The sequence below is a fragment of the Xyrauchen texanus genome, chromosome 1 (genome assembly GCF_025860055.1).
Source record: "Xyrauchen texanus isolate HMW12.3.18 chromosome 1, RBS_HiC_50CHRs, whole genome shotgun sequence".
Taxonomy (NCBI): Eukaryota; Metazoa; Chordata; class Actinopteri; order Cypriniformes; family Catostomidae; genus Xyrauchen; species Xyrauchen texanus.
In genome coordinates this window covers 31,643,247-31,744,298 of record NC_068276.1, presented here as the reverse complement: position 1 = coordinate 31,744,298, position 101,052 = coordinate 31,643,247, and the positions used below count along the sequence as shown (strand labels likewise).

General features: G+C 39.3%; 1 protein-coding gene across 3 annotated transcripts; it reads right to left on the bottom strand.

Moving 5' to 3' along the window:
* Positions 1–613: 613 nt before the first annotated feature.
* LOC127632025 (pleckstrin homology domain-containing family G member 4B-like) lies at positions 614–100,504 on the bottom strand. 3 transcript variants are annotated; one of them, XM_052110696.1, is made up of 24 exons: positions 100,326–100,504; positions 70,092–70,289; positions 62,694–63,636; positions 56,231–56,422; positions 56,007–56,130; positions 55,741–55,834; positions 46,165–46,251; positions 45,350–45,466; positions 44,676–44,774; positions 40,215–40,363; positions 32,739–32,877; positions 32,043–32,165; positions 31,568–31,759; positions 11,353–12,266; positions 8,179–8,428; positions 7,348–7,437; positions 6,863–7,087; positions 5,326–5,496; positions 4,004–4,184; positions 3,501–3,617; positions 3,083–3,331; positions 2,663–2,859; positions 1,856–1,914; positions 614–1,697 (listed from the first exon to the last, which is right to left on the bottom strand). In XM_052110696.1, the coding sequence occupies exons 1-23, from the start codon at positions 100,326–100,328 to the stop codon at positions 1,876–1,878; spliced, it is 4,893 nt and encodes a 1,630-aa protein (XP_051966656.1). In that variant the 5' UTR covers positions 100,329–100,504; the 3' UTR covers positions 614–1,697; positions 1,856–1,875. The 3 variants fall into 3 exon arrangements, with proteins under 3 accessions (XP_051966656.1, XP_051966483.1, XP_051966564.1); XM_052110523.1 differs by lacking the exons at positions 62,694–63,636; positions 70,092–70,289; positions 100,326–100,504 and adding an exon at positions 60,021–62,655; XM_052110604.1 differs by lacking the exons at positions 1,856–1,914; positions 62,694–63,636; positions 70,092–70,289; positions 100,326–100,504 and adding an exon at positions 60,021–62,655.
* Between the last annotated feature and the right edge of the window lie 548 nt (positions 100,505–101,052).

Here is a 101,052-nt window from a genome sequence, read left to right as displayed (position 1 = left end):
TTTAGTTTGTGTGTAAAGAACATGTGATCAGTTGGAAGAAGTGGGAGATAATTTATATCACAAACAGGGAAGTCTGTTTCTTAGTGCTCTCAATGATCTTTATTTCCCCTCTGTTGACACTACTGTGGTTCAATTTGTGCAGAGTTGTCTTAGAGAAATGTGTTTGAAGACACAAAAGACACCTCAGACACCTTCAGACATTGCATGCATGCATGTCTGTTGCTTATCTTATCTATTTAAATATTAAACCGTGTGACCAACAAGTTGCTTTCTCAAAGCTAAAGAGATTGGTTGAGTAACATTTCAACCAAACCTAGGTATTCAGAGTGTGTGAAATAAACATACCTGCAGACATACACACACTGTTTCCCCAGGAACAGCCAGAGCTCCTCAGGCAACAAGGGTACAGTACACTTCACTAAGCATAATTTCTCACCATGCAAGTGTTTAAAAGTATTTGGGAGAGCTTTTAAACCTCATAATGTTTGAGGCCCTAAGGCTGAGTAACATTATTAACAACAATTAATCTGTTTATTGGCTCAGCACAGAAACTGAATAGCAGCCTCAAGGGTATGCGAGATATTTGTAAAAAGAAATAATGAAATCAGCTCACTTCTGTTATCAGTACAAAGCAATCAATCTTTATTACTTCTGTATGAACTTGTTAAGTTTGGAAACTGGAACATGTGCACACACATTTATGCTCCAGCTATGAGTGGAACTTGTAATGCATTTTTTATTGTTTATTCAGATGTGTGTTAGACAAAGATCGGCACTTTAGTGATTCCCATATTAACTAGTTTGAACATGTATAAACCTAGCGCACTTCCTAAATGCTATGTCCTCAAAGCACCATCGGTGCAACTATTTACAAACAATGTACATTTATTTTTTGTTAAACTTATTAATGTAAATAAGAGAAATGAAATGAAAAGCCCCTCTCCCATCTCCAAACAGTCAGCAGCAATCCCCAGCACCTAGGAGCAGCAGTGCAGGGCAGAGCTGACCTGAGGTCAGTCTTAACATCTTAATGTTCTGAAGACTCCTGAGTCTGCTCTACATAAATCTGATTCTGGATCAATCCAGCTATCATAACCTGGAGAGGCACATGACTCTGCATAATAATGTCCAAACTGAACCGACTGACCACAGGTCAGATTTGAAAAGAAAGAACAATCATTAAGCAAACACTGTAATGAACACAGAAAAAAATGATAAAAATGCTTTGAACATTGCTCAATAACTTCAGTATACTTGGATACTAATTTCTACATGCCTTATAACATTAAGGCATTTTTTTTCTAAATCAAATCCATTGCAGTCTGCAGCAAATTGGGCAACAACAAAAATGTGGGAACTGAATAACTGAAACTGAAAGTTCAGACCTGTTTTGTACACTACTATAGGAATTATTTACAGTTAATAATGCAGCAAAGAACACCACTGTATCTAAACATTTGAAAAGATAAATACAAGAATATTTATTCCATTTTATAGACCATTTAAAAATTTATATAAAAGCTATTGAAGCTAAAAAAAAAACAAAGAAAGAGGAAACAGTGCTATTTCAAGCGGTTTTTAAACTCTGTGTACGACGAGATTTGCTGGTACTCATCAGGAACAATAAATACTAACTCTGTACTCCTCATCTGAGTGGCAACGCTGTCTTCTCATTCTCAAGCAGCCAGATATTAAACCTATGGGACACAGCGATAGCATACATGTTACATAACATATGTGTGTAAATGCTCCTTGTTTAAACAAGCATGGATAATGTATTCCATTTGCAGAGATGCATTTATTAATGCACATGCACATAGCTCTGAAGATGTGATGGAGCGAAAGCCAGACTTACAGCAGCAGTGGTTACTGAGTTCACACTATAGTAGAGGGACCTAGAACTTGAGCTTCTCCCTGTGGTGAGAATGAGATGGCAACAGAGGGTTAATCACAGGTTAAAGGGGAGGCTTGCACACCTGCTTGCTTTGGGTTGATCATCAGGTGATCAGGGTCTTCTGGAGTATATGGATTAGTGCTGCATAAGCATGGTGTTATAAAATGTTTCTGCACCAGTGAGACACTCTGATCTGTTATCTGGTTTGGGAAGTGCGTGAATGTAGTGGTAGCAGCTCTGTGGTTCATTCAGTTTCAGAAGCTGAAACAGCTCATGTCTGCAATGATCCACACTCAACTAGGGTTAAAAGGTGCACTCAGTGATTGAACACAAAGAGATGTATAGTACATTTGAAATAAATTTAAAAATCATGTACAAAGAATGCAGGTCTTCTAATGGGGCGGACATATTAAGATCATATGACCAGCCGAATACTACACTTTTATCCTGGTAACCCATTATTGGACACACAGAATAAATAAATTTAAATAAATGATGACTGTGAAAAGCACATATCAACAAAAACATCTCTAACTGAAAACGTTAGCGATGCTGCCAAGTGACAGTTTACAGTAATTGAGTGCAACGTTAATACTGTGTAAAAAAAAATAAAACGCATGCAATTGCAGACACCCTTACAAACTCGAACAATTTGTTTCTTATATGCATACTTGTTAGTTTTGTATGTTCATGTTGGTAGGGGTTCAGAGGCCAGGAGATGTGCTATGCTTTGAACAAAACAGTCCCAATGACACAGGTAATACTAACCGCTGAGATGTACTGGCTGTTAAAACAGGGTTTGTGCTGGGTTGGAGAGGTGATTGAGGAGTAACAGGAGTCGCCACTTGGTGAGCTAGGTTCCTCAGACAGAGCCTCAGGCAGGTGACTGGACACACATCCGCTGTCTGAGCCACTCGAGCCGCTACCAGTCAGACAGTGAGACGACGAACCTGAACTCTCTGTAGCTGCAAACAAAGACAGACAATTCAAAACCTCAGCATTATGTGGTTTCTGAGATCTGCAAACAGGCATTGTAAAAAATATGAACTCCATAAAGCACAAGAAACCACAAAGACACATCTGATCAATAAAAGGCTTTTAGCACTAAGCTACATTGTACAAAAACATCCTTGCATGTCGGTCCAACATGTTCAGTGGGGTTTTTGATAATTGTTTTATATAACATACTCATTGATGGCTGACTGCTGGTCTCATGTTCCAGTTCGTCTTCCTCGATGCAGGGACTGATAAGAGGTCTCTCCCCTGCTAACAGACTTTGGCTGCTATACATGTGGAGATTCAAAGGCCCCAGGAGTGTGGAAGAGGAGGGGCCACTGGCCACTGGGGACCCGCTAACAGGAGTGTTGACTGCAGCTCGTTTGAATGGGTTTGAATGGTCAAATAAAGACACAGCAATGGAGGCTCGTGTTCTGGCCCCTTTAACAGAACAAAGACAATATGATGCTAGTAAAATCAAATACAGAAAATAATTTGCTTTTCATTTTGAATATAAATATTTATCTGGACAGAATTACACATTTTTCATTTTGTGCACAACTTCAAACAAATTATATTGGTATAAATGATATTCATGCTAAAAGGTCACCTCTGCCTTTCATTATGTAGTCAATGGCCCTGTTGTTGATAGCAGCATCACTGGGTTTAATGTCCAGGAAGGGTTTATTCCCCACCCCCATAGAGACCATCTCCTGCATCCGAATTTCTACATACAAATGCAACGTATAAGATACACAAATATATTGAAAGACATTTAAAAATAAAAGGGTCAAATGTGCAAACAAATGAACCTAAGAAAGTTAAAGAGTGCTTCTAATTTGCATCAATCTCTCATGCTTTAACATGTCTTGCTAAACTTGAGTAACCTAATATTGGTGTGACTCAAATGATGAGTCATATAAGCAGCTTCCTATCTGCCTGGGGCCCTCAAATATAAACAGCTGAAAAAAATCGTGAAAAAATAAATATGCTAAAGGTTGTACGCAACACATGATATTATTTGCCATCTTCTTTTTTCACCACATCTCCTACAATACTTCCATTTGCTTTCCAACCCCCCCCAACCTCAAGCTAAACCACAAGTTCTATAACCTTTATTTCGCGTAGCCTGTTGCCATAGTATCCGTGCAATGTCAGAGGTCCAGGCATGTTTGATGTCGGCACTGCTGGCCTGGAGAATATAGGCCTGGTTCTTTGAAGTCCTCCTCCGGAACCAGATCTCAAACCTCAAACCACTCTCACCCGATGTCTCCGTCATACCCACATCGGCCGTCTGCAGAGAGAATCGCATTGAGTCAAGAGAATACTTGGATAATAGCAATATACTGTTGGATAACGAGGGGGAAGGCCTCTTGTTGCTCACATGAGTCAAAACTGATGCTCAGATCCTAAAGCCTAATCTAAAACCCCATGTGACATTAACATGGGTCAGAGAAGGTTTAAATAAAAGAAAGTGAATGCATGAGTTCACTTCCACTATGAAACAATGAATAATTAGTCCCACCAGGATTTCTCTGCACTTTTTCCTGATTTTTGCAGCCCAAAATGACTGAATTTGTTGTAGCTTTTTAAAGTTTTTAAAAAAATTTTTTTTTTGCAGTGAATACTCAAAAATCATCATTGTTTACCTGTGTAATTTGTGTCAATGAAGGTGCAAATGGAATTACATGTAATTATTTTAAAATAAAACTCAATAACTGAATATGAAAAATGAATAGCAAAAATACACAATAAATACACACCAAAATACCACATATTTACTGTAGTTAAAACCTGTGATATGGCTACTGAAACACTTTAATTCTTTTTGATTAACATTTTCTGTAGACAATGCAAGAAAAAACTAAATGAGGATTCAATAATTAGGCCTGTTGCGATTGTCTGATAAAGAAATCTTTTAAACATAAAATAGTAGTTCACATTTGAGCATTTATGCATATTAAAATACCACACGTATTAGGAAAAATATATGTTGCACATATGAAAATGTCATTTTTGGGGTTAATTTAAAAAAAATTATGTTTATCATATGTTGCAATTTATCAGATTCTAACTGTATTAAGCACTTCAAATTGTAATCACGATTTACTACTCAACTAAGCAAAATTTTTATTGACAATTGAAATCACATTAACGCCAGGTATTTGTGTCTCATTCACCACAGTCTGTCAAACATGGAGGAGAGCTTTGCGAATACCTCAGATTCAGCAATTTTATTATATAAAATTGCAAGCCACCGTAAATAATGCAGAGATTGGTTGAAGTTGCACGAAATCCTGGAGGGACTGAATACTGTCGTTTGGGTCAATATTAAAGCAGCAGATTTAGGAGAAAAAAGTAGTTTTCCATTCCGCAAATGTGTGTAAAAAATACAGTAATGTGTGTTTCAGCTGCATGTTTTTTTACGGGCTTACCTTAAAAGAATGCTTGTATATGTAAACATCTAGGCCGCCCTCTATGCGTTTAGGTTTGCTGAACAATACCAGATCCTCAAACAGGAACACGTGTCTTTGGCACTTCTTCCTGCCATAGCATATCGTGAACTCATCTTGACGAACCAACTGCCCCTGTTCCTTTAGATTCACCTGAGAAAGAGAATGTTACATCTGTATCGGAACATGAAATGGATGTGCAAACGGTCAGATGTATACTTGTGTGACTTTAATATTTTTCTTGACAGCAACTTTGTGATGGCTTGTACACTCACCTAAAGGATTATTAGGAACACCTGTTCAAGTTCTCATTAATGCAATTATCTAATCAACCAATTACATGGCAGTTGCTTCAATGCATTTAGGAGTGTAGTCCTGGTCAAGACAATCTCCTGAACTCCAAACTGAATGTCAGAATGGGAAAGAAAGGTGATTTAAGCAATTTTGAGCGTGGCATGGTTGTTGGTGCCAGACGGGCCGGTCTGAGTATTTCACAATCTGCTCAGTTACTGGGATTTTCACGCACAACCATTTCTAGGGTTTACAAAGAATGGTGTGAAAAGGGAAAAACATCCAGTATGCGGCAGTCCTGTGGGCTGAAAATGCCTTGTTGATGCTAGAGGTCAGAGGAGAATGGGCCGACTGATTCAAGCTGATAGAAGAGCAACTTTGCCTGAAATAACCACTCGTTACAACCGAGGTATGCAGCAAAGCATTTGTGAAGCCACAACACGCACAACCTTGAGGCGGATGGGCTACAACAGCAGAAGACCCCACCGGGTACCACTCATCTCCACTACAAATAGGAAAAAGAGGCTACAATTTGCAAGAGCTCACCAAAATTGGACAGTTGAAGACTGGAAAAATGTTGCCTGGTCTGATGAGTCTCGATTTCTGTTGAAACATTCAGATGGTAGAGTCAGAATTTGGCGTAAACAGAATGAGAACATGGATCCATCATGCCTTGTTACCACTGTGCAGGCTGGTGGTGGTGGTGGTGTAATGGTGTGGGGGATGTTTTCTTGGCACACTTTGGCCCCTTAGTGCCAATTGGGCATCGTTTATATGCCACGGCCTACCTGAGCATTGTTTCTGACCATGTCCATCCCTTTATGACCACCATGTACCCATCCTCTGATGGCTACTTCCAGCAGGATAATGCACCATGTCACAAAGCTCGAATCATTTCAAATTGGTTTCTTGAACATGACAATGAGTTCACTGTACTAAAATGGCCCCCGCAGTCACCAGATCTCAACCCAATAGAGCATCTTTGGGATGTGGTGGAACGGGAGCTTTGTGCCCTGGATGTGCATCCCACAAATCTCCATCAACTGCAAGATGCTATCCTATCGATATGGGCCAACATTTCTAAAGAATGCTTTCAGCACCTTGTTGAATCAATGCCATGTAGAATTAAGGCAGTTCTGAAGGCGAAAGGGGGTCAAACACAGTATTAGTCTGGTGTTCCTAATAATCCTTTAGGTGAGTGTATATCTGCTGTATCAGACACACTTACATCACAGTCTCTGATGGCGTCCATGGCGAGCAAATCGTTGCCATGGCGAAGCTGAAATTTGACCATTTCTGTGGCGGCACGTAGATATGCTAGCTCCTGCTCCTGGACCTCACTCACTTCTTTGATCAGGTCTTTCAGCAGCAGGGCGTACTTACTCATGCGCTGGATGGGCTTCAGAAGGTACGACGCCAGGTCCATCTTATCCCCCAACTCCAACTGCTTATGCTAGAAAGAGAGAGACTTCATTTTAAATTCACAGTTTTAACCCATGAAGAGAATTCTATGTGATAAATGTCTTTTGAAACGCAGTACATTACAGCAGGTACAAACTCCACATCAGCATAAAAAGATCCTGCAACATTGCTTGTAAACAGATACAGCCAAAGCAGAGAAAATGCTGTCTGAAGACTGTACATAAAAGCTTATCAGAGGTATAAAGTCCTCTCTGCTCTGTTGTGGTCTATAGTGTGGGTCCAGTTGCTCACCCTGAAGAAGCTGTTTCCATGGCTGGCCAGGAGTGTATCTGACTTCGGCTTGTTCTTGCTGTACAAGGCGTACAAGCTAAACTGGTCCTGCTAAAAATGTGTATGGAAAAAAGGACAAAAAAGCAATATACTGAATGTAATTGTTAGCATTTTTGTATCCCTATCCTGAAGAATAGCTTCTTTTGTTGTTCCGGAAAAGGAGGGAGGAAACATTTTCCCAAATTATTTCCAGGTTCAGTTTTGTTTGGAGAGGGTTTTGTGATCCGATCAATTGTTTAGTAATGTGTTTTAGGTTCATATTGAGTGTGCCATTATTTCAGTGCAGGTTTTGCTGTGCCAGGAATATGTCAAAAGTGATTTCAGCCTAGTGCATGCTCTGCTGTAGGCCAAAAAGCCACCCTCTGTGTCTCTATCTCTCTTATCCTATCCCTCTCTTTCCTGTGGATTGTTGCCTGTGAAAGCATCGCAAAGTAGAGATCTAACAGCGAGACACAGTTGACCACAAATATGGGGTGAAAAAGGAGATGTAGGCTGGTGGTCTTATGCTCATTTAAAGACAACATAACTTCTAGTGGCTCGGTTTAATTACCAACAATGGTGAAACACAGAGAGAGATACAGAGAGAGAATATTAGAGATTAAGACTATTGTGCTTTGTCAAAAATGTGTCTGTCATAGACTGGAGACAGACAAACACTGACTATTTTTGGTTTCTAACACACAAATGACTTAATCTGACTGTCGCTATTGGAATTAAAAAAGTTATGCTTACAACAGAGCATCAGAATCAGAAGTTATAGTTTACAAAATGTGAATGAAGGGACTCTCGTACATGTCGTAGGAAGCAGTGGCTGACACGCAGTGGGTGGTTACAGCAGCTCTCCAGCTCTTTAAGGAAATACTGGCAATGGAAATCCACTAGTTTCTCCAGGTTCCCGAATATGACGCTGCGCTTTCCCCGCAGGTCCTGTGGCAGGTCGGCACGCTCCATCTCTGGGAAGTAGTTGTCAATGATGTACCGCAGAGAACGCACATACTCCCGCTCCGTTGTGACCATCTCATCCACAATGTGACGGAATTTGCTGAGTGACAGAGAGAGAGAGAGAGAGAGAGAGAGGCTTGTTAATATGATTTGAGTACTTCAATTTTATAAGATGAGCTTTTAAGCTACTGGGGATTCAGACTTCCCCCGACAAAAAACAACAGCTTGAATTTCCATATTGTTCCATGCTGGCTTCAGCTAGATTGCTGGTCTAGCTGGTGGACCAGGACAGCTGGTGATATTATGGCACTTTTCCACTGCACGTTACGTTTTGACTCAACTCTGCTCAATTTACTTTTCTTCAACATAGTTGCGCCACCTCTACTGCCGTGACATCATCTTAAATGTGACAAACATTACTGACCATAAACAATAACACGCCCGCTAGCTGTTAACTACAAGCTCATTGTGCTGTATAAAGTTGTTGCATGGTTATTTTACACAAGTGTAACAGTTAAATTGGCTACTGAAAAACTTCCAGTAGCTTGTCAACTAAATAAAGAGAAGCTTTCAAACAGAGTATAGAGTTAACGTGGAGTGGTGGTGGCGTAGTGGCTAAAGCACAGGGCTGTTAATCAGATGGTCGCTGGTTCTAACCCCACGGCCACCACCATTGTGCCCTTGAGCAAGGCACTTAACTCCAGGTTGCTCTGGGGGGATTGTCCCTGTAATAATTGCACTGTAAGTTGCTTTGGATAAAAGCGTCTGCCAAATGGATAAATGTAAATGTACCATCCTCCATCATGGACTCCAACAACACTTCCACTTTCTTATGTTTGAACCACTCTGGCTGTTGTAGTCCTTGATGGTTCTGTAGTCACTTTTAAGTTTTTTAAAGTTTTCCCTACACTGTTGGCCGTGTGCGGACAGCCATTTCTTTTTACAATTCGAAAGTCACGTGACCGAATGATACTGCTATCGCTGTTACTAACTTTAAAACTAGCAGGCTGATGTTCTCTGTCGCAAATCCCGTGGTGCTGGTAGTGATGATTCTCTCTGACCAGTCAGTGATCTGCAGGGTTTTGACGTCACATTTAGTATTGGCTCGGCTCATTTGGAACCTTGGCCGAGGTGGTACTAAAAAAGTACCAGGTACCAGGTACTATCCACAGTGGAAAATCCCCAAAAAGCGAGCAGAGTCGAGCTGTACTGTGCAGTGGAAAAGCCCCATTAGTTGACAAATGCACTCTCTTTCGGTGTGTGTGTTTTTGTGTGTATGCCAATTTGAGAACAGCCTGTTTCCCCTGATAGCTTTACCAGGTTCTTAAGGACCGATAACAACAAAGTATGTATGTTTTTACACATTGGCACCTTGACACTCCAGGATGCCATTACACAGATGCTGTCTCCCTGAAATACTCTAACCAATCAATAGTAACTGTGAGAAACCAGTCCATAATCTATAACTCCATGAAGTTCTATGGAGAACTAATGGTTTGAAAACTCTTGTGAAGGGACATTGGTGCAAAAGCTATGGAATGAGTCTGAAAACAGATCTTAAATATTAAAATTTATGTGTTGAATATCCTACCTTTCCAGCCTGAAATATGTTTTCTGCCTCCGGACTACCAATACTAATATTACAGACATAGAACAGCAACCATTTTATATGTTTGTTGGAGTAAAAATGAGTTCAGACTCAACTAGTGCAGTTGATGGCTGTCATTACAACTTGAAATAGTTAATGATATCAATGTAACTAACCTCGGTTCATAGCTGCATGTCATCCAACCACTCCTTAAACTTTTGAATTACTGTCATCGCCACTCTCGAATGTATGAGAATGATGGAGCCAAATAATTTTTTTAACATTTGTACACATTTAATATACTAAACATCACATTATCCGCTAAGAATAGGTGTTTCACTTGCATCGGCATATAGAGACCAGCAATGGAAAACAAGTGTCCTTTATGAATCTTGGAACACTTACGCATTAAGGAAAAAGGTGTGTTTTTTTTTCTTCATGGCTACTTCTCACTACACATGTTGTGAACATGGTGTGTCCAGTACTGAGAAAATTGAGGTGAAGTTTAATTTGATCCATGAATCTCAAACACAACGTCTTCACCTCCCTTAACTATTTGCAATAACTTGAACACACATGGCCAAATGACTTGTTTGGAGTTATTTCTGTCTGAAATATTTTTTGTCAACATCACCTCTGTACTGCAGTCTCAGAGAAAGAGAGCCAGAGGAATGTGTTTTGAAAGACACACAGATGTAATGACTTCCTTTAAGATGTCCATATAGCCACCTAACTCCATCCATCTCTTCTCTATAGACGAGCAAAACACAAACACATCCCCACCACTTCAAAGCCCAGTGGAGCGGCGCCCACCTGGGATAGTAATCTACATCTCAGGCTCTTTCCCAGGGGGTTAAGAGGTGACCAGAGGATCTCACAGCTGGAAAAGACATCCACGGAGATTCAGAGGATTACGAGGCCATATTTGTGACCGTATAATACGAGACATATTCAACACACCCCTCACAGTTCCTTCACACACAATTGAGGCACTTTGACACATGACAGGATGTTATCAAGAGAAATGAGATCTAGTCTTTGTGTTTCTAGCTGAAAAGGATTCTTAAAAACCTTGGCTTACTGTGTGGCTTCCTTGTGTTTGTCCAATTTTAAGAAGTCAGCTGGCAAACCTACACAACATACATACAGTATATACTGTATATTCCTGTCTCACAATATCACTGTGAGAGAGGCTAGATATTTTTGCCTGTGTGTCTTGTCAGCACTGTCCCCCAAGTTGTGTTACAAAAGCAGACTTGAAATGCTTTACTGCCAGTGTGTGTGCTATGTTACAAACCCTGCATACAGCAGTGGTTAAATCTGGTTTTATGCTAAAGCATGCTCAGTATGCTGATGGTCTGTTAACAGCAGACCTCCCTGGTTGAATGCTTTTATGTTTGAGCAAATGAGTGTATGTGTTCGATGTGTTTACCCACCTGCCCTTGCCACGTGCTTCCTGAGCAGGACTCCCGCTGTGGTCAGGAGAGGACCATCCATGAATGGGTGGCAATCGTGGACTGTATGGCCGATCAATCACCTCTGTGCTGCTCACCTCTAGACCCTTAATAAATACCCCAGTGTTACCTCTCTGCGCTGGTTCACTCAGAGTTCGCTGGCAGGTCCCGTACCGTGACACACACTCGCTACTGGTCGTATCAAAGCTCTGGGTCTTCCGCATAACTCTGCGGTTTGGTGCGATAGAGGAGAGGCTTGGGCTGATGGAGCATGAGGAGACACTTGCTTGCCCCACAAGATGTAGTGGTTGATTAGATTCATCTGTAGAGATACTACGCGTTAGCCTATGGGATCTTACCGGGGTACTGTGGGGAATTCTATGCTCAATACTATAGGGACGTCCTGATGGGGTTCGGACAGAGTCACAGGCATCAAGGTGAATGCCTGAAGGGCTTCCCGGTGTTGAAGACATGCTAGACTGAGAGGATAGTCTATCACGGCCCCAGCCTCCACTAAAGGCTTTGCGGCAGGAGAAAGAGAGGCTACTGCTACGCTCCTGAGGTATGGCGTTACCATCTGAATTCTGACGGGAACAGTCTGATTTGGAGTCACTCTCGCGGCGGGTTCGCAGGGCTGTCTCCAGCTTTTTCTCAAACATCTGCTTGGTTTCCTGACACTTGGACCAGGCAAACTTCCACTGCTTGAGACCCTGGTCACTTTTCAGCTCCACAGCAAGGTCCTTCATCTCTTGGAAGCGGGCGTCTGCGATTGGTGGATGCTGACTACGATAGGTCTCCAAACAAGTGATCACGCTCTGGCACTTCTCAGTGATGCCGCACTCCTCCATACTAAAACACGCCAAATGACGCATGCCCTCTAGTGCCCATTCATATGCCTGGCAGAGAGAGAAATATAAAGAACTGAGTCAGTCGATGAGATGAAAAGGGAGAGGAGTATGAGAAAGACATCAAAACCACACTTTGTTAGTGGTACAACTGCAGCTATTAGCAATAAGAAAGAGGGGACTTTAGAGAATGAAGGCAATATATCACAATACTTTTTTTACACCTTTTAAAAAAGACAAGAACACAAGAGACTTTTTATGGAAAACAACTATGAGTGCATTGTGAATGAAAGAGAAAAGAGCAGAGAGATGGAATGAAGAAAGGATAGAATATGTGAGAAACCACCCAGCATCTTTTTCAAGGGAAATAAAGAGGTTTTCAGGCAGAAGCTGGGAGGTCTGGGTAAGAAGGCTTTAACATGCAGCTCAGCAGCAGGACCTACAGTTTCAGTTATGTGTGACTGTGACAGCACCCTGCCAAAAAGACACAGGGCAACAGCCATACTAACCATCTCGTCCGGTTTCTCACACTCCAAGATGCTGTCGTATCAACTGACCTGTCTGTTTTTATACCTTTTTTCCCCACTAACACCCCAACGTGAAGGCTTCCATAAGGAATTCCATGAGGATGTGAGTGTTCAACGTGCTGGTAAATGAGTGATTATATTTTAGAGGGCATCGAGACAAATCGAACACAATCCCCTTCCATCCATATACGCACACACACACTTTATTGCTAGATGCAAACACAGTCTTGTGTTTAGACATTCCTGGGAAAGGAGCAAGACTCCTCCCCTTCTCTCCCTTTCTGTGAACACAAAAACATTTTTGCTGCTGTGACATGGTGGCATCACTTGCCTATCCAAGCCTCTCTCTCATACACACTCACTCGCTCTCTTTCCCTCTGTTTCTCTTTTTATCTCTATCTTTCATGTTAGGGTGACACAAAGGCCACATGCCTGCATAGGAGCCTTCAGCACCCAGATACTAAATTCTATCCCAGGAGAAGAAGTCAGAGGTCATCTGCCTACACTGACCAAATGGCAACAACGAATTTTAAGGCTTGATAAAAAAAACCATTCATTGAATTGACTTTGTTTAATAGACAAGCAACCAGGGACTAAAAGCTAAATGTTTTTCATTTTGGTTCATTCGAAGCAAAAACTATATTTTTTCATTCTGGTTCAAAAGTTCTGCAGCCTCCTTTCCAAATGATTACATGTTAGAACAAAATAAAAGAATGGTTAATAACATTATTTTTAAAATGACAGTTCTCTGCTCTAAGGGGTGGGTGAAATACTAATTGCAGCATTGACAGATCTCACAAGAGAAGCAAGCAATCTATTCTGGAAAAACTTATCTAAAAATAAGCCACTTGCCTAAAAATACACAAAATTAGCGATGAATCACAATAGAAATCATAACAAGTATACAGTTAAATAACAGTTAAGTACAATTTTAATTAAAAGATCTGCTTCCAAGTCAAAACCGGCAGCATCAAATCTGTATTATTGCATCATATCTAACAATCTTCAGTGAAGACTTGGAAATAACTAAGAAAAGTACTTTTTACATATAATAATGTTTTCCTTGTATCTGAATTAGCCATGCATGTATATGTAGTAATTATACATAGTAAAAAGGTCTTTGTTCACAGAATACGACATCCACAATGGACAATTAGGCAAATAAATGTGTGAAGCAGCAGTTTACTTCTAGATCAAAGCACATTTCATTTTTTCAGGCAACATGAAGTGGTGTAGCTCCAAATATATACTGTGATAAACACTTTGCCCTTTAGTTTAAAAACAATTATCGGCACAAAATGAACCGGTTATAACCAGTTTCCAGCATTTAAAAATAATGTTTTCACTCTGGAACAATTGAAAATCACTTTGTTCCAGTTTTCGTTATGTTCTGCAACAAATTGAATTCATTTTCGGTTTTCGTTTTGTTCCTTGAACCGTTTTTAGTCCTTGCAAGCAACAATGTTTAGACATTCATTCAGCAACGGATAAGTAGTTTGGTTTCTTTAAAGGATTATTTGGGGCTAAATACAACTTATTCTCATTTCACCTCAGAAAATAGTACCACTTCAAAAGGAAGATAAAAAGAAACCGTGATTAATAAATGAAAAACATGCTATTAGCCAATTACACAAGCGTGTTGTTGCATTGTGTTTGTTTATACAAACCAGGGGATTCGATATTATATTCTGTGGTAATTGTGGTAATATTCCACATTTGAATTAACCTGTAATGTATAAAGGTTATATTACATTTATATGAAAGTTTTTTTTATTTATTATTGAATCAAATTCCTCAAGTGATTCCATAAAATTCATATGATTCTTATCTGAAATGCGCTTCTGAATGGCACTGTTGAAGCCTGGTTTCCTGTGAGTGCCGCACGAGCCATCGCAGAATCACTCTGCTATCTCTGGAACATGCAAAAATAACTCACATGAATCAGACTTCATGACCCATTTTAATTCTACTGATGTTTTATTTATTTTTTTCTATTGGAGGTCATTCTAAGTCCCCATTACCTCCCTGTTCTGCTAAACTCCTAATGTGTGAAACAGACATGTGAAACACAAATAGATGTAAAGAGATCGGTTCCTGCAGTAAAACACCACCAACTGTTTATGGTGATAAAATCACCCACAGGTTTTGCAGAAGACCTGGGGTCACAGTCTGAGGACAAACTAACTCTCAAAACTACCGCCCTCTGGGCTGAAAGAAAAATAACCTGCCGTGTTTTTCTCTTAGTGAAATCAAGCAGACGCTTTGATCTATAGCCCAATATAGTCCCCCACTCTATCTGATGATGTCCATAATACTGTGGGCAAAGGATGACATCATAGTTTGGTTGGTAAGCTTGCAAGACTCTTTGAAGTGTGAATGTTGTGTGTGGCGGGGCTCTGATTGGTGAGAGCAAAATTAGTTTGCCTGAGGGAGGCACCTTTAAAGGCCCCATTATTCAACACTGCACACAAAGAACGAGAGAAACAGAGAGAAATTGAGAGGGAGAGAGAGTTTGATGTGCTAAAAACAGAATGGTGGGAGGGAGACAGATCTAGCCCTGGACTGAGCTTTTGTACACTTCAATAAATGAATCTCTTAGCGGTTTAAGTGGGTCAAGAAGAGCGTTTTAAACTTGAAAGAAACAATCTTTTATTATTTCCTCTAAAAGAAAACCACAAAACAGTGGAAAGGTTTTCATGACATCAGCCTGTCTCTGATCTCATATCTGAGCCATGCCAAGAATGTGTTATTTTTTTTATTTATTTTTTTTGTCAAAGTGAGAAGCTGGGTTTTAGGAGGCACAGGCATAGGATTCCTCTGACAGTTATTGCTCTGTAACTCAACAGGGCTGGACCACAACACAAGACCCAGCATACTTCAATGTCACTACATTAGAACTGAAATAATTCAAACACAGTACCGTGGCCACAATTAATTTCACAATCTGTTCAGTTTAACCTTGCTGTGACAGATTGTGAGCACTGCAGAGTTTAGCTGATTCACCTCTCCTTCTGAAAAGAGAGAATGGGGACAGAAAGGGGCTGAAAATAAAGAAGGTAAAATGAGGATAAAATAGAGAGCTGTGCTTCCTGAGCCAGAGAGCAAGATTTGGATGAGTAGATCTAGTGGAAGAGAGGAAAAAAATAAAGAGGAAAAAGGAGCTAAATAGAGGGGGAAGTCTGATTTGCTATAGACAGCAGGAAATGAGAAGGAGAGAGAGCGAAAATACCCTTTTTAATGAAGACACCCTGCAGAGTGTAGCTAGACCAACCACAGACAGGTATCATAGGACAAAAGCAAGCTTTCTTGAATCATGCACGATAGTTGCAAAAATGTTTACTGCATCCTCTGGTGTAAATATAATATAAAAAATGTTTATGATGCATTACAAAATGTATAACTTGACAAATTTCCAATTAATATCATTAATTTTCTTCTCAAAGACAGCACCTCAGACACCATCTGCTATCTGACAGTTCAGTCTAAAGGAATGCAAATAAAATTAAATGAATAGTAAAGCATAATAAAAAGGGGGAGAAAGAGAGAGACGGCACCTGTATGATAACTAGCCCCTTGTGATTTTGACTAATTCAATCGAATCGTAGTTTTCAATGGAAAATAATAGTACATCAAATCCACCTCCTACATCCCAGTAAAAGTCATTAATCTTCAACTGATCAATTAATGCTGTTGCATGATTGATGAGGAAAGCTGCAGGAGTGTGTGATTCAGCTTAGTTTTGTTCTTTTGTTGTGGTGACGTATGCAAGTATGCGCGTGTCTACTGCGGGGGGAACTTGTCTGTGTTTCCTACAAAGATTCATGAATGTCAAAGCCAATAGAATTAGGCTCAAGAAAGACTTTGACATATCACGCACACACACACACACACACACAGAGAGAGAGAGAGAGAGAGAGAGAGAGAGAGAGAGAGAGAGAGAGAGAGAGAGAGAGAGAGGGAGGCACAGCCTGTGACAGATGTGTTTACGGTCTCCTCTCTCTGGTTTATTATTAAGAGTGTGCTGAGAGATAAACGTGTAGCATATGTAGAGTAGGGGAAAGCAGACATATGACAGCTGCTCCACAGGGAACAGAGACCATGAACTCTTGATAGTAACTGCCCTGCTGGAGAAAATAATCTTAAATCAGCATGAAATTCCTTGGTGGTCCAAGCTGGTTTATGCTGGTCTAGCTGATCGACCAGATAGCCATGATGTTAAGTCTTAAAACTTCACATTTGCAATAAAGCTGGTGACCGCTATGAAACAATCTCATCCCACTAAAAGCCTGTCTGAAGGCATTGGGCCTTTGCACGTTTTCCATTTCCTTTCTGATTTAACTCCAAATTCATATGCAGGAAAAAGACCCACTATGATACCGACACTCTTCCACTGGTGCATAAGCTTTGATACTTCAAAAGGCACAAGATGTGCGTCTATACAGAACAGATATCAAACAAATTGTTGTGCTGCTGAGAACAGGACTTTTTCTGATAAAGTAAGGGGGTGGCTGGCTTTAATGGGGGTAATGGCTGTTTGGAAAGAGGAACTAACAGAACTGTGCAACTGCTACATCTTTTTTTCCTCTGACCGGGTTGGCAGCATGCTCACATGAGGGCTGTAAAGTTGCTACTGTCTGCCCATTAGTCCAATTATATTAGTCCAACAGGAAATCATTCTGCTTTGAAAGAGATTGTGTCTATAGTCTGTGCTTGCATATGTACTTTTCTGAGTTTTACATGCAAATGGAAAAATGTCAGAATTTGGAACTAACAGACTAGTTTCTAAATGTTACTCACGTGCAGTGATTAAAATTGTCCACTAGCATTTAAAAGTTAATTTGATAAAATTTTAGGCTACCAGCTTGTTCAGAGACATGAATAACATTGTTTAGTAAGAGTGAAATCCTTCAAAAGTTCTTTTGAATTTTGAAGTGAATTAAAGACAAGCTAGCAGCAGTCTAGCACTTTATTGTAGTGTATGGGCACAAAAGATATTATGTAAGTTAAGTCACACCCTTTCGTCATACCATTGTGCCAACATCGCACGGAAGTTCAGGTATCAGCGGCGTTATGTCCTCATGATAGGGAAGCTGAATATTGGATATAGCTTTACATAGACCAGCAAAATCTGTGAGCTGCACGAAGTGTGAGCGTCTGACTCAGAAGTTTATACAGCTTGAAATGAAGATCGAAACACTTGTTCAAATATGCGAGAGTGATCAATTTATTGACTCTGTAGCAGCTACTATACAAGGTGCTGCGCCATCAAATGCTAAAATGCAGATGCAGATTTTTATACACGGGATTACATTAAATATAGAGCATCCAGTCACGGACTTGGCTGATACGCTCCCCTGGATATCTCCTAATTACACTGGATTAGCTACAGAGGTTCTCAAACCAGCCTTCCCTAATGACGCTTCTTAATGGCACAGCATCGGCACTAGACCAAAAGTATCAAATCCAGCCAGGTCTGACATCGTCCGCCGCAGAGGCAAAACCAATTGCTAGGCCAAGGGCCAGAAGAAACATAGCTAATTCCACATCTAATAAGACAGACACTATTGGGGACTTTATAAAAAAGCATGTAAGAATGGCAAAGACTGAAATTTTGACTATGGTTGATACATCTGTCAGAGAGGTAACAGAGCTGTTGTCAATTATCCTCTCTACATTTCCAACGAGGATCATTATCCATACTGGGTCCTTTAACATTCTACAAAGGACAACTGGATCTGAGATCCTGAAAAAAGACTTAACCCTGCAACTGGAGAATCTGAGTGACTGTCAATCACAACATGTATTCATCTCAGGCCCCATTCCAAATTTGGGAAAAGGAATCGAATCATTTAGCAGACTTCTTATCCTGAATACATGGCTGACATCCACATGCCTCAACCATGGGATTTTTATTGACAACTTCAATAACTTTTGGAACTGAATGGGGTTCATCCAAACATCAATGGATCCAGACTACTCTGTGCCAACCTGCATCATTCCCTTGGGATGTCATACCAACATGCAGCACATGCAGGTAGACACCCTGCATCTCTCCCTCCTCGCTTGACCCCCTGCTTCACATCAGGATGGAGGATGTCCCTGTCCCAATCATCGACCCATCTATCTACCTCTCCATCACAGAGTCAAATTGATGAACTATTAAATAGCGATCACCATAGACACACTCACTCAGGTGTGTATCAGAGATGAGACAAACCCCATGCCATCTCTGTAAACATATTGGTGACTTAAATAGCCAGTGGCATGGTCAAACACATCGTAGCAATCATAGTCCATCAAGTACCCGTCTCAGTAAGCTTACAACTGTCAATGTTCTGCCACAACCAGACTCCCCTCCTGATACAGAATCCTTACAGCTGAAATTAGCCCTTCTTAATCTCAGATCATTGGCTAACATATATTTTTTTATTAATGATCTGATAATTTAAACAACACTACAGGTGTAGCAACAAAGATCGAGGCTTGTCCTCCAAACTATAATTTTTTATCAGTCAGTCAGACAAAACAGGAAGGGAAGAGGGATTGCAGCCATTTTCTCTACACAGTTTCTGTAATGACATTGACCTGGGTGAATTTATACAATTTAAATATCTTGCTCTTTAGCTCAAAGCAGAATTGCAGTGCTAATTACATTATATCGGCCACCAAGATATTCATCAATATTTCTTCAGGAATTCTCAGAGCCAATCTCACTTGGTATTACTAGATATGACAAAGTAATCCTGAATGGAAACCTGATTATTCCTATTAATATAAAGAGTGACTCCAAAATTCATGGATCTCATGAATTTATTGGACAGCTTTGAACTCAACCAACATGTAAATGAACCCACTCATCAGTATGGTAACACTTTAGACTTAATAACAACAGGGTAATATTGATAATGTTTCAGTAATTCAAGTGCCTATTTCTGATAATTATTGTGTGTTCTTTGATGCCAACCTAATCTTAACAAAGGCTAGAAGGGAAGTTTTGGTTCAAAGGTGATTTCTAGATGGCAAGGTAGAATCAAAGTTCTCTAATGTTATCAGATTATTTGAATCATACAGATGTGACTGCTCTTTAAATGACATGGTGGAAAATTTCAACAATACATTGTCATCTGTTTTAAATACAGCTCCGCTTAAGGTTAAAAAGAGGTTGATAGAATCTCCCCATGGTTAAACAATAACAGTGTTAAAGAGTTTAAGAGAATCTGTCAGGCAGTTGAAAGAAAATGGAGGAAAACTAGGCTGACAGTTAATTGTGATATATACAAAGAAGCCATGACTGCCTATAACAAAACAATACGTCTGGCAAGAAACAATTACATTTCCAAGATTATTACAGAGAATTCTGGAAACATATTTTTATGTGAAGCACTTGGTGCCTATAATGTAAAGCACTTTGAGCTGCATTTCTTGTATGAAAGGTGCTAAAGTATATAAATAAAAGTTGATTAATGTTATGTGAGTGCTCTGTTTGAGCGAGTATAATTTGGTTGAACTGCACCTAGGAGGGGGCTGGGAAAATGGGGTCTGCAGAGCAAGCCAATCAGGCTGGATTAGAACTATCAGAGTAGCATTAATCAGAGCCAGTCACAATACTGATCAGAGTGAGTGGCTACTTAACCATCACTCACACAAGCACACTGCTCTGGAAAAGCTTATTAGGTCACTCAAACTCTCACATGCCTGAAGGGAATACACATTATCCAACAAAGAACGAAAAATGAGAATCCTAATTTCAGCCCAGGGCTTTTTGCTGACTCAATTTATACTTTTACTGAAGTGATAAAGGGGGTCTAGGGTAGGGTAAGGCAATACCACTTACTTTCTTTTTGATCCGATACCAATCATTTCAAGTTCAATATCGTCAATACCGATACCAATACCAATACTTCTATAAAAAAATAAAATAAAATCGATTTCTTGGGATAAAATGGGAAATTTAAAATATAATTTTAGTCATAATTCCTCATTATTATTTTTTTTTTCATTTGTGAACCTAAACAGAAAATTATTAGACTTCTGTTTTGTTTATTCGTACAAAAATTTACTATGAATTCACTACAGTAACTATAGTTTAACCATGGTATTTAGTTAAAACATAGTTACCACACAATTAACCATGGATACTACTACTATATTACTGTAGTAAAACCATGGTTTCATGGTTTCTCCAGGGAATTAGATGCTGGAAATTTCAAAAACAAAAAAACATTTAGAGTCGATATTTTTGTGTGAGGATTGATATTTTAGATACAACATCAGTATCGGAAATAGCAATACTTTAGGATTGATCCGCCAATCCCTAGTCTAGTGTCTAAAGTTATTGTGAAATTTTAATTCCCCAGAATTTAAGTGTTTTGTATTGATGCACTCAACATTAAAATAAATAAAAATATATGGGAAAGTTAATAAACAATATTTTTATTACAAGTTATCTAAGCCCAAACTTTCATTATTATAGTTTCATTACATTTTAATTATTATATGACCAAGCAGTAAAAATACCAGTCTTCGACTCTTATGATGCATTAGAGCACATTTTGTTACAACTAGCACATGCTATGCAGGTGGCTAATGAGCACAAGGTGCAAACTCACCTGTTATTAGTCAACATGTCATTAACAAGCAGTGAAAAGCCATTTTACTTTGCCTTTTCAATCTGTCAGTCTTCCTCCCATTCTTAACAGAACTCCATAAGAACAACATGGGAGGTCAACCATCACACACATTTGTCTATCATCTTTCATTTCTCGTCAATGAACGGGTTTGGAGGTCAGTGTTTTGTATCCACATGTGCTAACCCCAGGTTCTGCCACAACAGAGTAGGATGCAAGGACCCCAGAGATAGGAGGCCATAGTAAAAGTGCCACAAAAGACAGACCCACCTAATTAACAGAGCATGGGGCCTGGTTTGTCCCCTCGCATGGTGTCTCCTGTTATCTGTTGGGGGTTTGGGGGGAAATGAGGTGTAGAGAGGGGAGATGGGATCTAGTGTTTTTGGGGGAACTGTCAAAAGATGGTGGTCTGTTGTGGAGGGCACATGCCTCCGGCCCAGTCAAGCATCATGATGAGAGAGCAGATCCACTAGTCTGTACATGTTAGTAGAGACCAGAGCTGATTTCAGGGTTTTAGTCTTAAGTCCAAAGTATTCTTCAGTTTTTTGTGTACACTAGCATGGACGCACAGGCAAATGCTTTAGCCATTCAAAGTTCACTCCTTAACTGGACCGTGTGGTATACACTGGCAGTTGATGCATGTATGCTATGACTGCTAAACAATATATATCTCTTCTGGAGTTTTGACCAATAAAGATGTCTTTATAGTCTTTCAGACTATAGTTATGCAAATGCAGGTACTGCATCTCTTGACATCCTCACACACATGCTGTTGACATACACATCTCCTGCTGTTCACCAGCGTTTACATCACCTTCTTTGACTTCTTCGTGACAGCAATGGCCCAAATGTGAGTGATACCACCTTGTGGACCCACTAATATATCCAGGCGCATGTAGCAGACTATGTGTACAGAGAAAGTGCAATTACAAAAATCAGGCCACTGGCGTACAGTGCTTGAGCTAATGATGAAATTTACGTCACTTGCCCTGAATGCATAAGCCCTATGCATAAAAACTAAAGTATACTTTAGGCTTTAGGGGAGCTGACATCATGAGAAATTAAGAAATATTTGTCTGGGAGGTATGCTTTTGTTTGCTTTTATAGTGAGAATCTGGGGCTTCAGCTAACTTGCTAAAATAAGTTTGTTTTAATTTTTTTATCCAATAAACCAATAAAAATGTTATCTTTTTGTCAGTGGACTAGTATCATGTAATGGGGCACATTTGGTTGCATTTTATTCTGTGATTTCAATAGAACTGTGTGTGAAGGCATGACGAAGAAGCAAAGTGCGCATCTGCTGAGACGTCAAAGGGTACACATATTCAAGTATTATTTATGTCATGATAAGGCAAAATGTCGCCAAGTAGTACAGAATGTGCGGTCCAGTCAGAGGTTGCACTGCAAATACACATTATACGGCACGGATGGGTATGTATGCAAAAATTTCCATTATGGATATTTTTAACCATAATTAGTTTAATTTGCATTATTTCTTCATTTAAATGTAATGGTTCTTACAGTCACGGAGCTCTCTCTCTCTCCATCTTGCGCCCATAGGCGGAAATCGCAGGGGGTCAGGACCCCCCCACCCCCTATCTGAGGGTTGTCCCCCCCTAAAATATCATTAAAATATGTGTATTGTAAATAATATAATGATATATTCTTAAAATAATTGTTTAAGAAATAAAATAATACAAATGCAAACAGGGCAACAACAAAAAAAAAACCTTGGTGTCCCCTTCAAAAATTGCTCTTGAGAATTGTTGATTATTGTCCCCCCCAACATTTTGATGAAATTTTCGCCCCTGCTTGCGCCTGCACACAAACACACACAGATAAAAAGTGAAGCCATATTTATTTGTCAAAAAGTTGCTGACGCCGTCATAGCATTGGCTGTACTGCCACTATCCATAAGTAAGAAGCAATTGAGCTAAGATTACCAAAGGAATTATTAATGAACTCACATTTGAAAAGTGCAACTAGATCTAATATATTCGCCAAAACGCAATATCTGCGTTTTGATGAATTACAGTGATAAGCTGACCTACAGATTTCTTCTCAGCAGATCCATCAGGTATGTTCATGTTTTTTTTTAGGGATATTTATGAGGGATATTGTTTAGTTCATTGGTCCGATTGCATTCTGTTAGTGTGAATCAGAATGTGATTGTGGTGTTCATCTATGCCTATATGACTGAACCAAGGGAGAAGACTCACCAGATTCCGAAACAAATGCTGTAAACGAGCCAGGTGTGAAAACGCCCTTAGGAAGCTATTCATGAAGTAACTTTAACTTGTGAAAGTGTGTGATTGTGTATTTATCCCCTCAAGGCTTGTCGTTAAACACATATGTCCATATGCAGCTTCCAGTGAGTAAAGGAATTGTGCTCAATAAAAACAGACTGATGTGGATCCGCTTTCTGATATAATTTTAGGTTAAAAAAAAGGCAGGAAAAATGCTTGGTGACAGAATCACTATGGATTACAATCAGTGTTTGTTATGATATGCAGCTGAGTGCAATGAAAACATTCAGATCAGCTTGAAGTCTTGACAGTTCTTCAGTAAAAGCAGCTGCTCATTGGTCACTTGAAGAGAACATAAGACCCCTCATCGGCAACAGTAAGCTGGCTGTGTTTTTTCAGTTTTTGAAGCCATTAACTTAGCAGAGAGACCCGATAGTCAAATGATTAATGACCTCCCAATGGCATACGCTAATGGGTGCTTCATCTCCCCCTGCCTGGCCGGTGATAATTCTAATTGCAAACAAAATCACTGTGGGAAAGAAAAAAAAAAGAAAATTAAATCGGCAAATGTGGCCCTGGCTTTACTGACCATAAGCCCCCAAAAATATATGACTTACTCTCTCATTTGGACTTTCTTTGACAATCTCTCTTTAGTTTTAAACAAAGGTCATTTGTTTGACTGTGGACCTGTGGGACTGCTACGTTTATCCGCATTGCACATCACATGTTCAATGGGGAAGCTTTGATACAACTGCAAAAGTTGTGCTAAGATTTATTTTATTTTGATGTCTGCAATGTTACTCACAAAATTAGATAAGCTGCTAGCTATTAAACTGCTAATGAATAGTCAACATACTTTTTGAAAGTTCAGAACTGCATAAATTAACAATATATACCAAAATACAAAAGATTGTAAAAGCCTAAACTAAATACGTTACAACTAACTGCATCTCACTGACAATTAATGTTTCGATGTCAAACACTGTTAGTCATGTGCATGCCCAATTATTGGCTGTTTTTTTGCCAAAAGCATTCTCCAAAAAAACATGCAGAGAGACTCAAATAAACAATAACCTTTGCCCTTTTAATTATAAATAAGGTATAGCCATGTGCCATAGACTCACACTGATACACAGCATCTATGGCACTCTGACTGGCATGAATCTATCGACTCCAACAAACATTCAAACTGATAAAAAAAGGATCATTTTAACAGAATGAACTAGATTAATTAAAATGAAAATGTGATGGTTAAAATAGATGATTTCTATCCATCAATTTTCTATAGCCGCTTATCCAACTGTATGTAGGGTAACAGGGTGCTTGAACCTATCCCAGTTTAAAGATTATTTGTACATAGATAAACATGTCACTAACACCTTTCCAATTAAGTTTTAGGGGAAGACGTGTTTCCAAAGCAGTCTTAAAGCAACCACCACTGACCTCTTACACTCATAGTATCACTGCACTACAGGATGCAAAATAAAGCCAAAACACTAAACGTGCAACAGTAGAAAAGTCCTTTGGGCTGGAAAGTGAGTAAAGAAACCATGATATCACAATCAGTGATGTCACCTATAGACCGGCATTAGAGCAAATGAATGACAGATAATAGTTTGCATGCAGATCATCAGTCTTAAGAACATGCTCCTAGGGCAAAACCGTTGTAAAGTAATCCATTTCCATAACGATCTGACAAACAAGGTGTGGAGTTACTCTGAGATAATGGATGGCATAAACCCCCTGATGAGGCCATTTGCCCAGGGCAACAAACTCTAATATAAGCTGTGTGAGAAATATTGGTCAATACCACATGCAGGGAGGAAACTCCTTTAAACACATCCACAACAACACACTTTACCAGTTCTGGCCTCAATAACAGGGGATTGAAGAGAGGGAGTACAGAAAGAGAGAGAAAGGAGTGGAGGGTGAGTGAAAAGTTATAAACACTCCATAGACGCCCTGAGAGCTTCATTCGAACATGCTTTCACCAATGTTTCAGTTGGCCTCTCAGTGAAGTGCAAACACAAATGTACACACACACACACACACACACACACACACACACGTGCAGAAAAATAGCACAGAAGAAGAACTGTTATAAGTAAGGAAACTTAAGTTAAATAGATCTCTGAAAACAAAAGCCTGTGTTAAATTATTATAAAGGTCCAAATGTGAAACTGCAAACTACCAGTGCATGCAAAACAAAGAGCAGCACTACTAAAGGTACCATGTGTTAGACAAACACTCCTGTTGTATCACCACTATGTTCTGTATTGTGCCTCTTAACTCCTACCTCTCGGTGGCTATATCCGTTTTCCTGCTCAGCTAAGACGCTAGTGGTCCTATGATCGGTGCATGGACCGGCGGCCGTCATCCTTTTCTTTCTCTCTCTCTCTCTCTCTCACACTGACAAAATGACAGAGAAGAGAGCGCAACTAGCGCCCACTCCCCTCCTCTCCCCACCTCCTTGCTATTCACAGGCAAATGCAAGTCTAAATACTAGATGGGTCTGCCCCAGCAACTTCACTGGAGGGGGTGGAGGGGGTAGAGGGCAGAGAGGGATAGGGGGGGATGGGACAGGAGGGTGTCTGTCAACAAAACTAGAAAGCCCCTCACTAGATAGGCCAAAGGAAAGAAGGGAGCAGGGAGGCTAAAACTTGGCACAGTGGTGCCAACTGGACCTTGTGAACCCATATGCAGATGGACTGAAAAATCTGGTGCAGTGATGGACTGTGGAAAACGGAGGACAACAGACCAGACCTGCTGATGATTCCTATTCACCCACATACGTACACTTATGACCTGACTGCAGAAAATCATCTGAGGGCCGGTGAATACTTCCACAAGTGAATTCAATGGAACACATTTACAATGAAGGGTTAATTCATGTGTTAACTAAGTTTGAATAGGGTCTGTATTGTTGCTTTAATTTCAGCTGTGACATATTGCTGCCATTCAGCTAAAGTGAGATGAGCGGAATGAGAACAGCAGAAGGCATGTGGGTAAAGAGTTAATTCCTTGGAGAAACGGGGATATCAATAACCTGATCAATACTTAACCGCTTACAATATGTTGCACACGCACGCACACACACATAATACATCACAACTGCTGGGTATGTCACTGCTCATTTGATCAATTATTTTCTCTTTGAGAATAAAATTGAGATCCTTGAAGTTGAGACAGAGGCACAATTTTCTAAACTGTGTGAAAAAGATCCGATGGTGTTTGTGGGGAGGACAGTCACATCACTTACAGCCAAATTCCTAGTTGAGCTACACACCTTCAAAAACCAATCACTGCTCTGATCCTAATATTCAGCATTAAGCATTCAGTAATCCTAATTTCTAATAAATATCTTGTTAAATGTTAACATTTTATTTTTATTGTATAATAATATGTTATACCATTACTGGTACCATATGTTTATTTTTCTCTCTCACTTTGATACTTTGAAATGGAAAAAAACTTGAAATTGAATAAAACTTAAGCAGGTCTCTTGCCTGCTGTAAATTCTAATACTTAAACATCGTTTAGCAAATATTAACAGTATTTACATTCGCTGTGGGAGAGGCAGAATTGCACTCATCATTTTATTTTTTAGCTACTGAGCAGAAGCCTGTAGAAGAGTGTTAATTCAATTCTTCAGTGGAAGGCTGGGCTTAGTCTTATCATTATAATGATGATATTATCATTATAATGATGATATTATCATGGGCAACACAGAGGTGCCATTCCTTTTGAATATCAATGCTGACTGTATGTGTTTTGGACTGAAACCATGTATCAGGAATGGAGGAACATTTACTCGTAAACGTATAGGGATGAGTGACATCTTAAGTCTCCATTTTCAAACACTCATGAGAATCTGAATGATTTCAAAACACAATTCAAGAGTTCACTAAATAAAAATGCTAGTGATATATTTTTTTACAAATTCAAATCAACAAGCCACACATCTGGTGTTAGCTACAAAGAAGAGCTTTATTCTTAAAGGGATAATTTACCCAAAAATGATTGATTCGGTCATGATATTCTTTCTTCCGTGAAACACAAAAGGCAGATCGTTAGGGAATGACAGCTTCAGTCACCATTCGCTTTCATTGCATCCAATGTAAGTGAATGGTGAACGAGGCTGTAAGTCCATAACATTTTGCCAAACAGGTTCTTTTGTGTCTCCATTGTATTGAAAAGACAGGTTGTGATATTCATTAAACCTCCTAGTTTCTGCATAAGAAAGAAAACAATTTTTTTGGGTGAACTATCCCTTTAACTGTTCTTTCTCTCCCAGTCTCTCTTTCGTTCAGCTGGCATTTAGTCAGTCTGTCAATTTCCCCTCATCTATCCATCAAATAGGAGAAATAATTTCAGTGATTCCTCACTCCCTACGCTTATACACACTTTGCCATCTGGAGCAGAAATAAGCCACAGAGAGAGACAGAGAGAGACAGAGAGAGAGAGAGAGAGAGAGAGAGAGAGAGAGAGAGAGAGAGAGAGACGTGCTGTCTGCTGTGCCCCAGGGCACATGCTCATCGTTCTGCTGTCACTTTCTGCACCGCTGGCTGCTGTGATTGCCTGCAGGGCTCTCATCCAGACAATACATTGTCAATATTATGTTTGTCACCCAATGTGTGTCAGTGAGCTCATACAGGACTCAGTAAGGTCAGAGAAAATTCATTCATTCATCACACACACAGAGTCACTTTAGGTGTTTATCTGATGTCGAACCTTATAGGTCACAAATAAGTGAAATCTCTTTTAATTCAGCTTTTTGGGGGGCTTTTGCCAATTAAGATATTTGAAATGATTGCATAGAGAAGGGACAGTAAATCATGGGGGAAGAGAAAGGGGATGAGACCAGGACACCCAACCCATGTCTCCCACAAGAGTACCACAGCTTGACATGTCTGGATCATGCACTAACCAATAGACCACGTATACAACTACAAGAGACTTCTGAGATTTTATGATTTAGAGCCAGTCAAATGTATTTGAATAAACCAATAGTAATTAATCACACGTTTTGTTCCAGCTCATTCATTTATTTTTTAAACATTTGTCATAGCTGTCCCAACTGTAGTGAACTTTGGATGTCTAGCATAGCTTCAGCATGAAGTGTTTAATCTCTTGTGGGGCGATTTCAGCTTCAGCTGTCATATCACACATTCTTTATGGTGACTACAATCCACACTGAACAGCTCATCATCCATGCCTATACCAGCTCCTAGGCAACACACTCAAACAGACACTGTCTAAATCTGGGATGAGCCGGTCTGTCAAAGACAAATCAAGAAATAGACCTCTAGATCTGGTGACACACATGTTTGTTTCTATAGCATGGTGATGACTTGACTTCTATTGTTTCTGAATACTGCACTCATGATATTTTCTATCCCCTAACCTCGCCCCTCTACCTAACCCTGATTTTAAATTTTCATTGAGATATTAATTCATTTTTGTTTATCAAGTTGTTTTCCTGAAAGAGGCTCTCAACTTTCAATGATCTTTCATGTGTAACACACACGCACGCACAAACAATGACCACAAAAGGCAAATAAACACCCTGTATATATTGTTATGCTGAATACACAACCACCAGTGTAGTTTAATCCACAAGTCCTGTCAAATTCATGAAAATACATTCACAAGAATGTGTGTAAAGCAACAGTGTTTCTACTTGATTTTCTTCATCAACAAGTTAATATAAATGAGTAAAAAAAAAAAAAAAAAGTATTAACTTACCACTACAGGTTATAGCTTTGGCACCTCTTTGATTTAATTCAAAGCTGAAGTGTGTCATTTTGGTGCTGCTAGCATCTCCAAACAGAATTGGTGTCGGGCTGGACAGAATATTTAATTTTTCAGTTTCAAACAAATAGAGGAATGTTTGATAGCTCCATAACTATAGATGAAATCGTCCCTGACTCTAGATATTAAGATGGGATGCAAAAACTATTTTAACATAAGAAAATTACACCTATAAGCTTTACATATTTAAGGCAGCAAGTAAGTGTAATTTCTCAATTTTAATGGGAGTGAGATTAATTAGCACCAATAAGTTCCACAAGTGTCATCCCGCTTCTTTAAACCATAACACAAGTGCTGTATGCCTCTGATCCCAGACCTCTGGAGATGGCCTCAGAAATATAGAGGTTAAATATGTGATCAGTATGAGACTGTAAATTAAGCCAGACTTTCTTTAAGCCCAGCCCTGTTATAACTTTTCACAAAATCTGCCTTTGATTAATATACAAACACACACACTCTCACAATGTTTGTAAATATGCCAACAGATGGCAGGAGAGGGCTGCATGAGGTCCCCATGCCAACAGGGCATTGGGATTGTGTATAGTAGATATGAGTCAGGGAAGAGCACGATGATTATGCTAATGATAAAATCTAATAGTGATCAGCCAACAAGACAATCTATTGTCCCTGCAGGGGCTCAGGGGGAGACACTAAAGACAGAGTCAAGCATGCAACATGGACCCAATGCCACTACAGAGGAAAAACACAAGCAACTGTTCAGAATATTCTGATCACAAAAACAATTGTGCGTGTGTGTGCGCGTGCATTTGTGTTTGCTTGACATCACTCCCAGTTAGGGATTTCCGTAATAGCTGCAACTTTAGAAACACTGCATTCTTTTCAGAGGAAATCAAGTCTGACTGAAAATCTACATTAATAACTTAAAAGCGAGTAAACCGTTGATTTTAACACCAAAATGTCTAGTAGTCCTTTAGACTTTATAATTTTCTAAGAAACCTGTAAAGAATAAGCAAACTAGGACAAGACTTTCTTTCACTGCAGTTTTGTGTCTTCTGACTATAAAAACAAACTGTCATGAGGTTATGTAAGAAAACTAAAAAAATATAAGAAACATTCAAATAGGGATTATTAGCGGTTACAACATAAAGCTGAGGTACATCAGCAAGGATGCAAAATCATGAGTTGAAAATAATAGCAAAAGTATATTATCAGTTCATTTGTTTGTTCTATTTAAAGCTTTTTGTTGTATTTAAAGGGTTTAAGCTTATAGTTACCCATTTAAGTAATTTTAATAAGGAAAATGTAGAACATTTTACCAAACAATTTGGGCAAATTAGCTTAAAAAAGGTGACTTTATCAGAAAGGAGAGTAGTTTGCGTCTCTGTTTTCTGCTGATTACAGAGCCTAGGGCTGTCACAGACACAGGTGTGATGTTTTAGCACACTGATTTTTAGAACACCTAGTAGGGGTTTAAAGCATTTTAATGAAGTCCCACACATGATATTCTACATCTTGTCAGCGAATTAAAATACGGCCAAAAGTCTGTCTAAAATATCATCATGACCACTCACTACTAACCATACAGCATTTACACTTTTAAAAACAGAAAGAGGTTAATGCCAGTTGAACTGGATTTCACATAGTTGAGACAGTGACATAATGATAATAATGGATTTATATATCATGGTTAATATAATGGAGCCTTCTGCTAAATAGCACATAATATTGAGCAATTTAAACAACTTTTAATTTAAAAGCAGCATTGATGCTCTGGATAATATCCCAAAATCAGTGACACTCTGTGCTATTTTAGCACCCGATTCACTAAAGGAATCAGGTAATGGCGCATGCCTAAACTAGATTATAGATGTTTAGTGAAGAAGACACAGCTTTTTGAGCTGAAATACCAATGCGCAAATTGCCTAAACCTGTTTGTGAATTCGCCCCTGAAGTATTTTTACCATAAAAAAGTGCTACAACAAAAGTTGTTGTGAGTGCCACTACACAGTTGCAATTATAGGGTGCTCAATGTTAACACCCAGAGAACAACAAAGAAATGCACTGTCTTCATAGATGTCAAAAAGAGGTGTAAAAAGAGCAGAAGAAAGAATGAATGAACAAGTCAGGTCTTGAAGAGAGCAACCAGCAGTTTAAACTATGAGCTACTGGTGGCCACTCACCTTGTCAAAGAACTCATAGAGTCGGATAGTCCTGTCAATCTTGTCCTTCGTGTCTTCAACTCGTTGGGAGAAATCATGCAGATGGACCCAGAATGATCGCACCTTTACCTCGTATACCTGAAGTTCTGCGGAGGAGACATCCTCCCACCTCTCTAAACGCTTCAGCAAAGCTTCACCACTCTTACAGTGCTCCTGAACACACACACACACACACACACACACACACACACACACAGTTAAAGAGTGAAATGGTATGAAAGCAGAGGGGCAAATAAGGTGACCACTTAAACAGTGACAAAAAGTATGTTTGACTCCTGCAGTAAAATATTACTTAAAGATCACACAATGCTGCAGTCCAAATAAAACACTGAAGGATTTGTTAAGAAAATACCAGGACTAAGCATAATTCCAAGACATAAAGTAGATGCTGGGCGAGAGGTGGGATGTGATGTATGTTTAATAAGAGTTGACGTACATATGCAGCAGAGTAAAATTCTCTGAAGACATTCTGTTTATGATGTAACTGCTCCAATGAATCTTCCAGCTCACTCAGTGTCTGCAGACGAGACTCTCCTACCTCCTCTATCCACTGACTCACCTAAGAGACACCACACACACAAACAAACACATTACATCAGTTCGTCCTGCTGCGGTCCAGCTTTACTCTGTTAATTTTCATCCAAAATGACTCAGACTAAATACATTCATAATTTCACAGTGCATTTATTACTGATTCCTGCTGTGTTTCCTTTTAGTCTCTATAGAAGAAGACTTCAAAAACTAATATCAACCAAAACATGAGCACACAAACACATCAATCATGTGTGCCATATGATACATATGTTGTGGCACTAGTTTAAACTTTCTCATGATGTGCATGAGTGTGTATTTTGTGTGTGTGCTTTTGGGGAATCTGTTTCGCAACTTCCACTATATTCATGCCAACAGGACTTTTTTTCCAATTTCTGCCTTTATGAGATGAATAAATCACCAGCACCGTGAGAGTGTATGTAAGCACATTCATTAAGCACTTAAAACATAGCAAGTACTTATCAATAAAGTATAAATATCCTGGTATAAAAACATTGGTTCATACTTCTCTGAGGCAGCTGTTATTGATATCTATCATGAAGAGAGTTTTAAACAGCAAACACAAAAGTTGAGTCCTCACCTCTCTGAAGCCCTCCTCCAGAGTCTTAAACTCCATGATGAATTCCAGTTCCTGTGTGCATTTGTTGGACAACATCACCAGCCTGTGAACCAGCTCGTCCACCTGGTTATACAGATGGCCTGCACTCTCGACAGCATCTCTATAACATACACACACACATACAGCATTTCTTCAGAATATTGAAAATAGAAATGATCCAGAGTTCAATATTATCCATGAGAGGAACTCCAAGCATCTGAGATGTAAAATCACAGACAGCAGGGCTTCTAGCCTCACACCGCTCAATCTTATTTGCTAAAACAAGTTTTACAGAACATATTGATTGGATGAGGCTTTGAGACGTTAAATGTGATTGGCTGAGCGTGTTTGTTTGACAGAGTTGTGTGGCAATGGGAGTCAGCCTGGAGGAGTGCTGTAGACTGTGTGTGCATGTATGTTGTTAGACAATACAAAGAATAAGAGTGAGAGAAAGATTGCAAATAATAGAAACATGTAAGATGTCATAGTGTGACACTAATCTACACTGTAAATGCATATGTTTAGTATAACAAGAAAATCACATGCTTATTTGTGAAGAATTTGTAGAGTACAGATTTGTATATGTGTTTTTGTGAATTTGTAGTGCAGAGCTACACAGTGACAGAGCACATTGTACAGAGAAGCAGAGGTTGATGTCTACTGGATGACTTCATCAGTGCTGTAGTTGACTTACACAATACTGTATTGTGCTCTAGTCAAACATTCATACACCATTCATACACCATTTCCCCTCTATATTTAAACTGACTCGGTCAAAGAGTATTCCAGTCTCTGATCCAACACACACACAAAAATGTCAACCACATCACGATTGTCTATATTAGAATGCATAACACTCATCTCTTATATCTGATAAACAAAACATTCACAAAGTGGCATATGCATCAGAACACAGCCTTTCTGACTTGTGCCCCCTGCTGTTAGCTGATCCATCCATCCATCCATCATCTATATTATTATTTTAATTTAAACCTGATAATAAAAAGAGCTTTAAGATGTTAAGACAAAAACATGTCTAAAGTTATGACTTACTTTGAAAAATAAATATGTATATTCAATATGAATATGAAGACTTGCTCTATATGTAGGTCATTAAATATAACAAATTCTTGACGTTGACCAGGTTAATTCCTCTATACAACAAGACTGTCTTTGGAACATTCACAAATCATGCTGGGAAAATATGGATCATCAGGATTCAATGCCAGCTCAAGTACATGCTGTTAATAAAGCAAAATTTTAACTTTTCAATAACATTTTTATGCTTATAATGTGTCATCAAAAATGTTGCATACAAGTGAAATCAGATTTTTGAACAATGTATTAAAATTGTAATTCACACTTTAAAGACTTGGATAGTACGTGAGTTGTATGGACTGCTTTCATCGTGCTTTTATGGAGCTTGAAAGAATTCGTTCCCATTAAATTTTATTTTCTGGACAAGAGCAGCTTAAACATCTCCTTTTGTGCTGCTTCAAAATGTCTCCTTTTGTGATCCATGATAAAAAAAAATCATGCAGGTTTCAAACGACATGACTGAATTTTTATTTTGAAAAAGATATCGGCCACTTTGATGGAAAATCCATGCAGGAAAGAATCTAAGTGTTCTTCACAATGAGACACTCAGAGTCAGTCCAAAAGGCCCAATTTTTCACAGCACACACCCAGAGCAAACACTGGTTATCGCAGCATGGAGAAGATATCAAAGACATTCCAGCAAGACCAAAAAAAAAAAAAAGAGTGAGCGAAATGGATGTATGGGAAACGCTATGTAACACAATTTTTGTTCCTGGGTAGTAAGTGTTATTTCCTTATTGCGTATGCCTCAAAATTATAGAAAATGGCTATTATTCCCAACAAACTTGCTTTTGTGGCCAGGACTGTGATATTTTGAAATGTACCTATTTCCAATGAGAAAATGGGCGAAAGTGTCTTTTCGTTCACATAAAGTCCGAAAAAAACAACATATGAATCCAAATTAACATGTATTTATTCTAAAGTAATACAAAAATGACTACAAAAGATTCAGAAGTGAGTAGTTTTTAGAGATTTACGATTATACTGTAAATCACTTTCATGAATAAGCCCCCAAATCTACTCATCTTACTTCAAGGCGTCCAACAAGGTCTTGATGCTGTTGTAATCCTATTTGAGGTGCACCAAGGTAGAGACGGGTACTTGTTTCCATTATGGAGCAGCATGGCTTTGAGGCTCGTGGATGAGCTGTCAATGCAGAAGCGCCACTCATTCTAGTTAAAGGTGATACCGATTGCCTGGAACAGACTGGTCACATTGTGGCAGAAGCAGAGCCCATCTTGACGGGTGAAGAAGAAGGAAAAAGGTTGGTGACGCTTCCTCTGATCTGTGACTTGCACGCTTTCATCCAACAAGTTCCACTGCTTCGGCCTAGACATCAAAAGCTTGGCATTGGACTTTGTGAGACCAAGACTTCTAATCAAGTCATTGAGATCTTTTTGTTTGGATAGAATGGGTCAGCTCCACATCTGAAATTTTCATCTGGATCTACAACGTCTTCCTCACTCTCTGACTTGCTGCTCTCTTCTAAAGACGGGTACTCTCTTTCTGGAGGAGTGGGTACGGGGAGCTCATGGCAGTGTGGCACCAGGGCGATGGATTAAGGAAGGTCCGGATACATTAGATCAGGTACATTCTTGCCAGTCCGATGTTTGGAAGGGTCCACCATACAGAAGTTTGCTTGAGTGGTCAGTGGGTTCCCGCCAAATTCTTGGGATATCGAACTTCATGGCTCTCTTTTTCCCACTGTACAATCCTAAAAAAATTAATTTATTTCACCCATGACTTATGTGCTATAGATTCTTGCAACAATTTTCATATATGATATATTGAAAATTGTAAAACATTTTAAAATTAAAAACATTTACAATATTAAAAATTAACAAATGTTATAACATAAAATTCTGAGCAACAATTGTCCATCTTACCTGCCAGAGTTTTTTTTGCAGTGATCGCAGGTGAAATGAGGTGCCCAGGGTTTGTCTTGATCAACGACATGTATGCCTCACACATCTTAGCAGATGCTTCCACAGAGTATTTTTTCCCTCTTATCTTGACAAATTGGCCACAGACATAGCAAAATGCATCTGCCGGATGCTTGAAGCCTCTTGATGCATCTCAGAAAAATGCAGATATGCATCTACTTACGCAGCTGGAAGAAAACTGAACTGGTGGGCTTAAGGCCCCTGTATTTATACAACTATTTATATTACTGGAAATTTCTAGAAAGTTCTAGAAGTTACTCTAAATTGACTCAGCACTGAGTCTATCTGGAATGTTCTGGAAAATAGGTAAATTACTATCACTGTACTGGTCACAAAAGCAAAGTTTGTTGGGAATAATAGCCATTTTCTATACTTTTGAGGCATAAGCAATTAGGAAATAAGTGTTACACGGTGAAATCAAAAGCCAAATCAATACCAGTTCCAATGAAGCATTTAGTAATAGTGCTAAAGTGTGTTTGAATATAGTTTCAGAGAATTTCAGACCCAATGTTAAAGGATTCTACATTACTGTCATGAATTAATAAATAATTTTTTTAAACTTTAAAGAATGTAGCTTCAGAACTTGGATTCGGCACTAGCAAGAGACCTACATAGTCTTATGATGACGATGAATAAGAAATCGGAAGGTAATTAAAAAGAGAGCAGGGAGAGCATCTTTTAAACCCAAAACCCTGCAGCTTAGTACACAAGGTTACTGCATGTTCAGTCAATGAAACAGCAGATACACCCATGTGGAAACTGTTACTATTCACCACCCAAACATAGCTACAGTAGAGCAAACAAAGAAACACTCTAGCCCATGTGATCCATGAGGTTCACAGCTGTAACAATATTACAGACTTTTACCTGTTTTCCATGACTAAAGAGCAATCACAGTACTACGCTGGATGTGTGTACCAAAGTTTACCTGGTAATATAAATAACACATTCACATCCAGTGATGCAATGTGTGGTATGTTTGGTACATTTAGAAAGTTCTGTACCATTTAAGCTCTTAATTCATGTAAATATACAACATTCTGAAGCATAAGAGCAACTTATTGAAATGGAATGTAGATAAAAGTAGGAACAAAGGATAAAAAGGTAGAGAGAAGTCTCAAACTAACTCTCCATCTCTTCAGCCAAGGCTTATCTCTCATTTTTGAACATCTGGAAGAGTAATCAAACATTTATATATAAAGAGATGAAATATTTATTTGTTTCCTGTTTGTGTGCATTTGGAGTCAAAATTAATCTGGTTGTCAGCAGCACCGGTGAGTAACAGATAGCTTAGTTGAACACGTTCTACCACGTTTCAATCCATTTTGTAGAATTTTGCAGATAAAAAAAAAAAATCAGTGCAGAAAATGCTAAAAAAAAAAAAGGTAACCTGGGCCAGGTAATAGCACAACCATTTTAGTCAGTGAAAGGGGTCATAGCCCACCTTTAGGCTCCAAAGGAAGAGGGTTAAAAGCCATTATGAGGGAGGGAAGAAGTCAGGATCACGATCACAGAAGGAGAGAGAAAGAAAGCCGGATTCGTTCACTATTGTCCCACTTCAGACTCAGTCACACCTGTGGGATTGAGCCTTTTGTTAGTCTATAAGCATCCAGGCGATGTGTTAGTGTGTTAGTAAGAGCTCAGACAGCTAAGGTTTCATTTTGGTGTGTTAGCCAGCAAATGAGCAAGAATTTGCACAGCCTTTAATCTTTTACTTCAAGCAATACAAAAGGCACAAAGGGAAGATGATAATGAGACTGACAAAGAAATACAAAAACAAACCAGGTTACAGAAACTAAGACATATCGCTCATGATTGGCCTGCGTGGAATCTGCAACTTAAGTTACTGTATAAAACAAGGTGAATTATACAGAAATAATTTTTATTTACAAAGTTCTATATATGCCCCGCACATAACATGTTTGTTTAGTTATTTTGGCTAATTTAATAATGCTTTCAGCTACACATAACATTGTAATACCCACATCTCTTTCACATACATTTTGCAATATTTAAAGCATATCATTTTTTTTTATGTCAAAATGCTTTGTCCTATCCCAGTTTAATGTGCTGAGACAACTATAAGCAAGCCATCCATAGGATGGTCCATTCGTAGGTCACACAAAATTCACCTCAAAACAAAATGTTTAAAAATCAAGATTATCCCATAGACTGAATTCCCACAAAATTCAAGCCAAAACAAAATATGCATAAAAAAAAATTCATGATTTTTTTAAATCAGTGGTTTCCTAAAAACGTGTTAAAGGAGAAAAAACTAAAATAAAGACACATAACAGGCTCCAAGTGTGTTTATGTCGGAGAAGGAGGCTTTTAAAAGTGCCCTTGAGAAAGACAGTGCAGGCATGCCTGTGTGTTTTAAACAATGTCAAACAGGAAACAGCAACAGAGCCCCACTGAATCCAAACCATACCATGCTATCAGAGACAGAGATTATGTGTGTATGTTTCAGGATGAAAATAATGGCATTTCCCCCCCTACAAGAACTGAATTCTGTAGGAAACACTGGTATGAACCAATACCGATATTTTTCTAAAAATCTTCATTTGTGTTCAGCTGAAGAGAGAAAGTCATTGTAAAACAGTTAAACGATGGGCAAGGAGGAGGCGAGAACCGGCTTGACAATATAAATCATAGTTTAATGGAAAACTTAAAAGACAACACAAACACACATGTCCGCTAACAATCTCTCTCTCCCGCATGGCCCTCTGCAGTCAGCCTTTAAACCTCACGGAGGCATAATTAGCCTAATACGGGACCGGGTGTGTAGGATCACGACCCAGCCCCGCCCTCCACCATGCCACATTCCTCCCTCGTTCTCTCAGGCTGGGGAGCCCCCGGCCTGACGTACACCCCCCTTCCCTGGGGAGGGCGCCTCCGCTGACTGCCGGCAGGTCATCCCCATCTACCTGGACGAGGGAGGGACAAGGGAGGAAACAGAAATGATTAAAATGGGAGGGTACTCCTGTAACAGTGTAGTACCCCCCCAAAAAACTGTAAAATTTAAAAGAGGATAAAGGCCAACGCAGAGCGACAGTGAGAGAGAGAGGAGAGAGAGAGATGAAAAAAAAAACTCACTCGCCATTTCTCCGATACGCCGCAGCTTGTTCCTCGGCCACTCCTCCACCCTTTATCGGACAACAGCCGCGCCTCTCCGGGCGGATCCGAGGCAGTCCTCCAGCCCCTGGCGGACAGAACACCCCGCCGCATTCTCGGGGACTAGAAGGGGTCTCCCCCACCCCTGGCAGCGGTTCTCTCGCTCCAGGCGGTCGGCAGTGAGCCCCTCCCCGCTCGCGGTCGGCGGTCTTAAACCCCGTCGCGTTTCAGCGGCCGGTAGGCGCCGACTCCGCCCCTGGCAGCGGTTCTCTCGCTCCAGGCGGTCGGCTAGGAGCCCCTCCTCCCCTCGCGGTCGGTGGCCATCGTCCTCTCTCAGGTGGCTGGGCTCCTCGTCCCCCGGCAGATGCCGCGGCTGCTCCGTTGGGGTGGACGGTAGTGGCGAGAACTCTACTACGGCGTATCCCTCCTCCTTCCCGGGCTTCGGCACCAATGTAAAACAGTTAAACGATGGGCAAGGAGGAGGCGAGAACCGGCTTGACAATATAAATCATAGTTTTATGGAAAACTTAAAAGACAACACAAACACACACATGACGGACATGTCCGCTAACAATCTCTCTCTCCCGCACGGCCCTCTGCAGTCAGCCTTTAAACCTCACGGAGGCATAATTAGCCTAAAACGGGACCGGGTGTGTAGGATCAGGACCCGGCCCCGCCCTCCGCCATGCCACAGTCATACACATCTGAGATGGCATGAGGGTGAGTAAATGATGAGAGAATTTTCCTTTTAGGGTAAACTATCTCTTTAACCCTGAGTATATATAGCTCTTGTGCTTACCTTGTCCTTAAGTCACATATTAATTGGTGAGTCGCTCTTGTCATGCAATAGTCAAGTTTATATAAACATTTATTTCTAGAGTTTTGTTCACATCTCAGAACAAACTGCGCTTGGGTTTTTTACTCCGCATCTAGCCTTGCAAGCTTTCATTTGTTACACTCAGTCTCTCTCTCCTCTCTCTCTGTTCTGAGTTGCATTTGATTTTTTTGTGGTACAGTAGTTTAAAGGTGTTGTGTCATCCACATGTGTGTATGTTCTCCAGGGCCGGACCTAGGGTTTTGGGGGCCCTAAACAAAAATAGTGTATGGGGCCCTAAAAAAATATACAAAATGAAACATACTATGTTTCATTGATACGGTTGTGTGTTTTGTTGATTAGAGTAATTGATGGGAAAAAAATCTAATAAATGGGGGTGGTGGGTGGGGCCCCGAACCAATCATGGGGCCCTAAACAAATGTTTAGTTTGTTTATTGAGTCGGGCCGGCCCTGATGTTCTCCTCTCACCTGTAGTCTTCGGTGAGGCTGACACTGCTCTCTTCTTTTCGTAGACGAGACAGAGCAGCTCCTCCCTCCAGCTGTAGTCGCACTAGCCTGCTGTCCTCCAGAACAGTCCTCATCAGCTCTCTGTACTTATTCAATAAAATATGGGCCTCCTGCAAACACACACACACACATATATATGATATATACACTATATAGGAGACACCCTTATACCAAAACACTATATTACTACATATACAGTATGCATCTTATCTACTGTTCTAAATAAGTAATACCTGTTCTTTCTATAGTACACACACACACACACACACACACACACACACTCCATCATTATGTTTCTCTAAAGCTCCTATCCTCTCCCTCAACTTCAAATGCACACACTGTCATTCCCTGTACACACAGCCCCAGCCATGCAATCAATAATTTTTTATTAAATGAAATCAGCACCTCCTTTATACAATTCCAGGTCATGTACTCATTAGATTATCAAATGGGCTTAAACTTAAACAGTACCCTGTGTAATTCACATTTTTTCACATCTTCAGGTGTGTGTGGGTGTACTTGTTTTACTATACTCACATTTCTTGAAATCAAATTGAGGATGGTTCTCACTTGTCAATAAAGGTTCATAAATGGGTCAAATAATATTTGAATTATAATCTATTATCCTTCATTTAAAAAAAAAAAATTAGTCTATGGAAAGTCCATACAAATAAAGGAGAACAATATGGAGCATGTCATTACCAACCCCAGAAAGCATACACGATCAGTGGTGTAGACTGAGGTCTGAGCTATGCTGCTTCTATGAGATGCTAACATCAGAAGGATATTTGATACTGAATAACCTCTGAAACCTCAAGAAAACCTTTTCTAAATGAGTTTCATAAGTACTGCATTAGTACTCAGCAAGAAAAAAAACAATCACATAATTACTGTCATACATCAACACACCCTAAAATGCATACTTATGAGATGCTAACATCAAAAGGTTATAATATACAGAATAACCCCAGGAACTTTTTGTCTAAAATAATTTTCATAATATAGAGATAAATAAGTCCTCATACCGTACATCAACACACCCTAATAGGCATATACGTGTGAAGTGGTAAACTGAAGAGTAATTACCTGAATTACGAATGTCAGTAGATCTTTCTCTCTCTCTCTCTCTCTCTCTCTCTGTGTGTGTGTGTGTGTGTGTGGTGGGACCATGACCATGTTTTTGTAGTTATGTTTACAGAATTTCTTTAAAACTCCTTAAGAACTATATTTTAAAATATTATTAAAGTGTATTAAGTCAACATTAAAGAGAAAAAAGAAAAAAAGGAGGAAGAGAGGAAAGCATTTCAACTTCAGGGTAAAAAAAGGTTTAAAAAAAACTGAGACGTGTGAGGTGCAAAACAGGGAAAATAACAAAGAAAGGAACAAAAAAACATGGAAAAAAGAGAAGGGAAACATTTAGAGTAATGGCGAGAGAGAGTAGACAAATGTGAAATGAAAAAGAGATGAGAGGACAGGCAGAGACCTGTTCTGGTTTTCTAGTTACTGAACATCTAAGCATCACTCTCTCCAAAGGAGGGTCTATTTTAACATTCAAGCAGAAATCCATACCCTCACACGCAAGACTGCCTTTCCATTCTACTCTTCAAATAAACCCTCTGTAAGTGATTTTAAAGATGTCTGCAGATAAACAGACCTCTAGGAGATCATTATGTCTCACGAGGCCCTGTTTTCCCCCAGAACCCTGTGGATAAAAAGGTTCTTTGTGACCTCAACTGACAGCCAGAGGTCAAGCCAGTCAAAGTCTTGACACACTAACCCTAACCACACACAAAATTAAGTCTACTCAAGTCTATTTTTCAAAACTCTGCAACTCTTCTGAATAAATCAGTCTCTAAATCAGTGTAACTGGACACTGCTGCCACAGCTGTACTTCTGAAAACAGAATAGACCTCCCTCAAACTCAGAATAGAAGACTGCAGTGCTATGAAGAGTAGAATTCTCTGCCATACTGACTGATGCAGATGGTAATAAAGCTTTCGAGCCATGGAGCTGGAGGCCTAGTAAATATAACTAGAACCTGTGACACACTTGGATCACAGACTAATTATATGACATATTGGTAGTTGACAAGAAACATTTTTGGAAAGTTGACAAGCCCTGCGGTGTGACATGCTAAACAATTTTAAGAAGGGCTGTCAATCAATTAAATATGGAATCAAATTCAAAATGTATGATATGCTGATTAATTCATCAAATTGCCATTAATTACATATCCCCAATAAAATAATTAAATAAAGATGTTATATAATCCATTTTACAATTAAATTTGTCAATCTTGAATTGCTCCAATGGCAGGAATATTCCTTATTACGTTCTGGAGGCACGATTAATTTCGTTATTTTTTATATAATTAATCCAACTGAATTAAATGTGTTAAATAACAGCCCAAATTTAAACTGCATTTTACTTGTTAAATAACACACACACACACACACACACACACACACACACACACACACACACACACAACTTTATTAGGTACACCGAATTATTTATACGATTATCTAATCAGCCAATTTTGTGGCAGCAGTGCATAAACTTATTCAGATACGGGTCAAGAGCTTAAGTTAATGTTCACATCAACCATCAGAATGGTGAAAAAAATGTGATCTCAGTGATTTGATGTTGATTGAAAAAGGGTCATGCACTGTACATGTAATACATCAACTACCCATATAAAACTCTTTCATTCTTGACTGGTCTCGGGAAAGGAGATTTTTGTTTCACAAAGTCTCTACAAGGACACGCAGAGACAAACCAATAAAAAAAACTGTTTTAGCTTGCCAAATAAAAGACTGGAAGTTGCAGATATATCGAAGAGGTTAAGAGGTCACAATTTTTATTTTATTTATTTTATTTAACCTTTATTTAACCAGGAAGTCCCTTGAGACTGAAGTCTCTTTTTCGAGGGAGACCTGGCCAAGACGGCACACCAGTTATAATTTAAATACAAAATACAACATAGTCAACAAACAAACAAGCGTCACATATAGAAAGGAACAGGTCACATATGGCAGTTACATTTTTGAGTTATATGGCATTTTAACATGGCCTTAAATTCATTTAATGGGACTAGATCAGTTAGATGTAGCAAATTTTGCAAGTTATTCCAAGACCATGGCGCAAAGTAAGAGAAGGCTTTTTTTCCCAGCTCAGTAAAAACTCTTGGAACCTGGTAAGAAAGCCACCTCGTGGATCGGAGTTGAAAACTGCTGGAATTCTTCATCAGGAGATTACATAGATATGCCTGCAAGTTACCCAACATGGCCTTGTATAGAAAAATATGCAAATGAAGTTGTCTACGTAGACTTAATGACGACCAGCCTACCAGTTCATACAGCGTACAATGATGAGTACGGAAACCAGAGTTAGTTAAAAAACGTAGAGCACTATGATACACCGAATCTAAAACGCGGAGAGTATTAGAGGCAGTATGCATGTAGACAACATCACCATAGTCCAAAACACTCATAAAAGTAGCCTGCACGAGTTTTTTTCTAGCTAACAGATTAAAACAAGCCTTATTCCTAAAGTAAAACCCCAGCCTTAGTTTCAGCTTTTTTACAAGCTTTTCAACATGAACTTTAAAAGAAAGTTTGTTGTCCAGCAAAAAACCTAAATACTTATATGATGAGACATTTTCGATTAAGTCCCCAGTTAGTGTATTAATAGTTATATTATCTTGGGATTGGGAACGAGCCCTTGAAAACTTCATAGATTTGGTTTTCTTAGTATTTAGCACTAACTTGAGGCCATGTAATGAAGTTTGTAGCTGTTGGAAGGCTAACTAAAGGTAATTTATAGCTTGGTTCAGTGAAGGGGCAACTGAATATATCACACTATCATCTGCATAAAGGTGTAGTTTAGCAGTTTGCACATCCTTTCCAATAATATTTATGAATATAGAAAATAAAATAGGAGCTAAAATCGAGCCTTGAGGAACACCCTTAGAAATCTCTAAAAAGTCTGATTTAAGACCATCTATAGAAACACATTGTGTTCGTTCTGTAAGATTGAACCAATTGATAGCTGTGTTTCCTAATCCAATGTTACTTAGTCTATTTAGCAATAGCTCATGGTCAACAGAGTCAAAAGCTTTGGACAGATCCACAAATAAGGCAGCGCAGTGTTGTTTTTTATCCAAGGCATTTATAATGTCATTTAATAGCAACAAAGTTGCTGTAACAGTGCTGTGTCCAGCACAATGCTGGTTATTAGGCTAGTGAACAATTTCCAGTGAGTGAATTAATGTTGGAACCAATTTCATTAATCAACTGTCTCAGTGCCATGGTGCCAGCTGAAGGGCAATAATAGTGTGCAGTGAGTTGCTCTGGAACAGAGTGCTTCCTGAATGCTTTCAGAAGAGCTGTCTTAAGAGTGTTTTATTGTCTGCTATAGTACCTCTGCTGTAGGCGGCAGCGCTGATGACTCCAGTTTGCTGATGGTGTTCTGAAGCAGGTTAACAGCATCCTCACAATGACTGGTCAGATGCTCCAACCTCTGAGACACAGAAAGAATGTCTTTAAAACCATAATATTTGAAAAACACAGGTAATAAAATGAATGAAATCTGATTGGATGAGCTGCATTCAAAGCTGTTATAAAATAATTCATATGCACACACACCTGTGACCACTCTTCAATTTAATTCAACATTAATGAGGTTGTTTAAGTTTCCTGTCAGCCATGTACAGCCTATAGTTTGGCTAATGCACAGTATTGCTTAGTGGCAGACTAGCTTATTGTGATTATTATTCTGTAACAAGTTTAAAGATGGGCAAGGAGGAGGCAGGAACCGCCTGAATAGTCAAAATAATATTTAATAATAATTTAAACAAAAAGACATACAGAACAAAAATGCATTTATCGCATTTATCCCTCTTCTTGGCTGATTAGCCCATTTGGGGGACGGGCGTGCGTAGTCAAGGCCGGCCCCGTCCTCCTCCTCATCACATATCCATACATTTATTTTATTGAATATCAATGTTCATATTTTATTATATTGCTGTTGCCAATGTTTTTTAAACACTTCACTTCTCACATGGCAATGGAGGATGACAATAATGACATTCTCACCATTCTGAAACAGATCCAGCTGTTGTGGGAATAAGGAAAAGTGCCATCAAACTCAGCGGGCAGTTGTGAGATGTCCACATGCTTATAGAGAGATTTCAGCGATGTTAACAACTCCACCTGATAAACATAGAAACCACGCAACAATTGTCAGGTCTTAGCTTCTGCATTAAAGGACGCCAATATGATTTGTAGTGGCCTTCTTAACACTTAGAATAACAGCAGCTACAATAGCTTAAATACATGTGTAGGCTTGGCTGTATAAATTGATGCTGTCCAGTTGTTATTTTGACAAACTCTTTTATTTAAGTAGGAAAGTGCTTGAGCTGAGGATATTTCTGGCTGTGTGATTTGTGTCGGGCACTAAAGGTGCTTCAGTACAGACACTTGCATTTTAAAATAGCCATCTATTTCTCAGAGAGCTGAGTGTGCTGGGTAACCAGGCAAAGGCCAGAATTTTATCAGCACTGTTGGATGCTTTTTGTTTAGTATAAGAGGGTCACTATGCTCTGTGTGGTATGAAGCCATAAAGACTAATTTTATTAGAGGATGGTTCTCGTTTACTTTAACATTAACTAAAGCACTTTAGAAGTTCACCAGTTGAAATTACTAAATTTCCTTTTCACTAGAGTAAACTGTAGACTTATGAACATTTTATTATCCTTCCAGCCGTCAGCAAATGTGCTGCACACACTATGACAATATGTGGCCAAGCAAGACAAGAATAAAGCTATTGCGATCCCCAGTTATTGTTTGGGTCACAATGGCTTCAATATTAGAGGTATTAGGTAATGTTTATATAGAGATGTGCATGTTACCTGTATAGAAGAGTTTTTCTCAATGCGTAAAGCCAGATCTCTGTCAGCCAGCAGCAGTACTGTATGGATGCATCCAGGCATGGCATCCTGTAGTAAAAGAGTAGAATATATTCACTGGCAGCTCCTTGACTTGACATTTCATTGACTAAACTGCTGCCATGACCTCGATCAACACTGACCTGCAAAGGTAACTGCACATTTTGTCAAAATTATGAACTGTCCAGTGACTGACAGGTTTGTCTCAACTATGATTGGATTTAGTGAAAACATAGAGCTGGATAATAAAATAATACTTTTTTTCTCAGTTTTAGTTTTGGTGTAGTAACTGTGTTTTGGCTTTGTAGGACAGACTACTACTAATAGTTCTGCAATCAACACACTGTGGACTGTATTCAAAACATGTATTGAGACTACTTTTCAAGGTAACTTCTGGTTATGTGTTACTGACGTAATGTATGTGGGGTTTCCTCCATGTAAACAGTACTTAGTGAATAGCTACTTCACGTTCTTTTCTGATATCCTTACAGATAGCTGAACTAGGTTTAAATGGTCATGACATGAGTTGGAAGATTGGATAAAACTTTAAATTTAGTAATTCTATCTCAACTTTCACATGCTATGAATGTTGAATGTAACAACGTAAAGTGTTACATTTGTCATTTAGAAACAGTGTGATGAATTGTACATTTTTTATTTTTGGTTTTCGGTGTCGTTGCTGATAATTCTCCCACCCCTGCCCACACCCTCTCCCAAAACTCAGGGATTTTTTTTAATTAGCAGCATGCCACTGTTGCTAAATCTCTCATAATTTACCCTTATGCCATCCCAGATGTGTATGACTTTCTTTAAGAAGAATTTCTCAGCTCTTTTAGTCCATGCAAATCACAGCATAAAGTCAGCATAAAAGTAATCCATAAGACTTCAGTGGTTAAATCAATGTCTTCAGAAGCGATATGACCTCCTCGTGGTTGCTATAATGTGGTTCGCTCTCGGTGGGGCGAGTAGTGCGTGGATGCTCTGGAGAATAGCTTGCTCAACAAGCCATGTGATAAGATGCGCAATGTCTTAGACACGGAGGCAACTGAGATTTGTCCTACGCCACCCAGATCGAGGAGAGTCACTACGCCACCACGAGAACTTAAGAGTGCATTGGGAATTGGGCATTCCAAATTGGGGATAAAATGGGAGAGAAAAAAAGCAGCCTTCGGAGTACCTTTGCATAGGCAAATCGGTGCAAAATTGGTGCACAAGCCACATAGAAAAGGTCAGTTTTCATTTCAGCTGAAAAATTAACTATATCGGCAACCATATCGGTAATCTGTGAATTTTCCCCTCTAAAATCGGTATCTGTGTATCTCCGGTTCTATGTGCTTTTTGGAGCATCAAAATTTTGGCACCCATTCACTTGCATTGTATGGACCAAAGTGGAGATATTCATCTAAATTTGTGTTCTGCAGAAGAAAGAAAGTCATACACATCTAGTATGGCATGAGTGTGAGTAAATGAAGAGAGAATTTTCATTTTTGAATGAACTATCTCTTTAAGCTCTATTTACCTTGAATAGTCCTTGAGCCATGTTCGTTGAAAAGTTACGAACATTAAAAAAGTTCACAACTTCCTTACAGACACATAAACACTAGGCTATTCTGTCATGTGACTTAAGACCACCAATAAAAGTCTTCTGTCAGTGTCATATTCACTATAACAATAGAAAAGACATGAAAACAACACCCTGTAAAAATCCATGGAAAAGTCTATGTCAGTTCAGCTGTTTTTGTTTTGTTTGTTTTTTCCTTGTGTGTCATCATGCATACTGAGACTTGCCATCACACCAAATAATCAAAGCCACATCATAACAGAAGAGAAAAAAGTAAAAAATAAATAAATAAAAAAACCTAGAAGGAAACAATAACATATTTACTAAAGAATGTTCTAGGAACATTCTAAATTCTTCTTGGCTGAGACATTTATTGCTGATTTTTATTGCCCGTTTACAGAGCCACAGTAGTTTACTAATTCTCTGAGCATTGTTCACCATGCATTTTAAGTGTCTCAAAATCATTAATCTGGCTTGAGGATAGGTCAAGTTTTCAGAATTCCACAACATGTGTGTTTTTATTTATTTATTTATTTTTATCCCCTTTTCTCCCTAATTTGGAATGCCCAATTCCCTCTACTTACTAGGTCCTTGTGGTGGCACGGTTACTCACCTCAATCCAGGTGGCAGAGCACAAGCCCCAGTTGCCTCCGCTTCTGAGACAGTCAATCCGTGCATCATATCACATGGCTCGCTGTGCATGACACTGCGGAGACTCACAGCATGTGGAGGCTCGTGATATTCTCTGTGATCCACGCACACCACGTGCCCCACTGAGAGCGAGAACCACTAATCGCGACCACGAGGAGGTTACCCCATGTGACTCTACCCTCCCTAGCTACCGAGCCAATTTGGTTGTTTAGGAGACCTGGCTGGAGTCACTCAGCACATCCTAGATTCAAACTCATGACTCCAGGGGTGGTCAATACTTGCTGAGCTACACAGGCCCCCCAAATGTGTTTTTTAATCATAAAGACACAGAGCAGACAAGGGGCAATGATGAATGTGGGTTTGTAAAACAATGTAAACAAAACAAAGCACTGAGCAGAATACAGGTGAAACTCCTCACCTCACTTTATTCAACAGGTACAACGATGAGGGGGAAAGGAAATTATTGGAGAATAAAAGAGAGGATGGAGAATGCAATGGGACACATCACATAAGAATGGACAAAACTCAAATCTGCAACACCCACGTTAGCACCACATCGACCACTTGCTAAGAGCATGTGTGCTAACCACAACATGAATGTTAGTGCATTCTTTAATCTCTAATGACATTTTTGCGTAAACTGTCAAGATATACAAATATTCTTCTCTAAGATACTCAACTCAACTCAACTCTAACTTTATTTATAGAGCACTTTCAAAACCACAAGTGGAACCAAAGTGCTGTACAGAAGGTATAAAAGTAAAAACAAAGACATAAAAACAATGCAAACATATTACATAAAAACTTACAAAGCATTGTCAAAAGCTAAAGTGAACAAGTAAGTTTTAAGCGCACTCTGAAAAGCACCCAATGAAGGACAAGTTTTTACAGACAGAGGAAGGTCATTCCAGAGCCTAGGAGCTGCAACAGAGAATGCCCGATCACCTTTACATCTTAAACATGATCAAGGAACCATGAGAAGCAATTGATCGTTAGAGCGCAGAGATCTACTTGATTGACAACGGCTGATTAAATCACTAACATACTCAGGTGCTAGGCCATGCAGAGACTTAAAAACATACAACAAAGCTTTGTATTGGATTCTGTATCGTATGGGTAACCAATGTAATTTAATTAAAACCGAGTAATGTGCTCTCTTCTTAGTGCCCGTTAAAAGTCTGGCAGCTGAATTCTGAACGAGCTGCAAGCGGAAGAGAGAAGCCTGACTCACACCCAGATACAATACATTACAATAATCCAAATGGGATGACACAAAGGCATGAACAACCTTCTCCATATCGTCAAAAGAAAGGATAGATTTCAATTTAGAAACTGATCTAAGATGGAAAAAACTATTCTTAACGACAGCATTGATTTGCCGGTCAAATTTAAGATCAGAGTCAAAAATGACACCAAGGTTCCTCACGCTAGACAATTTTTTCCCAGGAAACAACCCCAGGCAGTCATCATCCACACAGCCCTTATTTCCAAATAAAATCATCTCGGTCTTATCCTCATTTAATTGGAGAAAGTTATTCGCAAGCCAACACTTAACTTCGCCAAACATGCACGAAGAGACTGAATGGCACATCTATGGCCATGTTTCAGTGGTAAGTAAATTTGAGAATCATCCGCATACAGGTGATACTGAATCCCAAATTTCTCAAAAATCGAGCCTAGAGGGAGCATATAAAGGGAAAATAAAATTGGTCCCAGTATAGAGCCCTGTGGAACCCCACACACAAGAGGGGCAACAGAAGAAAAATAATCCCCTAAACTGACTGAAAAAGTCCTATCCTTCAAATAGGAAGAGAACCATTTCAGGGCTAAGCCCTGAATACCAACCTGATTCCTAAGACGACCAATGAGAATGTTATGATCAACTGTATCAAATGCCGCTGTAAGATCTAACAAAAGCAGAACAACACGGTTTCCAGAATCAACACCTCGTAGGATATCATTAGAGACCCTCAAAAGAGCAGATTCTGTACTATGACCAGCTCTAAAACCTGACTGGAATCTATCGGCGATGTTATTCCTCATTAAAAGTCATTAAGCTGTGCATGCACAATTTTTCCAGTATCTTCGAAATAAAAGGCAATTTTGAAATCGGATCTAAAACTACTCATGTCAAAAGGGTCTAAGCCGTTCTTTTTAGAAGGGGCTGAATAACCGCATGCTTAAAACTAACCGAACAACACCAGATGACAAACTAGTATTCATAATAGACAGAATACTTGGGCCAATGGAATCAAGTACCTTCTTAAACAGGGAAGAAGGGAGCACATCACCAGGGGACCTGGTGGGCTTCATATGAGCAGTTATATCATTAAGCTGCTGCAAAGAAACAGGCATAAAACAGGTTAATTGATTCAGTAGGGTCAACACGAGTAAAACAAACATTGAGAACAGATGAAATCTGAGATCTAATTCCATCAACTTTACCAATAAAAAGTTTAAGAACTCTTCACACATCTTAGCAGAAGGAGTGAATGGAGGAGTAGTAGTCGGATGAAGAACAGCATTTATAGTCGAGAAAAGTACTCTAGAATTATTACAGTTTCTGGAGATGATATCAGAAAAATAATTTGATCTAGCCAATTTAACAGCTCTTTGAAATTCGTTCAAATGGTTCTTCAAAATCTCATAAGAGACTTGTAATTTATCTTTGAGCCATTTATGCTCAGCCCTCCTACACTCCTGCCTAAGAGCTGGGTAGTACTGTTCAACCAGGGCTGTGATTTGACTTTTTTTCCCTGACTTTAACAGGAGCCACAACATCTAAAATCTCTAAACAAGAAGAATAAAACTGATCGACCAACTCTTCCAAACCCATACAGGGAGAGTGTGACTCGGTCAAGGAAAAAAAGAAGAGACATTAAAAGCAGCTGAAAAACTACTAGCTGTGCATGGATTGAGTATGCGGGATGGAACCGAGGCAGAAGCAATATTACTCGGCACCACAAGGAAAGTTAGAACTTAAAATTACAGTCTTATGGTCCGAAAAACAGTATCGACAATCTTCACGCTATCAACAGAGAATCCCTTAGATAATACAAGGTCAAGCGTATGACCACGTTCATGAGTTGGACCTAAAACACATTGCAAAAAAACAAATGACTCTATTAAATTTAAAAATTCTTTGACCAGGGGCTTTGAAGGGCAGCACACATGTATATTAAAATCCCCAAAAATTAGAATATTGTCAAAAGAAGAGACAATACCAGATAAAAGTTCAGAGAACTCTTGTATAAAATCCCCATGAAAATTTGGGGGTCTATAAATCAAAACACATAACACAGATTTAAAAGAATTCAGCGTAATTAGCTGAGATTCAAAAGTGCAAAAGGATGCAGAAGGTAAAAGTCTACACCTAAACTTGTCTTTAAAAACAACTGCAAGACCCCTGCCCGCCAACAGACCTAGGGGTACTAAAAAACTGCAACCAGGAGGAGAAAGTTCAGAGAGAGAAGTCATCTCACCAGCCTTAAGCCAAGTCTCAGTGACAAATAAAAAATCAATTTCATGAGAAAGAAAAAGATCGCTCAAAATAAAGGTCTTATTTGCCAGAGATCTCGCGTTAATCAACGCCATTGTCACTGGAGTAGGAGTGGTATCAGAAGAGGATTGCAGAGAGGAATCACAAAACGCCACCGGACTCCTGTCATGTAATAGAGAGCGAAGATTCCGACGATCAACTCCTCGATCTGCAGACCGTCGCCTTACGCACACCATCTGCGAAAACTGAGGCATCAACGCCGAAGACGGGAAGACAGGCACAATGTATGAACATCTCAGGTTCACGACCACGGCCTCCGCCATCGAAGAAGCAAGTCCGATGACTGGACACTTCCCGATCTTCTTCGATCTCACAAGGACTCCAGAACGCTTCCCACGCCTCCTTCGCCGTTTCCTCCACATACACAGACATCCCGGCAGGTAACACATGTTCCTCAATGCGACCGGCACATAATGCGAGTGCAAATGCCAATCATCTCTGGGATCGCAAAATAAACAATCAGACACAGCCGATCGAATATTAAATAGCGTCATGCGATCATATACCAGAGGGGAGCAAACAGAGCGCGTGATAAAACAAACAAAAAACATTACAAATAAAAGAAACAAGGACAGACTGTGGCAAGCCGGCAAACATCCTGGCGCCATCTTCATCTTCCCTCATAGTCAAGATAAGGTGCATTCAGGTTTTTTTTGCCTAAATTCAGTGTGGAAAAATAACATTATATGTAAAATTAAATATATTATAGATATTTATTTTTACATAAAGAGATGCAGCATCATTGGTTTGTCTTGAGAGGATAACCCATTTGGTTAATAAAAGTTCAGCACTTATACAATCACAAGCACACACAGCTCTAAGTTATGAATACAATTCATATGAGCACATACTGGTAAAAGGCTTTTCTAACCAAGAAACTCTCAATCTGGTTAAGTCTCTGAAATGAAAATACTAGCTTTCATTAACACAGCATATATGTGTAACTTAAATGCTACCTCTGTCCTTACATACAGTGCATCCGGAAAGTATTCACAGCACTTCACTATTTCAAAATTTTGTTATGTTACAGCCTTATTCCAAAATTTATTAAATTCATTATTTTCCTCAAAATTCTACAAACAATACCCCATAAAGACAATGTGAAAGAAGTTTGTTTGAAATCTTTGCAAATGTATTAAAAAAAAACACACACACACAACAAAAAAAATCACATGTACAGAAGTATTCATAACCTTTGCTATGACACTCAAAATTGAGCTCAGGTGCATCCTGTTTCCACTGATCATCCTTGAGATGTTTCTACAACTTGATTGGAGTCCACCTGTGGTAAATTCAGTTGATTGGACATGATTTGGAAAGGCACACACCTGTCTATATAAGGTCCCACAGTTAACAGTGCATGTCAGAGCACAAACCAAGCCATGAAGGCCAAGGAATTGTCTGTAGACCTCCGAGACAGGATTGTAACGAGGCACAGATCTGGGGAAGGGTACAGAAACATTTCTGAAGTATTGAAGATCCCAATGAGCACAGTGGCCTCCATCATCCATAAATGGAAGTTTGGAACCACCAGGACTCTTCTTAGAGCTGGCTGCCCGGCCAAACTGAGCGATCAGGGGAGAAGGGCCTTAGTCCGGGAGGTGACCAAGAACCTGATGGTCACTCTGACAGAGCTCCAGCATTTCTCTGTGGAGAGAGGAGAACCTTCCAGAAGAACAACCATGTCTGCAGCACTCCACCAATCAGGTCTGTATGGTAGAGTGGCCAGACGGAAGCCACTCCTCAGTAAAAGGCACATGACAGCCCGCCTGGAGTTTGCCAAAAGGCACCTGAAGGACTCTCAGACCATGAGAAACAAAATTCTCTGGTCTAATGAAACAAAGATTGAACTCTTTGGCCTGAATGGCAAGCGTCATGTCTGGAGGACATCACCTGGCCAATACCATCCCTACAGTGAAGCATGGTGGTGGCAGCATCATGCTATGGGGATGTTTTTCAGCGGCAGGAACTGGGAGACTAGTCAGGATCAAGGGAAAGATGTATGCAGCAATGTACAGAGACATCCTTGATGAAAACCTGCTTCAGAGCACTCTGGACCTCAGACTGGGGCAAAGGTTAATCTTCCAACAGGACAACAACCCTAAGCACACAGCCAAGATAACAAAGGAGTGGCTATGGGACAACTTTTTGAATGTCCTTGAGTGGCCCAGCCAGAGCCCAGACTTGAACCAGATTGAACATCTCTGGAAATATCTGCTAATGGCTGTGCACAGATGCTCCCCATCCAGCCCGATGGAGCTTGAGAGGTCTTGCAAAGAAGAATGTGAGAAACTGACCAAAAATAGGTGTGCCAAGCTTGTAGCATCATACTCAAAAAGACTTGAAGCTGTAATTGGTGCCAAAGGTGCTTCAAAAAAGTATTGCGCAATGGCTGTGAATACTTATGCACATGTTATGTATTTTCAATACATTTGCAAAGATTTTAAACAAACTTCTTTCAAGTTGTCATTATGAGATATTGTTTGTAGAATTTTGAGTAAAATAATGAATTTAATCCATTTTGAATTAATGCTGTAGTATAATAGTATGTAGAATAAGTTAAGTTCTGTGAATACTATCCAGATGCACTGTTACAAAACAACCATAGCCATTATCCTTTCATAAACCAGGTAAAATGAAACCTGGGAAAATGAAATGACATACGGTAAAGGAATTTGTCTTCACAAATCTTATATCTACAGTTTATACTTCAGACTAAGCCAAGAATTATACTTATCTAAGGATCTCGCCCAGAAAGTGTTAATCAAAAAGAAACTGCATTACCACATTGTTTCCAATTCAATTTATAAAGCTGGAGAAAAATCAATTACTTGGTTGGCCATGAATTAAACTCATTTATTTGAATACAGAAACCTCAGGGAAAAGTGTGATTGTCAGCTAAAAAAAACATATATATATAATAAGATGATATTATCAGTAGTGGCCATTGTGATGCAGAAAGAAGGGCCTGTGGCTGTTCCCTGACGATCAGTCACTGAGCTACAGCATTTATTCAGACACCACTCATCTGTCAGTGTTAGCACTGACCCTGAATGCACTGAAGGTCATTCAAACACGTGATGTTCGCATAGTTTATCATCAATAAATATCTCCTATATACCATGTAAAGCCACCTCTTCCACAAGACAGCACTTGTATGCAATTCATCATGCATTACAGATAAGGATGGAAGTTCAAAGAAAAAATAAAACAAAATTGGGAATTTTGCACAAAAGGAGTAGATAAAAGACAATGAAAACTTCTTGTAGAGACCCTGCACTACCCAAAACAACATCAGAATCAGCTTTATTGCCAAGTATACACATACACGGAATTTGTCATGGTGACAGAAGCTTCCAGTGCACAACATAAAAAATCTATACAAAAAAGCAGCAAGACATAGATAATAAAAAAACTATATATATATATATATATATATATATATATATATATATATATATATATGACAAAGATTTTGTCAACAGAAACTTTTCTTACAGGTTTAGTTTAGTTAAGTTAGATGCTTCTAAATTCCTCAGTAGCAGATATTTGATTAAGTTGGAGTTAAATATCAGGATTTATGGCATGTGTGCATTCCATGTAGTTTTGAAGCAAGTTTTAAGGAAATGCCTTGAGGATGTGAGCAGCATGTGACAGTGTTCTTGGTGAGGGATATAGCTGCTTATTGAAGCACGTAGGATTTTCAGAAGGATATGAACGATCATGTGCATGTGTGTGCATTTCCTCTATACTGTCAGGGCGTTCTTACCTTGAGGATGCTGAAGGCTTTAAAGAGGATGAGAACAGAAGAACACCTGCGGGCATCCACCAGAACAGTCAAACCCAGAGCACTAACTTCTTTCCTGTAACATATATGCTGAGAGTCAATTCAAGGTCAAACATGTTTGATGAAGGATGTGTAAATGAATCACTTATCCAATGGTGTATTGTGCAAAATAGAAAAACAGCACAAGTGAAAGTAGAAGTACATTCTCTAACAACAGGCCTATGATTTGTAGCAGAACAGTATTTCACCTGAGTGTAGTGTGGAAGTAGACCATGATCCGTACCAGCTCTCCGCTGCTGCAGAGTGGATTCAACCAGACAGTGTTTCTCATTGTCACTGTTACAAGTGCATGGCCCGATTTATCTCTTGTTCCTACAATTCAAAGATCAAAAGGTGAGTTGTTATTTATTTGGAGCATATTTATCCAAATCTCAATTTGAAACAATTATCAGTGTTGCAGGCAGTTCCTCACCAGTGAGGCAGAGCACTCCTGAGCTCAGAACATCAGGGTTGATATCATGGGCCTCACTCAGAGCAGGCTGGGTCTTCTGGGGAATGGGCTGCAGTAGCAGAGGAACTACTGAGGAATCGTCACACAGGCTCTTAACCGGTAAAGGTGCAGCAGATGGGTGCCAAACATTATTGTCTACTGTGTGACTGGATGCTGAAAGATGAAGAGTCATTTCTGAACACAGAATTTTTTTCTGTCGGTTTACAACAAAGCAACAACAGTTATTCAATTCCACAATCTGTTTTATCATTAGCGACAACAACAACACTCTTCCCTCTGCTTTACGCTTCAGTAAGAGAACACAAAATACTGATTTAATCAGTGCAAGTTTTGATTGCTCAGTAACACAAGAAACTTATTTAACAGAGAGTCTGACTGCCTTCAAAATTGTATTATTAAGCACAGCCTTCAGATGACTGAGTGCTAACACTGTTAGACTCAAAGCCTCAAAAGGTAATTAAAAAAGTTAAATCTGTGTCCAAAACTTTTCAGACTTTGAGGTCAAACACTGAGGTTTGCTCAAATGACAGATCTCTGAATAAAGCCAGCAGACCCAGAATCTCAAAAGCCCCAACTAACAAACACCAGCCTAGATGGCCGGCAACAAAGAATGGAGTTTCAGAGCATTTCCCAATCTGTACCAGCTCGTGGCTCGGCCCTTAAATCACATACACACTCTGCTAACTAATTCAAAGCATTCCAGGTATCACTCCGTGCATTGAACCATGGGGTGGCTTGGATCTGTGCCCGATATACCTGACAGCATGATAGGGCTCAGTGATAACTGGAGATCAGCTTCCGAGAGTCATAAAACTAAAGATTTGCTTCACTTCACAGCCAAGCACTGCTGCAGTTGAAAGAAAATAGATACTGATATCAAAAACAGATGAGATAAAGTCCTGGACTACATTTGGAATGTCCAGGACTGTATCTCATCTGTTTTTGATCTCAATTTACACAAGGACATGGAAAAGAGGGATATATTGTTCCAAAGAATAATCTTGCTGAGATTGCTATATTTCAGGAGGGATTTGCACTGGAACAGAAGTGAAGTTCTGAGGAAAGGAATCTAAACATAGTGGAATGTTATTCTTCAGTAAGGTACAAGCTACAGTGAATTTGACAAATAAACCTCAATTAAACCTTTTAATCACATGAAGCCTCTCTTTCTCTCGCTCTCCCTCTTTTGCTTTTTCTCTGTTTCCATGCCTTCTCTCTCGCCACAGAATGCTCACATAGAAGCAGTCAACAATATAAGCACCCGAGGATGTAATGCGCCAGACAGTGCAGAGTTGAGAGGGTCTTGGCTTCACACTCTCCCACCAGTCTGGAGTTCAGCCTAAAAAAAGGCCATGAGCCATCACCTCTGCCTTTATTCTTCATTTATTTCTTTCATCTCCTTTCTATCTGATTTTCATTTCCTCAGATGTGGCTGTGGACCATTTGTGACCATTTCTAAAACATACCATTTATGAAAAGTATATTTACATATAGCAGAAACATTTATTGTCCAAAAAGAGTGTCTGTTGAGTATGTACCTTCTTGTGAAAGTGTGAAAATCCTGTATGTGTTTGTCTGTTTTAAACAACACACATCTTTAAATGCACTGCTCTGGCCAAACATTCACAAATTAAATGTTGTGGAACAGTTACTGGGCTTATCCATACCCAGTTCCTCAGTCTTTGTCTTCCATCTGCTCAGCTCATCAGCTCTCTTTCTCACAGCCTGAATTTTCAAAGTCTCTGCTGCTTTTCATGTTGAAGTGGTTTTACAGAGCCTAAATCGTTGTACAAATGTAATTTGCTTTTCAATAAATAAATACTCTCAGCAAAGTGCTGACACTGAAGATTTGATGTATGAATTTTCTATTTATAGTCTTAGAGGTTACTCAATCTAATTCACTTCAAAATGTGGATGAACAATCAAAACATTCAAAATGTGGTAGATAAACCAGAAATCCTCAGAAAAATCATGGATGAATGTGAAACAACTGTAGTAATACAATACTTTTTGGTTTGTGAACCACCCACTGAGAGAGAGAATAAGATCCATCATTGTAAACTACTATAACAAACACACCATCATTTCTTTCTAATGTTCATTTCTTCAAAGTAGTACAACCCCAACCCATTCTCCATTACTTTACACACACACACACACACACACACATGTTGTGTTTCCATGTTTTATGGGGACTTTCCATAGACATAATGGTTTTTATACTGTACAAACTTTATATTCTATCCCCTAAACCTAACCCTACCCCTAAACCTAATCCTCACAGAAAACTTTCTGCATTTTTACATTTTCAAAAAACATAATTTAGTATGATTTATAAGCTGTTTTCCTCATGGGGACCGACAAAATGTCCCCACAAGGTCAAAAATTTCGGGTTTTACTATCCTTATGGGGACATTTGGTCCCCACAAAGTGATAAATACACGCTCACACGCACACACACACACACACACACACACACACACACACACACACACACACACACACACACACACACACACACTTAAACAACCCCCTCTACTTACCCCCAGCATTTTCTAGGATCCTACAGCAGGCTTTGTGTTCAGGCCCACCCACCTCACCTCATTTATCTTTCTTCACACCTGTACCACACCTGAGCCAGGTGAACACATCCAACACAACCAAATATTCAGGATGAAAAGGAGGGGGAGAGGAAAAGAAGGTGAGATACTGATAGGAACTCACAATGTGGAGGTCTAGTCAAAAATATGACCAATAATTGGCCATAGGCATGTAGAACTACTTCCAGTCCAGCAAGCACAATATTTGGGAAAAATCACTATTCTGCGAAATACAATGCAATATAATGAGCATGCAAACAAGCAGCTCCCGAACTCGCAAAACACAAAGACATATAGAGTTCAATCTAAATGAAAGCGTGATTGAATTACCAAAGTACAAAAAGCAGAAATCCTGCACAAGACTCAGGCTTCTCTTCAGCCATTTCCTTTTACAGTTCAAATGTAAAATGGTATCTATCTTGGACAGTGTTCAGTGGAATTAATGTGTATCTAAATTTGAAAACAAACTGTATAGAGGCAGGAATATGACCTGGTATAAAGCCAGTCCTTGTTAAGCTCCCAGTCTAAGTAAAACCAGACTCTCTCAAGCTTTTCTTTCAGTCATTTCTCCTGAAGAGAAAGGCAGCACTATCAGGCTGTAGCATGGGCCATTTGAGACCCATTTGTAACTTGTCAAAGGACTATGACTGAAGGTACTGCACAGGGACAACAGCCTGCTAAACTCTACATACTAAGTGTGCATGCCAATGGATAAATGGTGATAAAATGACTCACAACACGTTACAGCTAACAGCTCCTGCAGATTATAGACGTTTTGTAAAGTGGAATGCAATTTTGACATTAAATATTTTCATGAAAAAAAAGCTAAAAGTGAGGAATAACAAAAGATGAAATAAGTGAATTAAAAACAAAAATGTAATTCATATAATAAAAATATATGGTGAGGATGAAATGGTGAAAGACGTTTATGGACGTAATAAAGGAGGAAAAGGAAGAGGAACAGAAGCAAGTCCATTTTCATCAGCTGAGGCAGTTTAGAGGCAGCTGTCTTAGATGCAACTGTTAAGATGAGGGAAATGGGTTGAACCCAAAAGGACAACAGAAGGAAAACTGGAGGGATTTTAAAAAGCAAGCAAGCATGTGGATAAAGTAAAATTGAGAGGGATGGACTTCTGCAAAGATGACTCTACCTGACTCTTCCTGCTGATGGTGATGGGACTCAATGTCTGCTTGCTGTTGATGATCTGCTGGAGAGCCATTTACAGTGGAAACAACCCCATCCTCTTGCCTCTCCTCCTCGCTCTTCACCTTTTCCCCCTTTCTCTCCTCCTCCTCCTTTCTTTTTTGCCCTGCTCCAGTTGTGGTGGGTGTGTCCTCTACCTTCACCAGTGTGTTCTGTGGGTGTCTGTCCATCTGTTCTGGGTGTGTTTGTAAATTTGTGATTGGCACATCTGAGACTGGATCAGGGACTTGAGAGCTTGTTGACAGGACTCTTGTATAGTTGGTCAATATGGCCTCCTGCTCACTTACAACCACAGGGCATATCACAGTATTGTACTCTGTGTCCTCTGAGCTGGAGATCACACTAAATCTCTCCTTTGCCTCCTCTCCCTCTCCTGCTTTCTCTTCAGCATTCATTTGTTTTTCCAGGTCTGTCCCAACAGAGGAGCTATGCTTCTCCTGTACTCCAGTATTTGTTGCCATAGAGGCAAACTTGGGAATGGTATCTCCCAGCAGTGTTTGAGTGGTCTCAACTTCCTCTGTCTCACTAACTGCTAGTATTTCCCTCGCTGTCTTTCTTTCGGTCACTGTATTACCTCCATTTATAACTTTTTCTGCCTTCTTATAAGGCAAAATTTCCTCTTCTTCTCTATCTGCATGTTCTTGCTTTGTCTGGAAATATTCTGAGAGTTCTGCCACTGTGGTTGTGTCCTCACAGGGCTCTATCCTCACCTGAACAAGTGAAATGGGCATAACCAGATCCTCCCCAGACACTGTGGTGATGGAGGCCAAGTCTACCTGTTCTCTTTGCAGAGCAGCTAAAACAGGCCCGCCTACTTCCTCAGCACTGTTACTATAATCACCTATAGATTCATTATTGTCACTGCAACAGTCACTAATTGTCTGGCAGTTCTCATTTACAGCAGAAGGGTTGGGGACAGACTGGTATGCAGGAACATGCTCTTGCTCAGCTGGTGTATGGATGTGTGTAAATATCTGACACTGGCTGAGCTCTGATTGCTTAGTCTGTTTCTGTAAAGACACACTGATGGCTAGAGGCTCAGAGAATGACACTCTGTTGATCTGCGGTTCAGAACTGCCTTCCAGACCACTGTAACCTCTCATCTGCTCAGAATCAGCATCACACACAGAAGGTTCAATAGTAGCTGGAGAAGACTGCTCAATGTCTTTACTTTCTAAAGTACCCGTTAAAACCTCATATCCTGGTTGTAATGTGTGAGCTACTTCACTGTCTGGTTCCACTGTTTGGACTAATATGGAGTCTGGTTGTGATGTGTTTAGTGGCTTGTGGTATAGATGTGTTGTCTTGATTAGTTTGCAGTTTAGTTGAGATGGGCAGGTTACTTCACTGTATGGTGGTAATATGTTGACTGGTTTGCTATTGGGTTGCATAGGGCTAAATAGTTTGTCATCTGGCTGAGATGTTCTTGCTGGTTTTCTGTCATGTTGTGATGTCTTGACTTGGTTGTAGTCTGGTTTTGATGTCTTAAATGGATCATTGTGTAGTTGCAATATGTTGATTGGTTTGTTTTCTGGTTGTGATGTGCCAACTACTTTGTAGTCTAGTTGTGGTGTGCTGACTGGTTTAATGTGTAATTGAGATGTCCTGACTGTCTCATTGTCTTGCTGTGATGTGCTGAGTGGTTTGCTCTCTGGTTGTGATGTGCTAACTATTTTGTTGTCTAGGTGAGATGCGTTTATTGGTTTTCTATCTGGTTGAGATGTCTTGACTGGCTCATTGTCTAGTCGTGATGTGTTGACTGGATAGTTGTTTGGTTGTGATGTGCTGACTAGTTTCTTGCCTAGTTGAGATGTGCTTTCCGGTTTGACATCTGGTTGTGAAGTGCGGACAAGTTTGTTGTCTATTTGGGATGTGCTTACTGGTTTGCTATCTGGTTCTGGTTTGCTAACTAGTTTGTTGTTTAGTTGTGATGTGCTGACTGGTTTGCTCTCTGGTTGTGATGGGCTAACTATTTTGTCTAGTTGAGATGCGTTTATTGGTTTTCTATCTGGTTGAGATTTCTTGACTGGCTCATTGTCTAGTCGTGATGTGTTGACTGGATTGTTGTTTGGTTGTGATGGGCTGACTAGTTTCTTGCCTAGTTGAGATGTGCTTTCCGGTTTGACATCTGGTTGTGATTTGCGGACTAGTTTCTTGCCTAGTTGAGATGTGCTTTCCGGTTTGACATCTGGTTGTGAAGTGCGGACTAGTTTGTTGTCTATTTGGGATGTGCTTACTGATTTGCTAACTATCTTGTTGTTTAGTTGTGATGTGCTTACTGGTTTGCTATCTGGTTCTGGTTTGCTAACTAGTTTGCAGTCTGGTTGTGATGCGGTGACTGGTTTGCAGTCTGGTTGTGATGTGGTGACTGGTTTGCAGTCTGGTTGTGATGTGGCGAGTAGTTTGTTGTCTAGTTGAGATGTTCTTACTGGTTTGATATCCGATTGTGATGTCTTGACTGGCTCATTGTCTGGCAGTGATGTGTTGACAGGTTTGCTGTCTGATTGTGATATAGTGTGTGTTGGTATATCAGAAATTGGGGTACTATCACAGTTGGAGTGTTGAGACATAAACTCTCTTTCAGACACATGCGTAAACACACTGTCACTGGAGGATGTACCTGTAGCACAGGTGGGCTCAGACCATTCCATCTGCTGGTGCAGGCTCTCTGCCTCTTCAGGAGCAGTGGGGGTTAATATCACAGATTGGTTGGCATCATTCAGATTTTCTTCGATCAGCATGGCACACACCATACTCTGCGAGCACGCGCCATACTTTGGAAGACTATCTGCTGGTTTGGATTTAGGCTGAGGGAATCCTGCAATATACGGTTTATGTAGATTTCTGTAGTTCATGCTAATGGCTTGAGTGAGAGAGCCTTTCTGTGGGGAAAAACGAGGTAAGGAGATATCGGCAAGCTCCACATACTCGCCCTCTGAATCCTCCGCTGTGCAGCTAGAGCTCCGCCCACTGCTATCCTTATTGATCTCGCTAAAAGCAGGGAGGAGCTTGACATCCTTGCTTTGACAGTCCATCTCCCCTGATTGGTTTGTGGAAGAGTCAATAAAAATCCTACATTCTATGTCATCAGTGTTGACATCTTGATCTATGACAGAGACCCTCCCCTCTCTGTCCCCAAGTTCCTTAGCCACCCCTCTACTTACACCTTGTTCCGTTACTTTGGGGGGTCTCCTGATAAACTCCGGGTGAATAATGTCCTCCCATGGTACCCTAAAAATATCATTATCCGCTGATAAAAGACAGTGTTCTAAGGCCGTTTTTTTGACCACACTTCTCTCCCGGTTAATGGACTCCAGCCAGTCCATGGTAAATAGAGAGGTGTATGCTAGCTGAGGCACATCCAGCTCCACCACATGTTGCCCGCTAACTGCCAGACACTTCACTGTGATGCGTGGAGGACTTTTGGGTGACGGCGTCACTTGCAAGTAGAAGTCACTGGGCCGTAGCACACGCCAGTCCAATGGGGAGAGCTGGATTATGACCTTCTCATGGACACACAGCGGCCAGCCTTCATGACGAAACAGGAAACCAGAGTATGGGAACTTCAGAGAGAAAAGAGGGGAACAATCAGTCGGGTAATCAATCATTTTTAAAATCACACAGTTGGTTAGTTACAGAGACTTGGCACATTTGTGTTGCCTCATTTAACCCATAAAATACATTCCAAGTTTTAATATACTGACAATAAAACTAGCAAAATAGAGAGCTGGTGGCAGGATTCTGTCAATGAGTCATCTATGGGGGAAAATCTTGAATCCAGTTAAATTATTATATTTGGCACCTACCTGTAAATATTTAGGCCTTTATAGCAAGCAGTATGCTATGTTTCCCAAACTAAAAAAACTATGTAACAGGAGAAAGCTGGCATGTCACACAAACTACTAGTCTGACTAGTTATCAATTAATCTCCCCATAACCAAGTTTTATACTCTTAGCTTACGAAGCTAAAGTGTTTGCACCAAACGTGATTAAAATGCTTTCAAACTTGCCTTACAGACAGTACACATCACAGGAACTGAATAGACATAAAGCTCCCTGATGTCACATGTCCCATTTCATCAAAGTAGATGATCTTAGAGTACCAGTAATTAGAGTATCTTCTCGGTACATCTACACAAGTATGCATGTTTGTATGCTTGCATTCTCTGCCTAAATTTGTTTAAATGTGCCAGTGTGACTAGGTGGACTCAGTCTTGATTTATGTCAGTTATCAAGGTTTCTTCCCGAGCATTATTATGGCATTTATCCTTGCCACTTTCGCTTTTGGCATGCTCACTGTTGAATACAGTTTCTATTATTTTTAAACTGCTATGGAACCATATGTATTGAAGAATCAAATATAAGCCAACATTTTCAAACTGTTTCCACTTTTATCATGTTTTTAAGAATCCATCCAATTTATGAAACAGTGAATAACATAGATAATAAGATTACAGAGTCTTAGAGTGGATTATTCAAGACAATCTTTTCTTGTTGAATCAAGACAGTGCAATGAGACAGTTTAGACAAAAAGCACCATTATTATAACTACATTTTCATTTCCAGTTTCATTCCTTTGAATTAATTCTGCTCTGAGTAGAAAGGCTATATTGGGTTTGGTGGTCTGGGAGGCTAACATTCACTTAGCTAAAGAATGAGAAAATAAATCCAGTAAGTCCAAAACAACTCAGTTCACCAGGTATATTCCTACATGCCTCAGACTGTAATACTGACCCGCTCTCTGTTTAACATGATGCAAACGTGCTTTCGGATGTAGCGGCGATGAAATTAATATTCTGTTCGAGTTTGGCTCTGGCTGGCTGAAAATGACCCATTTCCTTTGAAAGGTAGAGCAGAGCAAGGGAGGAAGGAGGGTTGTGTGTCCTTGTGCTGAGGGTACGAGGGGGGTGAAAGGGCTTTTTATTCACAGACCTCTCAGTTTAAGTTTCTGTTCCGCATTATTATATCCACATTCGCCTTAAAAAAACAAAACAAGCCACAACCCCTTTCTACGCGGAAAGGAAAGACCTGGAGATACTCCACTGACCCCAGGTGCAACAAGGAGCTGTTCCCACAGGTTTCAAGAGAGCGTACATTCACACACTGACACACATACATGCACACACCACAAAAAAGTGTGTGTGGGGGGCGTATAAACTAATAGAAGTTCAGTTGAAGGGTCTTCTTTTAGGTGCACACTGGAGCTATTCCTTGTCTGCCCCCTGAAGCGGACCCAAACTGTTGTACACCACAGATATTACTTTGTGTGAATCTGCAGAAAAGCAGTGGGATGTATTTGTGAGGTTTCTCTGTTGTCAGAGCCAGCAGGACTCAGTGAGAAATAATCTTTTCAAACTTTTTTCTGATTAATGGTGGATCTCCATTGCTGTTGATGCTGCATCTACTGACAGTAGTGTAGCATTGAAAGAACAAGTATACATAACTGACATGAAAGAACAAAAATACAAGAAAATCAATGAAAAAGGTTCACTGAGTGTGTAATTATCAATGTTAAAGATTTGTTTAATCAAACATTGTAGTGGTGACTTATCTCTGCAAAGTGGCAAAACACATCCCAAACACACACAGAGAACCCTGCCTACACAAAAACGCACAAATAAATACACATATGCTTACGTGTGCACAAGGGTACTGATGGTGAGTTCCAGACTACTCTAAATTTTCCCACCTCCTACTTGGAAATAATGAAGGGAACACCACCCGAAGTCTGACATCTGACTTGTAATGTCGGAGTAGATTGATCAACCCTGACTTCAGACAGAAGCATCATTTGAAGTAATGTTGGAGTAGATTGATCAACCCCGACTTCAGACAGAAGCATCATTTGAAGTAATTTACAAGATGGCAGGAACCAACGAGCATAAACCTCAGATGGGTTTTGAGAAACATAAAAACAACTTTTCACTGCAAATTTTTTTTATATATGCAATATACAATACATGTACAAAAGGATGTTAAGAAAATCAAATTCTGTATTAATCAATGCACAAGTTTTTGTCTGTTTTGTTTGTGAAATAGTTACTAGATAGCCAGCTAGCTAGCATCTGGAAGACTGTGCATTTGGCATGTGTTCAAGTGAGGTCAGAATTGGGAAATCTCAACTTGGATATTCCCACCTCCTATTTTGTCTTTATTTATTTTATTTAGCATATGGATTAACATGTAGTATAAGAGAATTGTATTAACACATAAATTATATATAACAAGACACAAAGTAAAAACTAAAACATGCAAATATGATGAGACAGGAAATACACAGAATAGTTATAATGTTCTTATTTCAATGTCCAATTGCTTAATCCACTGCCTCCATGAAATTGTCCCAATTCCCACGACAGGATCGGAGATGATATTCAGTGGTGATGTGAAGAATAGTTTCATTTGAAGTGCCACAATCACACTGTGGAAAAGATGTTTTCCCCCACTTATATAAAGAATCTGAATACTTACCATGTCCGGTACAGATTGTATTTTTATTTATTCTTTTTTTTTTTTTTTCAGTGTTCATTTCTAGAATTTGTTAACAATGTATAAAAATAATGTCAAATATTCTTTGATAAAAATATTTAAGAAAGCAGCGTAAACTATACATTTGCATAGTCATATCAGTGTAAAATCGGTGAACAATCCACATAGAAAAGGTCAGTTTTCATTCCAGCTCAATAATTAACTATATCGGCCACCATATCGGTAATCAGTGAATTTTCCCACTTTAAAATTGGCATCAGTCTCAAAAATCCCATATCAGTCATGCTCTACTCTGAAGCACTGATAGGACTAATTATAATTTATTTTCACATGAAGAAATTATTAATATTTTAGGAAGAAGGAAATAACATTACACACAGTAGTCCAGCAGCCATGGATGGAATGTCCATGTTAGCAGTCACATTTACTCAAAAAATACAGAATCAAACCAATTGTACACACAGTGCAAAGTGAATAAGACATTTACTCGTAGCACATGTTAAGTACTATTACCTTGGGCTGCATCCGAAAACGTAGGCCGCTGACTTGCTACCTTGCTGCCTAATCAGTTAACTGCATCAAGTACCTGACATCTGTTTTGAATGAATGTAACTTAAGGAAACTGGTCTCCAAACATTTTGAAAAGCCCCTTATTTTCATCCTACATCTGTATACAGTCTCCAGAGGCAGCATTTTTCTGATTTCAGACACAGCCTTGCAGTTGCACTCATGCGCACCTGTGCATCCAGCTCAAGCTTTTTAAATGGCCTGAATCTCCTACTTGGATTAAGACAGACTGACTGCCATGATTTGTGAATTAGAGGAACTTTTGATCCTGATCCTGAAGTTTTTGATTCTGGCTGATGGAATACAGAAGACCTTAGATGAGCGCTCGACGGGAAGAAAATGCTGGATTTTCGTGAGGTTTGTGAGTTACATCTTTATAAGTAAGATATCTGCATATTAGAAAAGAAAGTTAAAGGTGACAGGGAACTGTTGAGGAGAAAATGTTAGGCTACTTGCTTCAAAGGAAGATTTATTAGCATTCCACAGGACGCTGGATCTGCTGAAGTTGTGTGAGGTTGGTTTATTACATCTGTTTAAACGAGATATACCGTCTACAAATATGTGCATATGATATTAGTATTATTGATATTTGCCTTTTTATAATTATACAAGACAGTTAAAAGTTACAGGGACCTGTCGAGGAGAGAGAATGAAACTGTGAGCACTTTAATATTATGAGCACAAACGCATCTGTAGCGACTCTGATATACAGACCTTTTAAATGACACTGATACACACCAGTCTATTATTGTAGTAACACGATGGCATGTAAAAACAAAACAAACTGTGACTGGTCGTTTACATGTCTCAGTCACTTCACATATAGGCAGTCGATTCTCTGCGCCTTCAATAAAGAAATCGCCAAAAAGGGAAACTTTAACAGCTGATGCGATAATTTAAAAAAAAAAAAACGATTTAACGGCCTTGGTGATACATCTGCTGACCACTAGTGTTGAAGCTCCAAGTAACTTTTACTGAATAAATAGCAGGCGATTAAGAAGCTGGATTCAGCCTATTCTTTCCCTGCATGCTGTGTCTCATGAGCGTGCAGGAAAACGTGATTGTGTCTCATTCAGTTGAACTCAACTTAAGCATCTCATGGAACCACACAGCAGATGTTACCAGAGCAGCTCTTGAGAGCGCATGATGATGAACCGCTTTTGTGCTCAAGTGCTCTGATGCGCGCAACGTCTACAGAGGCTTGCACAAACTCCAGCGAAAAATTAACGAGGTATAAACCTATTAATTAAAAGAAATTACCACAAAGCATTTCATTTTAATAAAATTACTTTAATATAATGACTGTGTAATGGCAAATGTCTGTGGTTATTGCAAGTTCATTCAAGCAGTGTAAATGACACGCAGTGACAGAGAGGATGAGATGCCAGCTCCTCTATTTCTGTGGAGATGAAAAAAATGCAAGAAACAGAATCTCAAAGTATTCCTTCATGAGAAATAAAGAGTAAACCAGAGAGCCTTAAAATTATGTGTGAAAGTGAAGAATTTAAGGCACAAATATTTTACTATAGTATAATAGCTATACAGGTTGGCTGGGTTACAAAACAAACAAAAGACGAAAAATAAAAACAGCAAGTAAATGTCAAATGGACCAGACAAAATCTGAAAAATAAGAGATATATATTTAGACATTTAGAAATTAATTGATAATTAAACTTATTTTAATTAATTTAAAATGTATACTTATATATTTTATGTTTGATTGTCATTCATGTTTTTGAAGCCTTAAAAGGAAGTCATATACCCTTACTTTATTATATGACCCAAGGTAAATTTGTATAATTTAGCATGAAGCACACAGTTTGTATGACAATTAATCATCATATCCGTTGAGAGACCTAAAACTGGCAAGTAACGTCATAAACACAATTATTTGTTTGACAATTAATCGTCAGCCAAATTTCATAATCATGACAGCCCAAATATTTATAATACTTCCAAACCTGTGAATTATTTGTTAAAAATGTGTACAAAATTTCAAACAGTGACAACAGCATGTATCGTTATTTAAAATGCAATTTCATTACATAATATAAATTGATAGAATTTGAAAATGTTATGATTTTAAAAAAGCTAAAATGTGGTGGCCTGGGTAGCTCAGCGAGTAAAGACACTGACTACCACCACTGGATCCAAACCAGGGCATGCTGAGTGACTCCAGCCAGGTCCCCTAAGCAACCAAATTGGCCCGGTTGCTAGGGAGGGTAGAGTCACATGAGGTAACCTCCTTGTGGTCACTATAATGTGGTTCTCCCTCGGTGGGGCACGTGATGAGTTGTGCGTGGATCCCTCTTAGAATGGTGTGATGCCTCCACAAGCACCATGTCTGTAAACACGCTCAACAAGCCATGTGATAAGATGCGCAGATTGACAGACTCAGACATAAGGAGGCAACTGAAATTCGTCCTCTGCCACCCGGATTGAGGCGAGTCACTTCACCAACAAGAGGACTTTAGGAATTGGGCATTCCAAATTGGGAGGGAAAAAAAATGCTAAAAGAATAAAATCATAAGGCGAAATATAAAAATAAAATTTACATTATACAAAATTGCGTGAAGTCATATATACTGTATGAAGAGGCACCCTTTCTCAGTTTGCATTACGCTTACATGTCATCAAAAGTCTGGAGTGTAAAAACAAAAATGTACTAGCCAATGCCGATTCTTTCTCCAACATGACCGAAGAGGGTTAATCTAGTACTTTCTGAATCTTTTTCTGAAACTTTTCCATAAATATTTTATATTCTGTACATTGTTAATGACCAAACTTTTGTGCTATACATTTTTTCCTAAATCACCCACCCCTACTGATAACAATTGGTGGTTCTCATCCTGTCTTCTCTCTAATCCAGGCAAGAATCCCACCACATCCCTATCTTTTCTGTATCGTTATTTCTCTTTTTCTTTCCCCATCTCTCAAAATGAAAGGAAACTTTAACACTTACACATGCATCCTGCTGAATGCTCTGTAGGATGTGTTTAGCAGGCACCAGGAAGTCGATGAGGTAGCGTAGCCCGTCCCCGCTGTATGTTGTCTCGACCACGTCTAGCACCTGGCACAGCACAGTAGCCGCAGTGGCCTTGAACGGAGGGTAGAGAGCAGAGAGTGTGCTCTGGATACAGCTGTCCAGAGATTCAGAGTCCTGCAAAAAAACATATGACACTGTCAATGGAAGCGCTAGAAATTAACAAGACCATTGGAGCTGTAAACTATCTATACATTTATGACTGAAGCATGCTGAACTTGAACTGTATATCTACACAGTATATAAATTGTCAAATTTTATCATCAAACACAATACCATTTTGACATTATTTGTTATTAATACATATCCTATGAGGATGCTAGAAGACTTCAGTTAGGCCACATGTCCTCGGAACTGCATGAAACACAATATGGTGTCCATAAATCATAAGACAAAGAGACAAAACTGCCTGCACATACACACTGAAAGACTTAGGAAGTGAATCATCCAGGCTTGGTTTTTCTGTCAGTAACCAGACAAAGCTTTTTTTTGCAATGTCCACACCTGTCTTTAAAGCAGCTGATCAGTGTTCCCGGTGGTCTCTGTGATTGGTTTTTCGCTCTAAGCAGTTTAGAAGAGCACAGGGACCAGCTGTGAAACCTGACTCTTGAAGCCAGTGTGGGGACCAACCAAAAAGCTGCTAAAAATATCAGCCGCTTCAACCACACTTTCATGGGATAGGCTTCTAATGAATTCTACTTTATTTTAGCCTGTTAGTTCTTCTAAGTGATCACTTTGCCTGCCATTCACACTTTTGTTGTTAAGCTTGTATGTGTCGGTGTTGCAAAAATCATGTCTAATATTGAAGGCACCATTCACCCACTCTGTTGTTTTTATCAACTCTCATTTACCATGTGTCCCTATATTCACTTTCTCTCATTTTCATAAAAATATGATGAACTTTTATGCATTTGCATTTATTTTTCTAAATTTGAGGATCTTGCATACCAAACACCACTGCTGTAATGACAAACTAATGCATCCAAACTGCCCTGAAAGCAGCTCTACCCTACTTTTAACTCACCCAATGGCTGTCAAGCAATTTTCTCATGACGTTTTTACTTACAGTACCATTTATGGCCTCACAACACTACTTGGGTTACTAAAGATCAGAAGTACAGTACACCATATCCAGTGTCTGAGGCCAGGGGAGTGGTTGAAGGAGAGATAATAGTCTGATAGTCTGAGTAAGATGTGAATGTGTTTGTACATGTGTGGTCACCTGTGTGAGTACAACTTAGAGGATTGCTTTCTTGAACTATTGTTTATCTGCTAAAATCTATGCAGATGGTTTTTTTTATAATTTTTCCTCTGTTTTACCATGTGGCCAGCTGGAAGATTAGGCTATACAGCTCTTATAACAGCGGCAGAGGTGAAATAAAAACAATCACTTACACGTCATGGGGATTTGCTATATCTACAGTGCCTTGCGAAATTATTTGGCCCCCTTGAACCTTTCGACCTTTTGCCACATTTCAGGCTTCAAACATAAAGATATAAAACTGTAATTTTTTGTGAAGAATCAACAACAAGTGGGACACAATCATGAAGTGGAACGAAATTTATTGGATATTTCAAACTTTTTTAACAAATAAAAAACTGAAAAATTGGGCGTGCAAAATTATTCAGCCCCCTTAAGTTAATACTTTGTAGCGCCACCTTTTGCTGCGATTACAGCTGTAAGTCGCTTGGGGTATGTCTCTATCAGTTTTGCACATCGAGAGACTGAAATTTTTGCCCATTCTGCCTTGCAAAACAGCTCGAGCTCAGTGAGGTTGGATGGAGAGCGTTTGTGAACAGCAGTTTTCAGTTCTTTCCACAGATTCTCGATTGGATTCAGGTCTGGACTTTGACTTGGCCATTCTAACACCTGGATATGTTTATTTGTGAACCACTCCATTGTAGATTTTGCTTTATGTTTTGGATCATTGTCTTGTTGGAAGACAAATCTCCGTCCCAGTCTCAGGTCTTTTGCAGACTCCATCAGGTTTTCTTCCAGAATGGTCCTGTATTTGGCTCCATCCATCTTCCCATCAATTTTAACCATCTTCCCTGTCCCTGCTGAAGAAAAGCAGGCCCAAACCATGATGCTGCCACCACCATGTTTGACAATGGGAATGAAGTGTTCAGGGTGATGAGCTGTGTTGCTTTTACGCCAAACATATCGTTTTGCATTGTTGCCAAAAAGTTCGATTTTGGTTTCATCTGACCAGAGCACCTTCTTCCACATGTTTGGTGTGTCTCCCAGGTGGCTTGAGGCAAACTTTATTGTTGATTGTTGTCCTATGGACAGAGTCTCCCACCTCAGCTGTAGATCTCTGCAGTTCATCCAGAGTGATCATGGGCCTCTTGGCTGCATCACTGATCAGTCTTCTCCTTGTATGAGCTGAAAGTTTAGAGGGACGGCCGGGTCTTGGTAGATTTGCAGTGGTCTGATACTCCTTCCATTTCAATATTATCGCTTGCACAGTGCTCCTTGGGATGTTTAAAGCTTGGGAAATCTTTCTGTCTCCAAATCCGGCTTTAAACTTCTCCACAACAGTATCTCGGACCTGCCTGGTGTGTTCCTTGTTCTTCATGATGCTCTCTGTGCTTTAAACGGACCTCTGAGACTATCACAGAACGGGTGCATTTATACGGAGACTTGATTACACACAGGTGGATTCTATTTATCATCATTAGTCATTTAGGTCAACATTGGATCATTCAGAGATCCTCACTGAACTTCTGGAGAGAGTTTGCTTCACTGAAAGTAAAGGGGCTGAATAATTTTGCACGCCCAATTTTTCAGTTTTTTATTTGTTAAAAACGTTTGAAATATCCAATACATTTCGTTCCACTTCATGATTGTGTCCCACTTGTTGTTGATTCTTCACAAAAAATTACAGTTTTATATCTTTATGTTTGAAGCCTGAAATGTGGCAAAAGGTCGAAAAGTTCAAGGGGGCCGAATACTTTCGCAAGGCACTGTAAATCTTTAATTATTTTAAATATGCACAGAAATACTCAAATCAGCCTGTCTGGCACCAACAATCATGCCACGGTCCAAATCACAGAGATCACATTTCCCCACTTTGATGGTTGATATGAACATTAACTGAAGGTTCTGACCCCAAAACTATCTGCATGATTTTATGCCCTGCACTGGTGCCACACAATTTTTTTCTTGAGGCCGCCGAAAATCGCCCGCTTGCATGGGAAGTGACTGAGACAAGTAAATGACCAGTCACAGATCTTTTTGTTGTTACATGCCATCGTGTTACTACAATAACAGAACAGTGTTCAACACAGTGTAATTTAAATGGTCCGTGAGTGGTGGTGGCGTAGTGGGCTAAAGCACATAACTGGTAATCAGAAGGTCGCTGGTTTGATCCCCACAGCCACCACCATTGTGTCCTTGAGCAAGGCACTTAACTCCAGGTTGCTCCAGGGGAATTGTCCCTATAATAAGTGCACTGTAAGTCGCTTTGGATGACAGCATCTGCCAAATGCATAAATGTAAATGTAATATCAGAGCTGCTACAGATGCGTTTGAGCTCATAATGTTGAAGTGCTAGCCTGTTTCATTGTTCCTCTCTCTCCTCAACAGTTGAACTTTTAACTGTCTTGTCTAATGATAAAAAGGCAAATATCAGTAAAAATAATATCATATACCGTCAGCAAATATGCACATATCTCATTTATACAGATGTAATAAACCAACCTCACTCAACTTTAGCAAATCCAGCATCCTGTGAAACATTCATAAAATCTTCCTCTGAAGCATGTATTCTAACAGTCTCTACTCAACAGTTCCCTGTAATTTTTCTAATAATAAATATTCAATAAATACTGAAATTATCAATAAAACTTCTATTATACCATTTGCAAATATGCAGATACAGTTGAAGTCAGAAGTTTACACACACTTTAGCCAAATACATTAAATCATTACCTGTCTTAGGTCAGTTAGGATCACTACTTTATATTAAGAATGTGAAATATCAGAATAATTGTAGAGAGAATTATTTATTTCAGCTTTTATTTCTTTCATCAAATTCCCAGTGGGTCAGCAGTATACATGCACTTTGTTAGTTTTTGGTAGCATTGCCTTTAAATGTTTTAACTTGGGTCAAACGTTTTGGGTAGCCTTCCACAATCTTCTCACATAAGTTGTTGGAATATTGGCCATTTCATATTCATTTCATTTCAATAATACAAAAAATCTCACCTACCGCCACCACCTCTGGAAAATCATCCTCCTTACTTATCACGGCTGCTAATGGTTCCAGGGCAAGACAGAACAATAATGGGGAAAGAGGGCAACCCTGCTGGGTGCCCCTATCAAGAGTAAAATAAACTGAAATAAATCCATTAGTTTCTACTATAATCGCTACCAGGTGTCTTTAAAATAACTTAATCCAACCAATAAAAGTATTCCCAAACCCATATATTTCCAAAATCTTAAAAAGATAATCCCATTCTATCATATCAAATGCCATTTCGGCATCAAGTGAGATGGCAAATTATCAGACTCCGGTCGCTGCCACTGACCACATGATATTGAAAGGATATCAGAAGAGCTGCGGCCACGAATAAACCCCACATGATCTATATGTACAGTACAAGAGATGTGATACCTTTACATAATCGGTTAGCCAAACGTTGTGACAATATTTTAACGTCTAGCTGGATTAGAGAAATTGGACGGTAACTCTTACACTCGCTTGAATCTTTGTCTTTTTTAATAATCAGGCTGATCAAGGCTTGCGTTATGGTTGGAAGAAGCATTCCATTCTTTCATGATTCTGTTTAAACTTCCAGCAAAAATGGAACCAATTCTGTAGCATAAGATCTAAAAAAAACTCAACAGGAAAGCCATCTGGCCCCGGAACCTTTCCTGTAGACAAGGCCTTAATTACCTCGCCAAGCTCCTCCATGGTTATCTCAGAATCAAGAGATTTTCTTTGCTCAACCATCAGTTTAGGAAATTCTAATGGTTCCACAAAGTTTTTAATATCCTTATCAGTACACAAAGACATGGAACTATAGATATCAGACTACATTCAGCACTTCAGCACTGCCTCTGCACTTTTAATTCCAAATCCACAAGTTCTAGTGCTTTGAATTTTTTGGTGAATGAGGCATAATGTATGATCCGGCACCTAAGAACCACCTTAAGTGCCTCCCAAGCCAAGACCACAGAGGATACGGAGGACCGGTTGGTCTCCAAATAAACATTGATTTTAGCCTTTAATATTTGTTGGAATTCAGGATTTTGCCAAAGGGATACATTAAAGTGGCAACTATATGATTTCCTTTTCTCCATTAGTGGCATCACCTCTAAACACACCAGGGCGTGATCTGAGATCAAATGTTTCCAATTGAAAAATCAACAACAGATGAAATGAGGGACTTAAATATAAAAAAAATTTTTTAATAAAATATATAATATATATATATATATATATATATATATATATATATATATATATATATATATATATATATATATATATATTAGGGTTGTGCCGATGGACGATATCATCATCCATCGTGATGGCTGACCAACATCACGATGTAGAGCCACCATCGTGATGCCACGCCCCCTTTTGCGAGTCTTGCTGTGACTCACTAATCCTAGTCTCTTCTATAGTTAACCTAAAAACTTTGCAGGGATTGCTCTGTAAATTAAATTGAGAAAATCCTTCTCATTGTCACATAGCTCTTGTATACACTGAAGCGGCAGTTTAAGATAAACCTAGACCAGCGAACGTCAAATAACTTTTGTCTGGTTAATACTTTTAAAGAAAAATTTCCTTGGCCATAAATCCATAATGTCAAATCAAATGAAAGAAACAAGGTGAATATGAATAACACACATTTATTAAAACATAGAATAACAACAAATAAAACAAGAAAACGGGAACAACAGACCAAAACTCGGCATTAACATTTCACTTATATTTAGCAGCACAATTAACTTCAGCACAGGCTACAAAATAAATTAGCCTATGTTATTGAAATATTGTAAAGTGGTCATATGAACGTTTAAAAAATAATATGCAAAATCGAATAGCTCCACAACGGATGGCGAAAAATGCGTAAAGAAGTCTAATAACTTTCACCATAGACCATGTTTAAATTTCGATGTTTCTGGCCAGAAATACCAACATATTCACTTTATCTGGTTTTAATAAGCTGCGGATTGGAGTAACTACACTACCCGCTGTGCTGAAGACCCGCTCTGATGGAGTACTGGTAGCACATATGCACAGATATTTCCGTGCTAATCTTGCCATGAACGGAAACCTATTGTCGTTCGTTTTCCACCAAGTCAGCGGGTCCTCTTCCCTATCAATGGCCATTTCCTGCAGGTACATGGTCATTTCTGCCTCGACCTTTTGCTCATCAGTGAGTAAAATAACGAAATTATAGTTTTTAAGTGGAAAATAGTATTTATGTAAAGAGATATATTAAAATAAAAAGTGCACAACTCTTCTTAAGTGAAAGCTAAAAAAATGCTTCACGTGTCGTGCAACCTACTGATAAAGCGCCGACGAGTCATTAGTTGGGTTAGTAAAATAACGAAATTATAATTTTTCATATCATTTTTGAAAATTATATGAAATTATATAACCCCACCCCACCGACGATATCATCGTCCATCGCGATGTTTTACTGTCAACATCGTCAACTGCCAATTTAGGGGACCCTAAATTAGGCGCCCAACCCTAATATATATATAATTATATTATATATATATTCTAGAGTAAATCTTACAGACTGATGAAAAAATATATATAGTCCCTACCAGATGGGTTCACGTGTCTCCAAATATCTGTAAGACCAAGATTTTCACACATCCTGTGTAGCATCAATGTTGCTCTATTGTGCTTGAACACTTTTGCTTCACTATGATCAAGGAATGAGAGTCCATCAAAAGATTAAAATCTCCTCCCAATATTATATCATGAGGGGTCCCAGTAGCTTGCAACATCCCTTCAAGATCTATAAATATCAATAATGACTCTTCCTATTTTATCTTTAGACTGTTTGAGACATTTGAATTGTAGAGGCTTACTTATCAGTGTAATGACTCCCCTGCTCTTACTTGAGCCAGCACTGAAGAAAACAGGTCCACCCCAAATCTTTACATTTTTCAGCTTTGTGCGGGGAAAGATGCATTTCTTGAAGAAACACTATATCAAATTTTTAAGCTTAAGAAGAGAAATAACCTTCCTTCTTTTTATGGGGTGCCCCAACCCATTCACATTCCACATGGAGAGAGACAATCTACTCATATTAACATTTTACATTTTGACATATGAGAACATATAGATTTTGTGTCAAAAACAAAATTATAAAAGACCACATAACAACATTAGTGCAACAAACAAATCCCCAACTTCCCCAGAACCAAACAAACAGAAAAAAGACAAAACGTGAGCTAACTGCCACCAAGAGAGCTAGCTGACGTCACTGGACTTCCTGTTGCCGATGGCACGCTGCACGAGTGTTTGTAGCCTGCTTAGGCTGTGTTATGTATACCCTGTCTTGTTTCACTGTTGCCCTTTTGTTTGCCATTTTTGTCACTTTTGCATTTCTTAGTTTTCACTTTAGTCCCTTATGCAACTCCATAGTCCCCTTGTTAGCGTTCGTGTTTTCTGTCATTGTTTTCACCTGCCCTCATTAGTTTGCCTTTTGCTTCTGTTAATCACCTTGTTGTCTTGTTTGAGTTCTGTTCGTTCATTGGCCCCTTTTTCCCATGTTTATGTATTTATACCCTGTTTCTTTGTTCAGTCCTTGTCTATCGTTGTTTGATGTCAGCCTGGTGTGTGTTTCCTTCCCGAGTCCTCTGTTTGTTTACATCGTGTCTAGTTAGCAGTTTTTTATGTTTGATTTCCCCATTGTGGGTTGTTCCTTTGTGTTTACCTGTTTTGTTAATTAAATAAAGTTTAAACTGCGTTTGGATCCGCATCTCCTCGTCTGCCTCGTTGCTCAAGCGTTACAGGCTGCTTAGCATTGCTTATTCTTATCCTCATACGTTCATCGTTTTATCACAATTAGGCTGCTTTAGTTAGGTCTGCCTGAACCAGAAACATTTATCATGATCTATAACTATAACTAAATTGAATGGCATCTATGCTAATATTATTTTCTTTGTTTCCCTGTCTCAACCTCGAGAGTCCTATCCTGAGGTCACCAGAACCGGCTGGATTCAGCTTCATTCCAACTTCGTGTTGGATTCCACTGCTATGTGTAGCAGTGTGACGATGACTAAATGCAGCCGGTGCAAGCCAAACATCACTTCAGTCTATTTTGATGGACTTCAGAGGATGAACTGACGCCAAATCCAACCATAAGACATGGGATACTTCATATGCCATTGCGTGAACCTTGGACTTAGGATGGACAACACCAAACCTTTTGAACTTACCGGCCAGGTTGAACTGTGATGCACCTCACTGATCTCTGCCTGCATCACCTCAGTCTATTGATGGACTACACTCTTGAAATGGAATACATAGATTAACAAGGCCAATTAACAAGGACAATTGCATCTATGTGAAATCTATGTTTAAACACTGACCCTTATCACTTAATCATTTTAAACCATGACTTGCACTATACATAAGTAATATTGGCATTATATTCATGATGTTAGCCAGCGGGGAACTGGCCCCCACAGTGAGTCTGGTTTCTCCCAAGGTTATTTTTCTCCCATTAACCAACATCTTATGGAGTTTTGTGTTCCTGGCAGTGACAGGGGAGCATCCTCAGTGGTCGTAAGCACCGACAGTGACTGGGGAATAGGAGCCCTTCTCCTCCTTTTCTGGACGGCCGTGAGCACTGCCATGGGAGTCTCGATGAAGGAAGGCTGAGCCATGGGAGGCTCAAGGGGCTGAACCATGGGAGACTCAATGAAGGAAGGCAGAGCCATGGGGGGCTCGATTAACAATATCTCCAGGTCCACCGAGGCTGGGGAGAAAGTGGTCTCCATTGAAGAGAGCTTAGAGACCACTGGAACCAGAATAAACAACCCCCCCATATAGATCATGATAAATTATATATATATATAATATATATAATAAAAAAATATTCAGATAATTAAAATGCATTACATTCTTGTGGCAGAAGAGTTAATCATTGATAAGACAATACAAAAAGCGGCTTTAGAATACAATGTATTGTTTACTACCATATTATTGATCATAAGTCAGTCATTGGCATACAGTTCACAGCAATCCATTACACAAGTGAATTTGTCAATCAGTTGGAGATTTATCATGAGGGCTTGTTTAAGAGCCCGTCAATCTACACCTGCATCATACATGCTTGTGTAGCTTCTCGGGTGTGTTGTGTCATAAACATAAAATGTTTAGGTCACTGTGTCAAGTTAAATATAGTTTAATACTCAATCTTTAAACACATCTTGAGATCCCTTAGTTTGCATTTGCGCTCCTTCAAGTGTTTTGAACGCAAGAACGTAATGCATGTTTGTGTTGTGTGTCTGCTGAATGTTTTTTTCTTCACTGAACTATGCATTGCTCATACAGCTGAAATTTCACTTACTGCCCTCTGGAGTAAACAGATGGTACTACAAGCTTGCATTTCTCAGGAATCTTCCCTATTATGGTCCGGGGGCAGTGCTATTAATTGCGTTAACTATTTTAACTATTTTATTTTGCGTTAACTATTTTAATTTGATTTCTTGTCAAATTAAATCGCACTGAATTACCGCGTTAAATCGACAGCCCTAATATATATATATATATATATATATAGGCATTGTGTCGGCCTATCGGCCACCCTGCTCTCTGGATATCAGCATCAGCCATTAAAAAACCCATGTCGGTCAACCATTAATTGTAATGGAGCCAAATCACAGTTGTTTCAAAATGAGTCTTTGATGTGTTAATTATTTTGGTTGCACAATTAACTTCATCTGGGATTTTATTCAGTTATCGTATCACAATACCTACCCCTTTTCCACAATCGGTCAACCTCTAATACAAATGTGCATGTATGGTCTCAGATACATCCATGGAAAAGACTCTACTGATAGCAGAACAAGGAACAGCATCAGGGCCATCGATAAAGTGCATATGTATAGTCTATGTTGAGCGAGAGAACGAAACATGGAGAACATGGGAATGAACAGAACGAAAAACATAATTGCACAGCTGCGAGCTAGGCTGTAAAACAGGTGCACTCTGAGTAAATATTTTTATCCCACCAGCACTAAACAGAGGAGAGAACAGAGATATAATTTAGGAGGAATGAAAAAGCATTTCCTGTACACAAACCATAGACTGATACAAGAATAGATAGCACCATAGAGGCTACCTGTATACTTGTGAGTTTAGAGAAAGAGGATTTAATTAGACAGACAACCAAAGTGAGATAACACCGCATAAAGTTAGGGCATGGATCAAAGGCAACAACTGACCTGCATCAGTATAGGTTACATTAGTCTCAGACGGGGTGGTGTAGATCTCAAATACTCTGTTTAAAAGAAGAAAATCATCGAAGTAAACGTTTGAACTTTCTCAATTAGACTCTACAATACCTTGAACTCATGTGCAGTGCAGTGGTGCGATTTTTTATTACATGACAATTGTCGTAGCAAACCAATTTAAACAAAGCAATGATAACATGCATTATTTTTTGTAATTAACATTTTTTTTATTGATTCCACAAAACATACTAGAGCACAAAAAAAAAATTGCATAGGGCATCATTCAACCATTTAAACCCTACAACCACCCCTGCTCCTCCCAAACCCCAACCCCACCAAGACCCCCAAAAATCATCCCTGTGGTCACATAAAAGTATACACATGAATATAGACACACATAAAAATAAAAAGTAAATAAATAAATAAAATAACAATAAAATTTATAATAATATTTTTTACATGTTCAGTAATGTCAGGTATCCGCCCCATTTCTCTATAAACAAATTCTATTTTCCTAGCCTTCAAAACAACCCTTCTTCAAAGGCTGCATCCCTCTCCGAGCACCACTCACACTTGGACATGATAGAAGAAATAAATTGTGTCAAAAATGAAATTATAAAGACTACAATCCAACATTAGTGCAACAGTCAACCCTGCCCTAGGCAGCAAACTCACTTTGTGTGCTCTCCCCGAGCTCAATGGGGGATCCGGTGGCTGCTCAGCTGCATTTTGTTGTCGGCCCTGACACAGTTCGCGGGTATCATTTAGGGCTGCACAATTAATCGAAATAAAATCAAAACCGTGATATGACCTTGTGCGATTATTAAATTGCAAGGAGCTGCGATTTAATTAAATAAAGAGTCTGCTCCCTTCAAAGTTTATTTGGGCTGCTCTGTTCAGTCTGTATTAAGTAACTTTAAGAGCGGTTCTGTGCTCTACAACTCCCTCTCATGCTTAGAGTAACAGAAGTGCTCTGAGTTCGGTTCCTTTTGCTTACATGCGCTAAATGCTTTATTTACACTATACTGGCCTGTCCTGCGTGAAGCGTTTATTATTATTATCTGCGGTAGCAGCATTTCAGTCTCTGCAAGGCACAGGTATCATAATAATAACGCAGAATACAAGATGGGGGTATAATTCAAACATCTTTATTAAATGATTGCTGAGCAAACAGCATTAACAGTAACACCTGTAGAGTCCAGAAACATCTCTTCATTCTCCTGTCATTTGTTTACCTCACGACAGTGTGTGTCGCCCTTATTACACTCCCCGCTGAAACAAGTGAAAGCGGAACTAATATTACCAACATCCAACAAAATGAAAAGGAAGGAACATGCATATAATAAATCTATATCAAATATTTAGTTACTATAATATAATGCATTACTAAATTAAATATAATAAAATAATGAATACAAATCATTTAATTAAATGGTGACAAACGAATAAAAAGTTTCACTTTAAATTGAATTACACAATGGGTTATCAATTCAACTTCAGTTTGACATTAAGCCTCATTCTTTAGGACTGTCTTATATACAGTAAAGAATAGTTTGTATAAGCCTACTAGTTTTTAAGGCCTAGAATAAAGGTGACTGTTTCAAAAACTATGTGATTATAAATGGTTAGTGGGATGAGACCCTATCACAAAAATGGACAAAAACAGGTACACGGTGGATGGTAACATTTGCATATGAAGAAGACTTTTTTTCACTGTTTATAAATGTATTTGTTTGTGGTTGAACTGAAAAAAGGTCTCGGTTTGGTTCTTTTTAAGAGGGCCCAAGTGTGAAAACCCCAGTAGCCTTTTTGCAGTTGAACATGTGAAAAACATTACCATTATAATCGCAGTTCAAATCGCAACGCAATATTTTTCAAAATAATCGCAATTTTTGTACAAATCGTGCAGCCCTAGTATCATTCCAGGTGGGCATCTGCAGCAGAGCTTGCCGTGGGGAGAGCCGTCCTCACCGCTAGAGTCCCCAAATTGTCACAGTACAACAAAGTAGTGTTGTCAAAAATACCGGTATCAAGTCGGTACTCAAAACAAAAATTATTTACGATACCAGAATTTCTGAAGGTACCGAGTAACGGGTCTACCCAGTACCCATGCAGAGGCAGGAACTTTCGAACGCTCACAACAAGCAAAATATTGCGGCAAGCAAAGCTGCTGCTGCCGAGCCTCAACTGAATCTTGTCAAAATGAAAAGTGGGAAAAAGCCAGGTAATTTGAGGCTGATGAAAAGGGAAACATCATAGATCAGCAAAAACCTATTTGTAAACGCTGCTTCGCAATTTTCTGACTAAAGGAGGAAACACAAACTTAATAAAGCACATGAAAGACAGACACCCGGAATTATTCAAGCAAATAAAGCAGGTGAGTTTACATTTTCACAGTTTATATTATGTAGATCCCAAAGTATTAGTGAATGATAAAAAAAAAAAAAGAACATTCAGAAGCATGTACCGTTGTGGAATAAGCGAAAGCTCTAAGTCCCCACTTATTGTGAGAAGCTTGTGAAGGGATACCCAAAACCTTTGACCTAAGATAAACAATTTAAAGGCAATGCTACCAAATACTAACAAACTGTATGTAAACTTCTGACCCACTGGGAATGTGATGAAAGAAATAAAAGCTGAAATAAATAATTCTCTATTATGCTGACATTTCACATTCTTAAAATAGTGATCCTAACTGACTTAAGACAGAGAAAGGTTTCTATGATTAAATGTCAGGAATTGTGAAAAACGTTAAATGTATTTGGCAAAGGTGTATGTAAACATCTGGCTTCAACTGTATATATTTTTAGTCGCATTGAGATAAATTTGGTTGCAAATGTGAGTGATTTCATTGCATTGTAGTTGAGGGTTGCACATTAAAGATCGAGATTGGGATTTCAGATTCGATATCGATATTGTTCAACCGAATATCAATACTCATCTGGGATGGCATGAGGGTGAGTAAATGATGAGTGAATTTTCTTTTTTGGGTGAACTATCCCTTTAAGATGCGACACAGGTGATCCGATTACTTAAGGTCAGGCGAGACACATTACGGTTTACACCTAGCTGCTTAAATGTGTCTTCTGTGACCACTTATGTTTTGATTTTGAGGGCGAAGTCTCTGATTTCATGTCGACATACATCAATCACTATGTAAGTGTGTTACTGCATTACATTATAGCGCAACAAAATCAAAGAAGCAGCATTAAAAAAAACTATAAAAAAAAATCCCCAAACAAAATTTCAAGAACAATCATCCATTATTTTAGTGGCCTACCTGTATTAAAGGAGCATCAGATGTTTGTGCTTTTTATCTGTGTAGATATCTGACACTGAAAAAGATCTTTGAAGTTCTCATGAACTTCATTGTGTAGATATGTATCTACTTTTTAAAATTTTCTGATCTGACGGTTATTTTCTTTTCAAAGCCACTCGTAACTAGCAAAGTTTAAACCCTTGTTTTAGAGTTGATTGACCGGTTAGGGGTGGTGCTTCACTGCTTTCTGTGATGCATTCAGGACAGATAAGCATTTGCACCTCATTTACGATGTGGTCACACGTTTTTAACTTCCTTCATGCGGTTTTTATGATTAGAACACAAAACGTTTTAGAATCCATATTGGCCTGTATTTAATGCTGACCGCATGCGATCAAAACGCATCTTAATACAAGGTGTAAACAGGGTCTCTCTCTGCTGCTCTCTAATCTCTCATCATGCACCTATATTGTTTTATCTCTCTTTCTCCCTTACATTCCCTTTCTATGTATTACAGTATGCCATAGCATTTATAAACTGCATCCACTAAGTGCATTGGAAGGGCGAAAACCCATTTGACCAAACCAGTTCACATTATACAAATCTCAATTCCACAATCCAGCAGTGTTTGACCAAAGTTTTGATTTACCAGGTCTAAACAGCACCTACATGCTTGGTTGTTCTTCATCAACATCAGTCTTTTAAGACATTGCATTTCATAGAGGAATACAATCTAATGGCCTACTTCAAGAGTAAACATATTCCATCTTGCTGAATCTACATCAGCTTGTGACATGGAGAAATGTGTCATCTGTTTGAAATACAAAAGAGAAAGTCTAACCTCAAAAACAAGACAATTTGCAACCAATTATGTAAAATTAAGCAGAGAATTTGAGATGAGAGAAGGTCTTTCAGTATGGCAGCAGGATAGCCTTCAAAACCAGAAAAAATGGGGTTTCTTCTTCCGACCGAGCTGCCAAGAATACATCAATCAAAGACCAAGCTCTGAGGCTTGGGGAAAAGGTCTCTTGAGACCCACAAAATCCCGTCATCTCTCTCCACTGAATAATGTATAACATCATTAGGATCCCCTGGATTAAACCTGCATGGCAACACACACACACCACACTTTACAAGAGTAAAAAGTAATATCACTTTTCCAAGAGCTGTCACTCCAACTAAAACATGACTGCCAACATTGTAAGAACAGTGGCAGAGCATGAAATAAAGATGTTGATTAGAGGAGGCTGTGGTTTTAAGTCCTCATTACTAATGCTCAGTCATGAGTCTGACTGTGCCGGTAGAGTGTCTTACACTTTACGCTCTGACCAAGGACGGAAGAGGAATCAGTGCAGGCTTCCTCTCTCAGACTGTGCTAAAAGTTTTCAAGCAACTGTCACATATTCAACATTCCTCCATTTTTTACTTTTTAAAGGTAAGTAACTGCCTTACCTCCATGTTTGTGTGCCGAATACGAGACCCTAGAAGGGCCCAGACTGAGTGGATAGGGATTTACGGTTAGATTGCAGCAGACTGCTTAATTTCATCCAGCTCTGAATGGCCACACAACCTGCCATCATACTGCCTTTGCATTGTTTCCCTTTTATTTATTTTTTTTGGAAAAGAATGTCCAATCTAGGGCTACATGTTGAATTTAACCATATCCCAGAATGTGACGAACCATTTAATAATGGTCTGGGTCTGGGCTGTTGCTGTCTGCTAGGAAGAGTGTGTTATGGTATGGGTGCTTTTCAATAATAATTATCCTGACATTCACAACACATGGCTTTAATAAATCAAACCAGCCCCTTTTTAAGACAGCAGCTTGGCTTTTAGCTGGACAATATTAGATTACTTAAATAAAGTGTCTCTTTGGGTCACACTCTCACCAGTAAATAATCAATTGCAAGTGTCCCAAGGGAGCAGTGAATCCCCCCTGCTCACTGTTTAAACCCTTGTTTTAACCCTCTAAATTGAAAGACACAAACAATTTTGAAAATCAGCACAGTGGAACATAGAATGGTGTTTATGTATGGTAATGTGGTATTGCGTAGCTTAGTGGTTGAACACCTAATGGGAATGTGAGATGTCCAGACTTGTTTTTTGAAATTACACAAAATATTTAATTTATAGCATATTGTGTGCCCATGGAATTGCTGTGGCTATTACTTGGACTAAATGTGAAGCACATCTTCCCCCTAATATGTTATCAGAAATGGGGCAATGATGAGTTTAATGTATGTACAATTAATGTATATCAATTTCTTATTACTCGTTCTGCATTTCAATATTTTTGCAAATAATATTGCGCTGTTGATACAAGTAGCATAAATCTGCTTTTTGTCGAAAAGAAAAGTGGAAAAAGCCAGGTTTGGAAATTCTTTGGATTTGAGGCTGATGAAAAGGGAAACATCATAGATCAGCAAAAACCTATTTGTAAACGCTGCTTTCACAATTTTCGGACGAAAGGAGGAAACACAAACTTAATAAAGCACCTGAAAGACAGACACCCAGAATTATTCAAGCAAATAAAGCAGGTGAGTTTAAAAGCATATTATCATTTGCATTAGGGCTGAAACGTTTAGCCGACATTATCGATAACGGCAAAAATAAAAAATTGCCTAGAAAATTTTTCATTGTCTAATAGTCGTTTGATCTCATTTAACGGAACATGAAATCACATTAAACTGTAATGATGAAGCGTGAGAGCAGCACTGCAGTTCACGTCTGACGGAGGAGAAAAATTACACAGATCACAGTCCAGATGCACTCTAAACTTTCACAGCTTCTTTTCACAGATTATGTAGACCCCGAAGTATTAGGGAATTAATAAAATAAAAATGCATAATAAATTCAGAAGCACTCGTGGAATAAGCGGAGCCGGAGCTCTTTAAAGGAAACATGCGTTACATCTTAAATGCAGTTATTTTAATGTGTTATAGCTTTATTAAAATTCAAATAATACAGAAGCAGATCATGTTAAAAACTATAAAGTCGCTGCCTCTTCTATGAGTTGCGCGAATGTCCCGATCTAAGGGGGAGAGATTGAAACTGCACCCGGCTGAGAGAGACTCTGCCTCGGTCGCTCATCCCTCGAGCGCAGACGCTTAATGCAGCTAGATTAGAACGTGATGGCTCGTGACTTATTTAATCATAATATGTCACTGTGCATTTCTTATCGTGAAGAAAAATGGCAATATGCAGCTTTATTAATAAAGAGAGCACTTTGCACATTAGTTTGGAAATGGTTTTTTATTCATTCTATTGTATGCTTGTTTATTTTGGGGCTATTTTAGTACTTGGTAAAGACTTCTTAGCAAATCTTATATAAGTGTTCAAAAATATTTTAAGCATACATTGTACAGTTTTGTTATAATTCAAAAATAATATATTTAACTTGTAGAGTTGCTCAATGGTATATTTTTGTTCTTAGTTCAGCTGTTAATTTGTTAACTTTGTTAATAAAAGAGTGTTGTTCAATAACCTGTTTTTGTGTTTTGCTTTGGTACCGAAAATGGTATCGAGTACAGTGAAATTTCATTGGTATTGGTACCGACTACTGAAATTTTGGTACCGTGACAACACTACAGTGGAGTAGCTTCATGAGAAATATTTGCATTGGATCTGCATCGGATTGCTGTAATTGGTGCCAAAGGTGCTTCAACAAAGTATTGCGCAAAGGCTGTTAATACTTATGTACATGTAATTTTTTTTATTTTTTATTAATTTGCAAAGATTTCAAACAAACTTCTTTCACGTTGCCATTATGGGGTATTGTTTGTAGAATTGAGGAAAATAAAGAATGTAATCCATTTTCGAATAAGGCTGTAAAAATTTAAGCACTTGAAAGGTTCAAAAATCCAACTTAACTTATCACATTTGAGGTGTAATCACTAATCTGTCCTGTATGCGCCCCGGCAGCAGTGAAGAACCACCCCTTGCCTGTCAATCAACTGCTGCACTAAAACGAGTTTAAACTTTGCCAGATAAGAGTGGTTTTAAAAAGGAAACAACTGTCCGATCGCAAAAATAAAAAAAGCTGATATACACAAGCATGAGAACTTCACAGGTCTTCTACAGTGTGTCTGACATCAACATGCAGGGACACTTATGAGAAGTACAAATATCTGCAGGTTAATACAACTACTCCTCTAAAATAATGGACAATTCTGATGCTGATTTTGTGCTTAGATTAAATTTCAGCTGCACCAGGGAGAAATAGCAGGCAGTTTTTCTGACTTATTTTGTCTTTTCTGACTTTGTTGCGGTTCATGCAGGAACACACTGACATACTGACTGATGTACAGGTGAAACTCGAAAAATTAGAATATCGTGCAAAAGTTCATTAATTTCAGTAATTCAACTTAAAAGGTGAAACTAATATATTATATAGACTCATTACAAGCAAAGTAAGATATTTCAAGCCTTTATTTGATATAATTTTGATGATTATGGCTTACAGCTTATGAAAACCCCAAATTCAGAATCTCAGAAAATTAGAATATTACATGAAATCAATAAAAAAAAGGATTTTAAATACAGAAATGTCGGCCCCCTGAAAAGTATAATCATGCATATGTACTCAGACTTGGTTTGGGATCCTTTTGCATTAATTACTGCCTCAATGCGGCGTGGCATGGATGCTATCAGCCTGTGGCACTGCTGAGGTGTTATGGAAGCCCAAGATGCTTCAATAGTGGCCTTCAGCTCTTCTGCATTGTTTGGTCTCATGTCTCTCATCTTTCTCTTGGCAATGCCCCATAGATTCTCTATGGGGTTCAGGTCAGGCGAGTTTGCTGGCCAATCAAGCACAGTAATACCATGGTCATTGAACCAGGTTTTGGTACTTTTGGCAGTGTGGGCAGGTACCAAGTCCTGCTGGAAAATGAAGTCAGCATCTCCATAAAGCTTGTCTGCTGAAGGAAGCATGAAGTGCTCTAAAATGTCCCGGTAGACGGCTGCGTTGACTCTGGACTTAATAAAGCACAGTGGACCAACACCAGCCGATGACATGGCTCCCCAAACCAACACAGACTGTGGAAACTTCACACTGGACTTCAAGCATCTTGGATTGTGTGCCTCTCCTCTCTTTCTCCAGACTCTGGGACCTTGGTTTCCAAATGAGATGCAAAATTTGCTCTCATCAGAAAAGAGGACTTTGGACCACTGAGCAACAGACCAATTCTTTTTTCTTTAGCCCAGGTAAGGCGTTTGACATTTGATGCCCATGTCCAGGACCCGTCTGTGTGTGGTGGCTCTTGATGCAGTAACTCCAGCCTCAGTCCACTCCTTGAGAAGCTCCCCACACATTTGAATGGCCTTTTCCTGACAATCCTCTCCAGGCTACGGTCATCCCTGCTGCTTGTGCACCTTTTTCTTCCACGCTTTTCCCTTCCACTTAACTTTCTATTAATGTGCTTTGATACAGCACTTTGAGAACATCCAACTTCTTTTGCAATTACCTTTTGAGGCTTTCCCTCCTTGTGGAGGGTGTCAATGATGGTTTTCTGCACAACTGTCAGGTCAGCAGTCTTCCCCATGATTGTGAATTCAACTGAACCAGACTGAGAGACCATTTAAAGGCTCAGGAACCCTTTGCAGGTGTTTAGCTGATTAGAGTGTGACACTTTGAGCCTACAATACTGAACCTTTTCACAATATTCTAATTTTCTGAGATTCTGAATTTGGGGTTTTCATAAGCTGTAAGCCATAATCATCAAAATTATATCAAATAAAGGCTTGAAATATCTTACTTTGCTTGTAATGAGTCTATATAATATATTAGTTTCACCTTTTAAGTTGAATTACTGAAATTAATGAACTTTTGCACGATATTCTAATTTTTCGAGTTTCACCTGTATGTCATCATGAAACAGAGTCCCTCCCCTCCAAATCCAATCACAAGTGATAACAGAAGACAATCAGGTGTAAACAACAATGTGTCTCTCCTGACCAAATGTGATCGGATCACCCAAGATGCATCCTAATAAAAGGTGGAAACATGGACTTATTTCAGATTTCATAATCGGATAGTAACATATTTTTAGCAAAAACAGGTTTGAGTTTGCTTAATCATTTTCATGAAGAAATATTTCAGTTTGAGTAGTAGTTTGAGAAGCATTTGGAAGCAACATTTTGGGTACAAAAAACAATAGTCAGTGCCTCTCAACATTTAAAAAGCACTAACCACTACTGCTGCAGAGAAAATGTGGGTAAATGTGATTGAGAGAAATAGAAGAGACCTTGTTCTTTGAACTTTATTCGCGTGAAACTGCAGCTGAGCTCTAACAGATGTGTAAAGTAATAAGAGACATAGTCAAATGTGCACACACACACACAGCATTTGAGAGACAGTATGGCAGGGCAAAACACTGGGGACCTGAACTTTCACCCCAGCACATGTGACAGAATGAACCAGCTGTCCATTAGAGCAAGACAGCGAAAGAGAAAAGAGTCACAGCAAAAGAGGGAAACGAGAGCCACAGCCCTAAAGAGAGACCAAATATTTCCATTTCCAGTGTTTGTCCTGTCCCAGCTGATCAGGTGACCATGCAATTGTGTGGGAGGGTGGCACAGAAGTTTAGTGGGTGGAAAATCTGGCTGGACAAAATGCGGTGGCGGCATGTCAGTGGGGAATTAGAATAACACAAGAGACTTATAAACCTCCCACCCAACCCCCGACTCTCTCTTTCTCCACCCCCTCAACACAGACATTTCCCCACTCCGTAAGATCAAACACGCCGATAAGAATAAGGTTCCGGATATAGGGGCATTTTGGATCAACCTACTTCCTGAAAAGATGACACAGATGTTGCTACTGAACACCTCCCTGAATGCTATGTCACCACATGAAAGGACTGCCCAATACTGCTGGCTTGACTCACAGATAACTGACAAGGTCAAACCTGCCTGGAACACCTTTTCACTGCTCAAATATAATATCCAAGAAGAAAAACACATTCAGGAAATATTTATCGACAGACTTACTTGACAAATGGTACATGTATAGCCATTTTTCCAAGAGAATTGATCCCCAGAGAGATTATATTCCTTAACAGAACAGGAAAATGGTTCAGAAAGATGAGCTGAAAGAGTAAATATGGAACCATGTTCAACTGTGGCTGTCAGCAGTCTTTAATTTATGACAGGATCTATGTGGACAGGGATAAGATTTTGGAATGCTAATTCATAATTTGTTTATAGAAGTTTCAGACATACAGTATGTCTCAAAATATATGTTAAACAAAGATTAAAAACAATTCAGATAAATTACAAAAATCTGATAGAATGCTTCAAAGTTCAAAAACAGAGCTCATCATTACATTCCTAATGTGAGTGAGGCAGAAAATGAGCGCTCAAACATTACACAGGGAAATCAACCTTATGCTCACACAAGTCATAACTGTTCAAACAACTCATACACATCAAGAAACCCTCCCACTTGCTAAAATGAGTTAGAGTATGTGCTGTCAATTCAGCTACAGGAAAGATTTAAATAACAGTATGTCCCTTCAAGGCTGATATACATTTATGCAATACAATTTACTTTCTAAAAGGAATATTCTGGGATCAATAGAACTTAAGCTCAATAAAAAAATTTAAAAAAAGCAAAAATCTGCATTACAGTGAGGCACTGTGGAGGTGAGGGCATGGTCAAGCATCTGGGGAGAAAACGGTAAGGCCATTCACCTGATATGTATTGTGAATAATTACGGTTTCCATGTTCACAGTGAGAATCAGGGAAGATAAAAGACAGCACAGTACACTGAAAGAGAGAGAGAGGGTGAGCTGCAGGTAGCAGAGTGTTCCTGAGTGCAATCTGAATTGTGCTGGAAAAGCATCAATTTGAGTGTGACCACTGAAAAGTGGAATATATATAAAGTACCGTGAAGCAGTGGGGAATAAACGCAACAACCCTCACAGCAGCGAACCCCCACGTGACGTTGGTGATGATGTGGGCGCAAGATGAGCAGGAGGCATTTCTTGAGCACATGGCCCAAGCTCTGGAATGGCTACGGGCGCAATGGACAGTCCACCTCCTACTGCTGCTGACCGGGAAGGCCCAACACATGGCCCAACAACTCTTGGTTGACAACTTCCGAACCCTGATGCCGAGCGAAGTCGGCCACCCGTTTGCCTTCACCCAACAGCACGTTGCAACACATTCTCACCCCGACTCGTCACGTACGGATGCTTCGGGCAGTTTCGTCGCATATTGACGCGCCGGGTACACCTTTGGCGGCATTTTTCGACGCGCAGGGCAGTCCCATAGACTTCCATGCATCTCCGCGAACCGGAGCGTGCAGCGTTCAAATGTCACATCTCGGGTAAGCTCACGCCGCGAACGGGTGGACAGTCGAGACCGCGATCAATAACAATCAAAAGGAATAGGCTGCAATGGCCCTCCAACTGTTTTGTGACGTTTAAAACCCCGGAGACGTCACGTTCTACATATCTCCGAACCGGAGCGCGCAGCGTTGAAATGTCACGTCTCGGGTAAGCTCACGCCGCGAACGGGTCGAAAGTCGAGACCGCAATCAATAAAAATCAAAAGGAATATGCCACAATGGCCCTCCAACCGGTTTTTTATGTTTCCAAACCGGACGCGTCGTAAAACGACGCCAAAGGTACACCCGGCGTGTCAATAAGCGACGCCAAGTGGTCCTGCCCGAGCGTCCGTATGTGACGAGTTGGGGTGTGAGAATGTGTTGCACAAATATACATGAGGAGATGCGTTCAGAAAATCCAATATCAGCAATAACAGACATTCACATTCGGACAGGATTATATTTCTCAGAAGTAGGGTTACATAGTATACCAGTACTAACGAAATATCGCAATACCAAACAATTTAAAATAGTATGATATTGTTAATTTCGGTACCATTTTAAAGTATGCTGCTATATGCAGCAAAATGTAATGTGAGAGTTTGAGATTAAATCAAAGACCATTTTAAAGTAATAATAAAAAAGCCTCTATATGGCCAAGTCATTAACAGCAGAAGGATTTCATTTAATGAAATAATTTACAATCAAATGCAGTGCACGCCACAGTATGAATTAAATGCACCACACTGCCCTGTCATCTCCTTCACACACACACGCAGGCATGCACATGAACACACACACAAATAAATGCAACACACACTACTAATGCTTGATTTTCATGCAGTGAGTCCAAAAGTATCCATCAGAAGATCAGCGTGTCGAGTGTAGAAACGGCTGTGAACTCTATAATGAACACTTTCTCGATTGCAGCTCAGAAATTTCAGCTTGTGAGTCACAGCAAGCTTGATATAATTAACTTTTCACAAAATGAAAGAACTTCAAAGATCTTTCAAAATAAAGGTCTTTCTGAAATGAAAGCTCTGTTCAACTGATTAAGTAAAAATGTAAGACATTATAACTACTGTATAAAAGTGTAATATTCAAAGCAGTTGCAATAAAATCATAGTAACAATAATATAATATTAAATGGTTATATTAATAGATTATTGTCTGTAAGCAATATCATATAAACAAGTGTACTGAATATCAGCATGTTGTGATTCAGCCAAGACAGCCTTTTGCCACAGATAATCAAACTGTTTTCAATTAATGTTTTCATTCAGTAAAGCTGTAAAGCTCTGTTGTGCACCTTTTTTATAAAATAAAATACAATTTTATATACATATAGTTGAAAAGTATTATATTTTCATTTGATTAAAGCTGTACGTATGTATTTGATTATACACAATTTGATCATAACATTTAACATGGAATCCAGAAAAATGTAAACAGAAAAGGCATAATTTATATCTATAAGACTTCATGCAGTTCTTTTAGACAAGTCATTTTCTGTGTATTTTCATTCGAGGTTCTTTTCAAGTTACCAGGGCTGGTATCGTACAGAAGTAAAAATGTTGGTATTGGAGCAACCCAACTCAGAGGATCCTTGAGTTAGCCGAAAAACAGTAGGTAATTTGTTCTGTAATTTTTACAGAGGTGGTGATAGAAAAACACAGACTTGTCAGATTTAAACAAAGTATGAATGTGAAACACGAATTTCTCTAACCTCCACAGGGAAAACTAATAGGGATTTAAAGTGTTGTTTATCTTCATCAAAGCAAGTAATATTTCATTTTTAAATGTTTAATCATTTAAAATAATAATATCAACATGAAAATAGTACATTATGACTCCGGCTCTGAATTTCTCCCGGTCATGATTACACAGGCGATGTCCAGGTAACCTGAAATCATGAGATTCATCCGCCAGAGGAGCAGTGTTGAAACATGATGAACATAAAGTGTCCTTCCGCAAATTGCTTGCCATTTTAAATTTCAACTACAGATTTTGCTAAGAGCGCACAAAGTTACCTAATGCAGCTTTAACATGATTTTATTGTGAAAAAGTCACTTACTGAACTTTACAGCGTAAAATGATATCCAAGTTATATTTATAACTTCTTTGCCATGACTACGTAATGCTGAAACCCTAAAAGCCTTGATTTAAACATCGTAACAGCTCAAACAATACACATTTTAACGAAGATTAAAGCGCGTGAATAAAATTACAAGACATTACTACCTTTAAACCATACAAAAATTGGCCCCATTCACTTACATGATAAGTGCCTCACTGTAACGTCTATTTTTGATTCTTTCTTCTTTCTTTTTTTAAGAAAAGGGATGCCAAAATGTTTGTGGTAATCAACATTATGCCACAAATGTGGTCTGTTGAGCTTAACATATATTGAACCTGGAATGTTCATTTATTCCCTACATTTGTAGAGTACATTACAAACCTCAAATGAGTGCTGATGAACAGTTATAGAAGTTTTTTTTTTAAATGTTCTAAAATCATGACAGCCATTCACTGAATCCACTGATCAGCCCACATGCTGATCCACAGGCGTCAGGCCAGTGTTCAATCTATTCACAATGCCACTGTGCTGGCATCAGGCTGTAAACAGTGTACCCTGAACCCAAGACTCCTGAAAGGCTACGTCTGGCTACAGCTGTCAACTCAAAACAATCACATGTGCATCATAAGAACCAGTTGGGGGCCTACAGTCATTCATTAAAGCTTTCACTTAGTTTGAGTGTGACCAATAGATGTACACCTTTCTGTGTTTGTCTTACTTTGCTAACACATGCCTCAAAGAATGAAAATGAATAAAGAGAACTTGCTTGCTCCAAGGCTTAAAATCACTTAAAGGTTATTCTGGGTTCAATACAAGTTAATCTCAATCGAAAGCATTTGTGGCAATAATGTTGATTACCACAAAAATATATTTTGACTTGACTTGAAAAAAATATTTAAAAAAAAGCCAAATTCCAGGTTACAGTGAATAGTTACAGTTGCAGGTTGTGATGAGGATTGGTGATTTTATAATCTCTGATGATGATAATCTCTCATCAATCCATGAAGAAATATGGATGAGACATGGCTGAGTGGAAGTAGCTAAACGATACATGCTCAAATGAAATGCACATGGAGACCAGACTTACAAGGGCCGGTAGTTCTAAGTGTCTCCTTAATATAATGCCATCTAATTTTAATCAGCCTTCCCCTGAAATGAAAACCTGTAGATGGGACTCAATCTAAACCCACTGGCACAAAATCAGTCAAATACACAACTCAAAATCCTAAATGCTTGGGTCTTTAGGGTTAATCTCCAGAACGGTGTACAAATTCAGAGCCGCTGCATTGAGATCAAGCCTATTCATGAGCTACACACAAAAAAAACATTGACTTTTGGCCCTCTGCCACTGATGGATTGAGTCATCGTCTCTTCTATTGTGATACGAGACTCCATTGGCTGAGAGGCGACGCTGTCTAGGACTGAACTCAGCAGGATGTGACAGCGTAAAGTCATGTGGAAGAGGATACATACATTTGAGGGTGTTTCCATGTTTGACTTTGGCACATGCACATGGTACCAACTGTAAAGAACATCACGATATCTCATGATAAAATGGTATAGCTAGCTATGTCTAGGACATTCTGTTTCCATTTATCTATCTTTGGAATATACACTTGAAAATAAAGTTGAACTTGGATTTGTTGTGCTTCTAAGGGCAATTCTGTTTTTAATTTACAGTCTCTGTTCATGGGCAAATGTTAAGAGTTTTAGTTAATCTGAATCACAAGTAGCTTTTAAAACCAGTTTAACAACTATCTAAGCAAGATTGTCATATTTCAGGTCAGACTGAGTAATATGAGCATGTTTCAGTCTGACTTTCCCAGCTTGCTGCCTGACAGTCTTTCAGGAGTGTCCAATGCTATTGCAATGGTCATGGATACAGCTCTTTCGGTCTCTGCTAAAATACATCCCATGTGTAATAGGGCAGCAGGGAATTCACAGAAACAAAAGTGTGTGGACCTGTAACTCAGATTGGGTCTATTCTGCGACTGGTTGAAGCAGCTCTGACCACACAGAAAATGACAGTTTTGTAGTTTGTGCTTATTTACATGTCACGCCCCCGTATTATTTGAACTTTAATTAAGGATGAAATAAAGACATATCGCCAAGCTGTGATCTATCAGACACTCGAGCTGCAGCGCTCCTCTCATCTCGCGTGTCATCATTATAGTTTATATGATCTCAAGTTACGTTAAATGACATCAAGCGACTATTCGACAATGGAATTATTTTATTATTATTGCAGAGATTTGTAGTTACAAATGACAATCCACCGAGTGCAACATTTGTTAGTGTTTTCCACGAAGACACCCACCAGAGTTTTGTAGACAGCCAGAGGTGGCACAAAATTTGACTGAGGTGGCCGCCTAGTAATTCTCTATGCAGGAAAAACCCTGTATTCATGCGATCCTAAAATGTCAGCCCCCATTAGGGTGCCTCTGCAGCATGTAGAATAACAAAGCTTTTATAAGGTTAATGATATGACTAGTCCTCATTTCATGTGATGGCCATGATTTTATACATATGTTTCCAAATTAAAATTCATTTATTTAGGTGTAAAACTTTTTTTAATGGGGAACATTTTTTTACTGAGTGCACCTTTAAGCTAGCCCTACTTCTTTACAACAGCAGCAGTGGATAGTGTACACCCATGTGATTAGTAAAATCTCTTAGCAACTAGTTATCTCTCTCTATCCATTGATCTCTCTCTCTCTGCTTCTTTAAATCCACATGTTTTGAGTGTTTTCTGTAGATTATGGATGTCACAAAGATGACCAGAAGACAGAGATTTACAGTCGTGTAGGACAAAATCAACCCTGAAAGACTTTAGTTAATATCTCTCAATCACACAGTCCCACTCTCTGACACTGCTTTCCTTTTACTTGGACATCTGGTAAAGCTCACACAAAAAAGTATTCAAAGCTAAGCCAACATCAGTGCTGGAGGATTTACGTGCTACATCATCACAGGGTCAATTGTTTGGTCAGATGAAGGTAAATTGTTTGATCCACGCAGACCATAACTCCTGAGTGACCGGTTGCCTATTAGCCTCAGTATTAAAAAAAAAAAAAAAACTAGAATTTTAGAATTGTTAAAAAAAAAATTTATGGAATGTATAAGGTCTACATTATATGCTGATTAATTAATTACATTTATCGCATATATCAATATTTGCAGAGAGAGGCCCCAATATAAAAATAAAACCTAAATATAATGATTAAACAATTATAAATATAAAACAAGCTCACAGTTGTCTTTAGTAAGACAGTCTAATTCACATTGCTTTGTGGAAAAAGTAAGACACCGAACGACTTAAAATAAAAAAAAGAATGACTGTGCTGAATACAGTTTTCATTTGCTTATTAGAGGACTACAGTGCTTCAAAATTTATTAGAATTAAGAAATTTTGAGATTTGAACCCACATTAAAAAAACAAAAAGACATTTTGTTACCATCGTAGAAGTCAAAGTCTAGAAGCCCCTTCTATCCCTCAATTGAAGCCCCCACTGGCTCAGCTGTTATTTTCCATGGTAACATAGAATGTAAACAAAAGTTAGCCTAGAGGTGTGTCCCAAACCTGTCTGCACTATTTTACATCATTTTGAAGTGAAAGTAGTGAGAGTATTTTGTCCACACTGAAAATGCAACAAAAAGAAGTGTACTACAAGTACCCAGATGATGCACTTCTTTAACCGTCAAAACAGAGTGTGGAATGTTGGACACTTCGTGCACTCAGCATTCACGGCTTACCGTAGACAGCGGAAGGGGCGGTAGCAATGGTGATCTGGCAAAACAATTGTAAATAAAAGCAGAATATGGCAACTAGCAAAACATTTGTGAAGACAGCACCTTACAAAAGTGAGTTAATCGCTACCATCATACCAGGCTGTGTGATATATATATATTATTGAAATACAAGTGTTGAACTGAGGGTGCATAGCGTGCTAAAGCTTGTGGCAATACAACGCTTGGGTTTAAAACGTCAATTCCGTTAAACAGCGAACGCTTCATTGTAGTAAAAAAAGTTACGTGTTCCATTTGGGAAGATACTTCACTTTGAAAATTCATACACAACATGGCTGAGTGCACAGTACCTTTTGTAGGTGCATAGTATGTCATTTGGGGCACAGTTTAGGTGTGTGCAGTCTTACATTTTGGTCTTAAATTAGAACGATCTGTTATTTTTATTTTATTTTAGATGATTAACTAGTAAGGCTAGTCTAAAAAAAGTGTATGCATTCCTCACAATGAATCCCCTTTATACTCTGAAGAACAGAGGAGTGAAATTCTTCAGTCAAGAGTCATGAAATCTCTCAAGCACACAGCTTTACTCTGAAGGGTTAAAGTTTAACACATCAGATAGAGCTCATGGAAGGAACAGCCCTCTATCTGAAAAAAGATACAGACAAAACTTAGACCTCTCCACTCAGTAAACACTCACTCACGCACACCCCAGCATCTGAATAAACCCGCTTTTAACAGCTTCTAGGTAACCCAGTGACATATGAACAACTGTCTCTAAAGCAAGGTGGATTGAATTAAAGATCGACTCATTGCCAAACTGCCCTGAGCCACAAAAAGCAATGAAGGTAAATTAATGAGATTACAAATAGGCCTAATTTAGGGCTCTGACATCTTGACAAACAGTAACTAACTGAATGTGGGTGAGTGGGACCGTTTGGGGGCTTTTTGGCTTTTAAAAGCATTTGTTTCCAGTTACCTCTGAAGCTATTGTGAGCTACAGATCACGAAGCAAGGGCTGAAAAACTGAACCATATGCAGCCCGGTGTTTGGAGGTTATGGAATTGGATGTTTAGATTGACTTGGCAAATTGTACCCAGCTCACTCAATCACAAAGTAACGATTGCTTTACTCGTAGTACAGGCCCAGCACCACTCTCAGGGAAGACATGGTTTTAGAGATGGGAGTTACTACTCATGGACTGACATGCTTCAGGTCAGAGGAAGTGCCCCATAAAGGGTTTGAACTACAAGTGTTTGTGGTGCAGCGAACAGATGTTGCACAGGGCAACCTGCTCTTTACTCATGCTTCTTGTTCTTTCCTCAATTCTATCATTCTGGGCCTATTTTCAACATCAACTCAGGCTAACTCAAACATAGAAGACAGAGCTAAATTGAATCCACACATTCTCTAACCCAGCTGGAAGGCAGAGAGAGAAAAAGAGAGATGGTATGGTTTCAGATGAGAAGGTATTGCTCTCTTCTTTTCGATTGCTTTCCATTTCTCAGCTTCATTTCCCCTTCATTTCATGCCTTTAGGGGAGCCGTCACCTTTCGGGCAGTGAAAGACCAAGAGTGTTTTGCACACACAAACATGCTTCCCTTCCTCTCTGCATGATTGACCTCTTTATAGCCTCACTGGGATGTAAAGGAGATGAGTGCAAGACAGAGAACAGCTGGCATAACATGCCCCAACACACACACACACACACACACACACACACACACTAGGAACACCCAGATACTCAAGGAGAGTCACACACAGGCACATTCAAACTAGCTGCTCTATGAAACATACATAAAAACACCAGCACCAAGCCAGCTCTTAGTGAAGCTAATTTGAGATGAATCCACCGTTTCACTCCCTTTTGCTGCTTTAAATGCCTCAAGGACAGCAACGTCCACTGACACACACACACACACACTGACCATTACTTACACAGAGCAATTACAGGACTTGTTTACATGAAGATACACACTCAGAAACACAGGTAACTAGCCTGTAATTACATAACTGTAAACACTTCTTCAATTAAACATTTCTAGCACACTCATTCTCACATATTTGAATTTCACACAAGAATTTCACCTACTGTTGCACTTGTGTACATGGTAGTGTGACAATAAAGTGATTTGATTTGACATATATACAATGAATCAGCAGCAGCAGCAGCAAGTCTCTACAGTAAAAACAGTAAGTGCACCCCTTCTCTCTCCCACCCCTCCCCCGTTTAAACCCCCGTAAGGTAAAGTCATTAGCACCATCCAAAATCTCCTCTAAACACCCGCACCCTCTCTCTACTCACCATGCTGCAGGCTGGTTGTCCTTAATACACTTTGCTCCACTAGGTTCATTTTCCAGCGAGTCCTGCGACGTCCCGTGTAACGGCTGCTAGCGTGTGTGCGTTCACTTGTGCTGAGTGGGCAAACTCGTGTGTTGCTCAGCAACCCTTCCTAACGGCAGGTCTCCGACACACTGGCACACTACGCACACACACTGCAGCAGATCGAGGGAGAGACCGCCCTTGTACTGTCTGTCCCTCTCTCACGCATTGCCTGCGCGCCTGTCACTCAAACAGTTCTATCCCCGCCCACAATTTGAACCCTCCCCAGCATACTCCGAATTGTTGCGTCCGAAACCAGGAAAATGCTGCCTTCGGAGGCCGTGTATGGTGGAAGGATGAAAATAAGGGAATTTTCAAACTGCTCGGAGACCAGTTCAGTTTCCTTAAAGAGTTCCATTTATTCAAAAAAGTTGTCAATTCAGCCATTAACTGATTAGGCTGCAAGGTTGCAAGTCAGCTGCCTATGTTTTCGGATGCAGCAAACTGAATTCTACAAAAAGGTGGCTAATTTGTCCATGTAAATCAGCACATATAGCCTATAACATGTGCAGTGATGGGCACAAATACATGTAAATGTATTAAAAATAAAAATACCTCAGTTTAAATGCATCTAAATAAAATACCAAATAATGTGCTGGAAAAAATTATCAAAATAAAAGACATTTGTAAAAGATAAAAGATATGTGTA

What these genes read in the sequence shown, in the direction of transcription:
- LOC127632025 (XM_052110523.1), bottom strand. Translation starts at nt 62,643, where the DNA reads ATGTCTCAACACTCCAACTGTGATAGTACCCCAATTTCTGATATACCA. An exon ending in GCTGGATCTGTTTCAGAATG is followed by an intron (nt 44,775 to 45,349) that starts GTGAGAATGTCA and finishes TCTGTGTCTCAG; the next exon opens with AGGTTGGAGCATCTGACCAG. An exon ending in CTACATAATGAAAGGCAGAG is followed by an intron (nt 3,332 to 3,500) that starts GTGACCTTTTAG and finishes GTTCTGTTAAAG; the next exon opens with GGGCCAGAACACGAGCCTCC.